The sequence below is a fragment of the Numida meleagris genome, chromosome 4 (assembly GCF_002078875.1).
Source record: "Numida meleagris isolate 19003 breed g44 Domestic line chromosome 4, NumMel1.0, whole genome shotgun sequence".
Classification (NCBI taxonomy): Eukaryota; Metazoa; Chordata; class Aves; order Galliformes; family Numididae; genus Numida; species Numida meleagris.
Genome location: NC_034412.1, coordinates 48,753,659 through 48,884,401, shown reverse-complemented (window position 1 = coordinate 48,884,401; position 130,743 = coordinate 48,753,659). Strand labels below are relative to the sequence as shown.

Sequence of the window (130,743 nt, the reverse complement as noted above, 5' to 3'; positions counted from 1 at the left end):
GCTTTTATCTCTAGGAAACTGAATAGGAGAATAATCCACAGGTCTATCAAAATGCTAGTTGAAGAGACTGTAAAACGTACACCTGAGCTAGCTTAATCTAGAATCCAGAAACCTTGTAAGTGTTATGCTAATGAATCTAAAAAAATAAAACAAAACTTTATTCTATTTGTATTGGATATGGAGTTGGAAAGTCTAAGACAGAGAAGAGAAATATCTCATTCTGTAGCTGAGTAAGAAGATATTTCCCTGCTTCTCATACATCCCCTTTGTAAATAAAATGTCTAAAAATTTCCTACTCAATTTAACGCAGTATGATTGTCAGACAGGATGTTTCACCTGCATTATTGAACTCAATAGTCACAAACAATTTTCTTAGATAACACATTTAATTACTAGTAATCAATCCTCTTACCTCTCAAAATCAAAACCAAACTTTATTTTAAGAAATAATCTTCATTGAGTTCAATGTCCTGTCCTACGCAAAGGCTGTATGGATTCCCTCTCATACTTTGGATCACTCAGTAATCATAGAAAAAAAAAAAATCATAGAATAATTAAGCTTTGAAAAGACCTCCAAGACCATCTAGTTCAACCATCCACCTACCACCACCATTTCCCCACAAAATCATGTCCCTTAGTACCACATTTACACATTTCTTTAACACCTTCAGGGACGGTGACTCAATCACCTCCCTGGGCAGCCAGTTCCAGCACCCGATCAGTAATCATTTATATTCAGTGTTCTTTATATTCTGCCACAGGCTAAGTCAGGTAAGAGAACTGTTTATGAAGAGCTTCTGCATAGAAGAGTTAACATAAGAAAGCATGTCAGAAAGAACATTGGACATTTTGCTACCTTTTGAATTACAAAATTCTATACAAAAAATACAAAATACAAAATAAAAATAATACAAAAAATATAAAAATACAAAATAAAAATAAAAATACAAAATACAAAATAAAAAAATCTATACAAAAATTAACTCAGACATTATCTTTTTCAAAGCAGTGAATATTTTCATCCTCTGAAGAAGTAAAATCTCAACATTTTGACTTACTATTATTTTTAAACCCTTGGTTGCTAACATTCATCCACTAATACATCCGTGTTTTTTTTTAAAGTTTTACCACACCTCTTATCTTTCCCCTTTATCCACCACACAATAACTGCTTTTCCACAGAAAAAGCTCTCTAAGCCTTCTTTATCTTCATTTTAGTATAATTCTTGTTTTCATTAACTATCCTGTTCACTCTTCCTTCTACTTACTAGTTTTTCAGTTATTTTCTTTTGTGCTTTTAAGTTCACATCTTCAAAGCTCCCAATAACACCAGCCTGATGGTGTTCTTAATCCAAAGTTTTTTCTACAAGATCTGGGGACTACAGAATATTGCTTCTCTCCTTACCCAGTGCACAGCTTCCCCCCTCAAACTCTGGTGCTGTTGAATAAAAATGAAAAGGATTAAATGCAACAGAACAGCATAAAACAGCAAACTCAGTCAAATCTTGCAGTATTGTAGAATACTACTATGAATGTGAACACTACTAATACAGAAAAAAAAATAAGAAGCTCACAATTGATATAAAGCAGTCAATAAAGCAAATTAGAGTTTATCTAATCCATCTACCTTATCCATCTTCAAACTTGAAATTAAAGAAACAATATCTCATTTTGTTTATCTTTTCCATCTAAACGTTTGAAGCCATGATATATCTGTGCAGTAACACAAGTTAAGAATACAGTGACCTTGAGAATGGATCTGTAACAACTGTATTATTCATAACTATGATTTCACTGACAAGACATCAGATTTCTGTACAGCAATGTTCTTATAAGTGATAGAAAATGTCACTGTCATGGTTAGATGAGATGAGAAAGGACAGCTTTAAGACTGATTGAAATTCAGTGGCCTATTTTATCATATAACTACACAAATTTGTACTTGAATGCTCTATGAAGTTCTGTCACTGAAGTGTTGAAATAAAATGTTTTGAAACTGAGCAAACTAAGCACGGAACAGGCTGCCGAGAGCAGGCCGAGTTATTGACACACTTAGTGATTCAGCTTTGAGTCCAGGCTGTCATTGACCGGGTAAACAAACACAGACATCTCTAACGCCAATTTAATTCCTCTTATATTATTACTTCAAACATTGCTTGGATATTTCAGTTTTTCATTGGCTCATTAATACTGGAATGAGAGGTATATACTGTCTGTCACGCCTCATGTGTCATCTTTGGCTTGGCTAACCAATTTCAGCCAAGTAAACTCAATGTGAGTTTGTTATCTCTAGGTATCTTTGATTGTAAATGCCTCAGGGCAGTGACTGAGACCTCAACAAGGTACTGAAATCTACTAAACAAACATCGGTAGTTAACCTGTACAGTAAGTTTCCATGACTTCACTGATTGCAAAACACTTTTCACGACAACAATTACCAGCCAGCTACGGAAGTTCTTGAACATGCTACTGAATTCAAAAGCAAATTTAAATTTAAACAGCATACTGAAACTGTTCAATAGCCAATGCAATGTAACATAAATCCTACTGTCACCAAAATAAGAAATATATTTGCAGCAGACCTTTTTGACTTCTTGTTGTGATTAGCCAAACAGATATTTTTGGTTAGCTACCTTCCATATACTGGCAAGTCGTCCATTCCACCATCAGTATAGTCACTGAGACACACAAAACACAAAACTTCTGTATCACTAATAAGCAACGTACATGTGTAAAGCACTAAAAGCCTCAACACTTCCCTGAAACCCGTACAGATTTGGCTGTGCCAAGAAGATAAGAAGAGGCCAAAAGGAGGAAGATAAACAAGTTTGTTATGCCTCCAAGATCGTAGCATAGTTTTTGTGCACTGCTAAAACACAGTAGAGTAGTAGATAGAGCTATACACAATTAAATTTTATAAGGTGATGACAGATGGCTCTTTCTCACTTAAACACCACTCTGATTTTTTCCACTTTCCCATGGCTGATGTCAAATCAAATTGTAGGAAGCCAAAGTTTTCACATTCTTGCTTTCCATTACCATTACACTCAGTAAGGAACAATAGAGCTTACAAATGAATTAATCACATTTTAAGAGCACATTTAAATGTCTATCTGTTGGCAACCCTCAGGCTGCACTGCACAGTAATCACCTGGTTCCCATCCATACCTCAAAAAAAAAAAACAACAAAAAAACCACACCTACTTCATAGATTATTAATTGATAATTCCACAAACTGAAATTTACAGAAATAATATACTACTGATTCAATATACTCTCAATGCCTTTCTTAGGCAAGGCACACTGATAATGGTTTGACTTTCACTCTTTTCCAGATGTCTTCATATTTTCAGGCACTGGGGAACATTTTTGAGTGGTGGGGCAAACATTTTAATCTAAGTCAAGAAAATGAATTAGCCAACATTTTGAAAATAACAAGATTGTTTATCTTAACTGAAAAGTCTCAAGCATTGTATGTGAAAGCTCTCCAGAGTAAATATCAATAGGCAGGTAATTCAGATGACAGTGAAATATCATCGGAGGCAGTATGTAGAAATTGTCAGATACATCATTACTGTGAGATAATAGTTTGTTTTCTCCCATCTTTCCACTTGCAGTTAGTGAAAGCTCCTTCATCATTTTTCCAAAGAACTGTGATCAGGCAGCCACATTCATTTGCAGCCTAATATTCTCATAGATGGACTGGAAGAATCATTTATCTTTTCTGCTCTAAGACACATCATGTGAATATTAGCATTAATTACACATTGCATTACAATAATTTAGTGGTTTATGATGTAGATAGTCAGCTAGAAAACTTTGTTGGAGGGCTTAAAGATCATATTACATCTGTTTGTTTTTTTTTTAATTATTGCCAATTCTTCAAAATATTCTACATATAAGTGTTTTCAAAACCCTTCATTTTCTTTTAGACCTTTGCACCAGTTTTGCATTAATGAAAACACTCAGATTTCACTAACTAGCAAGTAGATGAATCTACATTATTTTGGCCAAAAAAAGAAAAAAAAACCACCAAAAAAAAAAAAAACCCAAAAAAACGAAAACTAAATCAAACCAACCAAACAAAAAAACTGACAACTTAAAGGATAAGGGAATCAAAGGATGGTTATTACTTGCTCTAAAGATGTTGTATTTTACTGAAAAATATATCAAACCAGTAGCCTTTCCTTCATATAAAAGGCAGCATCCTACTGATCTTGATTGCCTTAACAACACAATGCACATGTAAAACATGAAGGAAATAGGTCACTCACAGACTCTCCTCCAACAAACAGAAGAAACATGGAAATTAGCAGATCTTATTTGCCCCCCAACTTCTCATCTCCCCATACACACAGGTTAAACCCCATTGTGTTTGGAACACCCTATAAGAAACTTGAAATTTAGAATAGCAGAGCATTTCTCTCAAAATGGAATATTTCAGATTTCCTCTGCTAAGAAAGAATCTGAGAAGTCAATGTAAGCTAGACTCTGTATTGATAAAGCCCAAACTACTCTTTTTTTCATATTTTATTTCTCCTTTAAATAAAGAATAGATTTGTACAATTCTCTGGTATTTGAACTTGCTTACTTGCTCAACATGGTTCCATGTTCCACAATGTCTTTTCCTAATAGCTTCAGATAGACTTTTCATTTCATGACTTGCACAGTTGCATTTGAAATCCACATTCCATTACTGACAGTTACAACTCTTCTACAATCAAAGGTACAAATAATAACTTCTCCACTATTTACATGCTTTTTGCAGTCTGAAGATTCAGAGGAAGGGTAGAATGCAGCATTACATCAGAAATGTAGGTAGATTTTTGCATTAAAACAAATAATCCTAGTTTTTCCTAAATAACAGTCTAAGCTTTCTCTGCCACATGAGTCTGAAATAGCCTTATGAGTCTGTATAGTCTTTGGGTACAACTCAACTCTGTTCAGAATACCTATCTGCACTGTGAAAGACCTTCTTGGGTACCCCTGGATTACAGAATCTCTTAGATATTCTGCCCAGCTCTTTCTGGAAAGCAGTGCTAACAATTGTCTTCAGAAAGCCTCTCGGATGCACTTTCCAAACCTTTAGAGATGCAGCACTTGCTGTTTAGCAAAACGTGATGCTCTCAAGATAAATCTACTAGACTTCTCCCAAAACACCATATATTAAAAAAAAGGAAAGTAAAAAAACCACATGCTTTTGTCAAAATACAGTTTTATTAATTTGGTATTCTCCAAGACAGATGTCAATATGCAGTACAGTCTCTCTAGAAATTCCTTACAGGATCTGTACTGCATTTCCATGAGAAAATAGTTTTAAATACCAGAAATTGGATTTGTGAGAGCACATTAATTTCAATGGGCCTAAGAAACCAATGTGCTGAATGAAATACACTGCAGCAATATTCATAGTGGTACAAACACCTGTAACAGGCAAGGTGCCTATTACTGAACAGAAGCAGTTAATTTATGTTAATGACCAAAAACATGGCACAATTATAAAACAATAATACTGTGAGTAGGGGTTTTTTTTGTTTCTTAACATCACAGTCTCTTCTCCAGAAAACCAAAAATGTTTGTTTTTTCCTTACTGAAATTTATATTCTGTATGTTTCAATGACAAGCCTTAGCCCCAGTTTTGCCTTTTGGGCTAAAAGGTGTAGAAGTTTCACATCATCTGTGGCGTTCCTTCATTCTGTATTATATAAACAGCCACCTCACTGTTCAGCATGCTTACGTCTTCCAACCATAAATTGAAGAAGGCAAGAAAGTAGTTATATATTTAAATAAATAATGCCAAAACCCAGTGTTAATGGAAGTTACTAAAATTCTGTATCTCTCAAAATTTAATTAACTGAAACAGTAAAACACCTACACTCTAATTACCTTAGTTATAAACAGCAAAGTTATCACAACACGATTTTGGTTTCTGCAGAGTAGTTTAAGTTTCTAAAATGTACCTACACTGCCATCTTGTGGGAAGTATGAATTTTGCATTGATTGGACACTGGCTGGATCAAATGGCTTAAAAGATGGCCTTTTCTTTTAGTACAGTGTTGTTTCTCAATGAAAATATGTGAGAGTTGGTGGATTTTTTTGTTTCCTTTTTTTTTTTTTTTTTGCAGGGGTGGGATGGATTTTTTTATTGTTTAGATAGAAGTTTGTTAGTTTTCAATATGACAGTGCATTTTAACTTGAAGTAACTTTCCTCTAAGACAGAAGACGAGATAGATCCACACTGAATTTGCAGCTTGTCTAAATCCAGTATCTGAGAGATGAAAAAGAGAATCATGCTGCATGCATCTTAGTGACCAACTCATTTAACATTTTCAGTTTCCAGAACCCTTTTGAATCACATCCACACCCCTATAACATAACCTCTAGATGTTAGACAGCTCCAGTAAGGCCCCAGTAATACCTGTACAACATTTATTGTCCTCAGAGGACCTGCCACTTGATGGAATTCATGGCTAAACTGGGATCAACTCTTTAGCATACATGAAAGAAGCATCTGTGTAAGAAGCTTTCCGTCACCCATTATGGCTAAAAATACAGTGCTTCACCACTGTGGACTTTGAGAACTGCAGGGCAGAATTTTTCACTAAGGGCTAATGTGTAACCACTTAGGGTTATATCAGGTACACTCAGCAAATGCATAAGAACCTGTATAATTTCCTACGTACCTGAATTTCATTCTATTGAGACTGATAATGCTGAAGAAATCACAAAAAATTACAAAAAAAAATATTACAGCACAAGATACAAACTTTTACAGTGTGAATCATAACTGCAACCAAACAAGAGCTGGGATCAAGTCTGAAGTTATGCATACGTGCCCCAATGACTTTTTTTTAATGGCCTATCACTTTGCTATATTTAACAAATGTGTCATTGAGCCTTCCACACAATCACCACAACATATTATATCTTCACTTTAACCCCCATAAGTCCTCCTTCTCCCACTAGCACAGGCCACTAAATATGAATATATCTTGGTACACACTACATACTCCTAAAAATACCTTGGCAGTCTCCAGGTGCTGAAGATTATGCATTTTCTTTAGACAGTATTTATAATTTGTAGCAGGAAGACTACTAAATTCTAAGATCCTGAATGCCAGAAAAGAGGCCATTTTTGAATTGTTTTCCCTCAGAGTACAGATAAACAAACCCTTGTCCACCATGTTTGGGACAGATTACTGGGCAAATGCAAGGAGCAGAGACACTAACCATAAGCTTCAGTTGGGAGAAATCTGCAACAGATCTGCAACTTCCACAGTTAGGATGAACTACCTAGAAGGAATGACAATCATTGATTGTTTCTACTCCAGACAATACATACTGGTTATCGCTGGAAGAACAAGGAGAACCCAAACAGTAATTTGAGAATGTGAGCATGGAGCATAAAAAATAATTTTTATGATCTATTTTACAAAATATACTTGTAGAGATATTATCAGAGCCTAAAGGACCTTCAAGTCTTAAAAAAAAGAAATTCTGCTTCAGGATGGCATACTTCAGAATTACACAAAAAGCTCTGACAAAGTTCAGCAGCAAGCTGTCAAGGTCCTTAGAGTTAAATACAAAGCTACACTCATCATTATGACATATAACACAACATACCTGGAGAGGGAGTTCAACTTCAATCACAAAAAGATTTTTCTTTTTTTCCGCAGACATACATTTAATATAAAAATTAAAATTTAAAAAAAAAAACAACACAGGTAAAAATGCAACCACAGGTAATCTTCCATCCGCTAGCTGGATAGATAGTTTCAAAGTATGCACTTCTTCCACAACTCCTAGTCTGTGCTGGGTATTGCACTAGCATATATCAAAAATATACCCCATGCCGTGTTTTTATCCTGGAAATTTATCATCTTTTACATAGCTTATAAATCTGTACAGCCTTGCATGTTTGCTAAGATGGATGTGTCAATGTGATTTAAAACAGAGTGCTTCCACAGACATATACTGTATTAAAGTTTTTAAAAACACTAAGTACAAAGATGCTTACATAGTTATGATTAGAGGAGAAAATTCTAACATCCTGCTTATCTAAGGACCAGTCCTGGTTTTCTCCCTTCCTGCCTCCTCAGGCTCTTCCTAGATTCCACCACGACTCAAACCACTCTGAGGAGATGCAGCTCCTCTTCAAGGAAGGCATGACCACCTCCATATTCTTGGTGCAATTCAGAAACTTTCACCTCTGCCTGCTGCAGTTCCAGTTGTGGGAAACTTCAACAAAATTAATAAGAAGGTTACATGTGTCAAGTTTATTTTTTATAAATAAATATAATTTAATGAATATGCCTGATACTCTTCAGCATCTAAATAGTATGAAGTTATTTTCTCAGAGACCTATTTGGGGAATGTACTGTCATCTGGGATAGATTCATACTCACAGAAGTATAGGGTTTTGTTTGTGTTTTTTTTTTTTTTTACAAGACAGAATGGAAAATAGGTATCTGGGGAGTTTCAAACAAGGATAGAATAAAGCCAGGTAAAAGCGTGCAAAACTCTGTTAACATCTGTTTAATAAATTTCAGTAAGTGATAACAAACATTGAAATAATTGTTTTCAAACATGTATACACAAGAACATATATGCACACATTAACTGTGGCAAGTCTAATATCAAATATACAATTTACACCATCATATGCCAGCTATCCCTGTATTACCTCAGAATCATTCCTGACTAACATACTAAGTGTTCTAGCAGTGTGCATAAATAAATGTTCAGTAAATCATTTCCATTTCAAACAATAAACTTGGCACAATATTGGTAAGGTTGGCAAAGAGCTAGACACTGCTGTTTCCTAGATGTGATATAACATGTTGGATACTTGTCTGTTAAATAATTCTAGTGAGCACATCATGGACAGACTGGGATACCTCAGGCATTTGCTGTGTTGAGCTAATTTTATTTATGTGGTATACATTAAAAAAAATATATATGAATCATCAGAATTTAAAGTTTGAATCTGTGAAGTTTTGTAGCCTATGACCAACATCAAGCTAACTACCCTTATTCATGTTGTCGTGTGTGATATTTCCTGATTGTGTTATCAGAGAATAAATGACATTATAATGATGAAATAATGGAACAGACTTGTGCTAAGTCAGACTGTCACTTTCAATGTTTTTTAGATATATACATATAATTGGAAGAAGAATTGAGTTAAAGTGCTCAGAAAAAATCTGCATTCTTCAGAGCGAAATCTAAGGACAAATAATCAACTAAATTTAGAAGAGAATCGATACAATACTCAGAATTAAACCAGTAACAGAGACATTTATGTTTGTCTATTTGTACCTTGTAGCTTATTCTCTGAATTTTCTCTATAAAACATTATTATTTCTGCAGAGTTACTGATATATACATATGTCTGTGCACACACACATATATTACTGTAGGGATATATTATGCTTATCTTCTACACGTAGTAATCAATATTCTTCTCAAAATATATATTATATACTAATATGAGTATCCATCTCAATCGTTAAATTATTCATCCCATTTAAGTGCAGGTGGAAAATTCTATATAGTACAATACAGTATCTTCCTCACTTACTGAGAGTAGACTTGCCTCTCACTTTTTATTCCAGATGCTTTGATTTGGAGGTCCTGGAACTACAGGAAACTCAGCATTCTGGAAAACTAGAACAGGACAAATCACCAAAACTGACTTCACTGATGATTCTTAATATTCTGTAGTGTTCAAGGTATCACAGCTAACTTAATATTTGAAAAGCAAAACTAAGTTCTTCTCCTTCAACTTAGAAAGGCTGACCCTATGTCAGTTTTACTGTAGGGATTTAGAATCAGTCAAAGAAATATTTTGAGATGATACCTGAACTCTTTTTGTAATATTACTTCTTGGTCTCTAATGTAACATGGTTACCAGAATAAATTAATAAATTGGAATGCACAAAGTCATTTGGGCTGTATGTAATAAATCTTCTGTAGTACATCTCTCAGGCCTCTGCTGTTCTCTGCAAGACTCTCTCAAGTTTATCAAATAGACTGCTTAGCTCTAAAGAACAGTGAATATTTTCTTCCCAGGGATTGCACTTCCCCGTAGTTGTCTGCAAAAATAGTTATTTATTTTTTAAAAAAGTTAAGAGTCTTCATGTTCCTATTACTTTCTAATATTTTCACCAGACCATAACCTAAGATGGTGATATTTTGTAATGAATACAAGCTGGAGACTAAATGCCCTTCAAAATCTTCTTGTTGCTTGCCTATTTTAGGAGGAACCAACCAATCAACTGAAAAAACTAAGTAAAAAAAAAAAAGCAGCACCACTCAAGATTTTGACAAAAACACTTCAAATTCAAAGAAAGCTTTTCTACCCTCATGTTATTCTTTTTCTATTCACCATTCTTTTAGTAAGAGACAACAAGAAGATTAATTTTGTCATGGGAAAAAAATCTGCTCCTAAAAAAATATAACAATACAACAGACTGGTTCTATTAAAGTTACTACTACAATGCTCTTATTCCAAAGATGAACATCCTAGCGAGGATAATATTACATTACCTGTTGTTGGAAGGCTTTCTTTTTCCTACTTTGATAATTACTTCAGAACATTTTAATGCTTTCCTCCTCTAATTCAGAACAGAACAGAACTCACTTGCTGAGCCATGAAGAGCAAAGAGTGACAGCAGATTGCAAAGCCATACTGCAAGACGAGTCCTGCCTGCCCTGCTTATGCTTGTCACTGAGGCAGGCTGCTCAGAGGTTGGATGAGCAAGAGCTTTGGGTGTGCAGTCTCACTGGTCTCAAAGCCACAGACATAGACATATGGGCAGCACATCAGCACTGAAAACAGAAGGTTTTCAAATGTGCAGCACACTTCTGACAGCAATTATGATTCCAAAGCCCCACTTTTCATACATAAAAATCTGAAGATTTATTTTTATTGCCTTAGAGCTGGACATCAGAAATCACTTAAATATTTCAGAACTATCAGCTTTGAATGGCTGTAAAGACCACAGCTCTATGTTCTGTTCAATAAAAACCTGATATTTATTCCCAATTTCTCTGCATCGTTTAAACATCCATCTTCAGAAGAATTTGTGCCCCTTTTCCCCAGAGCATACTTGCACAATTTCTCACATATTTTGAAGCACTAACAAGTTATAAATACGTGCATCAAGATGTCAGTGACCACCTTAAGGTCAGTAAAAATTGAGTCTATTCTGAAAAGCTGTAGACATCAAGAGAGCTAAATATTTCTGGGCTCCTTTAGGATCTTGGCTTTGCATTTATTCACATGTGCATCTTAGCAAAGCTCCTAATTTTTAAGAGCTGCACAAAAGTACACTTACACATTTCTGTTATCTATGTGACATCCAAGTCCAAGTAATTGTCATTTTCTCATGAATTGTTCATGCTTTCACATTAAAGAAAGTACATAATACTCAAAGCATTCATTATTGTAACAATTAAGCATATTCTATGATAACCTTCCGTAAAGTAAGGATATTAATTTACTGAGACAGTGTTTAAGTCAGATAAGGAGATGACAGTTCTTTATGCTCAAGACACATTTAAACTATCCAATCAGTTCGTAAAAACTGAAGTGATTATTCTTTTAGTGCATACATACTTGTCTATGGACAAGTAAAAGGACCCATGTCCTTTGTAGTGTAACTCAAAACACCACAAAGACCTAGGAATGGAAAGAAACATCAACCAAACAGCAGCTGAAATTGTGAACCATGATCACTACATCCAAAATAAGTATGTCTCACTCCTCCTTGCTATTGAAAGTGGGTAATAATTTCTGCAGGTGGCCAGAAAAATGGCTAGTGCAATTCAATTGCACTGAATATCTGCACATCCGTATCCCTGAAGGATATTACAAGCATGTCTGCTGCCTCATTGATGCTCTTCCTTTGAGTCAAGGACATTCCCACACAACAGCAATTCATGTATCAAAAGGTAGCAAAAAGGATTACGTTGAATGAAGAACTGAATATACAAGAGACATCTCCTCAAGTAGCATAACTTTTAATTAATATACTCTTAGATACTTACTGCACAGACCTGCCACAGATATAATTACATATTAAAGGAAAAGTTAAACTGGTGAATATTGGAACTTAAACAATCTTACATATTTGTGCAAGACTAACATGACCATAAAAACTTCATTCATCTCTAGTAAATCACTCTGTTAATTTTAACAGTACTAGCATAAATCCAGGAGATAACATTTTCTGCCAAGATTTACAGTGGGTCTGCAGGTCATCTCTTGGTTCCATAATTTTTAATGCATAGTTATTTCTGTGTAAATGTAAAGCTTTGCATTCATATAGAAAGGATGAATCTGCAAACAAAGTAGAGTAAAAGCTCAATTTTTAGTTTGCCTGTATGCTAGATACTGCTTTGTCTGTGCACAAAGAAAACACGTCTATATAGCAGAACTAGATTAAACTTCAAATATAAAGAAATGTACTCAGCACAAGAAAAGCGAGCATACTGTACAGGAAGAACAGCAGTTTACAAGTCACCACGAAATTGACTTTTGCTACTGTCCTGCACTACCTCTATACAGAGAAGTGATTGCAAACTGCTAGATTGCTAGATTTTTAGATTGTACAATTTTATAGGCAACATTTTTTTTTTCTGGGAATCACAAACTGCATAAGGCTTGTGCACTAACTGCGATCTGAGAGCACTCCTGGAAAGAAGGGAGCACACACAAAATTATGATTCATGGAGTTCCACATCAAAACCTTTTCACATTCTATTTAAAGTCACCTTGCCCAGAAGTTTCCCTATATATCTAGAAAACCTCCGCATACACAACTCTCGCTTGTAGTATGTGTCAGAGATCAGTGGGAGCAAATTGCTTACAAAGCCATTCCCAAAGGAAGATAAATGCTGCTTTTTGACTCCCACATTTACACACAGGATCATGATATGTTCAATAGGTTCTGTATATGTCAGAGTATCACACTTCAAATCTGAAACACTCCACAAGATGTTTGCCCAACGGCATTTCTCCCTTTCTTAAGAAAATACGTTTGGATTATACAGCAAAACAAGCCACTAAACTCCTACTTATGCCTTCGAAGTTCTCCTCTTGGTGCTCACGTGTACCTTTACACGTTAGATTCTCACAGTCCAGAGTGATTCCAGAGAGTCTCCAAGGGAAAAACTTTAGAAGTAGGCACTTGTTAAAGTATTGGCAATACGTAAAGTTGCCTTTTTAATGGCAACCACTCTACATTGTTTAGCACATTTATCAGGATTTAAAGGTCACTCTAATATAGTCACAAACTTTCAAAAACGCCTGTGAGGTGGAGGAAAAAAAAAATAGTGAGAGATGAAATACATAGTCACAGCCAACAGGTCGTGGGGAAGCACTGCGTGAGCAGGTGAAAAAAAAAATAATCTAGTGATTGTGAAGAACTTGATGACAGTTTTGGGTCTGCTTCCCTTATTCAACTGTTTCCACTTATATTCACTTCTGCATCTGTTACATATTTAGGCATGTTTTTATTAGTAGGTTTGGATCAATGGAAGCAGGAGAGTATGTGTTTAAAAGACAACTGAAAAAATGAAAAGTTATGAAGGCATGAAATGGTTCAGAGAAAGTAAATGAACAAGGCATGCTCTCTGCAAATAAAGGCATGCACATTTTAATTGCATGTACACCACTTGACTAGAGACAAAGTGAATAGGAGCTTCATTTCAAAGTAAACCATGTGAAAGTAACTTGATTCAGGTAATCTCCCTTGTTAACTACTGCCCAAGTTGAATAACAGAAAATTCACAAATGCTGTGCAAGCATCTTCCATGCAATCAGCTTTTCTTAAGCAAGCTTTTCCTCACTCCTTCTTCCTTCAGATGTTATTTTAAATGCTTTTTATAATCCTACTTGTTTTGTCTGTGCGTGTGTTGACAGATGTCCCAGTTCAGGAAAGCACCTGGTATGCACTTGAGATCCATGCTTGCAGAAAGAAAGCTAATTCCAAACAAAACTCTCTTCTTGAACTTTGGCCAGCAGTGTTGCATTTATGCTTTTGTTTTCAAGATATTCAGTTATTGAATATCTTGAAATATTCAGTTATTGAAGTATTCAATTATTTTTACATATAATCTTATTTTAATATCTTAACTGGTAGTCAGGGCAAAACATACTCTTATATTTGGATATATGTGTAAAAGTATTAAAATAAACTATAACAAAGATGAATTTCCACTGTGCTGCTGGGAGTACTTAACTCTGACAAGAATTTTGAAGAACTGCATAACACAATAAATTATATTTCCACTTCTAAAAACTTTAGAGGTGCTGCAGAACTTCTTAAGCACTAGATCAGCTCCTCTCTCAAAGGAATCTAAATGAATCCAAACATCTGTATTGAAGTGTAGTTACATGATATATTGTCTTGTCTCCAGACAGCAGTCAGTTTAAGATGTTCCCATGCCTTTTCTCCCTGATCCCAACCACTCCCTTCCTTTCTTTCAGCTGCACCCTGAAATGAGCCAATTACAGAAATCACTTATTAAAAAAATAAGAACAGCAACAACTAATTTAGGATGTAGTTGTTTTACCTACAGTAAAATATCACCACATAGGTTCACAAATCAAAACACTCACTAGATCAGTACTTAGATATTATTGGAAGGGATCCATTTTTCTCTTTTAAAACACTCAAAGTGATGTTGTCTATAATGTATTCTAGAGAAAATTGACTGGGGCACAAAAAACAGACAACAAACATGAAAGCTTGGTCTAGCAGTCAGGGAGCCCACAGAGAGACAGTTATGTTCTGGCTGCTTTTCCCAAGACTGCTTACCTTATTACTCTGCAGTGCAATAAGAAGTGAAAAGTTTTGTGAAACAGGAAAAAAAAATTGCTTCCAATGTGAACTATTCCACAGATTGGTAGTTAGGCCAATCCTGGAAATGGGAGACAAATATTTGAGTCCCTCATCTGAGGCAACTACAAGGGCTAAGACACAATGCCAAAGGGAAGTTCTGCCACTGATGTTTTCAGAAGATCAGTGTAGTAAGAGGGCTTTCATGATATCTCTCAGACCAGTGTCCTAAGGAAACTAGTGTAAATGAGACAAATGGTTTTGGATACTGACTGGGCACCATGCTTCTATGAACTGATTAGGACTGGACACAAGTGGATGCACAGTTCTGTTGAAGTCTTTTCCTTTTTAATGTTTCTTTGGAATTCTAATGGCCTGTGAGACAGCTTTCTACTTAGACATCAGATTTGATTTGATGCTGACTTTTTTTCAAATTTAATAGCTCCTTTGAATCTTCTTGTTTTTCCAAGCCAGTATTGTGTTCATTTCCTCCCCAAAAAAGAGAGAAGGTGCACAGAAAAGTTATTCAGAACAACAAAAAAAAAGTGGATGGCTGTTTTCTTAAAATAATGATCACATGGAAGGTATCATATCCGGATTTAACTTAATCAGTGAAAATAATGTAGTTCATGAAATATATATAATAAACATATTGCAAGAATAGTAAAACATCTGTGAACATAAACTAACAAGTTTGTGTCTTCGGAGAAGCTGCAGAAAATATTTATCTCTGAAAAGTTTTATAACAGTTTTTTTGCCATTCCACAACTGGACAGATGCTCAATATTTTGCTCAAGCTAGACACAGTGTGAAATGAAGCATAAACCACAATAAGATGATGGAGTATACATATGAAACTCACTTGCCAGTAACTGCTAGCCTTACAAGAAATGGGTTTACTTTCATTTTTGGTCAGCACATGTTGCAAATTCAGATAACTCTGGAACATTAGATCAGTGAGGGGTTAAATAGACTTATTTTGATGAAATACAAGAAAATGATCCAGAAATCCAGCCCATTAACAGAGGCTCAGTGACATAAAAATTTCAAGCGAGCAATCACAAAAAAGTCTTCTAAGATTGGCTTTTTTCTCCCCCACCAATAATATTGTTACCTTATCTTTTTCATTCTGTTTAAATTATTTGTAATGCCACACTACATGCACCATCTAAATATCTGCGCACTTTATATATATTGTGGATAAGTAAAAACATTACAGTGTAATAGAGGTGGGACAGAGAAAATAATATTTGAGCTTTCCTACAGTAAAATAGTATTATTATCCCTGGCTGACAGCAGTCTCAAATTCGCAACTACAAATCACAGATACCTTGTGAGCCCCCTAACTGGTCAGTCCAAAACTGGCACAGCCCCAGACTTTGATTCTGGAAGTCCTAGGTTTCTCCATTAATGAGACATCTATCATAAAGTCAAAAAAAATAAGTAATCACACAAATGTCATTACTGGCATTTAACTTCTCAGAAGCCCATGCTCAGGAAAGAAATTCTAGGTGTAATAAGTTCAGAATTGCATACCCATGATTTTTCTCAAAGGGTTTGTGAGCGTATTTCATTACTCCCTTCCTTACTTCATTAATCATAAAAGCCTCAACTTCTCTTTAAAGAAAGTCTTAAGCTTTAATCACAGAGGGCTGTACGGAAAATCAGAACTTGCTAAATCTTATAAATACATACTTTTTTTATATTATGAAGATAATATTTTATTTATTGGAGAAGTATGTCAGTTCAGCAATAATTTTAAATTTTACACTATCTACACATATTTTTCCCCAGGCTGCAGAAGACTGCAGAACTTCAGATCAAGATCAGAATTACCTTTCTAGTATTCTTTAAGGCCTGTGAAATTCCTGATGCATTTTGGAAAGTATCAAGCAATTTACTCTTCAGAAGTTGTCAAGTCAAGAACACATTCATAAAACCACACAGAAAACAGTCTTGTCTTAAGGCGTGGCACCTACAATATTCAAACTACTCTTTATGGGGCCCAATTAGAATATGTAAAATATGCAAAACATATATTGCTTGGGACAATAAGTTTGTGTTACCAACAGTTCCCCTCAAACATCTAGTCAGAGTGCGGCAATTCTTGTCTAGACAGACATGGCCTCACCAAATACGCCTCTCTCCCTTAGGATCATAGGATGGCTTGGGTTGGAAGGGACCTTTAAGATCATCTAGTTCCAACCCTCTCTGCTATAGGCAGGGACACCTCCCACCAGACCAGGTTGCTCAAAATCTCATCAAGCCTGGCCTTGAACACCTCCAGAGTGGGGGCATTACCCGCAAGATTTCTTTTCTGCCCTAACGAACTTTCTGAAATTTATTCATTTTTAACTTCTTCTTAGTTTGCCGCCCAGTGCACTCACAGTCACCTTGCATTTTCCAATTCTAGGCTAGCTTACTAAGCAAAAGCCAATATTAGACTTGCACTGGGCACAAAATGAATTAAATATTTATACAAAATGAGTGCAGAACTATCCATAAGCATCACAACACACTTTAAATAGTACTACTCTAACAGTTGCACATCCATAAAAAAATAACAATAAAATAGGGTTTGTGAGAAAACAAAAAACCCCTGCTCTTCCCTGAATAGTAACCAAATGAAGCTTTTCAATAGTCTTAGAATCTATACCCTGATGAGGGTTAAAATGAGCAAGGAGGAATTTTTAAAAAGAACAGTATCTGAATAATTACATACTACATAAGGCATTTCAAAATATTTTTTCAGTAAACAAAATAAAACTTAACATACATATCAGACCTTTAAGTCAAAACCAAGCTGATGTCATATGGGCTGCATAGAACAAGACGTGTATTTAGTACATACACTAGTCTAAATGGGGGAAAAGATACAAGAAAGGGAGAAAACAGTATGTATAAATCAGTGCTAAGGATTTAAGGAGTAGAAAAGAAGATACCTTTGCCTATTTAGAGATGGGTTTGTCAACTTCCTTTGGTTTCCTCCAAAACTTGGACAAATTTTGTTTTCTTCAGAACGTATTTAGGGAGGCAGACAGGAACAACACAATGCAGCGTCATTGTAAAAATTAAAGAAAATCAAATACAAATTTTTCACTAAGTTTAGTGATATTTTAACTGAAAAAAAATTTTACCTCTTTCAGCAAAAATTACAAAAACAGCTTTTTCTGACAGTCTTAATAAAACTTTGTTACCCATTCTGTGAAACAGTAATTGATTGCCTTCATTTTTGCATGTATTTCACACAGCTGTTGAAATACTTGGAAACACTTGTTGGCTTTCAAGATCCTTAAAGTGCTTTGAATATATTTCAAAACCCTATTCCATATAGAAACTACCTTGAACAGAAGAGATTATCCCAAGACATTTTTGTTTCTCATTCAGGAAGCAACTCACCATTGATAGATAAAATATCCGAATACATTAATGGACACACCTCTAAATGGTGTTCTTATGATTAAATCCTCACTACTCTGCTGCTGGGAAAGACTAGCCTTATATACTTAGCAGATGTAATGTTGGGATTGTTTCATACTCTTCAGAGAAATTGCACTGTATGATTTATCACCCTAACACAAGTGAAACGAAGCTGAATGGAGTGCTGTCAGTGAGGAATGACAATTCCAGCCGAATGAAATTTACTTAAGAACAACAAAGTTGGCATCACTGTACAATCTTAAAGCTTACAAAGCAGTCTGGAGAGCTGAAACTTGCCAGATCTTCCTATAACTAGCGGCCATCCACTATCTACTTTAAGCAAAGGAATTATATAGCGAAGATTGCAGGGCCTGAGGCCACACACAGTCTAATTTTCATCATGTCTGGAGAAGGATTTAAACATCACAGGTTTATGCAGATACAAAGTTTCCAGTTCAGATAGCTATACAAAAGCATGCAAAAAAAAAAAAAAAAAAAAAAAAAAAAAAAAAAAAAAAAAAAAAAGAAAGAAAGAAAGAAAATTTAAAAAGGGCAAACATCTTTGATTAATCCAAATCCTTGGAACTTGAAAACTAGCTTTAAAACATACTGGGCCTAATCTCTCTACTGCAAAAAAGAAAAAGAAAAAAAAGAAAAAAGAAAAAAAAAGTTAAGCAGAAGTTAACTTTGAGTAAAAAAAAGAGATTACAATTCTTTGAGAAACAAATCAGTTTTCCAAGTCTCTGAGCAGTGTACACAAACTGAAAATTTAAAGTTTTCACATTATTTCACTTTAACAGTTTTCAGGGAACTTGAGGTCTCTGTTTTGGAAAGTCAAATCAACAGAGAATAAAGATAAAAGCCTTGTTCACATCACTGAATTTTTTTCCAAAAGAAAACAAAAAACCAAAAAGTCATTCAATTCATTAAAGAGATCAAATATTAAAACCTCTTTAAAGACATTTTAACCCTAATATCTGGGGTTTTTTTAAGTTCTAGTCAACATTGCATTAACTGTTGCACTAACAAGTGCTAATGCAGTTCCTGCCTTTCCTCTGAAGAGCCATAAAAGCACAACGCTTTCAGAATTTAGGTAAAGATATAAATCTTGGCTCCAGGTGTTCCTGAATCACTTTCCATAATCTGGAGTGAAACTACTTTTGCCCAATTCTGGCTAAATTTTGAGCATAGTATACGTTTGTAATAAGTTAAACTATCTTAAGACGGGATATGTAAAATAAACTGAAACTTACTGTCGTATCTACTTTCTGGAATGCATGTTAAATGGACTTTAAAACCAGATTTGAAAATCCATCTGCAGAAAGGATATACAAAAGTGATAAATGAGGACTGAACACCATCCAGATCACAAATTTAATTGGAAGAAAGACAGTATGTAATTAAAAATCACAACCTGGACTAATAATTTAAATTAGAATTTACATTTGTTTTTCCAGTTGAAGTCAGTAGCTATTCTGTGTCTTGCTGTACATCAGAAAAGCACGCTTATTGAGTGTAAAACAGCTCAGGACAACAAACACTAGCAGTGGTCATTTCAAACACAATTCCTGGGCATAGAGTGCAAAGCTTCATGGCTGACCCTAACGTAAATCATGTTTCTATTCTCAGTTAGGTTCAGTTAGGTTCCGCTGTACCCCACCCTCCCTACATACAAGAATGTCCTCCCTCATTATCTTGACTGAATGCTTCAATTAACAAGAAACACAGACACTCACATTATGTTCTGCACTTCACTCCCAGGAATGTAAAGGTTCAGGGATACACTTCCAGTTTACTCTAATTATATAGAAAATTACCTTAAAATGTTCTGCGAACATAGTGCTGAGGTAGATTGCACGAATAATTCTCATATAATGTTAGCTCCATCCAAGACCCTCCCTGACCACAGACTTCATCCTCTATGTATCTATGGAGACATTGGGTTTCTCTTGATGCAAGGGCTGCTCCAAAAGTAATGCCTCCTATTTTATTATGTTGACCCACAACATCAGAGGTGGATGCTGGTGGTATGGCAGCAGAAGTTGGACCTTCCCACTGATATTCCATTACATTCTGTTGCCACACAATAGATGGCAGCAGAGGCGCAGTCTGACAGAATGACATCTGACATGGAAGTGCATGTGAAGAAAAGGTGTGCAACTGAATTCCTCCATGAGAAAAAAGTAGCACCCATCAATGTTTATCAATGCTCGACGAGCATTTATGAAGACCAGTTTATCTGCCAATCATTTATCACTGATTCCACCCTGTTCTTAGGCCAATACATTCCAATTCTAAATAAATTTATCACCAAATTTTGTTACTGCGCTTCAGATTTTGGTCCTGGTTTTCTGGGTCAAAAGCCTGACAGTGAGCATGTGTATCAGGCAGCAGTACCTTCTGAAGATTCTTCTTTCTTAACAGCTCTGAAAACTAGTTATTAAGATTGAGTCCTGCTGTAAATTTGACATTCGTTCTTCACGAGTCAATCAGAAGTGTGTACCACAAAGTAAAGCATCTTGCAAAACTCTGGTGCTGATTATATTTGCTCTATATGCTCTATATTTGGATTTACACATTGCTTAGCAACTACATCAAGGGGAATATTTTCTGAGAGGAAAACATTTTATATTGAAGAGTGAAATTTTCACACTCTTTAAAATATAAATTCATGAACGTGTATGGGGAAGATGAGAAAACTTACATGCTATTAAACTTAAATATTTTGCATCAGTAAAGATACAAAGCACCATCTACAGAAACAGGAAAAACCATTCCAAAAAGATGTTTGCCAGATAGTCTACAGTTATAGGTATTTTCTTTTCTGAATGTAAGGGAATTATGTTAGTAGACGCTAGCAAATGTTGAATAACAGCCAAGCACAAAAGGTCATTGTTAAAGCGAAGTTTGGAATAGGTTAAGCTACTCCTTCAGCAAGAGCCAAGTAGAATACTGCAACACTGCTCAGTGCATGGAAACACACATCATATCTCATTTAAGTTTGATGTAACTTTCAAGCATCAAAACAACGCAGAAAGCCCAATTAAAACTACACTTAACACAAAAGCCTGCATAGAATCCATACAGACAATTTAAGAAGTTGTTAAAAAAAAAACAACCCTCAGATGTGTCTTATGGTGTACCTCAGGTTTTCAGTAAAAGTCATACGCACACATGCTAAGTGTTAGGGTAACCTAAACCAACATAAGAAGATACGCAAAAATGAATATTAGGCTGGAAGCACCAGGATAAAATTTAAAAAATAACAATACTCTGTTGAAATGAACAGCATTGTAAAAATAACTTCAGATTCAGCAACAGCTTTAATTATGAGGTGTTTATTTTTTAAACTCCTTAATGGTAACACCATTTAAAAGCAGAAAAAATGAGGAAGCAAAGATCCTAGTTTTATATGTGAGATTAGGAATTTTTTCCCCAAAGCAAGAATAATCTTCTCATTACTAACAGAATAGTACTAATTATTAGATACTATAACACAGTATACAGAGCTGTTAATGACATTTCTCATGCTTTTTCTGAGCAAAGGAAGAGTGCCATCTTTAGTCAACAGCGGCAATTTCTTCAGCTGTCATCCACTACCTCACTAAGAAAAGCCCTTCACCTTTCTCCTTTTACCCCACTTGGAAATAAAATATAAAATCTTAATTTATCTTATTTCTCAACTTTTATATCACACTGAGCTTTGAAAAAATTCTGGAAGAAACAAAAAAAAAAAAAAGGAGGTTCTAATGGAAAAAAAAAAAGCAATTGGAAGAGCAGGCATTTACATTAGAGTAAAGCAGAGGAAGGAGCCACAGGGAATATTATGCATTTATGGATAAGTATTGGAACGTTTTCCATTTTAGAAAACTGAACAAGTCGCTTGCTACAGGACAGAGAAATATAATGCAGATCTGAAGGCTTCTGCTTATCTACAAAGTTATGAAAGATGTAATTGCTTTAGAAGCAAAAAATAGTAGGGTGAGTTCAACCAGTTGTTGAACTGGTTTCTCACAAGAAAACATACATCGATTCATCCGTATGCAGAGCATTTTAAGCACCTGAAAATAAATAACAAAGTAGCCTAAGGAAGAAGCGTTAGACTGCATAAATTAAGTTGAATAGATTATTTCTAGAAAGTTATTTTGCCACAAATGTGACTTATCTATACATCAAAGAAGTGCAGAAGCTTCATGTAAGCAGAAGCAGTTTGGACCAGCTGTGCTTCATTAGGAGTTTCTAGCTTAGCTGAGGGTTAGACCCTCAAGTCCCTGCTGACAGATGTTTGAATAATACCTTATTTGGTTGATTTTGTAAGAAAGGGCTGAAACAATTGCCTTTGCTGACAGGAACCTTAATGGTAACTTGAATTTGCAACATTACCTGTTTCACACAGGTCATCTGATACAATTTTAGCTATTTAAGTTAAGTAGCTTTGAATCTTCCTTGATTTCAAAGAGACTTCTGGGTAGCCTTAAGGTCTCAGGCAGACAAGTTGCCAAACCTAGGTTAGGGAAACAGGGCCTCAGAAACCCAAAGGAAAAGGAAAGGAAAAATGCTGAAGGTCTTTCATATTAAACAGACCCCTTGGTTAAGTGAACCAATGGGTCAGTTTCTTGTTTAAAGATGCTTATCTTTATAACAGGATTTTAAATGTATAATCACTTCCTCCACGTCACTTTTAAGTGCCAAACAGTAAGTTATGTTATACCACCGAAGGTGTGAAACTACGTTCCTTTTGAAGGGTGCTGCACTTGCTCTAAAGTTGCAATTTCTGCAATTAGCCATGAAACGGGCACATTCCTAAGAATCCACAAAGTTTATCTATTTTATATTTTTGCACTTTTTGTTTGTGACAAAATTCTAATTTTCTTCAGCCCATATGAACATTAGATATGCAATACTCTCAAGGAACTCAGAAACGCAGAAAAATTAAGATGCTCAAGAATGTTTAAAGGATGTTGGTGAGAATTTATGTTTGTTTCCAATATCCTATATACTGCCAATATTCTCCACTAATTGATCACAGTTCATCTACAGCTAAGATGTCCAAAAAAACCCAACCTCTGACATACAAATGAAGTAAAATGTACAAGAAGGCTGCCGAACATTAGGACAAAGATCTATTGTGTACTACCCTTCTTACTGATACATATCAGCAATCAAAGCTAGAACACAGAAACATCAACTCCAAATGTTTTCATAAACGTTCTTGAAAAGAATATCTGGTGAGATATTTTTTATGTGTTAACATCAAAGTGGTTAAGATTACAAAAATTGGAAATAAAATGAGAATTTGTTTTGAAAATCCTCCCTGAGTGAAAAGGAGTTATTGACAAAGTTCACTGCTGACAAATATAGAAGGTACATGACAATTCTAATTTCACAATTATAGGTCCTGAGCTAATTCTGCCTATTCAAAAATGAGATCTGGAACAGACAGATGGGTTTGGGAGTTAAAATTGCCCATTTTGAAATCTCAGAGATATTAAATTTTGCTATGAAGAGTTCTAGGACTCAAACATAAAATAGAAAACCCAAGATAAAAACATGATTTATACAGAATCCCAGACTAATATCTCTACAAATAATATTGAAAATACTTGTGCTAGTTTCCAGATGACATGTTTATGTTCAACAGGAGTTGTATTCATATTTGGAAGATTACTGTCTATGCATTTACTCTCTACAGTCTCTCTCCAGTCACACAATTTATTCAAAGATAGTTACCAATTTGCTAGAATGCTCAAGTACATCTTCCCTGATGTATTTCCCAGTGTTTATTTTTTCTAGTCCATCATATCTCTCATGGTTCCTGTTCTTAAAGTCTGCAGAAAGTCCAGTTGCTTCCCTCCTCTAAAAAAATATCCTAAGTGATGTAGCATCTCTACCAGTAAAATAGGATGAGGGAAGAACAGCAACACTTTTGCCACAGTAATTGACTAATCCTGTTTATTTTTTCTATTTCTTGTAGATACACATGAACACAGATGCCACTGCATTAATAGTTCTCTTTTTCTGAAATGCAAGGCATAAAAGAAAGTATTGGTAAGTAAGATGTTTATAAGATTTTTTTTAATAAACACCCTGAATAATTGCTTTCTTACTGGAGAAAAAAAAATCGTGTCAGCTTAAGTGTAATGTTTTTTAAAGATGGTGCAAGGACTTAACGTAATAGATGAGCTCATAACCATAATAGAATAATGGCTGGAAACAATCTCTGACATTTCTTAAAGCCCCTTCTTTTGGGTTACTTTCCCATTCCCTACCTGCTCCACTCAAATACACAGAAAAAATTTAGTTGAACTTAAAATATGGTCAGTGATGATCTTCTTTGTTCTTTATTTTCATTTTTCAACAAAAAAGACATAGGAAGATACAACTAAAAGGGAAAACTGACTTTAGTACTGGTAGTAGAATGAACAAGCTCTTTCTTCCCTTTCCTCTCAAATTCCAGACATTAAACCCAAGAAACAGTTTCTGAAACAGAAAACCATAGCTTCAACTCATAAAGAAGGAAAATAGTAGCCAGCCAGGCATGAGGAAAGCAGAGGAGAGAAGGAGAAAGGAAAATAAATCTCCCTTTCAGACACAAAATTAGTTCTAACTGATCTTTATGAGGACTGTGTGGTTGACCTGTTAATACTGATAAAAAGTTAGATGTAACTGGGCCCATCCACCACCACGTGCAATTGAATTCCTCATTGATATTAGGAAAATGTTTCTCACCAAGAGATAAGATACACATCTACAAATGCAAGAAATGCAGAACAACAATTTCTATAGAGTTTTTAAGAAAATTATCTCGGGCATCAAGCCTTAAAGCAAGAAAATAATTAAACCTAATTACTAGGATTTTACCTGTAACACTGGCTCAGTGTTATAAATAAGTGCTCAAAGAATAAAAAGTGAACATAAAATTCAAGTTTTATTAAAAAGAAAATCCTGTAATTCTGAAATAATCTCTATACTGCAGAGAGCTTTATAATTTTTAAGGTTTTTTTAATATTATACAATTTAAGATGTTAATTTAATATTTGCCTGGAGCTACTGAGAATTTTTATGTGGAAAAGACTGCTGATCTTGTCAGTTTACTGGGAAGTTCTATAGTCTTAAACCTTTTCCCAAACACAAAGGTCCTACTACCAACTTACATCATCTTTCCATTATTCAAAACTGTTACCTTCTGCATGACCTATAGAACTGTAGATGATCTTTTTCCTGAGAAGGCAATATTATCTACTGTTATCTTGAAAAAAGCAGCAAGTATGAGTCTTACATGGAAAAAAAGAAAAAAACTAGCTTAAAGACTAAACTGTTTATATTACAGTAGACATTTCTGACTCCAATTGTCAATAAACTAATCTGAAATAGAAAACTTGTGTCATAATTTATGTGCTCTATTTAGATGAACATGCTATATTTCCAAGGCTCTGTTTGCAGTAAGTGTCCACTTTTTCTTTTGTGCAATGACCGACACTGGAGCAGTGACAAAAGAACGACCCTTCAGCAAATTATCTGACTCAAAGTTCAGATTCAAAAGCATTATTCCTGCACTAATAGTGGCTTTCTTTTTATGGAAAAAGATATTATTCTTTAAATTACTCCAAATAATATTCTGTTAAATTTTTAACAGAAGAGTACTGAGCCTATTTTAAAATAGAAGACTCAAGTTCAAGTAAGTTCAAGGTTAGCAAAAACTCATTCACTTTAAGGTGTTACTAAGCAAGAATTATACTATAGTCGATGTTACTATTTCTGTTAGAGACTACTAATAAACTAAATTTTATTTTGAACATTATTCTTCACATGTTTGAAGTCTGTTTTCCTCTAGCTCCCAAAGGAAAATATAAAAAAATGCTCAAATTTTGAAATACAAAAGTACAGGAAGAAAAAATGATTATTTTTCTCATTGTTTCCAGAATACGCACATGCTTACAGCTGTGTCATGTGAGCTACTGGGAACATATTTAACTTTAGAACCTCTGCTCAGTTAATGATGCATATAATGCTGACCATGTTGTTAAGACTTGAGTTATCAGATTAGCCAGGTTATCAGTAAGAGCACAGTTCCAGGTCTGCTGTGTTGTGGCCAACAGGCTTCCTGGGTGTTGCAGCCCATGCTGACCTCAACACCTCAGCCCTGGTAATGAATCAGACTTGAGGTATTTCATTACTCATAGCATAGGTATGTATACATTGCATATGCATACAATTGCTACAACTACAATTTTATCTAAAGGGACACAGTGTGAAAAGACAGATTACCTGAGCTAGCTTACCCTGTTGAGTATACCTGGGCTTTAAGTTTCAACAGTAAAGTTTACGCTGGTACACTACAAAAAGACTCCAATCTTTTGTCCCCACTTTCAAAAAAGCTACGTATAGAAGCATAACAGAAATAAGTACTGTTAGCATATCTGATGTGACTTGTATGTACTGTGATAAAAATGTAAAAGACATTGCAAACAAATGAAGAAAGAGAGAAATGAGTCAAGGCAACTTAGCAGAGGTGAATTTCCTTAAAGCTAACTATTGATATGCTGTTGAGGTCAGCAATTAAAGGTCTATCACCTAAAGCCCAACAACTCTTTGACATCCAGGCAATTTTAATTAACAAGATAAATCACAGAATTGTGGAATGGCTTAGGTTGAAGGAGACCTTAAAGATCACCTACTTCCAACTCCCTACCACGAGCAGGGTTGCCACCCACTAGACCAGGTTGCCCAGGATCCCACCCAACCTGCCTTGAGCGCTTCTAGACATGAAGCATCCACAGCTTCTCTGGACGATCTTCTACACAGCCTCACCACCCTCTATGTAATAAAATTTCTTCCTAACATCTAACCTAAATCTCCCTTCCCTTAGTTTAAATCCATTCCCCCTCGTCCTATCACTATCAGACTGTAAAAAGTTGGTCTTCCTCCTGCTTGTAAGCTCCCTTCAAGTATTGAAAGGTTGCAATGAGGTCTCCCCGAAGCCTTGCCTTCTCTAGCCTAAAGAAGGCCAGCTCCCTCAATCTTTCTTCATAGGAGAGGTGCTCCAGCCTTTTGACCATCTTTGTGACCTTCCTCTGGACCCACTCCAACAGCTTCACATCCTTCCTGTACTGGGAGCCCCAGGCTTGCACATAGTACTCCAGATGGGGCCCCACAAGGGCAGAGCAGAAGCAGACAATCACTTCTCTATCCCCGCTGGTCACCCATCTTTTGAAGCAGCTCAGGATACTGTTGGCCTTCCAGGCTGCAAGAGCATGCTGCTGGCTCATGTCCAGCTTTTCATCCATCAGGACCTCTAAGTCCTTCTCTGTAGAGCTGCTCTCAATGAGTTCTTCTTCCAGCCTGTACTCATATCTGGGATTGCCTTGAGCCAAGAGCAACACCTTTCAACATCTTGTGCTTGGCCTTCTTAAACCTCATAATGTTCTCTTGTGCCCACTTTTCAAGCCTCTCCAGTTCCCTTTGGATGGTGTCTCTTCCTTTTACTGTGTCAACAACAGTAACAACTCAGCACCACTGAGCTTGGTGATATCAGCAAACTTAAATGAAGGCACCTACTCTCATTTACAGGTCTGTGACTTGTCCAAGATTTGTCAAGATAGCTACTGTTGCATTCTGTCCTCAAATTGACTAAAACTCTACAAAATCATTTGTCAAGGCAACATTAAGGTCCCGGTACTGGAACTTGTAGAACAATTTGCCTTGCAAGAAGATACAGAAATTGGCTTATTATATAGTTCCTTTGAGAACAGAAAATGCATGAGAGAGCAAGAAAAAAATTGCAGTCAACTATGAAAGGACTAGGGTCTTTATGTAATACCTATCTGTTACATCAAGTTTAATCATATGGCCACAAGCACCTACATAAGAAAGGGTTGGAACTTCTTTTGTATTTTTTTCCAGAGTCTTGAAAATAATTCATTTTGTGTACTAATCACTATTTTAGAAATGAGCTTCTTACTGTGCCAGTGTTTGGTTTACTTTAATCTGTTTATTTCTCTTCTCTCACCCCATTACAAAATCAAATAGTTTAGTAAGTATTGGAGGGTATTTAAAGGACTAATGGAAGAAACTGAGCGTTAGCAGTCCACTGATTAAAGATGAGTGTCTTACACTACTAGAAACAATGATAGCATCAATTCTGCTGCACTTCCTTATTACGCCGTTCTTATTATTACACAACCATGTAGTCATAGCTGACTTTTCAAGACAGGAAAAAAAAAGACTTATCTCAGAACACATAACTCTAGCTGGCCAGAAACACCTCACAACAATGCTTTAGTCTTCATTGTATTCAAGGTGACTCTGACATTCATGATACTAGGTTTGACCTCATCTATATCCTAAAACATAACGGCACTCAGAAAGCACATAGCAGACCTAACAGAGGTCAAGAAGAGCCTGTCTGAGGAGGTACTATAATAGGAGACAAAGTACCAAAGTCTTCACTCACCTCGTAAATCATAAAAGAGGCAAACTGACCCATGCAGGCATGCTATTAACAAAGAAGCCCTTAGCAGTGAAGGAAATTCTAGTCCCAAGAAACCAAGTGTGATATGCAATAAATACTGCGAAAAGTATTCACCCTGACTCCCTTTGGGGTACCCCAGCTGCATACTCATCCTCTCTCTCTGGTATTGGCTTAGCTTTGTGCCTAGCCAGTGCAGTTTGGCCGAATTCTACTTCTCTTGCTTCTGGTCTCCCCCCAGCAAAAATGGCACAGCTCACACTGTTTTGTGTACACTGTTTCCTAATAGATAAACTAATTCATTAATATTGACAAAGGGTCACAACATATCAAAAATGATATTCATCCAACAAACTTCTGGTTTATACTCATGCAGCAGAGAAAGTAAAATAGTTGAGATCTTTGAAACTCCATCTTCAATCAGAGGAAGAAATCTGACACTGAACAGCTGGCAGTATAGCTGTCATCGAAGAAGGAAAACATATCAATAAACATTTCTATTAAACATTGTATTGAATTTAAATTGAAATATTAGCACAAACTAATATTAGCAATGAATACTGGATTTTTATATTTTTTCTTTTTCCTCTCAGAGAAATGGAAATCCCATTCCATTACCCACAAGCCCTTGATATATCTCACTAATCATGTATGCACTGGAGACAACCTCCTTTTTGACCTTGCTGGCTACGTTCTGAAGCATGAGATTTTCATACTTTTGTTTTAACAGGAAGTTAAACACATTCTGATAAAAATATGAAAGATGCAGAGGAGATTAATTAAATCCAAAGAGAATAACAGGGTTTTTTTAGAAAAAGCTTTGAAGAGAAACACTGATTCCAAATCCAAGGCCAACCATCTCACTCCAAAGAGACAGCACTCATTTTGCTCACTAAAGCACAGAAGAGACATGTCAAACATTGTCACTTTCTACACCACTGCTTACCACCTCCACATTTTTAGAGAAGTGCTTGAGTAGAATGTTTGCTGCTCTTCTGAGGAGCATAGGAGCCTGAACCGTCTCCTCTCCTTTTGCACAACACCTTAGAAGATTAAGTTGTAGTAATTATTTTTCCCAGTACCAATTTTCCCTACTCATTTGAGCAGTTTTAATTTTGAATAATTCTCAGTACTAGCATAGTTTTAATTAAATACATCCCCTTCATACTTTGTGTTGTCTGATTGTATGACACATCATTTTATGAAGCTATCATCTTAAGCATTATTTGAAAAAAAGTTTTCTGCTGATACCTGTGGTAAGTGTATCCAGGGCATTTTTTCTGCTTCCCTTGTAATTTCATTTTTAGCTCATCCAGAAGAATCTCCTGCAATTGGACTTCACTTTAACAACAAAGGATGACCTTCAAATTCTGAATACATATTTTAAGCCCATAAACATTACTAGGATTCCAGCTTGCTCTTCACTCAAGACAGCTTCTCTCCTTAAACGAGAAGGGATTTGTGGGTCACAACAATTAGCTTACCTACATTAAACTACCTTAGGCACCAGTGAAACTGTACCCTTACAGCAAAATTCACAACCTATTCAAGAACACCTAGAGACAGATCACAGCTTCCTGGGATTACAGATCAGTGCTAGTACATACTTATGTCAATCTTTTAAGCTGGGGGAAAGACCATCAGATAGGTGACTAAATAAAGATCCAAACTGTAGCAAAATCAAGTCCCTAACAAAAATTTCATTGAAGGGCAAATCAGCTATGAAATAACTAAAGATAATCAATGTCTTTCAATCCCTTTCAAATAACTAGAATTTATTATTATTACTTTAATACTAAAAATTAAGATTACCTGCCTTCCTGCTGTTCATGTATGGGAATACGTGTACTAAGAATAAAACAGCATTCCAATAGTGATATACAAAAAAACACCTTGAGTCACAAGACTCAAACTGTTGCATCACAGCTTACAAAAAGATTTGATAAAGTATTCTGTCTAGCAATTCCCCACCATATCAGCACCTATTTTTCTGAAGCTCACACAAAAGCACAACTACTTTATCTGAAATTATCACAGCTGTCAACTACTTTTATAACTACAAGAAGCTGGAGATTAAGTTACTACTAATACATAAGCTCAAGTAAGTTCATGAACTCACCCTTTAGTTCCTTCCATAGTTTCCAATGGAATGGTTTCAATTAACAGAACTCCTAAAACCAGACTATATTTTTTTTCCATTAACTTCTTTCCTAAGTAATTCCTAAAGTGGGCATAAACGATGAACCAAACCTTGTAACAGTCAGAGGAGGAAAACAACAGGAATCACTTCATTATTTAGTTGGAGAAAGCAGAAAAAATTACTATAAATAATTATGCAACAATATGGGGATAAGGATTCTATGTAATACCAGATCATAACTGAATATGATATGAAAGACATAGTCAGTTTTGTCACTTACGAAACAATCAAGCACGTTAAAAATAACTGGTGTCTTCATGCATTTTAAAACTCACTTATATTGATAGTAATGAAATATTTCAAAATACATTAATAACATATTCAAATTCCCACTTCAGAATCAAACTCAGCTTGAGAGGAAGATGCTTCATATTTTGAATATGAATATTTAATAAAATGTGATCACCTATAAAAAAATTTTTAAATGCTTTACATGTGCATGCATGTTAACAACATAATACAAAAGGTTTCCAAACATGTCTCCTGTGAATTTGGTTTCTATTTGACAGTATGTTTTATGTCCACTTTACATAGCAAGAGGCTAAACCTACAAAACTGGCTGGGAAAAAATCAGAAGCACATGTAATATACAGAGATACTTCAGCACCTGAACACTGACCCAATTCTGAAACATAGATTCCCTTTAATGTCATTTTCCATGTTCTTTCAGACATATATCTGCCTCTTTCATTTGATAATTCAGACATAAATTAAACAAATGCACAATAAACAGGGTTCATGAACATATATGCTGAGACACTGCATAGGAACTTATTTCTAGTTCACTGTGCACTCAGAGAACAAATCCTTCAACAGTAAAGCATTAACCTTCTCTCACCCTGTTGTTGACACCACAGCATGCTGCTTTAGCTGGACATTTAGACACAAATGTTTGCACATGAAGTTGTTAAGTGGATCACAGACAGACAGTGGATGGAAAAGAAAAAAAAACAATGCTGTGCATGTCATATTTTTAGTATAGTACACTTGAGTCAATTCATTTACTAAATGCAGTTCACAGCATAGCCAGATGGGAATGAGAAACAGTGGGAGGAAATCTCTTAAACTGGTACTGCCAAAAAAGTTCAACTTTGTGAAACTGCTCTCACCACCCAAGGCTCTTTAACTGCAATTCTCCTAATCCCGTATCATATTTCAATATACACTCAATGAAGTGCAGCAACACCAAGTAAAATGAGAATAGCAAGTGTGAAAATTTAAGATCTCACAGTATACTATAGAAACATAGCTGTATCATTCTTTAAAATACCCTGAGGCATAATACTTCGATACTACTTATACTATAAATGAATCATAAAACTAACCCCTCCAAAATTATACACTGCTGATTCTAGAGTCTATCACAGAATCACAAAGGTTGGAAAAGACCTCCAAGATCACCTGGTCCAACTGTGCATCTACCACCAATATTGCCCACTAAACCATGTTCCTTAGTACTACAATTACATGTTTCTTGAACACCTCCAGGGACAGTGACTCAAACGTCACCCTGGGCAGCCCATTCCAGCACCTGACCACTCATTCAGAAAAGTTTTTTCTTATATCCAATCTGAACCTCCCTTGGTGCAACTTAAGGCCATTCCCTCCTGTCCCATCACTAATTACACAGGATCAGTTCCCAGTTGGATTTAACTCCATCCACCACCACTCTCTAGGCTCGGCCCTCCAGCCAGTACTTTACCCAGCAAAGAGTGTACTGGTCCAAGCCACAGGCTGCCAGCTTCTGCTGGAGAATACCATGGGAGACAGCATCAAAGGCTTTGCTGAAGTCTAGGCAGACCATGGGTCAAGTAAGACCTGACTTTCACGAACTCATGCTGGCTGGGCCTGATCCCCCCGTTGTCCCACACATGCCTTGTGATCTCATTCAAGATGATCTGTTCCACAACCTTCCCCACCACCAAGATCACAACTGACAGGCCTATAGTTTCCCAGATCCTCCTTATGATCCCTCTTACAGATGGGAGTCACACTGGCAAGCCCCCAATCCTCTGAGACCTCTCCAGTTGACCAGGAACACTGATAGATGGTAGAAAGCAGCTTGGCAATCACCTCCCCCAGCACCCTTGGGTGGACCTCACCTGGCCCCATGGATTTGTCATGTCTAGATGGCGTAGAAGGTCTCTGTCTCTACCTGAACCGTGGGGGGTTTATTCTGCTCCCCATCCCAGACATCCAGGTCAGGGGGCAGAGTATCCTGAGGATGACGGGTCTGACTTTTAAACACAGGTATAAAGAAAGCACTGAGAACCTCAGCCTTTCCCTTACCCTCAGTGGTCATATTCCCCACCACATCCAGTAAATCCTTTAAGGAGATTCTCCTTAGCCTTCCTCTCACCGTTAACATATTTGTAAAGATGTTTTTTTGCTCTCTTTTACTACAGTGGGCATGCTGACTTCAAGCTTGGCTTTTGCCTTTATAATTTTCTCCCTGCATATCCTAGCAACCTCTTTGTACTCTCCGAGTTGCCCGTCACTTCTTCCACAGGAAATAAAACTCTCTTTCTCCTGGAGTCTCAGCAAAAGTTTCTCTTCTTCCACTCTGGTCTTCTTCCCCTTCAGCTCATCTTACGATACAGGGAAACAGCCTGCTCCTGTGCCTTTCAGACTTTCTTCATGAGGAAGCATCCAGCCTTCCTGGACTCCTTTACCCTTCAGGACTGAATCTCAAGGGACCCTCCCTCCCAGTGTCCTGAAGAGTTCAAAGGCCACCCTCCAGAAGTTTAAGGTAGCAGTTTTGCTGACCTCCCTCCTAACTTCATCAAGAATAGAGAACTCTATCATTTTGTGGTTGCTCTGTCCAAGACAGCTCCCAACCTAAATATCTCCCACCAATCCTTTATTTGTGAAGAACAGGTCTAGCAGGGCAACCTCTGTTGTATTTAGATTTCTATTTTCATGCGTACTAAATGAGAAATGCATCCTAGGTTTAAAACATACTGAAATGTATAGCTAAAATTAAAACAAAAAACAAAATCCACCAAAATACAAGTATTCTTAACAGAAAAAATAGGAATCTCTCAGACTTGTTCTTAAACTATAATGAAGATGTGTTCTCCTTTTATAACACAACTGGAAACAAGTTTAATCTAAATTTGTTCACTAAAAAAAATATTGTTCTCTCTTTCCAGTGAATGGTTTGCTGTACAATGATATGTCTAGGTACTGTTGTTTAAGAAATTAAAAGGAATAGCTCATTTAAATAAACCATCACCTACTAGTTGGTCTTCCACAGCGAGAGAAGAAAACCACCGCACTCATCAGATATAGCTAAACTGACATTACTACACACTACCAGCAGAAAAAGCTGAAAAATAGTAATTTAAAAAGACAGTATTTTTCATACTGGAATATTTATCCAAAATTCTTAACAAACACACCACATTACCAGACTGAAAGCAGCAACAAAATTATTTTTTTATATTCTAATTCTAAGATGGGGGCTCTACTAATCGCTGTCAAGAATGAATGAAAAACAACTAACCTCTTTCCCCAGAGTCTCGTTCTGCAGATTCCGAGATTTTCACCTTAAAGGAATTGATTTCAAGAAAATACACACTCTGTACTATGCAAACATAAAGGAAAATTAACAAAAAAAATTTAAAAATGTAAACAAAAAATTCTCAGCCAAGGTTTTTTCTCAGCTATGTTTGTTTATGGACTGGAAGTTGCATTGAGACTAACATTGAATGCATGACTAAACCATGGACAGAAACGCCAAGAACAGTAATAAGAAAACTGAATACAATTATAAGGAAACGGGGCACACTTAGTAATTATGTCCTTCTGATTGAATACACTTCTGATGATGCAATATAATTTCAAGTTACACTTAAATATTGGTATTTAACTGTACCCAGTTTGTCTTATACTTAGGTATAACCAAATCTGAGTTTTAGTCTTTTGCTTAAAATGATATTATGCTTTATTATCCAACATATAACTGAATGTACATATGCAGTAAAAGGTGGAATTATTCTACTAACGTGTAAGGAGATATTGCCAAAACAATCCTTAGATCTAAAATTAATAATCTACATTTCTAAATAATTAAATTCACACAATAATAGTGCTTAAGTTAATGAGCTATAATAATAGAACATTAATCTTGAATAACAAAAGGAATTTGGAAACAAAATGGAAAATCTTGGAAAATCTTGAACAACAGAAGTCATTGGAAAGAGGTATGTATGATGGAAACACAAAATGAGTAAAGAATACTGTCTGGATGAATTTGTGTTTTGGAATGTTTCCAACACTTACCATCAGCGAGATCCAACTAGTGCATCTGACTGTACACACAATGTCAATTATTAGACAGTTGTAACAACACTCAAAGTAGCATTATACTAGTAATTTTCAATATTTTTGCTATTTTCTTTCTTGAAATGAATGTCCTATCACTGCACTACTTTGGTGAAGTTCTACGGTGATATGCGCCATTCTGGTACTGTCTCTAATGATATAAATGGATTTTTTTTGAAGATATCATTCAAACATGTAGATGATTGGAACGCACTGCAAATATTTCTTTTTCAGGATATGGTACTATCTTCAAAACAGCAAACGTCATTTAAAAAAAAGCAGCTGTGAGAGAAATACCTTTAGAAAACCAGCTCCACTGCCCTAACTGTAACATGCTTGGCTTCACTTTGATTGAAGTGAGACCTTGCTCGGTCCTAGACACAGGTGAAGCTAGAGATTGAATCACATTGTGTAGTCAAAAGCACTGGAAAAGGAAATCGTTGAACAACTCTCAATTTTCAATTTTTTTATTAGTGAATAGAGATGATATTAAATTGCAGACTAACAAACACTTCTTCCTAACGTTGCTTCACTCACAAGTATTGAAGGATTAATTCCTGCAACTTGAACCATTTTTATTGGCTAGCACTTCCCATACTGAGCATGATACCAACATAAGCAGATTCATTGCTCTACAGGTTCCTGCCATAAAGATTAAATATTAATAACTATTTTAATTAAATTGCTTTCCCTCTTCCAAGCCAAGGCAAAGTAGAAATATTAAAAAGGAGATAGTATTTCAAAATATTAGATCATTGCTAGTTTAAAGCAATGGTTTTAACTGTATAGAATACACTTCATTTTTTCCTACTTTGGTTATTACTTTGTATAAAGATTTCCACAAGATGGTGCTGCAGTCCCATTTTAGAAGGCGTCCTCTTATATCTAGAAAAAAGTATATATATTACTGTAAAACTAATGAAGTAATTTCCAAGATCTGTTTTTAAACAAAGAGAAGAACAAGTTCATATCTTCTGACTCTCCCACTTCTTTTATTTTCTGGAAGCAACTATATTAAAAATGGAAAGTTAAAAAAAAAAAACTAAAAAAAAAACACTAAAAAAACCCCACTGATTTTATGAATGAAACTTCCAAAATATTTTATGTAAAGTGGGCACTACAGTACAAAGAAATACTGATATGATAGGCCAGTAATTTACAATGAGAAATAAGTCTTACCATACTTAACACATTTTTGGTTTGATTATATGTTTTGAAAGTCTTGCATCTACTCACATTTCTAAAGAGAAATTTTAACACAGCTTCCAATCATAAAGGTGTTGCGCATCTTTGTATAGTGGATGGTGTCCATCTGTGCTGCTAGTCTTAAAATGTGTTGGGTAAGAGTACCAAAACACTCAACACATCTCTTGTAGTCTGTGGACTTAGTCGCACATTTTAGTGTTTAGGATCAAACTGACCCTCACTTTGTTTGTGTAAAAGGAAAGCCATAATATGTTTGTGCTCTCTAGCTGAGTACAAAAATTTATATTTAAAAAAGGTATGTATTTAAAATTGTGTATTTAAGTTTTAATGAAAACTTATTCAACAGTACAGATGGTAAGACAGTATGCCATAAAGCCTCTTGGGTGCAATATGCAAGTACCAGCTGGAGCATTTCCAGCAGGATGTAAACCATGGTCCTCAAGCCCACACTTCGAAAAACATACTACTTAACACACTGCTAACAAATGTCAACACAAAAATACACCCCTGTAATGACTTTGCCCTATGAAAGGAGAGGGGGAAGAACTATTTCAATAGTTTTAGAAAGTAAAAGCCAGTGAGGAAAATTAAAAAAAAATAATAATAATAAATACATAGATGCATTAAAAGATATTTACTCAAAGAAATATAAAAACAGTGACCATTACAAATTTGATATATTAAAAATTTAATGTTGGACAAACATACATATTAATTTTTATATCCATACGTCTACAGAGACCAGGCCTGAAGAACTGTTCTTTCAGGTATTTTCAGAGGTGTTACTTGAAGTTTTCAACAATTCTGAGGTTTCTTCAATTCTGAAAATAAATTTTGTTTACATAGTCACATATACTTATTAAAATACACTAAAAGGCAAATCAAATATTTACCTTCTAATGGATCCACAATACTAATACTCAGTGTTAAACTAAGCATTCTCTCATGCCCCTCTTCCTCTGCAATTGAGTTTGCACACTAAATGTCTACCAAATATCAAAAAAACTTAAGAAGACATACAGAAAGAAGTATCCACACAAAATTAGGGTAGGTTAAATCACAAAACAAGGCAATAATTTATTCAGGACAGGCATTCATAAAATATGAATTCACTGCTAAGGAAAAAGCAATGCATTTATCAATTGTAATAAAAGTATTTCTTACCAAAAAAAATTTATAATTTTCAGAAATAGCATTAAACACACCTTAGAGTTAATGCAATGCTTAGCCTGCAATTGGTTTTTCTTTTTCTTAAATAAAGAAACAGCAGAGTTGAAACATCTTAGTTACTTTTCAGGAAGAAAATTTGCTCATTCTAGGGAACTCCTATCAGAAAACAAATAATATTGCTATTCCTCGTCAACTAAATTCTAAACACCCTTTAATCTGTAGTTAATACTATTAAGAATGCTTCTATTGCTTTTTAGAAATCAAAACAATGACTCATCCCACAAATACAGAACTGTAAGTGGATTTATTATCCAGTGGAGTCATAAGGAAATGCCACACCTGATGTAAAGACCTTTGAGGTTTGGAACACATATGTACATTCTCTCTAAGTCTTAGTCCAGTACAACTCTCTCCTGGGAAATGAATTCCTGCTGCCCATTCCTATTACTTACATTTTACTTATCCTTTCCATTCTTTGTCTTGTTGTCTCCTGCGATTTAAAAGCAACAAGTTTAGTGAACTCTTCAAAGCTAACGTTCTTCAGATGGACTTTCAATCTGAAAAATTCATAGTGAATGCAACTTTAAGCACTGTTTACATATCAAAGGATTTTTAAGAGACTGACCTAGACACAGGTTTGCAGTTTCCTGGTTTTTCACTAGTAGCATGTACAACTAATATTAATGCTTCCTTGCTCTCTTGACCTCAGAAAGGAAATCAGCGAACCACTTGCCAGTTTTCTTTACCTTCGAAATGTCTGTCAGATCATGAGAATTAATGGTCACGGCTTTGGGAGATGGGTCTGTGGACACTAGTGAACTGTATCCAGACGACTGATGAAGACACTCTGTCATCTCCTCCTCCTTTTCTATACCTACGGAGAAAGGCTCATTTTGATGTCATCTTTGCCTTTTTCCTCTCTTATTGCAAGGTCAGCTATCAAACAGCTTGATTTACAGTAGGTAAAAACAGAAGAGAATGCATTGTTTAGAAAGGAAAAAAAAAACTTGCTTGTGAGGATCCAAAATAATTTTCTCATTTCTTAAAACAAGAGAAAATAAGTATATTAGGCATAACAAAAACAAGTTCCAAAAAGATCATCTAGGAATGCTGCCTTTTATCATGAGTACAGTGAAATTAACACTTAGGAAAGTCTAATTACTGAAACATACATTTCAAATTGTTTACATTATTTCTATTGTGAACTGTTTTTCAAGTATGTTTTTTAATTTGTGCTAAGAAACTTGACTTCTAAGGAGCAGAAAAAATAAAGTCAGCATGTAGTTTAAGATTTCTTTCAAGATCTTGCTATTTCCCTAGCCTTGATCCCATTGGACTAGATTTGGCATCCATACAGCAGAAACAGTGATATCTTTTATATCAGGAAGGATCCAGTACTCTTAAATTCAGAATACAAAATTAAAAGTGTTCCTTCAGTACAGCAGTGATTCTTGAAGAGTAATACAACAAAAAATACAAAAAAAAATCCAACATTCTGAGTACTGTATATCTTCAGACATACAATTAAAACTGGCTGCATAACCGTTAAGTTTACAGTAACTTGGATCACACTTTGGAAAAACAGGATTAACAAAGTCAAAAGAATTCTCGAAGAAATAAAACATGAAAATTCTTTATAAAAGACCATCATCCTGCTTCCTGACTATGAAGTCCTCAAGCGTCAGTAATATATCATTGAACATACAAAAGGAAGTAAACATGGCAAGCTTTCTAAGGTCTGCATAAAGGTCCAATTTCAGAGACTTCAAAATTAAAATAAACTTCAACATAATCAAGAAATTGCCTTCCTAACTTTCATGGAAACTGGATTACTCATATAAAAGAAGTAAGTTCTTCATTTTCTGTCTAATTCCTATGCAACATCCCAACACTGGACCAAAAGGCCTAATAAAGGAGAATATCCTCCTTACTAACAGTGGTAGGAATAATAGCTGCCATCAGGGAGACAAGTCATATCAATAAATAAAGCAATGAAACATAAGGGCTAAGGAGATACTGTTGAGGGAAAAAAAAAAAAAAAATGAGTTACTAAGGGGCTGGGGAATGTTTTTAATTTCTTTCCCACTTAAGACTGTTTCACTTAGGTCTGGTATATCATCAAAATTCATCTGGAGACTGAGGATTTTGCTGTGCTCTTCAAAATAAGAAAGTTCAGCTAAAAAGCTAGTTGGATAGCTGTCGTTTCAAAAGGTAATACTGTGGATAATGTTCAGCACAGATTATGAACTTGTTTTTGCCTTGATTTTCCTCAAGTCCGATTTATAAAAGTAAGCAACATACATGTGCCACTATTAAATATAATAAAGCGTGGCAGCAAATCCCTTGTGTGCACAAGAATAGTTTATTTGTAAAATATTATGATAACTGTTCTGAAGCACAGATAATTTCTGTTCTTCACACCTTAGCTATAGCACCCTAATTAATTTAGCATCTAGGATTTTTGGTCAAGTGTTATTTGTAAATTAATTAGTGTGCTATGTATTTGCATTAAAGCTTAAAAAAAATTTCAGTAAGCACAGCTGCTAAATAAATTACAAACATGAAATTGCTATTAGGTTCGTTTCTTATCTAAAGCGTGAATTTAAATTAAAACTGCAATTGACTGTCCTATTAAAAAGACTGTTTTAGTCAAGGTCAGCAAGAAGTAGTTAGCATATGACTTTAATTAATGAAGTCATTAACACTCACCAGGAGAGACTGGAATTATACCAGAAGTACCATCTTGACTTACGCTGCTGAACTCTGCAGATAAGTCTCTCTGAAATCCAAGTTTACCACACTTTAGCCATATATCAAAAACATCTTTTGACTGAACTAAGTTATACTTAGGTACTAAACGTATACTTTTTGTACAACAATCCAATTATGACAGCATTGCACAAGTGTTCTCACAGGACCGTGTATTTCATGAAGGCTTTATCATTATTGCTGATAGTAAACAGGTCAAAAGCAGGTCCAAATATCGTTTCTATAACTCAGGTGTGAGTAGAATGAACAGCCATACTGTTCTTGACCTGTGCTAACAATTACATCTTGATTTTGGCCACTATTAACCTTAACAAACTGTACCTTTCAGTCTCAGTTAATATTCAGAAACGCAGCATTTTAGTCCTAAAAATTAGCCTACAGATGAACTGAAATTAATTCCACTTAAATACTTAGAACTCAAGCCTAGCTTAAGTTAGTTTTCTAGACTCCTAAATGAGAACTTTTCTGGAAACAGCCCTCTCAATTTCTACTCAAACTAGTTTAGAAAAGGCTTTTCATAAACAAGGAAACAAAACTGATGTTCTACTAAGAAGTATATGCAATTTCCTTATTTCAAAGTTTTAAAAAAAGCCTCAAATAATATCTAGACTTTATTAATCAATGAACTATCATTATGTTTGAAATCTTACCCTTCAGTAAAGTACAGAACTTCATATACTGGAATATATAACTGTATCAGTTAAGAGGGGATTATATCCAAGTAAGCAGATAAAGGAGAAATAGTAGATGCTGTGAGCGAAAAAGCTGAGGAAGACTGAAATTACGAGTGTTTCTCCAAGAGAAGGGAGGGAGGGGAAAAAAAAAAGAAAAAAGAAAAAAGATATCTGCACTGAGTGCTACTGCCCAATTTCTTTCATTGAAAGGGATTTGATAGTCTTTCAGATTTTCCTGGAGCTAAATGCACAGCTGCTGTTGCTGCTACTCTGTGGCAGCACTGCAATACAGATCTTAAGAGAGTTCCTGCTACGTTGGCCAGACGCCAAAAGTTCCCTGACAAATCCAAGAGTAAGAAGAAAGGAGTAACTCTGAATTGCTTCTGTATCTATGAAGCACAACTTGGATGAAATTTCAAAAAACAAAGCAGCAGCAATTCTCTGGCCCAAAGGGTTATTTCTAGGCAGTTTTCAGAAGTCTATTGCAAAAAAAAAAAAAAAAAAAAAAAAGAGTTTTAAAGACTCTTTTTAAAACCCAGCTTCTCTTGCTTTGAAAAAAAGTACTAACAATGCCACACACAAACTAAAGTCAAACTTGTTACTGTTAGAAGTTGTCTGCAGAAACAGGTACAAAAGAAATAAACTCATTTACTGGAAATTTTTGAATGATATTAGTGTTAGGTATTTTCACAGTGAATATTCCTAGCTATTCCAGACCTCTGAACTACTTCAATAAATATGTTACCAAAGTAATAATAAAGCATTTACAGAAATTAAAAAAAAAAGCCAAGTTTGAATTATAAGCCTTTCCACACCACACATGCAGCAATCAGATCTTGAAGAAAATACATTTGAAAAAGACTCAGATCTGTCTTGCAGTGCAGCTGAAGGGCCTTTGAAACTGATCAGAGGAGAAAAAAACATAACAGTGGCTAAGTCACTTGGACACATGTCTGCTGATAATTAAATTACAATATTTATACACAAGAAATTGATTTCAAATGGCAAATCCCTTAAGCCATTACTGACCTGAGACTATTTTTAAAACAAAATGGTTTCTATCAGTCACTATTATTTGAACTACATCCTTCAGAAATAATCCCATGATCATTCTGAAAATTTGCCCATTTCAGGACTTAGCATAACTAGCAAACTTTCAAGAAAAACAATAAAAAAACATGTCTTTTATATAAGTATTAGTGATATTTTCAAATTTTCAGGGCCGGAAAGACACTCCAAGTTCCAGGTTACAAGTAAATTCAACATTCTTACAAATATAAGGAAGATGAAAAACAAAACCCACACCCCTTTCACAAGGGTTTTCAACTTCTGGAAAGAATCTGACAGTATCCCTTGGATGTATGTGCAAATACATTTTGAAATTAAGCAAATGATCACAAAATTGATGCCATAGGTCACTCAATCTTAAAATACTAGCATGCATTTATATGTGATATTAAATAACGTGTATTTTGGCAAAAATCTTTCAACAGCATGAAAAAAATAAGATAGTCTTAATGCAAGAAAATACTTGATTGGCTCTGACAAATACAGTCAAATCACAATTGTAACACTTTGCACATTTAAAAATACAATGAATATCACAGACAAGGCGGGTGAGAGCAAGCAAAAATGAGAAGAGCCATCAACTAGGCTAGATATTTAAAAGATAATCATAAAATAAGTGTATGATTAAAGCTGGTAGGAACCAACTTCTCCATTAATCCTCTATTTTCCATTGTGCATGCCACTTATATATAACTACTGTCAGAAATAATGAAGTCTTAATCTTTCAAAGGGAATAACTGCATCTGATTAAAGATCAGTCTGGACAACTAAAAAGAAACATCAGCTGTATCAATGGCAGAAGTACCACCTCAGACTACTGAAACAACATTTGCAGCCCAGGATGAGAAATCCAAAATAACACGGACAAGAAAAAGGAAGCCTTAAATGTGTCCCTAACACAATGAAATTCTCCCCTTCAGATATGGAAAGCTTTCAAAGTCAGCATAATTTTAAGTCTGTGAAAGTTATCTCAACAAGTTCACTGTCAAATAAAATCATACAGTCACTACTTACGAAAATATACTGAGCTACACCTGCTGTTCCTGAAAGGAAACAGTTTTGAAAGGGCAAGTTTGCTACAGAATATCAGAAGCAACAGAACGTAACAATTACGTGGATGAAAAGAAGTATCCTCAAACAACAGCAGCATTCAACATCACCCCATTAAGAGTAGTAAAAGACATGCATCAAAAGGTAGAAAAAACAGAAACAAGCTGACAGCACTGTGTTTGGCAACACTTCTGTCATCTAGTAATAGCTGGAAAACGCTAAGAAAATTGTTAATATTCTGATAGTCATATCTGCTTTTTTTAATAGAAATAAAATGGAAGTTAATATACCTTTTTGGACTGCAGCAACAGTTCTGTTTCAAGAAGCAAAACTCTGCTCAACAAATTATTCCAGTCCTTCTCATCTATAATCACCTTCCCTTTCAGCCTCTCTTCTAAAACATGTACCTTATCTTCCATCCAGTCTAGCTTATGAAGCTTTTCCTGGCAATCAGCAAGCTGACTTCTTAGGAACTCAATTTGGGAATTGTCTTCTATGACCTGAAAACATGGATAAAAACACACTTTCTAATTTTGGCATAGATATAATTCATCCTTTGATCAGTGAAATTCAGTGTAATTTTCCTCAATTTAAGTAAGCACATTATGCTACATTAGAAAATTATCTTTCAGAATTGCTATACAGTAAGTATTCATTGAACTAAGCTTTTACAGAAACTGTTAACAGAACTGGTACTTGAAAGGTCAGTACAATTTGACTTTTTTAACATTTAAGTTACATTTAAGGAGAATCCAGCTATTCTTTTAAAACCTCATCCCTTTAGAAAGGTCCTGTAAAAAAAAGTTAGGAATGCATGTGGACAACTTAAATATTCTTACTTGTTCACATTTAACTTCCATAACATCATCTAAGTACAATTCTTCTTCATTAGCTCCCTCTGCTGGAAGGGATGGTGCATTAAGAGGTGTTGGACTAAAAGGTGCAAGAGGAAGGTCATCACTAACTTCGTTTCCTGAGTGTCGTTCTACAAGAGGCATCTTTTGAGCATGCTTAAAAAAAAATAAAAACCCACTGATGTTTCTCAGTACAAGAGTGCTCACGTGCATCAGGCAGATAACTGACACAAAATATCCATCATTCTAGCATTTAATAGTTAAATTAAAATAAAAGTTTTACCCCAACTGGCTGCAAAACATAGAAAGCCACAACAGGCAGTTTAAATTTTTTTTAAAAAAGTAAGTTGTATAGACATGGAAGAACTGCAAAACAAATATGCACACAAATTACTACATTTACTGAATACACTGGTTCCCATCTATAAACAGTGCTGAAACCCTGTAAAAAAAGAACAAGAACTACAAAGATTGTTAGATTTCAAAGTGTGGATTGGGACTCTCTAGTTTCCTATGTATTAACGTAAACGTGGATTGATCCAACAATGAAATTACCACTCAACCTTACAGAAAAAAATAAGCTCAATGAGGAAATTTGGAAACCTCTTTTCCTTGACTGCTTCCAAAGTACCGCATGTTACCAACACATTTCCCTTCCTTTGAATATTTCCCTCAGAGAAAACAAAAGACAAATTCTGCCTTTCTTTCCAGATGGAGTAAGTCTTATCATCACTACCTTTCACAAACCAAAATATGTTATCTAATTATTAAGAATCCACAATTAGTAGTTTTGTGTAGCAATCTGCAAGTGTTAAGACACTACATGTTTTAAGTGATACTGAAATTCTTCTCTTCAAGGGAATTCTTAATACACTCACATACATTTCCATTTAATTCCACTAATCTGGCACTTAATGGTTGCTGAATAGTGATTTCAAATGCTTTCTTTGTGAAGTTTTCCTCAATACTAAGGGCAGTATTTTCATTCTAAATAGAAATCATGGAGGTTTATTGAGTTTAGATCTAAAGAAAGTTTTGCAGGATTTTACTTTGCACCCTTTAACCAGGGAAAATGGGGAAATCTGTCTCCAAAACAGGACAAGAATAACAAAATGCATCAGATCAAATATTACTCACAGAAAACTGAAGCCAAAAGGAATGATATATTAAGAAATTTTTGCTAAACAAATTCTAGCAAAAAGTAAGAAGTATATTTAATGTAGCTTTCAAAAACAGCATAACATCAGGCCAAATACAGTTCTGTCTCAAGAAAGATGTATATTATTTTTCCAACTGCATCTTCATTTTGATTACTGTTCCTCCTTTTTCTCTTGTATAATTCAACAGATAACAGTACTAGATCGTTACCACCAAGACTGAATCAATTACTCAGCAAAAAAGAAGCGATGGTTTCTGTAATAGCCATTGTTTCCATCAACTACATTTGGAAAAAAAAATATCAAGCATGATCAAATGTTAAAATCTACATGAAATCACATATTCCAGAAAGAGTCTGACTGCTACAAGTGAGACTAACTTTTAGACATGCAACATAAAAACTACTTCATACCTGTTTGGAATTCAGAGCACTGCCACCAAGATCAGCAAGAACATTACCACAATCTGACCATACTTCATGTTTTGAAGGTCTGACTTTCTTCCTTGTTAGGGATTTAGCCTTCAAAATGAAGAGGAGGGGAAAAAAAAAATCATTCTAATACAGGAACATTTTTCTGGGAGGGAAAGGAAGATACCACTTCCAACCACTGTTAGCAGGCAAGAAAATTGCATCATACACACATAAAGGCATTTAAATCTCTGAAATACAATGCTGTCTAAAAAAGAAATTAATTATATCCCAAATTAACAGATCTCAAAGTGAATACTGTATACGTACTCTTAATACCTACATAATGCTGCATGAAAGCTGATCATAAATACTGCATTTGCGAGGCTGAAATTCAAATAGGAAAAGAGTATGTAATTATGCTCCTAAAAGTGACAAATAAAGAGAAGTTCTGAAGATGTTAAAAACTCAACTGAAATATAATACAAAGACAATTTTCTTTAATTAAAATCATGTTCTTAAACATAGTGTAAATGATAAAAGTACCTTTATGTACATCAAATGGGATTAATAAAAACAATCAGACTTAAGATGTATACTAACCAAACACAAATAGCTCATATTTAAGTTAAATGTTACCAGAACTTTAATACTGCAGAGGATTTTGCTTTTTTTTTTTTTAATCTACCTGTAATGTCTCAGCTACACAAACATTCGCTGCGTCGAGAAACTTGCATAAGAGTCCACTTACCCATAAAGATACCAAATATTTAACTGATCTTCGTTTTAGTAATTTTATTCTATTTATACTACAACACTCCGGCAGCTTGTGTCTTTTATATACTTGACAGTATCCAAGAATCTCAGAATGCAACTTTATACTAATTTTCCCCCTACTTTGACAAAAATAAATTGATCTTCATCTTCTACCTAGAGGGCCAAAAAACCATCAGAAATAACATCCCTCACAACAAAGTTACCATTTGATCAGTACCTTATTCAGGCTACTTAATTCCTTATGTTTTTTCACCACACAGTTGATAACGTCGCAAACTATCTGCATTTTTCTTTCTGCAAAACCAATCTGAAGAAACTGTTCTTTTGTTAGAATTGGTTTATAGTGAAATTGATCTCGAAGAAGCTGCAAAAAAAAAAAAAAAAAAGAGAGAGTTTGCTTTGAAAATCACCATAACATTTTTTATAGAAGTTGCACGCTCAGGTTCTTATTTTTCTACAATCTTTCTTTCATTCTGCACTTATTTAGTTCAAAGCATTTGATATGATACCAATATATAAACTGTTAAAAACTGGAATTTAAATATTAATTTGGCGTGATATTTTAAAATAATTGTAATTCAATTATACTACTGATTCTGTAACTGTCCTAAAAATGTGTTTTTTAGATTTTCCTGAAAATGAGGAAGCTAAAGACTTTTCACACCCTTAGTTACTACTGATGTTAACCAAATTACAGTTCTTATTTGCAGCCAAAAATTTTCACTCTCACTACATACTTTTATGAGGTCATACACAAAACTGTGCCTCTTTTTTAAAGAATGTAAAGACAGATACCTTATAAATAGCTTCAATAAAGCGCAAGTCACTCTTTGCTGTAAGTTCCACATCACATTTCACCAGAAGTTCTGCTATGTAAGTTGAGAAAGATGTAAAGGAATAGCTAATTATGGGTAAAAATGCAGCTGGATCACCTTTCACTAACCTGTTGAGAAACAAGAGTACTTTACATAGCAAAAGAGAACAAAAGCCTTTAGTTACACAATTGCAAACATTTAACTTGAAAGGTTAATATAACCAATGTGTTATACTCAAATTTTATCTCCTCAATACAGCAAGCACATTACACCTAAGTTATATTGTTTCTCCTTCGTTTTCAAGGTTTTCTCTGATTATCTTGATTGCAAGCAACTTTCCACGCATATCTCATTCAGCAGTCTGTACTGTTATCTGTAAAATGCCTGTTTGTATGCTTTTTTAACACTAAACACATTTTTTTTCCATCTTTACAGGATGAAAATTCCTGAAGGAAGTGTAACTAGCACTTACAAAGAAAGATACAAAGAGAGATTAATCAAGGGAAAAAAAAAAGCTCAGACTACCAAACTGCATTATTTCATCTTTCATCCATGAGTACCAAATCCCAGTTTCACACAGGCACACCCTCTCTGCTTACTCCTCACTGGATGCAAAGCCAGCATCTATATGTATCTTGCTTACACATCTTGCTGTCATCATGTAGTAGCATAAACTTATTCACACTGTTTCTTACACTGTATAATCTACATCTCTTGGATAATTTAACATGCGAAGTCCTCGTTCTATTTTTCTTAAACTTCCTCTTAGGTCTCCTGTTGTCATTATTCCAAACGCTGCTCTTTCAGATTATGAGGTAATTGTAATGTTGTCTGTTCCTTTCCACAAAAAAAAAAAAAAAAAAAAAGTACACATTAAAATTATAACATGTATTGTTATCACTGAAATTTCCCTTTTCTAGAGGCTACTATTTCCAATGTGTTAAAATACAGCATAGAGCTAGGGCTCAGTACTAATTAATACCAGTTATTTCCCTCATTCCACCCATGTCAGACCTGAGAAGTAGTGCCTAATCTCTTCAACTATCAAAGATCATTAAAGATAGAGATCTGAATGCATATTGAGAATTTAGGGCTGCTAAATCTAAAGGATTGAATAAGCTTCTTTCCTATTTCAAAGGATACAACACTTCTCCATTAAACGATCCAATAAATCGACTTAAAATTGTTCAGACAGAAGTGGTGCAACAGACTAGGCAGCCTAGGTCCTTCAAGGTAGGTCTAAGTTTATTGGCACTATAGCCAAAGGTCCAGTTTTAACCTCGACATTATAACATACAAGTCAAAAACCTGCTTTTAATTTATCATTCACAGGAGACTCATTAAATGACATAGTGTAAACTACAAAATGGTGCCCCTCTCTCTGCAGAGCTATCCTGCAATAAAAAAAAAAAAAAAAAAAAATGACAACAAAAGAAAATCAATAATGCATGAGATCAGCATCCAAATCAGCTTCGTCAAAGGGATAAAGAGGTACAGGAAACTTGTATTTTAGTGATACTTTTTGACCAAACAGAACTGATTAATAAATTCTCAAGTGGAGGAGAAGACTGAATTAAAAAAAAAAAGTCATAGGAAATATAAAGAAAAAGAAACACACAAAGCTAATATTGCTTCAAAAATACATTATATTCACAAACACTCCATGAGTACTATTTACTGTATCTTGCAAGCATGTGTTTGTAAGCAAACAATATTAGCTCTTATCCAACACAGAACTTTAAAAGCACAGACTGGATGTCAGCCCAGCTCCCAAATCACAACAGAAAACAAACAGCTTACATCTTAGCCCTCTGAACAGACCTCTAGAAACTGAGAAAGTCTATTAGCAAACTGCCAAGCTCGGTGACTTTGAAATGTTTGAGAGGAAGAGTGGAAAAAAACAAAAACACCTACAAAAACGTGTTAGACATGAGAAAAATATAGAGTTATGGAAACCATGCTCAATAAATTCCTCACACCCTTAAGATCTGGTTCTGCATAACTGGCATAATTGTGAATTGTACTCTTTGCTGAGTAAAGTACTGGCTAACTGGCTGAGCCCAGTGAGTGGTGATGAATGGATTCAAATCCAGCTGACGACCCGTCAGGAGCAGTGTACCCAGGGGTCAGTGCTGGGGCCTGTCCCATTTAATATCTTTATTGATGATTGGGATGAGGAGATTGAGAGCACCCTCAGTAAGTCTGCGGATGTCACCAAGTTGGGAGGGAGAGTCAATCTGCCTGGGGGTAGCAAGGCCCTACAGAGGGAGAGGACAGGCTGAATCGCTGGGCTGAGCCCAGTGGGATGAAGTTCAATAAGACCAAGTGCCGGAACCTACCCTTCAGTCACTGTTTTTGTAGAATTCCTTTTCTTGACAGCAAACGAATACTCAAACGCCCCCCGGGCCAAGCAGTGAAGAGGTACCGCCTGACAAAGTGCACATAAAGATACATTCTCAGGATACACAATCATACGACCTTCTCCCTGAGGCGGGCACGGGCTGGATGTGCCGGCGGGCTGCGTCCCGCTACCCTCCGCCGGCCCCGAGGCCGGGCCTCCCCACAGCACCCGAGAAGCCTCACGGCCCCAGCCCTTCTCCGAGAGGGCCCGGCACTCCCCACTCACCGGCGACACTTTCCGCGGCCGGAGCCGCCCGCCTCAGGCGCCCGAATCTGCCGCCGCGCGGCACAACGGCCGCTTCCGCTTCCAGCGCGTCCCTCCGCGGTGACGCCACTTCCAGCAACAACAGCGAACGTCAAACCCGCCTGGCAGGAGGCGCGGCGGCGGCTCCCTGCGCTCCGGAGGGGCCTCACTTCCTCCCCCCGCCCCTGGGGCCGCCTAGCCCCTGTCCGCCCGGCGAGGCTCACGCACCGACCGGCAACGAGCTCGTCGCGGCGGCGGTTGGACCCGAGCTCGCGCAAGTACGGACCGCAGAAGGGCTCCCGCGGATGGGCTCCGTCGGCGGGGCAGGCGGCCGCGGTATGATGGACGGGCGGTGCGGCCAATCAGAGGCCGGGGATGGCTGGCCTGGGCCAATAGGGCTCGGGGGCGGTACCACCCGGTGGGGTTGCGAGGGGCTAGGGTCAGCGCCTCCCTCGGCGCGGTCCGGCTGGTGGCCGTCCTCCGGAGCAAGGGGCCGGTGCGGCCTGTGGAGCGGGCACGCTGGTTGCCTGGGGGCGGCTGTAGGGAAGGAAGCTTAAGGAGCGGAGATGGACTCAGACGCGGCCGCAGGGCTCGATGCAAAGCGAAGGCCTCGCACGGAGCCTCCGTGTGTGCTTGGTTGGTGACAGGGCTGCCGGGGCCACTACATCTTTGTCTTAACCGAGGTGGCGTTCGGCTTGCAGTCTTCCGTCATGGGCTCCGCTGCAAAAAGGATTTACTCTGGAACAAAGTAACACGAAGCAGATGTGGTTCTAGAATTCTCTGAAAACTTAGGTCAGGCTGGTAGATAGCTATGGGCCAGGCAGAGCCAGGGAAGGTCAGCAGCCCATAAATAAGCTTGGTGTCACTTTTGCCTGTGAGAGTAGTTACAGCCAAGCTGTCAGAAGGTTTCAGGTACTAGCTAAAGTTACATCAATCACAAGTTTGGAAACATACGTTTGAGTGGCTTCCTGAGTCTGGAGCCTGAAAATGGATGTTCACAATATTACAAAATTATAGCTTCGGACACCAGTACTCTAAGGGCCATACAATAATGATGCACTGACTCACCCTGTTTCATGAGCGAGATCTCAAAGTGTTTATCCTGGATTGCTGCAAAGCTGAAAGCGGTTGCTTGACCGAGAAGAGGGTTGGCCCTACAAACAGCATGTACGCTGCTGAGCAGCCACGCACTGTGTTCCCAGCAGTTGGTTTGAATTGAGTCTTGCTTTTTGTCATCCCTGAAACTTATTCTGTTGGTGCTTAAAATAGAAATACACATTTTTAATCATTTTTTTTTAAGTCTTTCTAAAAGATTTCTGTACTGATACTTTCTGCATAAGTATGTGAGTACGCTATAAGTCTAGTTTCTTGCATACAATAGCACTGTTTTTTTGTCTTGAAACCCTGATGTTAAGTAACTTACAAGCAATTGGGCTGTAAATGATGTGTCACAGTTGCATTCTGTGGCAAGATGAACCCTGTGAGCACCAGCAACAAACACTGGTGTTCTTGTTAGCTTGGTGTTGCTCAATGGAATACAGTTTGTAAACAGGAACTACAAGCTCGGTATTGCAATAAAATGAAGCTAGCAAATAAAATTCAGATATTTGATTTAGGACTAGGAAAAAATTATCCTATGCAACTATGACCCATTTACAAGTACAGCCTGCAGAACAGAAAGATAATTTGACTGAAGAAGTTTGAAAGCTATTATTAAGTTGCCAGATCCTTACCTAGTGGAATAAAGTTCACTTGATAATTCCCTGGGTGCAGCCTTTCTACAATCTGTTTCTGATAATGCTGCCGTTCTTTCTGCGTTATCACTCTGATGTGTTACATAATTTGTCAGCATGATCCCTAATGTTCTTCAGAGCCTTCAAAATTTCTTAATACATTGGGTTGGTTTTTTTTGCCTTAAAGTATGTCCAAGTTACTATTTATGAAAGACTTTTTAATCAGTTAAGAAATGTATATGGAAATATAGCTTTGTTATAATTATATACACTAATGTCAGAACAGATGCAAAAATATTAGCAAAATGCGTTCTTGACTAATAAAAAGTTACCTTAATTAACAGAACTTTCCTTTCTCTTTACTTGACATACACAGCTCACATAGAAGGTTACTCATTACTTATTTTGTAAAACTTCATATTTGATATTTCAGTTTTATCAGATTTTGTCTTTCTGATTTCTATTGCTTTAGTGTTTGAGGACTTAAAATGATGGTAAGGAATGACAAGCACCTGGTTCTTTCTGTCCCCAAAGCTAATGACTTGCTCTTTGGCTGTTTTATCATTTTGTTTAGTTTCTGTGCTATACATTTAAGCAATTTTGTAGTTCGTCAGTGTTTGTAGTTGGGTTAGAGCAATCCCAGACACATGTACATGCTGGAGTAAGAACTCAATGAGAGCAGCCCTGCAGAGAAGGTCTTGGGGATCCTTGTGGATGAAAATCTGGGGAGACCTCATTGCAGACTTCCAGTAGTTGAGGGGAGCTTATAAACAGGACGGAGACTGTCTTTTTACATGGTCTGATAGTGATAGGGTAAGGGGAAATGACTTTCAACTAGAAGAGGGGAGATTTAGGTTAGATATTAGCAGGAATCTCTTCTAAACTAAGCCATTCTATGATATGGTTCTATGAACATGCAAATTATACTTGACTTATATCTACATGCATGTGTATACATTTATGTACTTTCAAAAACCTGATATTTCTGACAACTGAATTGGAAGATCATTGTTAATCAGATCACCTCATAACTTCTGGGAGTAAACAGGACCTTTCAAGTTGTCATCTGCAGGTTTGAAAGCATAATGACTTGTAGACAGTGTTCAATTCACTGACAAGGGCTAAAATGGTTGGAGCCTCTCAAGACATTTGGAGATCTGTTTACTAAGTACTGTACTTAAGTAATTATCAAGCTCATACACAATGCCTTGCAAAATGGGAATGTCATCTTAATGAAATCCTCTGTTTTTATTACTATCTGCAGCAAATTTGGACAAAAAACAAACACAATGTGAAAGTTGTGATAAGTAAGATACAGAAACCATTAAGTTCTTTTTTCAGTGAGCTGATATTTAATCTTGTTTCTTACATTCAGCCTAAACATTTCTGGGTACTCTTCTAAAGATTTAGGATGAGATTGTACCACAGTTTTAAAAAGACATTAGAGAGGGACAGCAAAGAGAAAGGAACAAACATCACCTTATGTTCCAGGCAAGACTACTTCCAAGCCTTCGTTGCAGTGGACTTACACTTCAGAGAACTGTACAGTACCTTAACTGATGATCACTAGAGGTCCCTTCCAACCCCTGTAATTCTGTGAATTTACTGTCACAGTGTTTTGAGCATTCAGCCTCCATGTTCATGTTCTTTTACTTCTTTATTCTGTCATAGCAATTAAGAGGAGTTAAACAAGGTGGCTGCATTGCTTACAGTTTTCAAGAGTTAGGGAGCTATTAACATATGAAATGCCTAGCGAGCAAAAAGTTACCTACCAGCCCTCTGGTCGATTCTTACAGATCTTTTGTAATCCAAAGTGCCTGAACTGCAGAAAGTAGCCTTTGCCCATCCAGAGCAGCACTGCGTAAGAACTCGTATTAATGCCTCATCTCAGATCAGCACTGATGTTTATTTAGCAAGTGATACAGTGTTTCAGATGTGTTGCTACATTGTGTTTCTAGAAAAAATGACAGAACTGATAAATAGTTCGAGCTAGAGTCCTGTCTTCAATACCAATACACAAGCTCCTAGCCCTTATGACTTTGAAAAAATAGTTTTTTGAGGAAGTATTTTGGGTGCTCAGAAACAAGAAAGTGAAAATAAAAAAAAAATCACTAAGGTTAGAAATACTGCAGCTAGAAGCCATTCCCATGTTCTTAAGCATTGTCCTAATGTCAGTCACAGTCTGCTTTCGTGTGTTCCCCATTCCTCTGGATGATTTTGGCTGTCTTTACATTTTGTACCACTTTTCTGTTTCTAAATAAAGTAATTTAATTAAAAGTTAAAGGAAATGCAACTGCAACATTTAATTTGGCTTTTTATGTCCAGCAGGCTCACAGATGGGTCAGGGACTCTGGAGGGTTGCTAGGAGCCAGCAACTGCAACACCAAGGATTCAGTGGACAAGGCTATCTTACCAGAGAGCATGGTAGGAGAATAGCTACTAACAATGTCTCCAATACAAGCCACCGGAAACAAGCGCAGGGAGGCATTGACATCTACCACCTGTTGAAGACAAGAAAATCTAAAGAACAAGAAGGATTCATTAACTTGGAAATGCTGCCACCAGAGCTTAGTTTTACCATTTTGTCATACCTGAATGCAACTGATCTCTGTCTAGCTTCGTGCGTTTGGCAGGATCTCGCTAATGATGAGCTTCTCTGGCAAGGGTAAGCAAAAAAAAAATGCATCACCTGGGAGCAGTAAAAATAATTATGTTGTCTCAAATTTTGCTTTGCATTATTCCAGTCTTAGCAAAGTTTTTCTGAGTTAAATGAGATTTGGCATAGGGGGAAAAAAATGAGCACAGTTTAAAAATGTGTTATTATGGATTTCTAATTACTACTAAGGTAGCAGTAGAGGTTACTGTATACACAAGTGTGCTTGGTGTAAGCATACATGTGTATTACTACAAACCTGTTGTTTGGGGAAAAAACAAGAACTTGTATTCACTTTTGTTTTAAATCAAAGCACAACTGAAATGTTTGTGTTATTACTTCTCTGAACTTCAAACAAACATCCAGCTTGAGCAAGTAAATCTGTTCAGCTGAAACTCCAGCTAAAAAGGAACAACAATTCATCTACTTTAGTTATCTTAAAGCAACTTACGCCTTTGTTTTTTGGAAGACAGCAACAGAAGGAAGGGGGAAAGAAAAGGTCAGTTGTGCAAGCATGTCATGCAATTTCTACTAACAGTTGAAACAAATTATACAACATGCAGAGGTAATTCTGCCTGTTTGTATGTCCAGGAAATAGTGGCATATTCTATTAAATAAATAGTGCAAGATCAAATTTTAATAAAAACACCACCTTTCAATTTGGTGTTTCAGAGCACTAGGAAAGAATCCTATGAAAGCATACCTATCTTTAGAGTAGATGGCCAGCAGGATTTGTCTTCTTTCATAACAGAGCCTTATCCTTTAATTAAACTGACAGTGAGCAGTATTAATGTAGTAAATGGGTTGCTGTTCCATGTCCTGTTTATTTTCCTTTCATTATGCTGTAAATTATTTCCTTCTCTCAATCCATTTGTTTGCCTCTCCGCATTTGAAGGAGTTTCTCTTCAGTTCAGTTTATGAACTTCATCAATAAGATAAATGCAATTGTAACTTCTTAGTCACAATTTTCTTTTGTTCAGGACCATTATCTTGGCAAGAAGTAGCAGTTCTAGTGAAGGTTCTTTTAAGCTTATAAGCTTACGTGTATAAAATAGCTTTGCAGTTATCATATTGTTCTTAATCCTTGGTATCAAAACTATGATAAATGCAGATAAATTTCCAGTTCTAAAGCACAAGTATATTATGCTTCTTAATTAAAATATTATAGTAGTATATATTCTTAACACACAGCTAAAAAAGTATATTTCCCTCCAAGTTCGTCTTGAGAAACAGCTCAGTAATTTTTAGTGAAATCTTCCCAAATATTCAGTTCAAGCATATATTTGTTTCTGAAAATTTGTCCTGAGTTAGCACATTTTTTTTTGTAGCTGTCTCAATTCACAATGTCTGCTAACATCTTAATTTTTAATAATCCACATATATTGGTTGTGTTTGAGTTATAATTTAGCAAGTCCTACAGTTGCATTTTGGAACTTAGTTCAAATAAGACCCAAGTTGCTGAAAGGAAAACCAAATTTCTTTCATGTTCTGCTTCAGCCACCTGAAGAATTCTAACCACTGTGGCCAGTTTTTTAAAACAAGGAATACGTTAAAGCAGAACTGGAACTGAAATAAGGAACCTAGATAAGAAACAGGGCGCCTAGGAAGTGAAAGGTCAAGGGGAGTTTAGATTGTGTCATCAAGGAAACTGAGATGAGGAACAGAAATTGATGAAACATATAGAGTCAGGGCAGGATGGAAGGAAAAGAAACTGGGAACTAATGGAAAATATAGATGAAATATTTGTGGAGGCATGGGGTTCAGTTAAGTAACCCAGACTAGTCAAGACTGGGAAAAGGATGTGCAGAAAGTAGGAAGTTGTATATTCTAGTGCAGATGTGACATACCACTCACCGCACAACTAGAACACAAGAAAAGAAACACAGATTTTTAATCTGTGATACTACTGCAGGAGAACAATTTGTCACTTGTTACCCACTGTTCAGATAGTAGGTGTGTCAGAGGTACCAGCTGTGTCAATGTCATTACAATGCCACCTACTGGAATACATTTTGAGGCTGCATTCATATACACCAACGCCTACAGAAGAAAAAAAATCATCATATTGAAGACTTTAGAAAGAAATATGAAAAAAGGGTTAATTATTAAGTGTTACAGTCAATCTATTTAAATTTTCGTATTGTTTCAGTATTTGTTTTGCAGTGTTGATTACGTTTTGCTTCTGTAAATACATGAAACACAGAGAAGGTTTTTGATAATAGACTAATTCTATTTTCACAGGTTGTGCAAATCCACTTGGGGTCACTGTTCTATATACAATAAGAATCCACCTCTGGGATTTTCTTTTAGAAAACTGTATATGCAGCTAGATGAGGGCAGTCTCACCTTTAATGCCAACCCTGATGAGGTAAGTGAAACACTGCTGACAGTAATAAGCAGTTTAAAATATTTGTGATTGTTATTTTATAGTCACAGACATATTAGAAGCCAAGCTTCAGTATTTGTTCTACTATAGGAATGGTTAATGCTAAGTTACAGCCTTATCCTGATATTTTCTTGCATATGGTACCTGTGCGCATTATTTACACAGCTTGCCTCTTAAATGCTTGGTACAGCAGTCTGACCTATGGATGCCGGAAATTCCTTACCACGTATTGACTTGGGAACAAGAGGGAGATCCTAACTGAAGAAGTAGTGGGGTATTAAAAAAAAAAAGATCATAATTTGCTTAGATAAAGTCAAATGCTGCTTCAGAGTATGGGTTTGATTCCCACTTTTACTGACTTCAGTTATAGTGGGATGAGGTATAAAGTGACAGCAATTACTTCCATGACAATTGTGGTTTCCTGTAAGGCATTTTTAAAATACTTCTATTGACAAGGAACGCAATGAAAAAGATATATTGCTCAACTACCTGAAATATCAGTTCAATTTTATTTCTGTGGATTTTGGTTCCGTGAAAACCTTATCTTTCTTCATAGTATGTATTTATTTTCTAAAAATACCCAATAACAAACTAAAAGGTTTCAATTTATTAGTTTGTGTAACTAACTGGAAAAGACAGTTTGTGCCTCTCTCTCACTTTTCAAAGAGAGAAAGTGTTTGAGAGTAGACAGCTTTTGCCTGGGAAATACATAGTTAATTCTGAAGTGACCAAGACACTATTTTGTACACAAAACTAGATTCCTCACACTGCATGTTTAGTAGGAAAAGATGGTGGACAGTATTGAACAAAAAGAAATATTATCTTCCTATACATGTTTATATGTACACAAGGAAGTGGTAATTGAACAAATCCGAAGAAGGAAAATTCACGAAGAGAGATGCTTTCAGGAAACAAATAGTTCACTCTGCTGATAAGATGCAGAAAACAAGAAGTTGTGGCTGCAAGGTGAAATAAATAGAGTAGTCATATGGATCATTGCAGTAATGGGATTTTGTTTAAATTCTTGCTTTATCTCATATTCTGCTTGATAAAGAAACTCATTACTTCTATTAGTCAGAGGCATTCTGTAATTTCTCTCACAGAGCTCTGCCTTGAACTTTATACATAGTGCTGAGATGTCATCAGCGCCTTGCCGCTTGAGTGATTAGCATTCATTTTCAGCAGGATTTTAATGAGTTTAGTAATAACTACAAAGCTTTTCAAATAAAAATGTATTTCAAGAATATAGCAAGTTTCAATTGGCAACAGCCTTGCCTAATTTAAAGTAATTATGGTCAGTATAAAGCATTTGGATCTTTCACAAAAGGCACTGAATGGAAGCATCAGTATTTTTCAAGAAAACAAAGATAAGCAAACTAGAGCTACCTCATAGTATACCTAAATTAAGTATTAAATTTGTTACGCTAACATGCTTCTTGAGGCTTCATTATGATTATGTTGTACAGAGGCAGTACAAACAATCTGCATCAGGCCTAGCGAGAGATGAGAACCTCAGGGTATCTCCTATGCCTTCTGTTCCTCTCTCCCTGTGAAGCACCATAGCCTGGTAGGAATCATTCACGGCCTGAGTTTCAGGAGAATTCATAGATACCAATGCTTTTCTTCTTTACAATTGTGATGTTGGCAAATTATTATTACAAGGACACTGTGACTGGAATATATGACATTCCACTATTACAAATTGTGTCTTGGAATTTCCTGCCAAACTCTGCTTTACATTTGATAACAGACCTGATCAAATACTATAAAGATAGGAATACTTACAGCCACAGGAGCAAGATTCTCCAAAGGACAGCGCCCATGTCATGAAAATGGGTAACCAGGCTCCACAGCAACAGCTCCAGAGCTAACGGTGGCTCACGGGGTAGGGAAGAGCATCTACACGCTTTGTGGTAGGATTATCTGGTTAGCCATTGTTGTGTGCATGGTGTTGTGATATCTGCTGTAATTTAATGTATTGACTGTGTGCATGAGCTTGCATAATTCATACCAGCTGCTCACATTCTGCTGAAAAATATGTGCATAATCACATTACACATAATCTGAAAGTTTTCCAGTGCATGTTTGGTTTCTGATTTTTTGTTTGTTGTTGTTTTGATTAATCATAATGGCAGAACCACTGCAACTGAGATTTTGGAATTTGATTTTTATTTCTTTGGGAGAGGGCATGGTTTATAGTTAGTATTAAGACTTGAATATGAATATTATTTTGTTTAACCTACCGTTATCTCTACTGTAGTCTATTCAGAAGAGTGTATAGCACATGTGAAATGTTTCTCATGAAGTGCTCATTCCATATCGCGTGTGATGATGACTTAGAGTTCGTAAGCAACCAGAAGTTATTTTCCACTGTTCTGTACACAGTTTCCAGTACCCTACAAAATACCCTGTCAAGTTAATTACATGGCTCTATGCTATAGAATTACATTTGGAACAGAAAGTCAAAAAATCTAGCTTTTGTTCAATTCTAAACAATAGTATTTCTTACAGATTCCATCCAGTAGCATTTATTTGTATGGGCCTATTGTAATCTGGACTGTACAAGAACACTCAGGCTTCAGTAAGGTCAGGATTTCCTTTAAGTAGCATAACAACAGTAAAGAACAGTAAGCAAAGGCAGTGCTCACACTATGAGTGGTGTAACACAATGTAAAGCACAACAATGATAACAGAGCAGCAAGATCCCAGGTTGCAATGAGGGAGGATTCGCTCAAACACAACAGCAGTAGGTACAAAAATAAGGGAAAGCAGCTACTTACCTTCAAAAGGTCTCAGGTACACAGAGATCTCCAAAGAGATGCCCTTGTCTCCACTGCCAAATCATAAATGAGGTCTGCGAAGGGTGGATCCTGACTCCACCCCTTCCAGTCACTCAGGTTCATTGCATGCACCTGAGCTCCTCTGGGCTGGCCCAGCCTTCCCACTAGGTGATCAATCATTGGTTCAAGCTGTGACTTAACATTGCCACTACACTTGGCTTTCCAGTTCTATGGAAAATTTCTCATTTATTAACAGCTGTCCTTAGTTTTTGCTAGGGAGATGAATTTTCAGTCCTTGGTTATTAATTAATTTGTAGTGGCTTGGATAAAGCACCCTTACTTGGCTTTTAATTATAGGTAGTCTGTAGATGATGGAATATTTTTTGTACTGTGTATTACTAGCTGAATTTTTGGAACACTTATCCTCTTTCATAGTGATCTACTAAGCAAGCCAAGGCTGACACGTGCTGTGTTATTTGTCCTAAGAATATTAAAAGTATGTGGAAGTGACAGGGGCAAGAAGTTCTTTTTCTGATTTCAACTTCCATTCTAAGTGTGTGAAAAGGTGGAACGGGCCCAGCAGCTGAAACCTTTTGGAAACTGTACTTTTAAGTCAAAGGATTTCAGTCTTCCAAATTACCAATTATGGAAGCTGCATAACATGAAAAATGTTTCTGGAAATAAAAGATTGCATCACAAGTGTGTATCACTGAGACTGCGTTTAAAAGGCATACAATGAAAACAGTGATGTTCAAAATGCATGTTCTTCATTGTGTCCACGTTTGTCAACAAATAACTTGGTCACTGTGTGACTACATAACTTAGGAAAACAATCTTATAAATACCTATTAGAAAATACTAAATAGATACCGTGTATTTTGTTCTGGAAGAAGCACCATGAAACATATCGATATGGTATTTCTCTAAAAAAATGTGATGATTAATACCGTATATACCTAATTATAATTAATTATTTAATAATCATGTCAGTATTACTTAGAAGCTCCAATTAAAAATTGATGCCCTATATACAAGATAGAACAACAATCACTGACCTGAAGAAATCATCTGTATATTTAACCTAGTATTTAAGTATGAATTCCCATATTTCCTAGGCTTTAAGAATGTTTTACCTTTTAAAACTACCTAAGTTGATCAAATAGAGCAGCTGTAGAAATGTTTGTCAAATTTCAAACGTTAAGTGAAATTTGTCTCTATTGACTAATATATTTGGCACATATTTTGCTGTAGTATTTTTAAACATGCATTAGGTAAAAAGCTTCATGGTGTCCTAATTCTGATTTGACAGCCAATTCTATTTAAATACTAAAAAGATGAAACGTGTGTGGGAAAAGAAGAAATGTGATTTCAAAAAGTTCTGTCACCAACGTAGAATACAGTTAGTTTGTTTTGTGTGTGTATCTAAATAGAAGGGACAAAGGAAACTACAAATGTCTGAAGTTCAGCAGTAGCACTCTTGGCCATGGAAGGCAAGGTATCTTTAAGGCACCCTTCCTACATCTCTAATGCTAAGAGCATTATAATGCCAACTAGATTCCACAGAGAGCTATTGGAAATCTTCACCCCTGTACTCTTCACCTAATTACTCTTCAGCTAAGCCAGCTCATCCTGCTGTACTTTGTAAATGTTTAAAACACCTCTTCAGACCTCATAGGTAGTGGCACAGATCTGCCTAGCTGAATTCAGGCAAATGCTGCCTAAGAGAATCACCAGGTGACTGAAAAATAATCTAAGAATAGGATTTAATAGTGGGTAGAACTACTTATTTCAGCTAGTGTACCTGCCACAAGCAACCATTTCAGCTATCAGATGTGATTTATTTGAAACATGGGTTCTGAGAGGAATCTGAGGACGTGTTTACAGTGTTACAAAAAACAGATTAGATGACGTCTTAAATCTTGAAAATAAATGTAATTTGCTTTGAGCTAAAACTTAAGAACTATAAAGAGAAATCAGATATATATTGTTGAAAAGTATTTGTCATTGCTTAGGAAGAAATAAAAAACTTTAAAATGACATGTATTGAAATATATTTATACCCTGTTTATTTGTGAAAGTGATAAGGAAAATGAATAAAGAGACTGCATTCAGAGAGGGATATATGGTGAACTGTTGTGCGGTGGGGAGAGATTGGGAAATCGAGACAGAGAATACAAATGTTTTGCAGAGACTCAGTGGCATATCAGGTGAAGATTCTATATTGAGTTGTAATGTACAAAAGAAATAACTTATGGCATTTACTGGCACAGAGAAACCAACCTACTGTCTATCTTAAAGAAGATGTCATTTTCATGTTGCTTCAGCTATGAAATGCCAGGTATTTTCCAGATATGTTGCAGAAGTGCTTATTAAATAATTCCAGCAGAAATATGCTTTTGAAAGTGTTACTGACAGTCTCTTGACAGGCTTCAGTTTGTATTACCTTAAGCAAGTACTTATTACTGAAGCAAATACTAAAGTCTCATCGAGCCAGAATATCCTTAAAGGAGGGATAGATAAGCTGAAAATATAAAGAACTGGTGAAGCCCTGGTGTCCTGCTGGTAGTCATGTACAAACTGCCACCAAAATGCTTGAGGAATTAATAAGCAGTTGATACTTTTTTTGATTTAGTTTCCTGTTTAACTCTAATTCAAGAAAGTCCTCAACCATATGTTGCCCATCCTAACTACAGACAGACTTAAATATCCTCTAGATTGGACTTAAATGCAAGCTTATAATGCAATGCATTTCACTTCTGTCTCAAATAAGGATTCTTCTTAAAATTATATTGCTAGTTTCTTCTTTTTCCCTAACTTTGAAACATTCATATTTGTATTTATTTTAGAAAAAAAAAACTTTTAACAATAAAGTATGCTTCTTCACTGCTGTTTTCTATGAAATTCGGCATGTGTATTCTATAAAAAATGTATGCTTGGCAAACTGGAAAATTCTACAAATTATAAAATGAATATAAAATATACAAACTAGTTCTATCTTTCTTAAAGCATTTTTATATTATGAAGTGTTCTTAGTTTTGTCTATGCATATTTTATATGTCTATTTATATGTTTATATTTACCTATGCTTTGAAATCAGCGTGCTTGTGTTTATTTGCAGAATTACACATTTAAACAAATGCATTTAATGCATCTATTTGAATGTGATGCATCATATACATGTGTGAACATTAATGTTTTAGTCAAAGATATTGAAGACAAAATGCATTATGGCTAAGATTTTCTTCTCTTTTAAAGTTCAGAAATTAGAATGCATGGTTAAATACAATTATACAGTATTAAAACGTAATTGAAACACTGCTGAACTACCATGCTTGTACAAGATTCATAATTTTAAATGTCCTACTCTAAGTATATGAAAAATCTCAACCATAACAACAAATTAGGTTCCTTTGCATTTGGCTTGTAATTTTAGATTGTATTGTGCATGTTGAAATGTGATTGAGAGGAAGAGAAAATATTCTGCTAGAATAAAGTGCAAGTAATTAGTTGGATAATTTTCCTGTGTTGCTAAGTACAGTGCTTGTTCCTAACCATAATATGAAGATGAAACATATTTATGTGTACCTGTCTATTATCTCAGGGAGTCAACTACTTCATGTCCAAGGGCATATTAGATGATTCGCCAAAGGAAATAGCTAAGTTTATCTTTTGCACAAGAACACTAAATTGGAAGAAGCTGAGAATCTATCTTGATGAAAGGTAATTTGAATTTCTTGTGAGGAAAAAGCCACTATTCATTTTCAGTGTACAGCAACCCTGACAGTAGTTATTTTGCTTGTATAAATGTTATTTCATTGATGTAAAAATACTTGGAAATGCAACTAAGTAATGCTGCTGCTAAATCTGAACAGTTACTTAGTTCTAGAATTTGTGGCCATAGCTCCCTATAGGAACCTCTGAAGATACTACGTATAACCAATGACACTCACGTAGTGCACTATTTCACCATTTTTGTAATTCTTCTCATAAATTGTTTAGAAGGTAGAGTGTTCATTTAAGCTGCACAGAATGGTCTCTACTATTCGACATTCAGATTTTATATATATTTTACTGCCTTTTTTTTTTTAATCTGGTCTTCCTTTTTACGTGTACAGTATGAATGTTAATAGGGAAGAGCAGTTGTTTTACCAAGTGATGGCAGCTTTTTAACTCACAATCAATTCTCTAACCACTGTTTGATTGTCCGATGTTTCTCAAAAGGGACATTACGCTCACTCCCTAAGAGGCAACAGAGCACCCTCTGGCTGAAAGCAGCAGGGTACACTGCCCCTGCTGTAGCATGCTTTCCTATCCCCACAGTGCTTTCTTTTGCCCACAAGGATATCTTCAGGTTGGGGTGGTGCAGTATCAGGAAAGAGGAGCACAAACTACAAATTCAAACAAATTTGAAAGAGGAGGAAAGTAATAATTAGACAAATAGGAAAAGCAGATGAACAGCAGCACTTACGGTAGGAATCCTCTCATGCTTCTCATCCTCCTTAGCCTTCACTGCTAAATAAATAAAAGCAGTCCTCCTTTAGAGTCACCATCAGTGACAGATCTATGCTGTAAAACTTCAGATTATCATGTTTTTGGGCAATAGAAAAAACATGAAACCATTTACCAGATGAGACTGCAAGTTAGCCATTAATTTTAGCAACCTCTACTGATATAATTCTTCCCTTGATAAAGTGAAATCAGGCAGTAAAAGTAAAAATTAGGTTTCTAGACTTAAAAACTCCCCTCTTAGTATTGAAATATTTAATATAAAGGATCAACATAGCAGAATATTCTTTGTTTTCAAATTTACTTCAGGTGTTTTCTGCACATCTGTTTATATAGGCTAGTCTGAATCACTTCATTGTTCCTATGTTCAGTGAAAAACACTTGATAGCGCTGTACCTTGATGAACTTAACCTTTCAAGAGGTTTTGTGAGAAAATTTTATCTAACTTAAGCCTGTTTTAACAGGATACTACTATAACAGCTTCTACTTAGGCACCAAAATGTGTATGATATGCCTTTACTGCCTTTTTTAATGACTTTGCCAGATAAAGTCAATTAGCCTTTATGTGTACTATAAATAAATATACATATAAAGAGATTCTGAATTCTGATTAATGTCTATTCTTAGAGTGTTTGCCTATTATTGCAAGTGTCTGAAGAATATGTGTTTGTATTAAGGTGCTTGTATTGTTCATGTTAATTTTGTCTTTCAATTAAAACAAAACAATAGAATAAAACATTCTAAAGCTCAGAAACTATTCTAAGCCTTCTATCTTGATTTTTAAACTTACATTTTTGTGTTTAAACAGGTTTAAAAAAAAACAAAAATCACTTCTCTAATTATATGAGATTTTCTTCTACTAGGCGAGATGTTTTGGACGACCTTGTGACACTGCACAACTTCAGAAATCAGTTCTTGCCAAATGCACTGAGAGAGTTCTTCAGACATATTCATGCCCCCGAGGAACGTGGGGAGTACCTTGAGACTCTCATAACGAAGTTCTCACACAGATTCTGTGCTTGTAACCCTGATTTGATGAGGGAGCTTGGCCTTAGCCCTGGTAAGCAAAAAGACCTTTGGTTCAATGAATCACTCTCTGTATTTCTATGTACATTTGGATGATGTTACGGTTCACAGTAGATTTACAATCAGCACCTAAACAAATATTTCTCAAAGTACAAACGTGGCTTGGTAGCATCCTTCACCTTTGTTGAGTATTCAGTCATCATCTCATTTGGGTTGAAAATGGGTAAATAAATTACATAGATTCTTTTCTTGGATCCAGTTGATAAGGGTGGAGGGTACTTTCATGTCAGTTCTCCTTCACTTTTTTTTCTGTGCTAAAGCTCTCTAGTATCTCTAAGATCCCTTTTGCAAAGACCTGGTCGTTTGACATTTTGCCCCGTGGATATTCCCACAGAAAGGAGAGGGAATTTTGGGCCCCACTGAAGTTAACAAGCATTTCTAGTTGGTAGCAGGGAGCCAATTTTTAGCAATGGGACTGCTCACATATTAAAGATAAGCTTAGCAGGATATTGGTTGTAGTTTACAAAGACTTCAAGATTCCATTTAAATGAATGTGTATAGTGACATCAGTGATTTTTGGATACAGTAGAAATATTAAGAGATTTGTAAAAGTTCATTTGGCAATGTGCTGATGTTATTACTTTGAAAAATATTAAATTTTATGTCAGTGGTATATCCCTTTGAGTTCTAATATATTTTTAAATATACAATTTTACATATACAACCAAATGCTGAAAACTGTGTAAGATTTTTGGTCAGGGAACAATAGTTTTCATGACCATAATTTCCTTCATTTTATTTTATTCTCTTTTGTCTAGATGCAGTTTATGTACTGTGTTACTCTTTGATTCTACTTTCCATTGATCTAACCAGCCCTCACGTGAAGAACAAAATGTCAAAGAGAGAATTCATCCGAAACACACGACGAGCTGCTCAGAATATTAGTGAAGATTTTGTAGGGCACCTTTATGACAACATCTACCTTATTGGCCATGTGGCTGCCTAAACTAAACGCACAATTTGCTAGCACAATTTATAATTTTCAAGAACTACATGGTTTCAAGAAATAGATTATTTTGTAGAGATGGGGGTTATTTTAGTGCTGGTCATTCTAACCTCTGTATGCAATCAAAGTCCGTGTGTAAGTGTGTGTATGTGTAAACTACCTTTTCTATCTATTTACTGTGGGAATGGAAGGATTTGGAGATTTGTTTTTCATAATTTTTTTAATTTTGCACAAAATAGTGCCGTTAGTCTGACACAACTAATGACAAATGTTAAAACTGACATTACAGTCTAAGCTGACAAAGTGGTGGATTTGTGCATTAGATCTTCTTGAAACTTTAATAAGTTCATTCTTTTTAAGATACCATGTAATGTGTATATATTTAACTAAAGAGATTTATAATCATAATTATTTTATTGTAAAATATTTTAACTAAAATTTCTCCTCTCTCTTAAAAGCGTACTTCCTTCTTTTGCATTAAACTTTTTTTTACAGCACTAATTACCTCAGATACATAAGTTAGAGAAACATAGATCTCAATACTGTGATAAAGTTTTTTTTCTGAGAGATGACAGAACACTTGTAAAGTATCTAAGTTAATATTTAATACTATATGACTAACTTGAATAACCATATTGGTCACATAGGCATAGCCTAGGGAAAATGTGCATGTTGCACAGAGATAGAAAATCTGTTTTGCTGGCAGTAGTTAATGGTGATGTAGAACAACTACAATCAGCTAGCTATTCAGCCCTGTAAGCAAGGAAAACTTAAATAGGGAAAGCAGTATAGGGAAGCTAATGTTGCTGCTTTCAACCATCTCCCTCAGTCTGGAATTGTCAATGGAAATGGCTAGGCAAATTTATAGCCGATGACTCATTGTTAAAGCTGTTAAAAACTGTGACCAAGCAAGCTTAGAGTAGTGACTGTGCAAGACTGGAGCTATTTCAGACTGTTCTGGCCAACTCAGACTCTTTCTAAACCTCTTCTGTAGCTAGATTTTAAATAGTTCTAGACTTATGAAAATACTTGAAAATGGTTTCAATCAGTTTGTGTCTTATATTCTCTGAAACATGTAGAATATTAGCCGTGCATTTGCAGTGCAAGTGCAGGAAGTTATTAAGCATTTGCCTTGTTTTAGTTCACAGTGCAGCGCTTGTCTTGAACTGACATCATACATAGTTGAATAAGAGCCGTTCCTTAATCTCTTCCTGATTATATTTGTTTATATAATACTCAGCTATCTCTAGCATCTATTTTCATCATGATAACTAACAGATCTATCATTTTTACATACTACACCATGAGATGAGGTAGGAAGATGTTCTTAGTTGTGTTTTACAAATCTCGGTAAGGGTTGTTGTTGTTTGTTTTTAATGTAAAAAGCTTATGGCAGAGCCAGGAACCGAATGCAGCTCATTCTTGTAGACGTATACTTTGCCCACACTGCTGCTTTCTTTTTGGCACTGAGTGGATATTACATTTGTCTTAGATGTGAGAAGAATGATGACTGACAATATACTAATTTCATTCTACATAAGGGCTACAGAAATAATGGGGGGAAAAAAAACGGAGCTACTGCTGGTACCTCAAATATGTAGTAGAAGTAATTACGTTCATAGCTCTGGTCCACACGCAAAAATGCACCCAGAAAGAATTGTATTTTTTAATTAAATTACCTTTAATCAAATTTAAACATAATTTGTATTTGTGTGGCATACACTGCCAAAGTCAGGAGCCAGCAGCATTGCAGCAATCATCCTATGAAGTTTTACAGTACCACTTCCCTCTCTCAGGGTAACCTCTCATCACTTCATTCTGGGTCCTTTCATATATTTTAGAAGGCTCAAGGATGCATTCCTTAATCATTAGTCATCAATTGATGTCAAACACAAAATGTTAAAAGCATAGTATTAAACATTGCCTTAGGCAAAGGTCTCTAGTCCTGTTAAAAAAAAAGTTGGAAACTTTTAAAAGTATTCTGTAAAACCGAGAAGGATAAGCATGTGCTCCTTAAAGTACTTTTACATGAAGAATGCAGAATAGAGCTTCCTAAAATGCAATCTTCAGAAGTTACAGACATACAAATAGGAATTCCATGAATTTTGAAGTTTCAACAAGTTACAATCTTATCTGGAAAAGTTTTCTTCTGGGACCACAAATGCTGCTCAGAGGCTAATTCTCTTTTCCCAGGCACCTACGTTGACATCAGAGATTGTGGTTTTGATTTTACACTGATATGAGTACAATTCATTAATCTACATTTCTCTTAATTTCTAGTGACTCTCAGTTCCTATCCTCAAACAGAAAGAGAACAAAGCCTTCAGGCAAGCAGAATGTGTTCTTTCTGGAGTAGTTGAATACATCTATTAACAAGGTTTAGAAATCTTCAAGGCCCGTGTAACAACCAAGAAGATAAATTACAAACAGAAGAATATGCTTAAAGTTTCAGTAAATCCAGGAGGAAAAAAACTTACTCCTATAAATAACAGCTTCTGAACTTCACAAGAGAATTTTGAGTAGTGTTAATTGACTAGCACCCAGCTCATGTTATACAGTATATTAGCAACTCAAAGTGGAATAGAGAACATCTAACTCAACATGCCATGTGTGAATTCTTTTAGAAATATCCAATAAACAAAAAATGACAATAAACATTTCACCTGTTCTTTTTTCTTTTGAGGTTTGAGTCTTTCTGTAGAGTGGTAGATAAGCATTTTTTTTCATTTTTAAGAATCACAACTTTTCATAAAGTTAGGCAATTTTTTGCCTTGTTGTAAAAGCGGGGGAGAGGGGCATGCAAAAATTAACCGTATATTCCAAGGGCAAATATCAAGTTATCTTACTCATACTCCAGAAGTTCTCTATAATGGAAGTTTGGGGCAGTTTCTTCTTCAGTATGCTGCTACTTTCTCCATGTACATTTTAAAAGAAAATAGTGATAGATGCTCCATTGATCCAGGTGTTACTAAGTATGTTAATTGGTGTGCTGTGAAAACAGCTACTTGATCAAGCATTTTGGAAGATTTAGTTAGAGGATCCCAAACCTAATTATATGAGCGTGATCGTACTTGATCATACTCCCAAAGTTCCACCATAATCCCAAGATTCCACCACACTACCACTGTCCTTTGAATTTTGGCCATGCATCATACCAGCTTGTACCAGGTGAAGTACTCTGTAGCTGTTCCTCAGAAAGGTGTGGGAGAACTTCTTTCTGAACAAAGAGGCTGCAGCCCATCCCCCTACAAATGCTAGTTGTTCTGCTCCTAGAAGACCAAAGTTGTGTTCTGAATGGCCATTTCTGAAATTTTGCTGACCTTAGTATTCACTTCTATAGTTTGGATGTGACAAAAAGACAACTGCTCTTTGTTCATGTAGAGGAAACTAGTATACCTTAGTCCATGTCAGATGTCACATTATACTGCTCATTTTTGGCTGTATTAAATTGTGAGACTGCATTTGTTTATAGAGTATGATGTATATTATGTATTCATGCATCTTAGTTATAATCAGTTTCTGACATTCTATGTTTTCTCATGTTTCTAAAACTTGAATAGTTTCCACTCACCCCCCAAACTGATTTATACAGCTTTGGCTTCTCAAAATGAAACAAAGTTTGTTCAACAAATGAGAGCCCAAATTGTTGTAAGCTAGAGACAATTTTGTCAATTCTGAAGCGGGCAAGAAATTCTCATTCAGGAAAAATAAATTAGATTTGTTCCCTTCAACCTCTCCCTCCTATTCCCTCCAGTGAAAGGAATCTACACTGGAAAATAATACATTTAAAACAGCTTCAAAATAAAGATTTAGGAAGATAAACTGTCTACTTGGGCAAATAGATGTGACTGTTTCCTCTGCAGTATACTGAAATTTAGTAATGTGTATTGCATAAACAATTTTATCAGCAGGAATTGTTCTTTTTTGAAGCAGCAGTACTTTTGTTCACTGTGTAAGGTTGTGCAATCTGATATTTTTTCTAATTCTATTTTTTAAAAACAAGTATTAAATTATTTTTAGTACTTCAGCAAAGATTGAAGTGCAGTAACTTTGTCATGTTAAAATGACAATATTAAGTATTTAGTAAAGTCAAATTTGCTTGCCTTGTATTGGATCGCAAATGAAAATTTAAGAGAAGGGTTTTTCTTTCTTTTCACGTTTTTCATGTAAACATCAAAAGTAATAAACATTAGGGTAGATGACTCGTTCTCTGCCATTGTAAAATCTATCACGAATCTCAAAAGCGCTATTAAAATGGACAAAGGACAGACTTAGAGGATTTCCTGTGTCTCCCATAGGCGCATTATGGTTTCATTTTGGCTTAAAGAGAAATAATATACAATCTGTGATAACCTACATATATTCGTGATTTTAGTAAGATCAAATTTTATGTGATCTTCTCATATTATTAATCAGATGTTAAAATTTAAGACAACATGCAATGTGTGTAATTACATCATAACCAGATAGCTAGCATTGCTTATAGAAATGAATGTATATGTAAAAGGCTGCAGAGACCACATTGCTCCTTCATCACTTCAGTGCTTTCTCTGACAGAGGTCTTCATGAATTTTCTTATTCATCTAAGCAAACTTTGAGAAGTAGATTATAACATATTTAACAGAACACTTCTATTCCCTCTGTGCAATTTTATTCCGTGAAGAAGCAACTTTTTTTTCTGTATTTGTTATTGAAAAGCAAAAAGCTACAATTCATTGAAAAAATGAAGGCAGTCTAATTATCAGAGATGTTCATGCATAGCATCTGTTACAGAAAATATGCAAAAAGCACTTCTCTGATTTCTAGCCATCCAACAAACTCATTATTTTAAAGGTTAAAAATAATAACTATTTTGCATGTGCACATGACAGAAATTGGGAATATTTGTCTGAAAGCAATACAGTCAGGATATCAGTTCTTTTCAGAGAGGGTATTCATTTGTAAAAGTTAGCTTTCTTCTTGGCAGTGTAGGAGAGGAATGTTGGATTTAATTTAAAATGATTAATGAGATTTTGTCAGACTCCCTGCCTTTACCACCACTGCAGTTTGTCAGCACAACAACTTGGGAAACCCGGACGCCACTCTGTCGCCCAAAACAGCTTTCCAGGAAAAAATAAACCTGAGTAACTAGTGCCAGGTACATGTCAATGGGACTGTCTTTCAGCTGTTGACAGCTTAACTCTGAGTCAGGACATTTACACATTCTGAGGAAGTGAACCTCATTCATTATTTCAATGGCTGCCTTTGACAGTGGATACCAGTATAAACTTCAGTTTTCCAAGAAGGCGTAGCCTTTGTTATTAACCTTCTGGAAAATCCTATAATCCATGCAGCTGAGAAATTATTTAAAAAGAAAAAAACATCAAGACTTGTTCAGTTAAGTTTTTTTTCTGGAGAAAGGCCATCCACGCAACCTGCTCAGCTGTGAGCACCTGAAGTTTTCATTCTCCAAGCCCTGCTCATGCCAAGAGGCTGCTGAGCTGCAAGGAATGCACTGCTGGGCTCAAGGCAGATAGATCTGTGTACACGTGTGTGCTAATAGCCAAAAGCTAATCTGCTCACAATACCTGTGATATGTAACCATTGCGTCAGGAAAAGAAAAAGTCCTTTGAAATGTAAAGTAGAGATTGAAAATGATTTACAATTTGTCTTCTTCACTTTACCTGTGGAAATGTGTTCATCTGGACTACAGCTAGAGCACTATGTTCTTTTCAAACATCAAATATACAAAAACTGAAAATTTCAAAAGCAGGCCTTCCCCTTCCAAGAAAACACCTATCTGCCTGTACTGCACAAGCGTTTCTGCAGTCACTTAATTTACTGCCAACAAGGTTCTGTCCTTTTCATTCAGTCCTGTGGACCTCTGTATAGAGCTGTTCTATCCACTAACTTAGCAGGCTTCATAGAGGTTTAGGTGATGAAAGAGACTTGGTGCTACTCTGCCATACCAGGAAGAATATTTTCCTTCTGGGCACAGTACCTCAGGTGTCCTTTATGTGACTTCCATCTGAGCTATTTCATATATATTAGAAAAAGTATTTTCACAACTACTGTTTTCCCTATCTTCACATCAAGAACACTGAATAATTACTGCAGTTACGGGTAACACAACCAAATGGAAACATATTTTTATTACTAGAGAAGATTTAAAGAGGCTCATTTACTTGCCTTCTGCAGCATTAATCACCTGCATGACAAAACAAGTGAGGATATCACTGAACTGCTAAGATGTGCCAAGGAGAAGTGTGTCCCTCTTTGCATACTTCTCGGTGACAGTTGAGGTCCTGCATTTTCTTCCCTGTAAGTGTAGCTTCTATTTCTCTGTTCCAGTTTGGAATATATATCAAGAAGTGTATTTGCTAATGTTGCATGCTGTCTAAGCTGTGACAGTACAATTTCTGATTTATACTAGCAAAATGTGTTTTATATGTTCTTGGATTTTTGCTATTTTCTTTTCCTTTCCTGACATAGCAGTAAAATTTACAGTAAACACAAAAGATTTCTCTACCGCACTAAAAATATGATAAAAAACATTTGAATCTTTTTCCTATGCATAACATTTAGGTATGTAATAAAATACATAAGTCACACAGTTAGTAATCAGCTTTTGTTAAAACTTCTCAGCTTTTTAAGATATAAATTTATTAACATATTATTTCCTTTTCTTGATATTAAGAGTTGCCAATATACATTGCATTGCATGATATAAACTGAAAATCACAGCACTTAAAAGGCTAATTTGGAGATTTAAGTATTAAGTAGATAGACTTTCTATATAAAGTAGATTTCATTTAAAACAGTAAAAACTCTAAAATGTATTGAGAATTTTTAAATGAGTATTGCATAGTAATATTGAGTTCATATAAGTGAAAACGTATGGCCTGGGCCTAAAGACACATTTAGAGAAACAGAAAATCTAAAGCAAGAAATTATTTTTAAATGATAAGTCTAGATTTATTTTGCTTTTGTCCAGACTGAGAAAAATGTTTCAAGAGTAGTTTCTAGAGGAGGATACCTGGTCCCCATCCTGCTCACAGCTCATCCTCTCTCTTGCCAGAGCTAACAGCCTTCTAACAAGGCTACTCCTCTCCACAGCTGCCCAGAATTACGCTTCCTCTGTATCTCAGTCTTCCCTTCCTCAGATTAGCATGGGTAAGCTTGTTTTTTTTTTTTTACACTCTAAAGTGTTCTCAGGAGTTTCTTAACACTAGCTAAATAACAGCAGTTAAAATGTATTCTCAGTGAGTGTTGATATTTTCTAAGAATAAACAGTTGTTCCTATTATACATAGGAAAGGAAGCCCATGTTGCCAAACATACAGCCTTATGTCAATAAATTCAGTCTCATCCCTGTTCCAAATTCATCCCCACATCAATTCTGCTAATGCTGGTTTATAATCTCTAGACTGCTCAAGTATGTTCACTACATACTTGATCTACACAGAATTATATATAGAATATGGGGTACTTTAGTGACTAAACAGATCACCGAAATATAGCACTTGAGGAGGCTTGTCTACATTATCCTTACAGTGCATTTAACAAGATACATCCTAGTAAAATTCTGACCCCACCACTGCTAAAAGCAAATGAGAAATAGAGCCAGACTGTCAGTTCAGTTCAGAAGAAGCAAGAGCTCAAGTGTGTCTCTAATGCCTCACCTCTGGACAGACACATGTCTCAGCTTAGCACACTGTCTGAACTGATGAATGTCCCTGTGTTATCAATTGTTCCATAGCACCATCCTCAAATCCTTTTGGACAGCCTACTGTCCATAAAGAGAAACAAAACTGGAAGGTTTATGCTTACTAGAAGTAGGCTGTTATTTAGAACAAGAAATTTTAGTCAAAAATCATTTAACCTCAGAGAAAAGAGATATAGTAAAATTTCAAATATATATAGAAAAATGAGGTAGTACAATTTGATGCCCATGATGAATAGGAGGTCTCTAAAATAAATAGAATTGCCCCATCTGTACTGGCAATAGCAGAACACTGGTCTGAATGAAAAGGCATCTCAATGTTAAATTCTCAATGTCTAATTTTCTTAAGTAGTCATCAAGTGCCCTTTTGGTTTCTCCCCCAGTTCTCGGGGTATGGGTGCACCACATGGTCTTGCCGAGGAGGGTTTGTCTGTTTGTAGATTGATAAAAAATAATCTGTACAGGAGAACATGGCTGACAATGCCACGTATGTGGTCTGTGTAAAGTTGCTCTGGCTGGCACTTAAAGACTTTGTAGGGCAATTAGCATTGTCCTTGGAAGATCTTCCAGGGAGAGATTTGTCACTAGCCATATCACAAAGTTCAGAGGTTACGCTCAAAGGTTGGAGAAAGCCAAGTTGGTTGCTTGGTTGAGGTTTTTATACTGTTTCCTCATTTCCAGAAAAAAAAGTATGTGAAAAATTGTCCTAGCAGAAAGCACACAGAAATAAGCCAAACTTGGCCATAAACATTTGTTATCAGTTGTCCTAGCTTTCTGAAGGGAGCCGAGGGTTCTTCCTGAAGGAAGAAACTTGTACTGGGTCATGGGACAAATTCTTCATTTTGCATTGCTGGCATCTAGCAATTCTTGCTTTTCTCTCAAATTAAAAGAACACGATTGGTAGCTTAAAGAATTAACTCAAAGATCTTGCTTTGTTTGTATCTTTCTTAACAACCATTTATCACTGAAGTGAATTATGGTGAATCATTAGAATGGAAAATAGTGTGAGCTTTCACAATGTTCTCGTAACATTAAAATACCATTCCTACAGTTGCCAATAGTTTTTGTGAAAAAAAGACTGTGAACTTAACATGAACCTGAATTAATCCACTGATGAGAGCAGATGGAAGTCTCCTTACAATTACCACCCCAGAAGATTAAAGCATGGAATTGGTGTTGCGGTGACTACAGAGCTTACAAAAAATACCACTTACGTCAAAGTTACTAAATATTTCTAGACTCTTCTCCATCTATTTTAATCATTGTTATTTATTCTATGTACTATTTCAGTGGCAAATTGTCAGTTAAGGCTTCTGTCAGTGTTGTCTACCACAGATCAAGACACGTTTCTGTCAAAGGGCTCTATAATCCATTCCTACAGAAAACCATGCATCAAGCTCACAGGATAAAGTTCTGATAGATGAAGCACTCACTTACATGGTGACAAGTAGAAATGGTTATATAAAATGAAATATCTTTTAAGCAAGTGAGTAATCCAATCCATTTTAAACACAATCCTTAATAGGGAGGATGGGGGCCATCTTAAATGTAAGCAGATGAATAATCCAATCCCTTGTTGTGCTGGCTATACACATATTGAAACACACCATTTTAAGTTTCTAAGATGCCAGCGAAACCATCCTTCCATACTATTTATGTCTACTGGACCCAGCCAGCTTGCAGGGCAGCCTCAAAAGCTGCTCTGCTGACATCAGTAGTGTTTGGTTTTGGCCCCTTATACAATTTAACAACGACAATCGCAGAGTGAAAGTGAGTTTAGCATCAAATTTATTCTTGATTGGAAAACATGCACAGCAAATGTAGTAATTACAAAAAAAAAAAAAAAAGTTTGCCTGAAGTTGACTCCATAGAAGGAATATGTTCACAAGGGCTCTCTTGAGCAAGAACACTGTGGTCCCCAGTTTTATAAGCTGTTTTGGCAGGTGCCCTTTACACCCCCTGCTGAAACACAGCTCCTGCCCTCTGAGATCATTCCCATCTGTCAGACCAAAGCCCAGGGCCTACCTGCTGCCTGCTATCCAGACGGGGCGTACTTTAGGATCCTGCAACACAGGAACAACAAATTTTGCAGCACCAACCATTTCTCCATTTCAGTGAAACTCCTGATTTACCACAACTTAATATATGCCTTTCTCTTTTAAGTCCTGAAACTTGATTTTCCCCTGCTTTGATGTGTCACCCTTCTCTCCAAATTACTGGGATGCCCTGGATCTGCTGCACACCTCATTGTAGGGATTCCATCCATGTTCACACGTGCCCTTCCGCCAGCAAAAGCTTCATTGTCACAGCGAGGGGCACAGACTCTCTGCTGCACAGAGCTCTTGTTATCAAAAGATTGTTAAAAAACACAGCACATTTGCAAGGACCTATCCCTGGATGTAAATATGTTTCAAATTAAAGTAAGACTAGAAATGACTGCAACATAAAGAATGCTCTGCTGACTGGAAAATCTGGTAAACTCATGTCTTTTCCAGATACATCTATCGCATCGTATTTTTAAACGACTGGTTTTCAAGGTTTTCAGCCACATAGTCTCCAATTTGTGTTCCTGGCTGTAAGTGTAATATGATTTTTTTTTTTAAGTCTTTAACTTCAGGCATTTTTTTCTCTTTTTCTTCCTAACATTTCCCTACCTAGTATTAGAACAACTAAACTTCCTTAGCACTGTCTGCTACTTTCTAATCTTGAGTTCATAACTTCCAATATCCTGGATAAGGTTTCTCTTAGAGAGAGCCTTAGAAAAATTATGTGTAGATACTACAACGCTGACGGGGGTTTCACGTCTCTGTATTTATGCCTTGTATATACTCTCGACTCCCGATCTGCTTGCTTGCCAGCGTGATTGATTGGCTGTGTACTGAGGGATGTTTATAACAGCGGGCAGGTACTGTATCCGAACACGGACGCCAACACCCGAGGGCACCGAGCGGAGCGCTGCTGCTGCGTTCATGCTGCTCCGAGGCCGCATCGCCTGCACCCATCCCGCGCTTCGTCGGTGAAGAGGTTTTCCATTTCTCCTTCTCGACAAATAGAACCAGCCCGGGGCAGACAGCGATCGGCGGCAGGGGAATCAATAACAACAACCGAGAACTTATGGGAGTATTTTATTTATTGTAAAGCCTCCGACTGAGGCGAGCCCCGCCCCGCCGGCTCCACCTGCCCGGGCACGGGGCCGAGAGAAGCCGCGCCACCACCCCGGGGCTCCTCCACGTGGGTCCCATTAGCGTCATTTGCTCCCGGCAGACCGGGGGGGGGGGGGGATTAAAGCGATTAGAATGAAAATAATTAAATGAGCTTCTAATTGGCCCGGCTGGGCTCCTTGCAATGGGGAAAGAGGACTCGCGGTCACCGCGGGAGCGTTTGGGGTTATTACTATTATCATTTATTTTATTTTTCGAGAGGTTTATTTTTAAAAGAAAGGAAGCAAAGGGGAAAAAATAAAAATACAACTTTGCAACTGTCACTGTTTTGCAAGCGTCAGATGAACGCTTTGTCATAACGTGACCACACTGTTTCCGATGGGTTTTCCGACCCGTAAATGTTTGCAACGTCTCAGCGTTGAATCAGAAAAGCAAAATAAAAAGCAAAAACGCTCTGATGCTTTGGGTTGTTTTTAAACGTTATTTTAGAGCAGGGAAAGTGGAGGTCTGTTATTTTCTTGCGGCAGTGAGAAGCGAAATAGCTGCGTTTTACCATTTGGAATAAAGCCACAATCTCGACGAAGGGATTTAAACATTTAAAGATAACAGATGCGTTTTAGTTCGATGGAACAGTGCTCGCCTGGCCACGCTCTTTTCTTTTTCAAGGTCAGCTTTGAGCAAGCGGCAGCCCCGCTCATATGCATCGAGCAGCGCACGCGGTACTGTGCTCGCAGACACAGAGCTAAGCGAATCCTTACCTTAATTTTCAGCGTTTTCTTTTGCATCGATAAAATCGAACCGCTTAGAACGGTGTCCACGGTAACAACGCATAGGCTGAACGAGCGGCAAGAGCCTTGCCTCTCTGCTGCTTTCTTCTTGAAAGTAACGTTCGCATTAAACAGAGTGATAACGCCAAGGGGCCCGCTTCGGGAAATTCACGGGGCCAGTTCTCAGCAGGACACCGAAGGGAGAAATAGAAATAAAAAAGGAAAGAAAGAAGAACGGAGGACGGAAGGAAGGGAGATGCCGTTTGGGGCAGCCCCGGCCCCGCTCCGCCCGTTGGCACCATGACCCCAACCCACGCACCGCAGCCGAATAGCGCTCCGTAAAGCGGCAGCTTCCAGCCGTCACGCCTCCGCTACCCGAAGGCAACAGCTCCAGAGCGGGGGATTCCATTTCCTAATTAAAGTCTCGCCTGAAGAACTCCGGGATCTGCGCTTCTGTAGTCCCCGGGCGTGCGAACGCCGCCGCAAAATCAGCGCGGCTGCGCTGTGCGGCTTTGGGCGTACGCTCTGTGCCTGTTTCGACTCAAAGGATCCTTCTGAATCTGAAAACTTACCCTGGGGCGCTGTTATTTCTCAGATCTTTCAGGGGAAAATTAACGTACGGACGTTTCTTTGATACGGCGGGGAGGGAAAATCTCGCGCGTTGTCAGAAGTTAATTTTTAGCTACAAAGTTCTTGACTTTAAATATTTTTCTTTCCTCTGTAAAAGTTACTGGCTTGCTTTCAGAGCTCATCCGACGGGCCGAAGCCCCCATACCGGCATTCAGAGACGACACTACCCGCCCCTTCGTGCCAAACCTGCGCCTTTCTCATTACCCATAAAACGTTTACAGCCGCTCGGCCGAAGGTGTCTGTCGGGAGCACGCCTCTACGCGTGGTGCCGCGGCGGCATTCTGCCTAACGCCTCCCTTCCTGATCCTATTACCGGCCCTGGTTCGCTGCTTAGGGACAGTAAAATTGCCGCTCGCGAAGCGGGCAGGCAGCCGAGCAGGTGCCCGCTGCGTGCATTAATAATAATTGTTTTGAACTGTTTTTCAAGGAAAACAGCGAATCCCCCGGCTCCCTCCCGCTCTTCGAGCCCCCCCGTTCTCCCCATCCCGCAGGATGGAGGGGACGGGAAGCAGCGTCTGCTGGAAGCAGCGCTCCGCGGCCCCTCCGGCTTGGGACTCGTACACAGCTCCGCTTGCTAAAGCAAACGCCGAGGGGAAGGGGGAAAAAAAAACAAAAACACGCTATTGTCTGAATTGCCTGTACCTTTGGTGTCCGGGAGCGATGCTGCTGCTATCCCTTATTTCGGAGCTGGTGCACATCGAGGATCCCTGGCTCCTCCGGTAGCGCTCCTCCGTCACCTAGAGCGGCACGAGGTTGGGTGTAAGGCACAGCGGTCTCCACGCACGCACAAACACACACACATCTTTGGCTGCTGGTGGCGCTGGGGGAGCCCTGCCACCCACTGATGCCAGGCAGCGTCCCCCCGCCCCTGGGTGCCCCTCACCGTATCTCAGCCCCCGGAACTCCGGGAAAACCTCGCCCTCCAACAATTCCCTTCCTTCTTTTCTTTCTTTCGATCTTTCTTTTTTATTCCTGCCTTTCCTGAGGGCTGTACTGCGACCGGGCTCGTTCTGCCCCCGACGCGCTGCCAAGCAGCCGTCCAGCCCGAGGCTCCCCGGCCGTCCGCCGGCGCGGTGCCGCTGCGGGGCCGGGCAGGGAGAGACGGGGGGGGACCCTGAGAGCCGCGGCCCGACCGAGCAGGGGGGTCTCGCTCGGCCGGCCCCCCAGGACAAGGGGAGCCCCGACATTTCGCCCGGAGCCGCCCCCGCAGCACCGCGGAGAGCCGCCGGCCCGCCTTAAGAGCCAGGCGGGACGGAGTCGTACTGACACGGGCATTTGATTTAAAGACCTCTCCCGAGAAACACAAATAAATAACTTCTCGGGGAGAAAAGGAACCCGAGCCCAAAGCTGACAGGGGCTGCAAACGCTAAAGATGTGTACGGACGGGAGAAAGAGCAAAAGTAAATAAATCTTGGTTACCTAATTGAAAGACAGAAGCGAGCCCTTTGTGTACACAGCGCTTCAGGGAGAAGAAAACCAGAGCTCGGGGGACGCGAGGAGCGCGGCGCCCGCCCGGGGCTGCTCTGTGCCGTCGGGGAGGCTCCACCGGCGACGGGAGGTTGACCCCCGTCAGCTGAGGACGGCCTCACTCACCCCCGGAAAAAGGGGTTAAAAATAAGAGCTGCAGGAAGAGCCCAGGGGCTTCCCTGGCTGCGGGGCTATTCACCTGGGAGAGTACAGAGGGGCACTTTGCCCCCAAAGCACGAACGAAGGGACGTGCGGGGAAAGTGGAAAGGTGAGAAGATGCCCAAAAGCGGTTATAGCGTTATCGCCTGGAGACACCTCTGAAGCCGCCTAATTCTGAGCCAGTACAGCAAAGGACTGACAACGAATCTCTAGAGAGGACTGCTCGGTGTCTCTCGCAATCACCCCCAAATTCTTCTCCCTGTCTGTGCAATCATACCCAGTATCTCTCCAAAAGTGCAGGCTGACACATACCACCAACCCATTTTGCTGGAACTGTGAAGCAATGCCACACCAGTGCGAGGAACTCAGCCTCTTGCCCTCTGTCTTAGGAGAACGGTACTGAGGAATGCCCTGGACACATGCTCTCACTTCCTGTAACCCTCGCAGTAATTAATAACAACTGCAATTAACAGCTTCGATTTGGTATCATGCAGTATTCTCCACTCCCTCCTGTGCCAATTGCATTAAAACTTCCCACTGAGCTCCAAGTAACCCCTCTCCAGGATGTCAAGGACAGCTTCTCCCACCAGTCCTGAACCCATTCGCAACAATTGCACCTCGTCACGTCAGCTTCTCTCTGGACATTGGTTCCAACGGCACTTGCAGCAAAGCCAGCAGGCTGCTGCCTCCACAAGCAGACCATGCAGCTCTGCTCAGTCAGAATCAGTCTGTTAAGACTGAATAGATGTGCAGATCTCCATACTTCTAACAACAGAAAGAAGTGTTTATTCTGATACCTCTGCTGTTGACATCTGTGCCTTGTGGCTGCAAGCTGGAAGTGCCTTTGGAACTGGTGTGTAATATTCTTGATATACAGGTGCACAAGAGGGTGTACCAGAAATGGAGAAGTTGAAAAGAGCCTCTTCAAGGCCATTAACACCATCTGGTGTAGTGCACTCCTAAAACATAGTGCAATTCCACGAGAGCTGTCACTTTCCTCTACTGTCATGATTTCCTGACACATCCATTTTCTGACTACAGGAAATGATATTTTGAAAAAGCAGTTTTGATACAGGAATACAAAACTAACTGGAAAAAAAATTAAATCTTATTAACTTTTAATAAGATGTAACCATTTGGAAGAGGAGCTACTTCAAGTTGCATCGTTCAAAAACTTCAAAACAAACCAAAATCTTTGTACCTAAGTTCTCAGATTCCTGCTTTTTAAAAGAAAGCTGTTACAAAAAGTGGAACAAAAGTAAGCTGGTGAGTGCAGTCCTGTCACTCTAGACCACAAGAGAAGGTGTGGGGACATGAGCTGGTCTGCATTCAGCACAGCTGCTCCACTTGCCTGAGCTGAGCACCCTGGCCAGCACAGCTGTGCCCTGCCATGAGCTAGCACATCCTGTTGCTCAGGCAGCACTTCTTAGTTTGGCTTTCTTGCGAATTTGGGCAAGACTGTTTTTAGGAAGTCACTATGTAGGGGTAGAGGAGTAGAATGAAAAGCAGTAACACAGACAGAACTGCACAGTTGTATGCTGAGCTTTAATGTATTTATCGTTCTCCCTAAAGGGCAGCTCAATGCATACGAATTTAGGAACGTATCTTTGATGATGAGATGGCATTTGGACAAAGCAGGACGCAGCTGAAATGAAGCTGCTTTTAAATAACATGGTTTCTTTTTATGTGGTTTTTACAATTATTATTATTATTTTAAGAAAACAACGTGAATAGTGCCTTACTGCCAAAAACTAGCTACTTCACTGCTATGAATTCATAAACACTGTTACAATCTATGCTGTATTTTAAAGAGCATTAGATTTCAGTGCTATTTGACTTAAAAGCAATGTATGTGAGGTACTCAAACTCTTCCAAAGAATTGTCTGTGTGCCAAATCTCACCCTTGAATTAGATTTATTGTTCAGTGCTTTCTATCCCATTACAGAATCCAAAACCCAGGCATAGTTCAAAGTATTCAGCCATTTTGGCAAACCTAAATTTGGCTTTTCTTTTTCCTGCAATAGATGGCATTTTACCCTCACTACCAGAAGGCACAGTCATGGAAGTGACAACAAGAAGGAACAACTGCAGAATTTTCTCCTTCTGCAATAAAGTATGGGAGTGCGCTGTGTTGTTAGAGATGCTCCAGAATGCATACAGTGGATAGATTAGAACTTTTCTCCTCTCCCCAAAGTCAGAAAACATTGCTTTGATGCAGCACTTAGTGTCTAGATACTCAAGTGCTGAGTCCTTGGATAGCTACATAAGAATATTCAAAGCTATTAAATATTGTGTGACTTGGTTTTGGCTGCTGAAATCTGCCCATGGGGACAAATTCCAAAAGCCACAACTACGGGTAGAGCACAATAACAGCTTTAGGATTTATGAGGTAAAGTTTTGGTCTCCAATATTTAATTGAACTTCCATTTTTTTTTCTGTACTGCTTCAATTCCACAACTGTGTACTCTGGGGTGTTAAAGTTTCCATCATACCTTGAACTGGGCTCTGTCTAACCATTATTAAACCTCAAGCCCACATGGGACTGAGAAAATATAAATAATAATTATAATAATAAGTATATTATTGTTATTATTTTCTAGGATAAACCACATTTTCTGTAGATAAAAGAAATGTAAGAAATGGAGTCAAAGAGCTAGCATTCCATGGGTATTGGAATATTCCACAGAGCATTTTGGTTTGTCAGTCATAAAAAATTGGGCAGCCTTGCCCATTCCTGAGCAAGCTAAGTCAAACGGGGGATAGGTGGGGCTAAAGTCATGACTCTGATCTCTGTGTTTCTGACGTGTTTTGGTCACTTCGCTGCATCCCTGTGCTGGACCATGAGTGCAGGCAGCCATCCCTCTGCCAGCCCCAGGAGAGGTCCCAGCTGGCACAAGGCCCAGGCATCATGCTGGGGAGAAACCTGGCAGCAACCTGCAAGTTGAGTGGAGCAGTGTGATGGAGCTGGAGCACTGGGCTCCCTATGAGCAGCGTGGGGTTGTGCAAGGGCTCAGGCAGTGCTGACAGCAGCTGGGGAAAGGATTGTGGACAGACACTCGGAAAGGAAAGACCATGTGCCAGATGGCAACAAACCAGCAGGGCCCAGCACTGAACAAAAGCCCTGGGGAAAAAAATGAAGAAAAAAAGAAAAGCCCTAAGCAGGGAACTGGTCTTGTGGGAGCAATGCAGATTTCATTGTGAGGTATTAAAAAAAAAAAAATCCACATTGGCCGTTGTTTTTCCAAAGGGCAGTGTTTTATCAGAGACCTGTATGTTGCAAAAACTTTGCAAAACCTTACCTCGCTTATTGTGAGTCAGAAAGCCAAGAAGGAAATAAAAAGTATTCTTCAAGGAGAGTTTGATGTGTTTTTTAGCCTGCTCTGTCATTTTTCTTGTCTCTCTTCATAACCCCTATGCAACCCAGAAACGGCCAGTAAAAAAGAGAGAACCTCTGCTTGTTTAATTACTTCCTGAAAATTTGATAACTACTACTTCAGCCTCATTGGATAATCTAGTTTTAAATTGCCTAGTCTTTCAAAGACAGCATAATTATTTGAGTGCGCTTACTTCCCTAGCTATACATCATGCCTATCAAAATTAAATGTTTCCAACATACCATTGCGGCGTTTTAACGTTTCACTTCTGTAATACATTTAACAGTATATTGACCCTATACTTTCTTTTTAACAAATTTTCATACCTCGAGCAGTGAAGCACTGTTAGAAGATGGATCTTTAGCCTCTGACTGGGGAATAGAGTAATTTAAGGAATGATAAAGAGACTCATAAAACGCAAAATGTGGCTGTAATATGATGTTTAAGAACTCTTTCCTCTACTTCTGCTTAAAGAAACTATTTCATTAATAGAACTAATTTCTGAACAAAGTATTTAAGCACGAATCATCTCATGAGTTTGCAGTTTTGTTATGCATTTACCCAGAATGCATGTTATTTCAAAGGAATTTTGTGAAGATTTTATTTCAAAATGAGAAAATGATTTATAAAAACTGAAGAAGAAATGATATCGTGTATTCATTCAGCAGACCCACATTTTAACTGGAAAAATGGTGAGTTTTAGGAATATTATTTTTCTATGTTCCATAGGATTATTTCTACTTCTAGATCATCATCAGGAAAAAAAAGTACCCTAAAGAACAGGTACTGATAAATTTACAAAATTTGCATTAAGTGTGTATTAAGTGTGTGTTCAGGATGCAACCACTGCAACAGAAGCATGTGTTTTTCAAGGCTGAAAGACTCCTCCCTGTACTTGAATTTCCTCAATAAAGAAATGGGAAGCTAGAAGTGGCTCCAAATACAGATTTTAGAGCACTTCTGAGCATTCCTCTCTCAGGATATGCTGAATTTGAGGTTTGGTGGTATTTAGTTGGTCTTTTTTTTTTTTTTTTTAATCTTGTACTGAGTCACATCAGTAAGCCACACTTTCAAAAGAGTGAGAGGTTTTATTTGCAGAAATGCATGCAGAACGTAGTGGCAGATCCTGATGGTGTATGTACTGCACGTGTGTGTGTGTGCATGCAAGCCAGAAGACTGTCTACAGCACATGTGCAGGTCAATCCAGCATGAGCAAAACCAAAAGCAAACGAGGTAAAGAAATGGCACGTAAAACAGGGGGAAAAGAAAGAAGCCCCCCTTGGTTCTAAATCATCACAAAGACTGCAATATCCTGTTATCTATTGTAGTAACATCATATACAAAATAAAGAAACAAATGTTGCCCTTCTGTGAAGGGAGATAAAAGATTGATTCATTAAAAAGAAAAAACAGAGGAGATCAGAAATAAGTTGTTTTAAGAGTTATGCTAAAGAAAAGCCCAGACAGACTTAACTTCTAAGAAGCTTCAATTTCTGCATCCTGGCTGTTATTGACGTCTTACGGAGCGAACAGCATAGATGTGAGATGAAGGACAAGCAAAAGACATTGGATGTCTGGTTCCCACAAGCCTGTTCCTAAAACCTGTTGACCTAGTGGAGAAGAATTTTGTATGTTGATCTTCATTTATTTTTTTCCTACCACAGACCTTAAAAAGACAGAAGTAAGAGACTAACTAGCACCACTGTAATAAGTGCCTGGGGAGAAGACAGCAAATGCATTTCACTCTAAAGATTACTCACTACAGATTGGCACTGCTTTAAAATACCCATCCAGAGTGCCTCTTCAATTTTGTTACTATGGTTAGCTAATGGTAATTAGATAGCTGTTAGGAAGGTAAATGTATCAAACTGTAACTTTAAATGACGAGAAAATAACTACAGTAGTGCAGGCATGACATTTTTTTAATTTCATGCCAAAGAATTTAAAAGTTATCTACCTTTTTCTAAAATTTGGGTCCAAAATGTCATTGATTAGTAAACTGATTTTTATCCTCCTTCATATCCTAAACGTGCTTCAAAGTTTGGGAAATATTTAAAATGGCAAAACTTGCTGGAACTTACAAAGCTTTTGCAGAAGTAACAGATGAAATAAGAAATAATATTCATAAATAAATCCTCACCTCTTACCCACTATGAGATGTGCGCAAAGTGGTGTAGCAAAGTGAAAACTGATACAGGAGCATATTTAGAGAAAATCCATAGAACTCACAGGAATATTTGCCAGATCTGGAAGGACTCTCAGTAATCAATAGTGCATATGCTTAGAAAGTGCACACATTAGAGCTGCTGAACAAAAGAATTAAATGCCAGCAGCTGGACTCTCAGGATCTCATGTAGTCCCCGAAGGAAGTCTGGCCAGCAATTCCCACTAATGCTAGTGGCAAGTGTTCTGCACTTCCCAAACTTCACCCAGCTGCCCAAGTAAGGCGTTTGCTTAGGTAGAAGGTGTGTTAAAGGAAGGGAATAACCTTCCATATTCTGACATTTGCATCCATGCTTTCAGCGTATTTGGTCTGCTAGCATGCATAGCTGGTGCCATTATAGCATAATGGCAGTTTTACTCATACCGAGGATTAAACGGCACACACAGCTTCACTCCACATCTGAGCTTTTTGTTTTCTCAGTGGCTTAGACAGAGTGCACGTGTAGATTAGCCGAAGTTATTATGAAAGAAGGAACAGGTCATCGTTTATTTGTAGCTCATTCATTTTGATTAATCATCGGCAGATTTGAAAAATTTCTGTAATGAACTAAACAAAAATACTTCTGTTCAGAAGAGCATTCTCCAACAGTTCTCACCAAGTATCCCATGCTTGCTTTATATTTAAGGTCAAGATAGTCACAGTAGAATTAAATCACTGTTCTGAACTGAGCTATGCTCACACAGTGATTTATCAAAGCGGATTAGATCTTAAAAATCAATCATTCTAAATGAAAGAATTCCAGGTGATGCCCCACATGGAATTAATATCTAATTAAGGATAACAGTCTCAAAGGAGGAAAAAAACGTTTCTTCTGTAACTTGTGCACATGTATCTCTTTCCAACTTTTTCTAAATTATATAGAAACTCTTGCAGTAGCTGCCAGACAAGCACTATACTTTTGTTTCAGCCTCAGTTATCAAATTCATGTTACCCTGTATGCCCACATAAAATAATAACTAACCACTCCTAAAAATGTTATCTAATAAAAAAGACGTATACTTAAATCAGTATCTGAATAGAAGTTTTACCTAGAGTTTCTATAACAGTATTTTAAATCTCACCCAGTTGAAGGGTTCTTAAAAATACCTTAAAGAGAACTTACTTTGATAGTGGTTTACAGTATTCATAATAATAATAAAACCTACATTTACTTTCTTTCTCCTAGTTCCGTATGCTCTGGGTCTGTTGTTGAACTCTTTGAATTTTATTTCATACTCCCCACATTCCTCTAATGGGGCTTTGCAGAGCTGCTCCACGACAGCCCTCATACAAATAGTTTTCTGGGTTTGAAATTTGTCTGGGTTACGTGCATGCTCCTTGGGGCAAGGCCCAGGGGAAATCCCCACTGCGGTGAGATCTGTTTCCCAATTGATTATGATGGAGCTGGCATTTTGTAAAGCAAATACATTTGTGAGAGCCATGATGTTCCTGTACAGGTAGAGTGCTACGAAAATAGAAACAAGTCAGCTACTGTAGTCAGACAAGTACTTCCTTATTCTTAGAAAAATAAAGGAAAATAAGTTTTAAGTAAAAATAATAATCTCTTTTTAATAATGGATGATTTTGTAACAGTCTGAAGTAAAAAAAGGTCGGCTGGGCCAGAGATTCCTTTCCTTCTCGAGGGATTTCTTTTTTACTTATTTATTTTTGACTTTGAAGAAGGGTAAGAATTATTTCTTTAAACAACTGGCTGCAGATTAAAATTAACACTGTACATTTCAATTATTATCAATTCACCAATGAATCAAGAGAGCTGGTATCTTATTTTAATTAAAATAGTTCTATCAGATAACCTAAGCCTCTAAAGCCATATATTTGATTTTAATTAAAAAAAATTCTGGTTGTGATCATTGTTCAGAATTAATATACCAAATAAAATATGGGAAGAAAAGAGGTAAGGGGAGGTTATATAGTGTTACCTGATAAAAGGAGACAGTAATATTTAAAATGAGGTAAGTGTTACACCGATTTATGATGTATTTTATCTTCTGGAGAAACCCTAGTTTATCGTAGTGTCGTTTAGTTTGAAATGTCAGCTGTATATCTTTCTGCTTTCGAATGTTACTCTAGGTTGAAAGGAAAAGGTTTGCAGTGATGTGATGTATAAGCAGATCAAAAGCTCAGCATTTTTTTCTGGGATAATTCACTTTTATATTGAAATATTTTTGTTGTCATATATACATAAATATTATAAATATCTTACAAATATTTTGAAAGAATATTCATTAATAACACTTAACCATTCTCTCATGTTTACAGCCCCATACAAACATCTACTCATCAGAATGGATGAAAATGTTACTTTTGTTTCAGTTCCCACTCAAATTATCATGTAAACATCCTCAACCCTAACCAACTAGCATTAGAATTTCTATTTTTCCTTTGTTTTGAAAACAAAACAGAATATCTTCATTCATAGCCTGCTTTTCTTTGTATCTGTGACATATTTGCATCAAGAGTTTTGCCAGTATAGAAGGGATTTAATTTGTAAGGAAACAGAAGAGTTCAAGTGGTGGACCTGTAAATAAATATAAATTTAATGCCCAGCTAGTGCCATATTGGTAGTGGATTTTTTCACAGTATATACTCCTGTAAGTTGTAAATCAGACTCTACCTCCATTGTGTATGTTTAAAAGTCTTCTAAGCTGCTCTTGTTCTCAAAACCAAAATAAATACATTCCAAAAGTATAAAAAGTTCCACCGGCTCCAATACCAAAACATCAGGGCAAAATAAGTCAGACTCTAAATCGCTCACCTAATGTTATCATTCAAAAGTGATGCTCCAGACAAGGGCCGAACTAATCCCTCCATCACCGCTTGCAAAGGAAGCAGGGCGAGCTGAGGTAGTGCTTCACTTCTGCTATATGGTACCAAGGATGGTACCAAGCGTTGGGTTTTTTTCTAAAATTACAAGACATAGAAGATGCAAGAGCTCCCATGACTGAAAAGAGATGCCATTCATCTGCAGGTCAGCAGGATTTCATTTCTCTCAAGGTAGTAGCTCCTACCTCGTGCTGATTTCCAAATACAGAAGAAGCAATGACCTGTCACTTCTCAGTGATGGCCGTCTAACAGTGCTGGGCTCCTAGCCCTGAGGATTGTACCAGTGAAGCATTTACCATTAAAAATCACATCACAGCCATGGATGACTGAGCCCAAATGCTTGAAGACGTTTATCCGTCCAACCTCAGCATGCACATGTATATCCAATGAAGAATATATTTCTAATTTTCATTTCTTAGAGATAGTGATATATACACACTTTTAAGAAATCAGCTGAAGGAAAAAATGTCACGGTCTTTGTTTCTACTCACAGTGGGTTGTTTTGCTCTGTGTGAACTAATGCCAGCTGCCCCAAGCACCACTGTTTATTTCCATTTACAGCAATTTGTAGGATAATGTATAGTTGTAGTATAAGGATTATAGTTGCTTGCCACTGCTGTCAGCACACGTTATTAAAGAAGCTCAAGCCCTCAAGTCCCATGACCTTCCACTTTTTATCTTTAAAAAAGCAATTCTTGGTCAAGGTTATCAAAGATTTATTCACATTGTTTTTCATTTTCGTATCTCTTCACTTGTTCCCAGGGTAAATGGGATAACAATTATTGTAATCTATAAAGCTTTAACATATTTGCCTCATGAGAGTTCAGCGTCTGGGCTGTAGCATTAACACCTCGGATGTAAGTACCAGAAAAGAAATTACAACTAAAACAGAAGGATTATTTTTCACTATTATTACTATTGTTGGGGAGTTGTTTTTTGTGCTTGTGTGATTTTTTTTTAAAGCCTAACTTTTTCCAATTAAGGAAAAGAAGACACTTGCATAAATCTTCCAGGGACCTCAGCTCACCATTTAATCTCATTATGGCTGATAAGGAATTAATGACTGTTGTGCACTCATATGTATCCTGGGGATTGAAATGAGCACAGTTCAGACACTTATGACAGCAGGATCTCATTTGTGCATATGTAATCACTTACATTCTCTTCACATCAGCCTGGTGGATACACTGAGCCCTTCCACATCAGATGAATGACAAAGAAGAGTCTGCTATTGACTTGTGCTGCTTTAGGTTTGGCCCACTGAAGAAAGCACTGAAGTCTTGAAGACATTTTCAGACCTTGTCTTGGCCAGACTCCTAGACACATCGGGAGTTTGGAACAAATTTAGAAGTGCCACTCGAGGCTTTAATTTTTGTCTGCTAGTCTTGAATGGCTTGCAGATAATAATCTGCATCACTTATGCGCATTCACAAACGGATGTACATGTGTGGATGCACACAAAGATGTAGACCACAAAGTCTTAGGAAATGAAGTGTATGTTTTTCTGACTCCCTTCCATGATTCTGAAAAAGAAAAAAAAATAAAAATCCTTTCAAGTCTTCTCAGGATAAGACAAATTCTTGAAAGACCCAAAACAGAGCCATAACCCAGTTCGTGACTGAACTGACAATGAAACAAGAGCATGAAGGTATCTCGACTCTTTCTTCAGTGGTTTCCTATTAGAGAAGCATCTGTTTGCCTGCTATTTGCTAAGCTTCCATCAAACTGGGAAATACATAGACTTGCAACATTCAATATTCACAAAGTACTGTCAAAAAGTTACACTTTATTATAAATATTAAGAAAGCAAAACAATTATAAAATAAGTACTTGTATGGGAGACAAATTAGCATATCATTCCCTTTTTATTCCTCTCTTGGAGAAAAACCTTCTGTTTTCCTACAACTACATGATAAAGAAAGAGAACAAATTCACGGTCAGGGTCTCACATTTCCCTGTGTCAGTGCTGTACAAGCCATGACTTTACAGTTTTGTACATCAGCAGAGGTATATGGAAGGGAGGTCTGCAGACAAACCCCACTTTGCCAACAGCAGTAGAGTGCAAGACAAATATTCAGGCCGAACTGATCCTTCCTAATTTGTAAGAGTCTACAAAATAAAAGACACTGCAACATACACAGAACTGCCAAAAGACAATTTGGGTACTGGGAGCCGGAAGAATTATAGCCCCATGCTATTTGGAAAGAAGAGTTTTGTTCTCACTCTATTGCATTTTGCCATTGCTTCTTGCATTAGTTTTTAGTATTCATTTATTCACATCCCGCACAAACCAAGCAAAACATAACCCCTAGACATTTAGCCTTGTGGTAGCTGTTGGCAGCCCCAATGGTTTATCACCTGCGTTCTACAAATGGTAAATCTAGGGCATAGAAAGACACTCATTCACCACAAATAGAGACCTAAAAATAAAACTGCTTCTCAAGATTCTAATAACCAGCTGCCAAGACTGTAAAGACATATCTGTATTTTTCCAGTCACTGTGTCCTCAAAATCTTAGGTCAGAAAAAAATCTTCCTTATTCAAATCCATTTTCACTCAAAGAAAGAGGAATTTTGCCTTGTTTGCTGTACTTTGCTTGACATACTGCCTCCACGGCAATGTTCAAAATGACCTCGTGTAAGAGTTTACATTCGTAATCCATCACTGCAGAGAAAAATCAAAACAACAGAATCTTTCCCACTCCGAACTGGCATGCTGTTGTTCTTCTGTGGCAAGTCCTTGGGAAAGAATCAGGAATGTGAGCAGATTTGCACCACAAAAAAAACACAAACAACGCAGCCCTGAGTGTGGGCACTTGCAAAACAATTGCAAGAATCAAATGGCTTAACAGCGATTCAAACAAAATTTGGTCAAAGCTCAAAGGCCTTTTTTATGCCCGGTAACAGGGTCACAAAACCTACTGAAATATGTCAAGGATCATGTATAGAAGAGATTAAATACTGCGTAAATAATACACAGACGTTATGTGCATATACAAATAAAAGTTACATTTCTTCAGTGAATACTGCCTTTAATGCAGATTTCTTTTCCCTTCCAATTTCTTTCTGCAGCTATTAGTATAATATTCTATGATCTTGCAAAATAATTTTATTACTTACCAGAACAGGAGAAATCTCACCCCCTCTTAACTTGAAGCTGATAAGGAGAAACCTCCCTAATCCTATTTGTCAGTTAAAAACAAAATAGAATAAAACAAAACAAAACATTCTTGCTCACCTCACTGAGTGGCTGAATAAATAAATATGACACAGCAGGTTTAACGATAAGAAGTCAACGAATTGAGAAAGACCTTGAATTCTGAACTATTCTCATTATCACCAGATCTCAAACAGTTTTGCTAAACAGCTCCAGTTCTTTGGTGAGAGGAACAAGGATGGAAGCTTTACAATAGCGTTCAGTGCTTCTTGATAAATAGCGAAAAAGCTCAGTGGAAATGTTCAACTTCTCAACGATTAAAAAACAAACCTTTAATGTAGTTTTTGTTTACTGTGTCATAAGTGCAGCGTTGGAAGTTGTTGCCAAATAATCATTGGAACAGGCATCACTAGAGCAGTGTCAGCCAGCCAGCCCTTTGAAAATGATTCAGTTCCTCTAGTCTTATGACTAAAATAATATCCAGTGGCTCCAGCCCGAAGCCTGGTTAATACATCTGTCCAGAACACATAATTACTCAGTCATAACATTCCCCCGGCCACCAGCCAACAAACCAATCAGCATTTCTTTCTAACTCACAAGAATTTTTGCTGTGTCAAACTGTTTGATCTCTAGGTAGTAAAAATGCAAAAAATTGAGGAATATTGCACTGAAAGGTTTTAATGTAACGTAGTTTCTCATGGAAATTAAATGTGAAAAGAAGCATGTTTTTGTTGACTTTGCTGAAGTTAAACTTTTATTCTGCTTCGGGAATTATATTAATATATCTGTGCTGCAGCTTTCTTGTTATCTCTTCAGCAGCTAAGATTCTGAAATCTAAACTCAGTTTCATTAATAGCTTTCACAAGGATACTCATGTTTATGAGAAAGTGAGGTGACATCAACAAATTTGAAAGGTTTCCATATTTACAGCTACCAAGGAATATGTTATGTATGCTGTGTGTGGAAACTAGAAGAAATGCAGCCTACATTTGTACAGATGCACCACCCACGATACACCAAAGCTCTATTTGTAAAAGTACAATTTTAATTTTCCAAAGCTAAATTTTGAAAATTTGGATCCAGATCCTGAGGCACTGGAATCGATGAAAGCTTTATCTTGACTTTGCTAGGACACAGGATCAGGACACTGTGTAGTTATAGTTACACCCTGTATAATGTGCCAAAATCACAGAGAGAAAAGCACTTCACACACAGTTCAGAGCCATTCAATCTATTCTCTGTAAAGATATGACATTTCTAAACTGACAACAGAAATTGCCAGAATTTCTACAATGAAGAACTGAGGCAGCATCCTCAAATATGCAACCTCAAAGAACCCACATCATTTCAGAAAGAACAAAGTTTATTTATTGTTCAAGAGCTACTGTTTTATGTAGTGTCCTTTTTATGGTCTATATAGATCGACAAACACCTTTAGGTCACAGCCAATTATTAGAATTTAAGGGCACTATGGGAACACAGATAAAGATCAGCGCACCTCCCTTGTTCACAGCGAATACTGGCCACTCACAAACAACTACTCTAATCTCCTCACAAGCCATACCAGATGTAGATACGCTGGCTATGCCTCAACTAGAGCATGGGCAAGAACGCTCGTGTTCCCCCATCCCAAGTGGAAGATTAGAAGGAAAATGATAAAGCCCTCATGCAGACTCACATGCAAGTCCTCTCTCCATATGAAAGAGAACATGGAAGGAGGGGAGCTTGGGAAGCTCTCTTTTTCATACAGAGCTAGGATATGGCTGGAGTCAGATTTCGACAAACTCAGAAGGTCTCCTGATTTATACTTTGTTATTTGTTCCTTACCAGTATTAAATCTTACAGATTCAGCATGTATTCTGTGAAAATGTGGAATTTAAGTTGGATAAAATGTCAGAAGCGTGCTCTGAATTTTTAGCACATTATGATATGGAAATAGTTAAATATCTCAAAGGCCTATAGATTTGCTTGACAAGAGTTAAAAACAGCATCATTTATTTCAACATCAACAGAGATTTGATGCATTTAGAGAATCTGTGAGAGGACAGAAAAATAGTTCTCTATAGTCATTTATAGGGTGCTAAGGAATTATTGGGTTCTTATATACATTATTTTCATTTTGAAAGCATCCTTGGTTTCCTGGATTTAAGAATTCAAACTAACAAATTTGCTAGCAAAACTAATACTTCACAGCACTTTGAACAAAATGGCAAAACACTATTTTACTTGCATCCCCCTAGAAAATACTTAACAAAGATTAAGGCTGATGGACTACATTGGGAAACAGTAGAACAGTATTGCCTGAATCCGCACAACCTTCCTGCAGTAGATGCCTCTTTGTGCAAACGCACTTTTCCAGCTTTAATTCTATGATCCCACTTCAGATTCTTAACAGGAGTCTTGCCTTATGTGATGCAATCATAACACTGCCTTTTTTCTGTCTCCTGCTCTCCTTGTATGTTCAAGTATTACACACAAGCATATCAGCCAAGCCCTGCTTTGAATACATAATCTATGAACTTCATGTTTTTATACCCACTTCCACCTTTGTCTCACACATCTACGTTAGAGGAGTGCTTTGCAGATTTATTTTCACAGCATCTTATTAAGAGCCATGAGGTCATTGACAATTTTGTCCTATACAGAAACTAAAAATTGACATCAGGAGCAGCTGTAAGTTTGTGAGACCATCTTCGAATACATAGTACTGTGACAAATCAAACTTGTGATACATAAAGTCTAAAAAGCAGCACTGGATGATTTCAGAAGTAATTGTGAGGACCCAGTACCAGTGGATAACTGGCCACAAATATTTCAAATTCGTTAATATAAGAAATAATGAACAAAAATAAAATAGTATTTTGCTTTCCTCCTCATATGGGACACACAAACATACACGCAAAAAGAGGCATTTAGAGGCATCATTCACTATGAGCCTAATTTTTCCTGTGATCATGCTGTTTCATTTCCTTCCAGCATCTATGCTACAGCAAAGAACAAGCTTTCTGGCCTCAGATACTGCCTCCCCTCTCCCAGTTTCTTTTCCTTGAGTTCATCTATAGAAAAGGGGAAGGAACATACCCTCCCTAGCCCAGCCACCTCAAAAAAAAAAAAAAAAAAAAAAAAAAAAAAAGACATTTTATCTTTAGAGAGGCAAAGCTAAGTGCCCAGACTCTGGACTTGGTCAGACTAGCTCTGAAGATACTGCAATGAATTTGGAGAATCCTACAAGCTTTAGGACAAAGGCACCTGCAGAAGTTTCTTATTTGGAAATGGCTACAGGATTCTTCCAAGGTATTCTCATGGCTTGAGTTTTACTTCAAAAATTTGTCCTGCAGCCACATGAAATTATTTCAAAGTAGAGTGCTCTCAACAAAACAGCAAATATTGCAACTCATTTAAGCCACAGAACAGGAACTATCTCAAGGTTACACTTCTGACATTCAGCAAGAGCTGCATATAAAGACGGTACTTTGACAGGATCATGGGAACAGGCAGCTGCTGCATAAGCAACAATAAAATTTCCCAGACAGTAAATCATCTGAAACCATCAACTCGTTCCAATCTTTCAATGGACATAAAGGGCATGAAATGCATCCATTAAAAAGACCCAGTAATATCTGAAAAGATATATTTAAATGATAAGCTAGGCATATGATAATCTAGAGCAGTTGGTTTATTTGTTTTAATTTTGAAATCAAAGAGCAGTGTGGGGCTGAAGAGACTATTACAATGGTGTATATTTCAAAGTTTTCTCTTCTAAGGAGTTGCTGTGTATGCTTGGTTCAGAATGGCCAGGTGGATTTCTGTTCAGGTTTCTTTCCCATTCTTCCCTGACCTCTTTTGAATTATGCATTATATTCTGTTGAAAGTAAACACTTTCTTCATGATGTGAGAGTTGTCTTTTTTTTTTTTCTTAGCTCCTTTTTTTTTAATAAATCCCAAGTGACTTAATTTGAATTCTTAGGATCTGTATGAAGAAAATATTATATGAACAGACACTACAAATCTCATGTTAAAAGCCAATATAAAGAACATGATCCCTCTACCTTCCTTCCCTCTGTTTTTTACATTTGCAGAAACTAGAGCATTACATGTCCCTGTTTTGGTTCTTCCTACTTTCCAGGGATTCTTCGCCCTTGCCAGAATTCCTTCTTCCCTACTCTTCATGTCCCAAAAATCCAGATTTCAAATCTAAACTGTGTATTACCATGATCAATTCTCCACATATCCTCTGGCCCACAGTTTTTCATGTTCTTATTGTTCTTCACTTTGATAGCACCAAGATAACACAAACTTAGCAGTCTTTAGTTATATATGTATACTTATGTATGTGTGTGTGGTAACTGAACAAAGCATTCTGAAAAAGAGCATCATAAGCCAATTCAGTATGTCATTTAAAGAAGGGAAAAAGCTAACACGCTGCCCTAATTTATTCTAAAAGTGTGATTAGTAAAGAAATGAAAAAAAAATTGTTACAACCAATGAGCTTATATACTTAAGATTTTATTTACTACCTTATGTGTCCTCTTCTAATCCTCCTATTTGTCCTCATTTTCACCACAATCGTTTACATAGATGATGGCTCGCTAAGTAAAAAAAAAAAATGTTTTCCCTGAAATCTTCACTATTCCTCTCTCCATATTGAAAGATTCCAATGAATCACATCCTGCCCAATCTCCGCCTAACCACATGCACAGAGATGCCTATGTTAGACAGGTGGGCCCTCTCTACCATCGGCAGAGAAGGACACCTAGCACTCCAGGTGCCCTTCTGTAGATGCCTTTCTACTGATTGTAAGGCTTGAAGGCAGCATAACTAAGTTTAACGTAACGTAACTAAGGTTAAGGTAATGTCATCTCAGTTAAGCTTCCTTTAACAAAGGGGCTTCATTTCCATGGAGAGAGGTGGAGAGCATCCAAGCCAGTGTCTGAAGCACATTGCATTACAGCACAAGAACCACAGCCATCTCTGACACATGGTGCTCTCCTACTCAGCTGCCACACTTTCCAAAGGCAATATTTATCCTTCCACTCAGAAATGAAAATGAAAGCTAGTGTGTGACAGAATGTACAGTACGATGCAGGGTACTTCATGTCATGGCAAAAACAGCTTGCAGACAGCATGCCAGTGATGATATCATTCATAGACAACAGTTAATTTGGAAACTGGAAGGGAGAAGCTAATATCTCTAGCGTTATGTGATTCCATAGTGAAAGGTCCTCGCATAAATGCACACATGTATTGGACTGGTATTAAAAGTATTTAGTTTGGGGACCAGACAGTAGGGAATGTACAGCTGGGAACAACTTCACATTGGTCAGTAGATGGGATAATTGGCTTTATTCTTTAACTAGTTATTGAACATATATTAACATTTCCTGAGTTTTGCAGGCTTAAGCACCAAGCTGGATATTGACAGAAGGCTTTTTTTTTTTTTCCCTTTCTCTGAGCATCTTTTCCAAACTATTTATCAAGGTTTGTAAACATATTAAAAGAAAATCTTAAATTACCATTAAATACACCTTTGACTGAATCCAGGCTACAGTGTAATGAGGATCTTTGTATTCTGGATGAACTCTGAAGTGTTTCTTGCAGTCGTATATTCATCTCTTCACCAAGTCAATCCCTTGGACTTCATATATAATGAACACTGTGTATATAGATGCTGTATATATTTCAGTTTCCTTAAAATAACAAGCAGAGACAAGAAACAATATAAAGAATAAAGATGAAAGACGTAACTGCTTAGTTTAAACATACATTGAGGTGGAAGAAATTCTCATTATTTACTCAGGGGCTGTTGCAAAATGCTTTAAAATCGGTGGAAAGAAGATCAACTTCACTAGGATTTAAGTTGTGCAGTACAGTTGGATGCCTTAGAAAATCTGTTTTGAAGTGAGGGAAAGGGCTTTCTGGATTATCTTGTACTGCTTTTATCTATGGACAGTCTTGTTCTCAGAGTACAAAAACATACTTTATTACCCCTCTGCGAGAATGAAGCTCACTAGAATTCTGTAGCACTGGATTAAGAGTAAGGTAGGACTAGAGCAGAAAACAGAATAGTGTGGGTATAATTGCAGGGAGATGCAGCTGAAAAAGGGCACCTGAGACTGCTGTGTCTGCAGGCTCCCCTCATTCAACAGGTCAGGCTACAGCCCTGCAAGCAGTGCTGAGTAGGCTGCACACATCTCCAGCCCACACTGCCAGCACCCCACTGAGCAGCCAAGTCACATTACAAGAGAAAACCACTTCTTCCCCAGATTTCAGAATAATTTTCAGTATTGCTTGATATTTCCTCTGAAACTAAACAGTGTATCTAAACTATACTATGAGACCTTTAACATAGTAAGTTTTTCCTCCCTCAATAATGACATTTGTTTTTCCCATCTTTTTGCTCTTGAATTTGTTCTTCATTGCTTCAGAATTAAAGGACTATCACTACTAACAAGTCTATGTGTTATTCCACACGGGTACTAAGTGCTGTATTATTGCTAAACTCAGTCCAACCTAGGACTGCTTTCCAAATGTGGATGGGGCACAGGAACCCAACCCAAAGGCATTTCAACATACTGGAGAAGACGCAGCTTCCAAATGGAGAGCCAGAAAAGACAATACATGAGTTAGAAAGGTATAACACACTTGAAAATGTACTTGAGAATGTATGAAATTCCAGGATGTGTACAATATATGTATGTTTTCCTATTCTATATCTATGATAGCATAAAAATCAGTACTAAATACACATGATAAATTTTCTCTTGAAGTTTTCTTTTTTTCACTTTTATATTATTTTCTCAATGACCAGAATCCTCATGCTGAGGAATGCTTGCCTTCATGTCCAGCCACTTGCAGGTCATTTTTAAACGCACTTTTAAAATACATTTTATTTTGGAATTTGCCTTTGGACTTCTGCAAAACACAGCATCTTTCACTTTGAATGCATATAACCCTCCTGATCACAATGAGTTAGAATCAGCAAGTTTAGAAAAGGCCAAGATCATCTAGTCTAACCATCCACCTACCACCAATACTGCCCACTAAACCATATCCCTCAGTACAACATCTGAATGTTTCTTGAGCACATCCAGGAACAGTGACCACCACCACACCCCGCACAGCCCATTCCAGCACCTGACCACTCCTCTCAGGGAAGAGATTTTTCCTAATGTCCAAACTTGATCTCCCCTGGAGCAACTTGAGGCCATTCTCTCATCACTGTTACCTAGGAGAAAAGGCTGACCTCCACCTCATCACAATCTCCTTTTACGGAGTTGTAGAAAGCAATAAAGTCTCCCCTGAGCCTCCTCTTCTCCAGAAGAAACAATCCCAGTTCTCACAGCCACTCCTCCCATGACTTGTGCTCCAGAGCCTTCACAGCCTTTCTTTGCCTTTCTCTGAACACGCTACTGGGCCTTAATGTCTTTCTGGTAGTGACAGACCCAAAACTGAACTACTGAACTGAGTTGCAGAAAACAAGGGAAACAACGCTATCATAGTAATGTAAGATCCTTTCCAATAATATACAAGGGTTTTTGTTTGTTTGTTTTTACATTTTTGCCCTTCTTATTCTTTTCCAAGTAAATGCTGAACAAAAAAAAATCATCTCTGGCCCATAATACTTTATCTAGCTCGTCTTCCTCCCTGAAATGGCCACAGCTATGTTGCCTGCAATTAAATTAGAAGAACTTACACTTTCATGAGGTTTTATGTAGCTCATAGCATCAGTGTTGTATTTTCATGAATAGGAAGTATGATAGCAGTGGAGAGACCATTGATTAAGAAAGTCTGGTTTTCATGACTGACAAATATTTCACAGAGTTAATTCATTAGTAAATTTAACTTCTAGTATAAAATTATGATACGAATTTTGCCTGCCCTGTTTTGATTGTAAGACATGTGAGGAAAGAATAAAAGAAGGAATTTAGTGTTTGCTCATAAAATCATTATAAGCAGAAAACTGAGCCAGCTGAATCCTTACAATAAAAAAATCTTCACACACATTTTTTTCTGTTGCTACTGTTTAATTGTTTACTACTTTGAAAATGATGTCCCAATAGTAATATTAAAATCCAGTCCTAGAACAGCCAAGACACACAAGGTAGAGCCAGAAAAAAATCCAGATAGCTTACAGCATCATATTTTGCAGTGTCAGAGCAGCAAGTGTTTACTTTATATACAAAGACATCATAATATCTTGTTTAAATCTAACGATGAAAACAAACAGATGGAGATAATTTTTTTAGTGTTTAGACTCATCATACTGGAAACAGCTTGCAAAATAAGGATAAAACTAAACAAATACAGCATTCTTATCCCAGGAAGGCTAACTTTTACCTTCAAGTGCCTGTGTCCACACTAGCAAGCCGGTTGAGAAGTTCAGCCACTTAAATTTCAGTGCCCAGGAAAATAAGTCAACAATGTGAAGCAGGTGTGAGGAAACTTCAGCTTTCATATAAAGAAAAGTTTCTGCAGGAAATGTACACTGAGTGCCAGTTCTATTTATGGCATCTTTAGATTTTTCCTCTGCCCCATTTGTGATAAAAGTACCCAAAGAAATGTTTGGATGTCCAAATCAACTTCGTGTTTTTTAGAATTCTATAAAGGAATCTGTTAGGGGAGAGCTATGACATGTCTCGTGATCTAATAAATCTCCTTACAAAAGGAGACACTGCCTATTGCTTATGATGGAATTTTTGTCCCCAAAATGCTCATATAGCCTCTTCCACCACTTTCACCTACAGTACATCAGAGTATGGTGATTTGTACTACTTACACAGGAGGCAACATATTCTTTGAAGATCCACCCCCTACCTTACACAAAGATGAACAGTGTTTAGAAGTTCATATTGTAGCATCATGTCTGCAGTGTATTTCGCTGATTTCAGGAAGGCTGAATACCCAGTCAACCCTGTTCCATATAATTCTGTGAGCTGTGGTTTCAGTTATTCTCAAGAAGTGCTCCCTCCACCTTCTTACTCTTCTCTTCCTCCCCAGAACTAAACTCAACACAATGCTAAAAGAATGCACAGTCACTTCACAGTGTTACTGTCATTTTCCCTAAGTATTATACTGTAGTGCATGGCTGAGATTTTGGCTGGTTGATTCAAGGGAAGAGATGGTGCCAGCCGTGAGTCATTAGGAGAAGTTAATCTGACCACTGGGACTAAATGATCAAGGAAGCAAAACACCTCTCTGCCCTGCAGCAGTGATCACCACCTGTGCTGGACCCAATGCAGTATGGATTTGTGGTCAGCAAATCCTACCAAGAAGCCTCTGTACCTCTAAAGTTATAAGATAGCTGTTTCAAAACCAGTGGGTCGATCACTATACAACTTCTGAAATTTGCCAGTATATCCTTTTCTTCTCTAGTTTCTTGGCCTGTCTCCCAGCTTAACAGTCTGGGAAGGGAACATGAGCATCTTCTTTTGGTATATTCAGGTAGCAATTAATAAATTAAAGGGTAATGTTACATATATTTTAAAGCTCAATTATATTCCGTGAAAGGACTTCAATCTTTCTTCATGACTTTACTAGCAACACAGCAGTACATGAAACGCGTAACTGTAAATACCTGATTTTTTTTAGACCGTATTATTCTTAACCATATCGTTCTGAATGAACTCCAACTGCTTCCCGAATTGGGGTATAGCTAACACAACTTAGCTGCTAAAGCCATAGAAGAAACCGCTACACCACAAAACACATTAGCACAGCCATTCTTCGTCCTGGAAGATCAAGTCTGTTATGAACTTTCCAATTAAATTTCACAGCACTGGGCCATAAAGAATACAGTAGCAGAGATTCAGTCTCTGTCTTCCAGCCAAAATGCCCTCCAAACTCTTCAGAAAAAGAGTATTACGTTTTTTCCTAGTATTGCATTTTTTCCCCCCAAACGCAGCATTCAAAGCAAGGACTATTCAGAATATACATCAAGTCCCAGAAGACTGTTGTGGCGTTAAGAGAAATTTAGCATTTCAAATCACTTCAAAATCAATACTTATTAATGTGTACTTAGCATTCTAAGAAGCTGATATCTGAGACCGCCTGAAGAAATGACTTATGATATAATACAGAAATAAATTTCTGAAAAGATTCTTTACGGAAGCTCTTGACTTTACAGAAACAGCCATTTGAGATTTGAGAATAGAGAAGGAGGATAAAAGAATCTCAGCACATGGTTTATCAAATGTAAGATATGACAGTATCTGCTGAATGTTTTGTATTGTCACTTTAAGAGAAAACGCTTTTATTATTTCTCTTCAGCTTGGCAGGGAAACTGTCTTTGCAGAGATGTGCCCTCTTTTAATTCAGGCTTCAAACCCACAGGCAAAAGATCAGTTTGTGGCATAAATACATAGATATCTGCTATATAATGGGGAGTCTCACACCTATGTGTGATTATACATTTATTTACTAGAAAAACATAGGAGAAACATGTGTTCCAAAGAAAACTGCTCAAACACTCAGGAAAATGAGTGCAGAGGAAGGAAATTGAAGCAGAGTCAGCACTGTTGCTCCACAGGTTTTGGTAAGGCTGCCACAGAAAGCTGCCAATGTTGATTAATGAGCATCTCCCATGGCTGCCTTTGGCAATCTGCAATGCCTTTTGCAGCTCTTTGCACAAGGATGCTTAAGTTGTGCTCCAGAGCAGCCAGGAGCCACCCACTGCTGGAGCTGCATCCTGACATCCCTCTTTCCTTCCTACCTCACCCATGCAGTGGTGGGGAGCTGATTTTGCCTGTAATTACTGGGGCATGTTGTTCCCTCTCAGCCCACCAGCAAATAATTCAGAGGCAAAAAATATGCAGTTTCAGCTCATCTCATACGATCTCATTCTCTAGTTGACGCAAATTAGAAGAAAGCCACACAAATCAGATTTCACACTACTGTAGTATAAGAGGTTTGCTATATCAGAATAGAAACCTGTTAAGAGCAAACTTCAAAATTAGCAACTTTGTTTTGATTGAAGGGGAGAGCCACCCTACATCCCAAGCTAGCATAGTAGGTGAGCGTTTACCTTTAAGCATGTAGTATTAGAAGTGAGGTGGTGTGCCCAAAGGTTAGCACACACTCCCATATTTATTCAGGCATGAGCTGAACAGATGAGCTTTGAGTCTGCATTTCATGTAATAATTTCCACAACGGGCACACTAAAAATCGCACTGATTTGTTTATTTAACAAAGCCCCCTTTATTTGGAAGATGCTATAACATGCATCAAAAATGCTGTACAGGGGCTAAATAAGAGCTCTGCAGACTGATATATGAAAAGATGCATTCCAACAGTTACTTCTGCAAGGTTTTGTTCATCCCAGTTTTATCCCCAAAGCAACCAATGTCATGAGTTTAAGATGCGCTTTAGCTTTTAGAAAATTATGGACCCAGTGCAAATACTCAGAAGCTTCTGTGACTGCACCTCCTTTATAGAAGGAGTATTTAACAACCTCACATCCCTTAGGATGCACTGTGTCTTTGAGAAATGCTAAAGGTGCATTTATTGACATCTTAATATTTTTGTTTCCTTCATTGCTGTTTAGAAATGAATCCTATTTTGATAGGAATTTAAGCATTGCCTGTAGGAGAAGAGTGGAGTATAGCAGAATCCATAGAAAGTGCCAAGCTGTAGGAAAACACTTTGAAATTGTCTGTCTACCTTAACTCAGAAAATTAGAAACATACCTCATGTCTGGATTTCTTTAACGCTATTAAGCAAAGATAAAAAATTGCAATCAAAAACATGGGATATTAGAGACAGACTTTCAAATATGCTTCCAGCAATGTATTTGCTAATCTTGTACACACGTCTTGCCCAAAAGGTCTCGTGTTCACACACATTGAGACAGTATGAACCCTGCACATAACAGAAGCTAATTTCTCATTTTAGTCAGCAAACATCCAAACTAGAGCTCTGAACTGGCTAGCTGGTGTCTTTTTGTTACAATAGAAAGCACATTGTCAGTCCAGGAATGTATGATTAACGATTAAGTAATGTAGTCAATTTTTTGAATTTTGATTAATAAAGTTAATAACCACACTCCGTACCTTGTCTGGGTAGGTTCCACAGAAGGAGGAAAAAGGGAAGAACAGAGGGGAATCCTAGCCAGGGAAGTCATTTAGACATTTGTAGTCTCATTTCAGTCAGTCACAACTCTCCCATGGCCCCTGTGCAGAAGAGGCAGCATACCGGTGTAAAGATACTCATAAAACTACAGAGAATCAGACATCTGGCAAGAAGAAATGAAACCCTGAACATGCTTATTATATAAAGAGCTCATTACATTTTTAAGTTTCCTTCATAAATTCAGACTCGTTGCAGAATTTCCGCATGTAAATTAGAATTACCATTAATCTGCGAAGAAAGTCACCTTGAGATTGTACGGGGAAACAGACAAAGAATTTGCTTCTTCCACTTTCTTGTGTGGGGCTTCAGGTATATTTATTTTGGTAAATCTATTGTTTGACTAACTCATCAAATGATTCACATCTTCCTGTAGATAGAAGTTTATCTCCAGTTACAGGACTCCTCTTCACATTTTTTTGAGGGGTGAAAACTTAAATCCTTTCTAGTCTCTAAGATTAGGACTGGTTTCAATCCAAGCTCATGAAGATGCTTTCATGTTACTGCTTCTATTTGTATGGAGTAATTAGAAAAAGACTTCCTTAACCCTTACCCATTGATCCCTAAGAAGCATTAAGAGCAGCTTTTCTATGAGAGAGTCCAGCCCACTGTACTTGCAGAACACTTTCTAATGCTTTTTAACCTTGTGTCATTTGGACTTGCCTTTCCAAACAGATATATTTCAGTAAGTGACTCATTAGCATTACACAAGAGAAGAATCCTTATTTTTTTTTCCTTTTAAAACCACCATATCCTTTGCTATCTATCTCTGGTGTTTGTTCCGATACTACAGCCACTTCAGTAAATTGAAGCTCTTCCACAGATCACTACTCCAAATCAGCGCCAGCCTCAATTCTTTGGCTGAGGCAAATGCCAGACATTGTTTATACAGTAGTAATCAACATGGTAAATTTAGAATATACCAGAATAAATTATGATAAATTTGCTGCCTCAGGATAAAGATAACATACGGGTAGAGTCAGTGGTTATCACTTAAAAAAAGGGGGGAAATTGATGAACAGACTTTTTTCCCTTTCAGGCTATCAAAATAAATGTCCCCCCCCCCCCCCAGGATTTGGAGAAAAAGATGGGACACATGGATCTCATGAACTCAGATGCTAAATACAGCTACAACTTTTGGAAAACTGTCTTCCTATATTTCAAGTTGAACTCCACATTCGTTCCTTAGAATTAAGGGTTGTTTTTCCCTTTTTTTTTTTTAAAACCTCCTTCCACTCCCCCCCCCCCCCCCCCCCCCCCCCCCCCCCCGAGGGAGGAAAGAAGATTATGTTCCTCCCCCCCCCCCCCCCCCCCCCCCACAAAAACAACCCCCCCCCCCCCCCCAAGTCTCTGCAGAGGTCAGGAAATGAACTGTGTGCCATCAGAGAGGAAAGAAGTACAGTTCCCTAGGGGCCTGAGAGCGCTGATACATTTTTACCTCCACCTCAGCAACGTTACTTTTCCCAGGAGTGAAGGAGTTTCAGAATCATCAGCGAGTGGAAAATAATTTGATATATTGGGTTTTTTTAGTTAAGAATATTTCTTACAAAATATTTTCATTGAGACTGGGATTGACTTCCCTGTCTTTCTCCAACTCCGAGCTTGAGAGTTTTTTTCAAAGTTAATTTACATGGAAAACAAGTTTCCTGAGACATTTATTCCAAATGCAAGCTACCTTCAGAGAGGGCTAACATCTCTCTCTCTCTGCAAATGCTTTTACTGGGCCAAAATGTAGTAGAAGGAAAAACACACAATTGTATGTGACCTAGGCAAATCTTTTGGGAAGGAAGACAACTATGATCTCACTGAATCATAGACAACCAATGAAGCGTGGGCAGTCCTCCCTAATAAATGTTGCAAAGTCATCTTTATATGAACATACAGGTCAATAAGATTCTCTTGCTGCAATCCACACACACCAAGCATAAAGTTGCCCTTCGTTAAACTAGCAGGTACAATTGCATTGCTTTGATTTCATTTTTCATGTCTTCCTTTCAGCTACACCAAACTTTAAGTATGTGCTTAAGTACAACAGGCCTTAATAGGATTTAAAAACATGCTGTGCCTCACTGAAGGGAAAAGGGATTACTACTTATTTAAATCACACCCCTTGGTACAGAGACTTGATGTGCTTCTGCAATGGTACTGCAGGAACACATGAATGTGGAAGACTTATTACATTTTGCCTGGTCTCCCAGTTGTGGAGAAGGATGATGGGCAGGCAACACATCCTCCTCTTGCTCTTGACACACCATTTGGGTAGGAGATACCCCATACAGAGCAGACACATTCAGGCCAGGGATATTCCCATGGGCACTCATCAATGTGTAAAACCTAGATGAACAGCAATAAGTGCATTGCCCATGGCTATCTAGGAGATAAAAAGCACACTGTCAACTGGTAACATCAGCATTTAAAAAGCTGCTGTTCTATCAAATTAATTCCTCCAGAAAATAGTGGAGAAGGAAAGTTTCAACATCACATCAAGCTTTCATGATTAAAAACATCATTCCCATTGTCCAAAGCATCCTAAGCTGTTAAGGAAAATCTTTGCTGGGCACAGTTAAGGTACTGGTGAGGACCTGAACAGGACTCAGCCATCTCACTATACCGGGACACAGAGCTCCTGCCCTCACCTCAGTGGGCTACTGTAGGGGCCATCTGTATTCTGAGCAACCCAGAGGCTCAGGAAAGACCATTGTTAATCATCAACCCTGCTGGGGAGCAGCTAGAAGCAATTCTCTGTGCCTTGACTGTTTCAGCTTTTTCCCCCATGTGCCTCGTTCTCTTTTTTCACTCACTCATGGCAGCCACACAAATGCCAAAACATTTCAGAAAAATATTTACAATCTCAGGCATCCAAGTGACCAGTATTTCCCCATGACCTTCTCACCCTCTCAATTAGTTGCCAAGGTTTACTATGTTATGTTCTAACAGAAATCTTTCTTAGGCTTCTCTAGCTTAAACATTGCTGCTCTGATGCTCACACTGGGCGAGTTTATATCTGTCTGAGTCAAAAAACACAGCAAGCAGGCCGGAGTAGGTATAGATAAACCGCATTCAGCGTGCTTCAAATATAGTTATTGTACTAGCAAAGGCAGGGTCTGCAACCGAGAAATGCCTGTTGAAAAATTAAAGTAGTCAAAAACCTGATTTAAATCAGATCTACCAAACTCTATAGGAAGGATGAATGTTGAAACACTTCATTAAATAGAAAAGGACACTAAAAATTAGCCCAATGAACCCAGAATTCAATCTTTTTTTATAGTCAGATTTTTGTATCTACATACATATGCACATACACACAACTAAATAGATGAATAGCTGTCATTTGAATAAGAAAACAGGAATTGCAAGCCCCAGCTGATGCTTGCTGGCTCTCTTTCAGTCAGTAATCACAGCACACACTACTATTCCCAGGGCAATTAGCATAGCTCTTGTCCTGGAACTGTCAAGCAAGCATCAGTGCAGGATTGGCAGATAGCCTCCATACACTTCCTTTAGCATACTGTCTCCTCTATTAGCTGTGCTCATTTTTTTCCAGGGTACAATCATTGTAATTTCTCATTCTGCAATCAGAAGTCTCAGTGCAAATAAGCCATACTCTTTGAGGAATGGCCATCCACACCAGTTTGCTATTTTATTTTACTACCTGATATGTGGCAGCAATTCAAGGTCTAAGACCAGCACAGGGCCTCCTCATCATGAGGTAGATCCTCTTGTGAAAGGCCAGACTAAGCCTCCAAGATCTTGCAGTCTTTTGGTGGGATTTGCTGAGACAAAAGCCAGGTAAGTTCTTTGTTCTTTAAGTGTTATCATAAATAAGGACAAGATAGAGAAAAGAAGTGATTTTGTGGGGCATGTTATTTTAGAGTTGGAAAACAGAGTATGTAAAAAGTAGGTCCTTTCTAAAGTATTTCCATAAGTTAGAAAATCTGAACCCAAGTGAACTGGTCAAAGTCACTCAGGAAGAGGAAGGCTTTGACCAAATGGGAAAAATGATGCATGCTCTTGAGTCCCACAGCAACCTCCTAGCAGTCCTCCTTCTCCCATTCAATTTATTGGGCATTAAAATCGCTCAGAAAAGCCTCCAGCTGCAGATGTCCACTTCAGATGGGCAGTTCTCGTGGCTCTGAAAAGGCACACCACTAAGAGAGAGTTATAACTTAACTGCATGTGTACAGAGATAACATATCAAACTTTACTATTTTTCCCTTTCTGCAGTTTGCTCCATACTTTAAAAATGCATTTAAACAGTGTGACCATGTATGCTGAGGAAAATTTAAAAGCAGACAAGTCTCCTAGCACTGAATGCATGCCCAGACAAACCTGTGTGGTTTACTTTAAAAGGAGGAGTTTTTACTCAGAATACACCAGTTCTGATTAATCTGTGGAGGCAAAATTAACACTTACAGTTTATTTATCATTAAAATAGAACTTTAAAGAAATGGAAGATACATATTTAACCTATGCTGAAAATGTTAGCAGTTTAGGTGAAGGAAAGTTTTGAATCAGAAAGGAAGGATATTTTGAACAACTTCTTTGTGGGCAAATAAAACTCTGGTATGAGGAGCTCTTAAGAGCAGGTATTACACAGTATAATCCATATTACAGTACCATATTATCCATGTGAGAGCAGGTACAAGGAAAGCCATCTGCATTTTATTCAAGTTTGTGGGCTTGATTCTAGTTCTATTTACAGCAGGTCTCATCTCCACAGATATGACCTCCTTCATTGGCTTCAGTGCATGCTCAATCTTTATATTGGCACAGATAAGAGGTGACTGAGACTCTCACTTTGGATTACTATTTTCATTTCTATTTCAACTCTCAATTATAAGTGTGCAAGTGTAAAAGATCAGAAGATTGTTTTACATCCACTGTTACTGAGTAAGATTGACTAGAACTGAAGACTTCATATTTCATGCGATTTTTCCCAACATACATTAAGAGCAATGCAAACTTCTCACTCTTCTGAAGAGTAGAAGCAGTTTTTGCTGGGGTAAAAATCAGTTCCTGGGAAACCAGCACATGCTACAGAAAATTAAAACTCAACCAAAGAAGAACTACATCAAACTCATATCACCTGCTTCAAACTAACAAATGCACATTAGTATAGCCTCTTTTTCAAGTAGCATTCACTACTGTTGTTATATGTGTCTTAATTTAAGAGAGATGGAGAGCATCTTCGTTGCTCTAAGAATTCCTTTTCAGTCCATATAGTCAGGACACCTAAACTTCACCTTTGTTCTTTATGTAAGTCTGAAGAAGAAACTCTTGCATCATTCCCTCACTTGCCAGTAAACTCATTTTCCCCACGGAGGGAAAAATCCTGCCGCAGAGCACAAGGAAAGGTAGCCACTAGGTGGCAATAGAAACCCCTCAAATAACCTACTATGACACAGTGTTTATGCGATTTCAGTAGCTATAAATCTAAACTAAGAAAGCGCTGAATCAAAAGGAAACAAAATTTCTTATTGATCATTAAGAACAGAAAATATACGTAAAAAGATCTTTAAATTAATAGAGAACTGATCTAGCATAGTATTAGATCAATTTCTCTTGTTTTCTTATTTTCTCCCATCGTTATTTAATGTACCTCACAGTAGAAAACTTTAAATTAGTATTTCAGCACAGTTGGAAAGTATTGATATAATTTCTGTTGTGATTAATACATTTAAAGTCTGCCCTTCCTACTTAAGTCAGAAGGCTGAAGTTACAACATTTCTTTGAGAAGCATTAAAAGATTTAAGCTGCTACTGACTTGACTTCTGAGTCCACTACACACTTTTTCCACCATTTTTAAAATATCAGGGAGTCTTTTTAGAAAGCTGAAGAAAAAAGTCACTCCTCAAATTAGGTCTTAAGATACATATCTCCCAAAATATCCCAAATTAAGGGACTATTATTCCTAATTTAGAAGGATTTCTTGTATATTTGAAAGTTCTCCAACTGTATATGTGCAAGTCACCACTTTGCTACAAATTTTGCACTACTTATTTCCTCCATTTATGATAGCAAAAGTGAAAATTATAACCTAATACACATGAGCACTGTAACAGGTAGAATTAAAACTGCATAAATAAAAAATATTTTAAAATATAAATTTACATTGTATATGTATAAATTTGGTGCTACCACTTTCAAATCCTAGATTTTTCAACTTCAGCATCTCCTTAACTTTGTTCTTGTACATGGTTTCCAAGGTTTGTTTTTGTTTGGACACCAGCAATGCCTGTAATGAGTTCCTCCTTGCCATTACCATTGGAGTTTGAGTCCTGAATATTGAGATATTCCCCCAGTAGCACCAGGGTGAGATGGGCTGGCTGCAGTGCAGGGCTATGCTAGCACAACCAAACTGCTTTCAGTTTGGGAATGCCCCATCTGAACAAGTCTATTTCACTCCTCCCTGCTCCAAGACACTGGGGATTGTTTTTGAATGTGTAGTGTCCCAAGACAGCCCAGCAGACGAAGAAGTGGAGGAGGTGGTCTGCCCCAAAAAAGCCCAGGTCTCACTTGCTTCCTCTGCTCCATCTACCTCAGAACCGCATTGAGGCAATCTTGGGTTTGCATTACTCCCCTTACATCCCAGAATACCAAACCAAGAAAGGAAAGAGTAATAAAACTAAAACTGAACTTGAGTTGAATTCTAAGTGAAACGAATGGGGAATTACCTGTTCTTTAGGCACTCTGATGGTGGGTGGTTTTCTTAACTAAATCATAACAAAGACAGAAGAGCATCACCAAAAAAAGCAAATAAGCGTATAGCAGAAAAACTCTTAAAGGCTGCCAGGTAAAATTCTTGTAATTTGTTACAGAACTTGCCCATCAGAACATGGATCCAAACATCTCAGCTCGGTGAAACAGTGCGACAGATGAAGATGTCAACCATGCCAAATTTCAGTCTTTAAGTTCTTTTCTAAAAGGGAGCAGAGGAGCGTGAATTATGAACTTCTGAATGGAGTCCAAATCTAGATTCTGAAACCTAGACCTGTTTTCTGTTTACAATACCATGTACTTGCCATGGAAATGTATCTTTTTCATTAACATTTTTGCCTATGGCTTTGAAATACTGAGAAGCAATATTAAACTCTTAATAAAATAGAAATATAGTCACAGGCACGCACATGAACACTGACTGACATCTACAGTCTCTCCTTTTAAAAAGTTACTAAAAATACTACGGGAGAAAATATGGTTTAAAATTTCAAGCCATTATTTTCATGTCTGCATGCAGTACAGGGTCACACTTTTCATACTTCACTAGTAGCAATTAATTCTAGGAAGGATTCAGAGGTGATGTAATTGCATATGTTACAAATCTACTGATTGAAACCAAAACACTTATCTTGACATAAATAACAAAACTGTAAAAGGATACAGAAAAAAGCCACACCATCCCCTTTTGAACTCCAAAGATTTAAATAAAATCTGAAGCGTTCAGGGTGTAACTCCACAGTGAGCATTAATAAGCACAAAGAGAAGACATTTAAGATATTCCTCCTTCTGCTGTTCTTTTGTTCAGTCCTCTGGTTGCTCAGACCTTATGGCTATGGAAACAGCCAACATCTACAGCTATTGCTACTAACCAGGGACAGAAATGAGTCAGCAAGGCTACAACACCAGTTACAAATATAATAAGAAATAAACTCAGTTTAAGAGATATTATTTACTGCAAGCTTGTCTGAAGAAGGAGTACTGAAGAGCAGAAAATGGGAAAATAAGAAAAAAACCCAGCCTTTTCCCCATCTTTGCATTAGCCAGTTTAAGAATATACACAGTTGACAAGCAGATGACAAGCCACACAGGAAGATCTTCAAGACAAGAGCTCATATAAGTCTTCAAGCAGGCTTGTAAAATGACTTAAAGAATCAAGCACAAACAGGTTTTGTTTAGCCCATGCGCCTTTCCTCTACCTTAAAGCCTGCTGTAACTGGTCCTTAGGAAAGGAAGCATTGCTTCCGTGTTCTGTTTTTAAACTGAGGTAAAAAATAAAAATGTACCCTTAAAAATCTGTTCTAATTGTGCCAGATTCACACAGACTAGAATATCCTAGTACAACTCAGAGGGAGAAAAGGAACCAGACTACTATCCCTCTTCAAAATACTACTTAGGAGACCCTGTTACCCTATTACTTCATTCACTATTCTTTATCAGAACTCTAGAAGAATTAGTAGCAAAGGGGAACAAACTCAAGAAATTTTTTTTGTTTTGTGCTCAGGATGATCTTATTCTTCCTCAGACCTGGTAGCAAAAAGTAGCAGTAAATAACGCAAGAAATAGAGAAGCAGAAGGAACAGCTGTAGGTATGACACAAAAGTGCTCCACTAACGCAACAATAGAACTGATGTAAAATGAGGCACTACCTTCCCTCTATGGGTAGGGACAGAGATCAAGTAGGTGGACATACTCACTTGTCACTGGAATAGTCTGAAGTGTTTGCAGCTCTAATAAGTCTTTAATAGATGCTTTACTTCTCTGTTGGTTTATGGCATTTGCTATTAGTCTCAGGGGAGAGGAACTTCAGGGAGATTTCTGCGTGGGTCTCCTCAGTGGAGTTTAGACTAACAAAATGTTTAGCTAAAGGACTAACAAAATGTTTAGCTAAAGGACTAACAAAATGTTTAGCTAAAGGACTAACAAAATGTTTAGCTAAAGGAAGCTAGTCCATGATAGATAGGGTAGAATAGGAAATATGATCACTGGAAATAAAAGGTGAAGGACTCCATTCCCTACTGAAAGAACAGAGCACAGCCTCTTGGTTTTTATCCCATGAGGTAGGGCAGCTCCAGAGAAAGCTTACCTTCAGAAGGCCTGAAGCACATGGAGAACTCCAGAGACATCCCTTACCTCCACTGCCAACCCTTAAATGAGGGCTGGGAAGGGGTGGATCCTGGCTCCACCCCTTCCAGTCACTCAGGTTCATTGCATGCACCTGAGCTCCCCTGGGCTGGCCCTGCCTTCCCACCAGGTGTTCAATCACTGGTTCAAGCTGTGACTTAGCATTTCCACTATACCCATGAAAGCTCAAATTCTGAGACCTCTCTGGTATTGGGTGAAGGTTTGAAAGGTTTTATTTCTTTCCATTAATATTTGTTATGAAGTGGAGTTGTACGTGTGAAGGAGGTGAAGACTGGTGGTTTATACCCAGCAGATTGTTTAAGCTATGTTGAAGGACATCTAACTGTGGCCCTCCTACAATGCAGCATTTTCCATCTCTTGAAGTTATTTTGGGAATGTTGTCCTGACTGCTGTTGAAAGGGCTTGTTATTCTCTTCTTTATGTTCAGAATAAAACAAAATGCACTTGACATTTTATTCTGTTTATTTAACAGTTTATTAATTTATTAAATTTAAAGTGTTTTCTCGCTCAGAAAGCACTTTGAACATTTCTCCACATGACTGTCCAATCATTTTTTTCTTCTCTTCAGGACTGGCTTGACTAAAAGATATGTTTTTCCTGAGAGAAATGAACTTTAGTTCCTGCTCTTCTTTTCAAGGACTTCATTTTTCTGCTTTGACCTATGTGAAAAGTAACGGAACGACAGCTTCCCAAAAAAACATAAAATGCTGGCTTTAAATAAAGCCTATTTTCAGCTAAAGAGATCGGGTGCATTCTTTACGTTAAGTCATTCCTACGAGGATCCTTTGAAGAGAAGAAATTTAAGGACGCAGTGGCACAAAAAGAACAACTGAAACGTGTGGCTAGTTTTGTGTTTATGGTACAGCTAGCGGGATTTGGGAATTTTCTAGACTTCAAGTACGACAAAAAGATTGTTTACACAAGGAAGAAAAGAGACATTTTGAAATGATTCATGATCGGTTTTATGTAACTTTGGTAGCCCTTCTCTGTGGAAGAAGCAAAGAACAACAGGCACTATTCTTATTGTTTACTTTTAACAATGCATCTATTGGGAATGGTTCCACAGAGAAATAGACAGTCTTTCTTGAAACAAAGTTTTAGAGAAAATGTTGCAGTTTTATAGAAAAACTTAAGATGCACCCTCCTTTAATATAGGTACTTTACTTTGATCAGTTCATGACAATTCTTCTGACAGTTTTCAGTCTGATTTCCTTTCCAATACCAGCTTCATATTTTGTACTGTCACATCTTTGCTACAGTTTTCCTTGATTTACAACACCTGAGAGCAAAGGTAGCTCTCTAGTTAAAATCCAGGCTGCATGAAAGCCAGTGGCAGAGCTTCCACTGACTCTAACTGTGCTAAGATTTCATTCTCTCCTGTTTAAACAAAGTGCTGTTCCCCACACTAGCTCTGTCTCATACTTTGTAAAAGCTCTAGAGCCAAATCAGCATTTTCACAACTGTTTCATAACCTAAAATAGGCTGAAATATTTAAAGAGTGTGGGGAAGGAAGATAAATTATTTGAAGATACACCAAGTAAGTATGGACTGAACTTTAGAAAGGTAACATTTATAGGCTGCCTGTATGGAAAAACATCCTGACTGTACATTAATCAATCCTGAATAGGAATATTAAACAAGGCCAGCAGTTCAGGATGCCTAAAATTAGGTATCTAAATACACACTTGAGGATTCAGTTTTAAGACTACCTGATTTGAAAAATTTGTTTCAAATCCAAAATACCTTTCTGTGTTTTCTTGCTGACATCATGAGCTAAGGATAGCTACTGTTCTGACTGAACCAGCATGGGATAACAAGAGGATCTCATCCAGCTTCAAAATTAATGCTGCAAGACAACTTCTGCGTTTTAACAACAAGATTTCTCAGATTATTTCTCAAGGAATTTTCCAGACATCAGCACACATACACTAGAACTCAAAAACCTAGAGAACTGCTATGTTTCTATGCATAGAAAATACTACAAGGAAGATGAAAAGAGAAAAAAGAAGAAGAAGAAGAAGAACTATAACCTCCTTAAAATTTTATTTTTAAGCTTTGCTATATAAAGAAACATCAAACTTGAAAGCATGATGTGGCTTCTCTGGAATTACATGTCCTCATTCTTGAGCATAAATACTATTTTAGATCTCCTTTTTAAAGTACATACTAAACATATTACTATACTACAATATATTAAAGAGATTTCCCATTTCAATAATAAAAATAACTCATATTAGTTTTAAAGTTGCAAGATGTTAACATCAGATGGGAAACAGTTTAAAAGACAAGTGCTAAAAATAACCTTTAAAATACATTGCACGTTGATGTTTCAAAGATGAGTGAAAGTTACACTTGGCAAGGGCGTAGGATCCTTTCATACACTGGATATGTTTAGCTTTGGTATTTTCTTAACAAATGGTTAGTATTGGGCCCTATGTCCCTGGAGGAAAGACATCATCCTGCAGTGACATGTTTCTATACAAACATACTCAAACCAAGGTCATCACTCACCTTCCTAAACCCTCAGCAACAGAGGCCAACAACTTAATTTACAGAGCGAAGTTGTGTGAAGTGTGGGACTAGCAGATCCCAGGGTCCAGTCAAGGTCTGCCACTGAATTAAGGGAACAGATGGAGTGACTCAAGCTAGAATAGTATTTTTTTTCCTACTTCACCCATATATTTTCACATGCATCCCTATTTCATGCTTAACCCTTTCTCATCTGAGGAGGTATGTAAGCTGAAAGAAATGAACACCAACTCATTTTGCTATGCTCCTTCCACACAGGATCTGATATTCCCTCAAAGACAGTATTCAGACATACCAATGAAATCAAGAAACACCACTCTGATTTGAAGTTCTGACCTTGCCATTACAATTTTCATTATAGCATTTTGTGCTATTGAGTAATGAAATCCTTGTTTTACTCTTTGAAGTGTTAAGAAAATGAGAATCTTCTTTTTCATTATTGACATCTTTGGAGGTTTTTTTTTGTTTGCTTTTCTTTGTTGCTGTTGTGTTTGTTTTGTGGGGTTTTTGTTGTTGTTGTTTTCTGTTTGTTTGTTTGATCAGTCTAAGCTCTTAATCATTAGTTTGATTCACAAAGCAAATACAACCAGAACAATTTTATATTCTGTACACCAGAGGATACAAATAAAAGGAAGTAAATGAAGAGCTGGGAGATGTAGTTCTACTTCTGGTCCCATGTTCATTGCCCAACTAAATACTAAACCATTCCCTAACTTCATATCAGGGTAACTATGTCATTTTCAATGGAAACATGGTGGCATAAGATTAGATTAATGTAAAGGTGGGTCTAGATTTCTAAAGTTACTGGATTATGAATCTTGCTTTGAACTTGCCATTGGCTACTTTTGATTTGAACACATACACTCAGTTTTTCAAGACAGAGTGAAGAAATAACTTTCGTTTCCTTGCCTTATTTCAACATTCGCAGATGGGAAGTCACACAACTTGTTCATCAAGCTGAAAGAAAAAAGCCCAGATATTTCTTTTTCTTTTCTTAATGTCCACCTAAAGCAAATCTGATGCATTTTGCTTTGTTGTACGCATACTGTATACAAACGCAAAGATCACTGGATTCACTCCAGTGTAGCTTAACGATGAAGGAAAAAATAGCCTTAAAATGAGCGTTTAATCATAACATTTTTAACAATTACAGGAGGGAGCTCTTTTAGAAACAGGTTTGTTTTTTTTTTCTGCTTTTACTTCTTTTGATAATTGACAAAAATTTTGGACTCAGATTCTATTCAGTGGGTTGGTAAGGCAGGTGCAGCTTAGGCATGATTTCAGTTCTTCCCTTTTCCTTTGTATCTGACAGCTATATAACCGAGTTGCAAAGATTTGTGATGCTGCATGTTGGCAGCCATTGGCTACTACTTAAAAGTGGAATTACACTATATTTTTTTTTATGGTGACTTTGTAAGTTTACTTATTTTTACTGATTGAATGAGTCCATAAATAAATAAATTACTAAAAACATATTTCTTATGTCCCAGTAAAACTGTAAAAAGTGTCTCCTCTTGCAAAGAAGAAATAGTACCATTCAGTGAATCAAAATACATATTTTAAGTATTGTATTTTTCTTAAATTGTGCTTTACTTATACCTTTAATACTAGATAAAACTAAAAATCAAAGTAATAATTTGTCAGTTCAATAAGGGTCAGTTATCTGATTTAGTCTGTGAGTTTTATATACTGACACTGAAAGATGACAGACACCCAGCAATTTCAGTCATTTCGGTGGATATGAGGAATGAACTCAGATTTACATTTCAGGTATTTTGCTTGATCTTGGCATGTAATGTGCCATAGCTCCCCTGAAGAGGGTGATACCCTTTGCTCAGTGAATATTAGCAATATGTAGCCACTTCTCATCTTTTAGCAAGAGAATGTGATCTTTCACAACATGAAACAGGACTCTGGAAAATGGAGACTTCTGTTAATAAGCAGTTAAAGATACAGTCAGTTGTTACCTCATTGTGTATCTGGCCCTCCTCAGGAAAGTCTGTCTGTATAAACTTACAGTGTTTGACTGCTCAAAAAAAGCAGGACTTACCATCTCTTTCTTATATTCCTGTAACATCTGCTACTGGTCACCATTACAGACTGAGGCTTTGATCTAAGCCAGTATGGCTATTCCTATGCCCTATAACTGCCTTCATTAATTAAAGCCATAGCTTTTCCCCTTGCCATTACTGTTGGTCACGCTGTTCAGCATTTTTATATAACACTGTAAGTAGTTACCTCTAAGAAATATAACATGTTGATGTATATTATAAGAAATTAATTTTTCCCTCTCTAGTCAGCTTTATGTACTTTATAAATGGACAACATTATTCCATTCTATTGAATTGTTAATTGTCTTAAAGTATGTTGTAGAATTACTCAGTAGTGAAAATATGATGAGAAGACAGAACTCAGTCTATCCAATGCACATTATGAGAGGTCAGCAATTTGCATTGGCAATGGTCAGAGAACTCCATTTTCTCAATACTGCACAGTAAATTGTACATTAACAAGGACTTACCTCTCAGTATCTGTACATCTTTGAAATGTGTTATCCATATGTGGTCCATTCTTGGACTGTACGTGCTCCTTGTGCCTGAAGCTAGCCATGAGCACGTGCACAATAAAAATGGACTCCATGTGGACAATTACCCAATGAAGAGAAGAAATTTATTTAGACTGCAAAGTCAAACAGAGAAAAAAATAAGAAATGGCAAATTTACTGTTGTCTGTGCAATGGTGACCTCAGTGGAGAAATGCATTCTTTACTGTCACTGCACAATATGTTGAATTCCCTGTCTCAAATAAAAGAACTTCTATCTTCTAAATGTCTTCTTGCCAAGTTATGAAAATACATGCAGCTCAGACAGTGCCAGAAGTAGAATTCTGAAATTACTATTGCAAAAGTCAAAGGAAATAGCTTGTATCCTGTGGGGGGAGAGAGATAAAGCCCCTAGAGTAACCTTCTCTCCCTCTCTTTTTTGAATTTATGTTGCCTTGATTTGCATTCTTCTGTTTTTCAGACACGTACAATTCATTTTATATGCCTTTTCCTTCCTTGCATCCTGCTTCTTAGCTAGATCATCTTGATGGCATTCTCAGCCACCAAGAAATAGGTTTTCTGAGAGGATAAGGAACTGGTCACCCTTTACTCAAAATATTACTTATGCATTTCTCAAATGGAACCTTTTCCTAGCTTAGATAAGATTTTTCCACATGTGGTGTAGTTTCTTCTTTATGGTGGTACCAGAATTATTCTCAGCTCCATCTTTAACCCTTTTTTTTTTTTGTCAGTAATATACCTGGTTTTTACACCATTTATATTCTGACCTCCCTTTGCTTATCTATTTCTCTACACTGTTTGCTAGCTAAAATGTAATCTATCCATCCTTTCTTCTCCTTCTATTACCATGCCTAACAGTAAACTCTCAGAAGTCTAATATTTTTTATGATAACACCTACACAAAGAAGTTAAGCTGCATTTCTCATTTCCTACCTAGCCACCATAAACCTAAACAGGACATGAATAAAGTCAGTGCTAGCATCTGCCTTGCTACACTGGGCTCCACCTTTCTGGCAAGGTAGTCTATCTTGTATTATCATTATCATAAATTAGTGTGCTCATACATATAATAGAGGTAAATATTAAACAGTTAGAACTCTTTTACAATGGAATAGTTTAGATTTGTCATAAAAGCATCAAGTAACAAACATTCTTCATTTTGAAAAGAATATTTAAATAGAGATGGTTAAGGCAAAACTGAGTTTTATCATAAAAGTGTAAAACATGGAATTTTCATTCTTAGTAATTTAGTTTCATGGGTTTATAAAAAGGTCTTAACAATATTGGTTGTATTGCTTTTGCTTATGGTTTTTGTTGTTTTTGTTTTTGTTTGTTTGTTTTTTAGAAATGAACGATACCCTCTTACTAGGTGGGTAAGATGTTCAGCCTATGTAGACATTCAGTTCCCAATCCCTTTTTTGTATAACATAGGTGTCACTGTTCACACTCAAAATCACATCAGTGCACTTGCACATCTGTCACATGCCCACAAATAAGACAGCCTCATGAAAATATTAGGTGTGCAATGATACTTGTATTTCAATCAAGAATGTGAGAAGAAAGCTTGAGCTCAAGATGAGATATTGGATCACAGAGACCACTCTTATTTAGGAAGGTGCAGCATTTCAACCAGTTCCTTCTGAATGGACTACCATTTAGATTAAGGCAGCTTGAGTCCACCAAAAGGATAGCTGATTTTGGCTAACTGATGGCAAGGGAAGGAGCAAGCACAGAAGAGACCACTTCATTTGATAGATGTTTTATGGCTGTCTCTCTTGCTTTTAGATCTTGGAACTCATTTGTTATTTGAATTTGTCTCACGTTAGCTTCCAGTTTCTGAAACTGGAATTGTATTTCTGTAATATGTGAAAGATTACGAACATCATTTTCTCTCCAGGAAGGAAATAGCGTTACATAATCAGGTTGCCTGTCAATCTTCTTTTTTAAATTTTTTGGGGGGATAGAGAGCAATACAGATTGAACATTTTAAGTTTCTCTTTGTGAAATGTTTTATTTGTAATACTATCATATGTTCACTTTCATTTTTCAATAGCTCTATAAAAAGTGAACATCAGCAGGACTGCTTACAGTATTCCAGTATCAATATTCTCTCTCCCTGCACAAAAGCTGAGTAGAACAATTCACTACAGATTTTTACAGGACTAATGTTGATTTGCATACTCATTTAGATTCCCAAACCTCTTTCTAGAGCCACTAATTTACAAAATATTCTGGAAACACACCTCATTTCTTGGCTAATCCTTTAAATCCTGCATGTCAGTACATTGCTTACATTTACATTGCATTGCCTTTAGAGAGATGCTTAACAACTGTGTAAAATATCTCTTGTGTGAATCTAGATGAGGGGTGTTGCTTTGTTTCTAAGAGCTTTTACTTAATTGTTTAGCAGCTATCTATCAGTATTTAACTGGGTAATAAAGGGCCTTTGTTGTCACCTTAGCATTTGTGAGACTGTCAGTGGACAAAATAGGGCAATAAATAAATAGATAAACAAAGAAATAAAGAGAGGAAGATCTAGAAGATGCTATATGACTTACTATTGCCATTACTATTGCTGTCCATGGGCAACTCACCAGAATGCATAGCTAAGACCAATAGATACATGATATATTTCTAAATTACCATATTTCCTGAGTGTACTTGGGCATTGCTGAACATCTAAGTAAGGATCCGCTCCCAGTAAGATGCTGTATGTTCTCAGCTAGTATCAGTATCTAGCTAAGCAAAGGAGTACTGTTTTTCCTTGTTATATCTTTAAAGTACATTTATCATGCAGCTTATACTCTGGCAGAAAAACCATTCCTAATCTGTTTTAAAACAAATAGATTGTGTACAGCTGTCTCTATATCCAAGGCAAAATGATGATTTAATGTTGATTAAGAGAGAAGGTCTTTGAAGTGAGCGAGGCAGGAGCCCGTAGTATGTCTTTAGTGATCATTATCAGCCTTCCCCTGAAGGGTGACTTGGTGCCAAAAGCACTTTCCCCAAACTGGATGAGGTGGATTCAGGAGCGAATGCTTTGTAAATGTAAAAAGACCTTCTTATTCACAGGCCTCTGATGTCTTATTCCTTTAGCTGCATTAATGTCTGAGAATAAGCAGATGCAGCCTTTTTCGCTGGTTAACTACAAAAAGGGGCAAGATCCACTGCTACACTGCACTATGGGCATTATTTATTCGTCACAAGAAGAGCAACTGAGCATGCATCCTGCAGTAAAATCAAAGAAAAGTTGTTGGGTTTGTTTGTTTTTCTTTTCGTATGAACAGATGCAATAGCAAAACAGAAACCTTTAGAGTCAGATTTTTATAACTAAACACATTTGTGAATCAGTACATAAAATGTGGAAAAAGCAATCAAGTCTTCTCTCTCACATAACTCTCTCCCAAAGTTATGTGCCAAACACCAGTTACAATGTGTGTGTGTGAACCTACGCATCAACATTATGTATACACACACATGCACATGCTTACACTGCAGTCTACAAGAACGTGAGCAGTAAGTTATTCGTATTTACATCCATCTCTCTACAATTTTGTTAAAAAAAACCATGGTGCCAGTGACAGATAAGAGGAATCCTTTGTTGTTTCATTCTAGCTGTTGTAAAGAGTGTAATTCTCATGGCTGAAGGGTTGATGGCAACAGAGAGGGGACACTAGGGAAATTATGTTTCCTTGGCTGGCAATTACTGTTTACGCTCATTTAGGAAAAGGCAAATTTTAGGTTGCACATACACACTCCAAAACAAACAAACAAAAAGCTCATCGGTAATTTTCCTGTTAAACCTCTTTTTTTTTTTCCCTGTCTCACTTCTCAGTTCTACAAACCCAAAAATCCAGCATTAGCTGTTTATTTCTTAGCTTCTTTCTTTCTTACTAGTCACTATATTTACTCTTCCCAAGCAATGCTTACTGTGAAAGACTTCATAGCTACTGTCCATAGCATCTTCATTACTGACATGCTTGCTCACATACCATAGTATTGGGTAAAAGCAAAAATATAATGACTTTAATCATACAGTGCTATTCTATGAGTATGACTACCAAACACTTTGTTTCCACTGCTGAGAAAGGACTCTTTGCTGTTGACTTCAGGGGCAGGGTGGGGAAGAAAATTGGTCCTTTGATGGAAAAGGGTTTTATGTAATTGTCTGTAATTTAAAAATTATGTAAATGTTTTACTGTGAGAGATGCCAGATTGACAATTCTGGGAATTTAAATAGAGAGAAATAACGTGGGTTTCTCAACATTGCTCCATTATTGTGTTGCAAATCATGCCAGGAGGGAGATATGTCTTAAATATACATAACCAAGTGCAGAAGAGCCCTTCTAGACCCATATTGTAAAATTTTAATTCTTTCTCAACCTCCTCCCTCCCAAATAACCAAAACCAGACAAGTTTTTGGCTGAAAATGTTTTGTTTAGGGGCATTTTCATGATAAGTTGAAATCATAAACTGTTTTTCCATAGAAGAAGAGTTTTTATATGAAATTTTCAGCTATCCATATTAACTTCAAGCCTTTTCTCCCTGTAAACATAAAAATTAATCTTACTGCATCTTTTTTCTTTTTTAATTTGGCTCATTTTTCAGCCTGAGTTCCCATTCTGTAAAAAAAAAAAAAAATCAAAACATTAAAACACATTAAGTTGGTTGCTAATACGATTCTCACATTGCTTTTCAAAGCAGCTATTCTGTTAAGCTCTTATTAGAGAGTTAGGTAACATGTGGCATGGATAATTCAATGGATAATATAGCATCAAAACAGACTCCTGTCAAATCTGTGGCTATGAATTTGACAGCTAAAGATTTTGGTGGGATCAGGATCACAAGGGAAGGTTGAGTCATTCTCCAAGCCAACCTAATCCTTGACCAGTGTTAAAACAGATGAAGGTAGCAATTAATCCAAATCACAGACTTTAGCTTAGTTTGATAAACACTAAAAATTATGCGATGAAGTTCGCCTTGTAAATTATGCCTAAATTTAGCTGCTGAATGTCTTGGCAATCTTCAGAGTAGGGAGTCAATACTAGCTTGGCTAAAGAGAATTTTCTTATCTGTTTTATATATGAAACCTTCTGGTTGTGGACGGACAGGCTGTGAACATGTAATTCCAAAGATTTATTTTTTTTTCCCCGAATCTTTTCTCACAAATATATCAGGACTTGTTTTAACAAAGCAGCAAAAAGTTGGTTTTGACATTTTCCACCTCTCGCATGTTTCTGTTTTGTTCCAGAGGGCAATAAAAATGAATAACCTGCAGGTTTGGGGTTTGTTTCTTTTCAAAAATTGTGACACTTTGCAAAATATCCACAATTTTGGGAAGAACATTTCAAAAGATGTAAGAACCCCAGAACAACTTAGTTTTTCTACTTCATAGCTTGCTAGTAATAAAAGTAATTTTGAAAATAATGAAGTGGCAGTTGCAGCATCAAGGACAGAAGAGTATCATATATAGGTCTAAAATGTAATTGGTGAAACAGAACAAGAAACAAATCAAACAAAAACATTTAGTGGCATAAAACTGGGAGTTTTGCAATCCCTATGCAGTTCTGTCAAAAGACTTGATCCTGTAAATCTTCATTTACTGTTTACTTGTTTTGGGCCTACTATCATAGGTGTTGGACAGTAGGTGTTTAGTGGATATGGTCCAGAAACTTTTTTATACCTATATTCACACTCCCTGCATAAGTGCATGCATCATTAATTGATGTTAGACTATTATTTTGTCATCATGCCTTTGGGACTTCTCATTCTCAAATTTCACATTTCTTTTCTTGCTTAAAAAAACCTTTTTGCCCAATGTCACAATTGTTCAGTATTACAATTCTCTAAGTTTTGGGCTGAAATAAGTAGAAAATTTTCTCAAATTTTCTAAAGGAAAGGAAAGGAAAAACTGGTAGGAGGAAAAACTGGTAACTTTTGTTTCTAAAGAAAAAATTCTTAACAGACCATTGCAAATGACGCAGGCAACATCTCTTTTTTTAAAACTTTATGTCACTGTATATTGTCCACTCAGAACGTTAACATGAGTTGCTCCTTAATTTTGAAACCCAATGATTGTGTTAGCATTTTTCCATTTTTGATGAAAAGGAACAGCATGATCTTCAGAAATAATGAGATTTCAAGATCCCAGATACACTAGCCCAATCCCAGCATTTGAAAGAAGGATAATTAGATTTAAAAATTCATGATCCATTCCTTAATAAGCCATTGGTCAATGTAATTTGGCTTACAACAGGACCCCTCATAACCGGAGAATTAACTCCAACTAAAAACTAATTAAGACTTAGCAGGGTGTGGAAGACTGTGTCTTCCATGAGAGACTCCCGTTCTTGCTGAGGAGAATCACACTGCAAACAGCAGACACACATGTAAGCAGCAAAAATAGACATTGTTACAAATCCCCAAGTATTGGAATGACCGTGGGAGCACTAAAGACTATCAATGAAAAAAAACAACCAACCAACCATGCAAAAAAAAAAATTGCTAAAGGATTATATGTGCAGGGGAGTTTAAAATTTGACGATATATATATACAGACAGTGGGACAAGAAGGATAAGCCATATTTATCTCCATATTCTCTCTTTTTTCACTCACTTTCACCATTGATATTGTCCTGGAGATACACCTCATTCACTGAATTTTAGTGTTGATATTGTTGCTAAATAGAAAACTGCCTAAAACATTTTGTGTTATTAAATCTATTAACATCTTTTGCTTTATTTGTGGAATTCATAATAATAATAAAAGTAGAAGTATAATGGCTGAAGTATAATGGTTACGAATCAGTTAAAGAAAATGAGCCAAAAATAACATCTGCACCAGCAAATCTGCACTGCTTAGCATACGGTTTTAATTTAAAAATATTTACTCCTAAATTTTGAGAGCTGTGAGAGGTTTTAGATGTGTGCTTCTCATTAAAATGATGCTGGCAGATAGTGTAGGCCAAATATTGGTTCTGGAGAAAGAAGGGTTTAGAAAAGAACTAATATTAGGCTTTACTGAGCGACTGATATATATATTTTTTTTTTCAGGCAGAAGTCTCCGCTGAATTCTAACTGAATTCATGGCAACAATTTTGTGTTAATAATTGAAACTCCCACTTGAGTGTTCGTCAGATAAATGTTTAACTATGGTATGAGCTGATACCTGAGTATCATGTAACAATTAACTTGAGATAGACCAGTTTCATTCTTTTGATAAAGTTTTCACAAAACGCAGTTACTATGTGTTAAAAATATGAATTTTATATGTAGTATTAATGACTTGTGATTTTACCTACAAACACTAGTTACTAAGAATGACTTGATTTGCTTGACTGTGCTCACCCTTTCTGGAGGGGGACAAATTTCTAGCAGTCCCAAATGTTAGTAGCAATACACTCACTGAACAGAATGGGAATGGAGCAATAAGATGGAGTTGTCCACACCAGAGGTATGAGAGGGACATAATGTGCAAATGTCTGACTGCACAGCAATTTGCATGTGTCTGTCCAAACCCACAAGCAGGAGTCCTTCTTCTAGGTTGCAAGAATCAGCTTTGAAAGGGTCTTCAGTACTGTCTTTGTCTTGACAAGAACCCATCCATCTACCACCTGCTGCACCAGAATTTGGTTCCTTGAAATTCATATTCCCCTTTCTCACAGTGGCCTCTGTCACTTCATGACCATAGTGAAGGTCACTCAGGACCCTGTTAGGTCTTCCAGGAGATGCAGCAGAGCCTAAAATATCTCCTATCAGATTTTCCCTTAATCTAAATGGCTAGGTTAAAGCCATGTTTAAAGATTCCTTTAAAATACCTACTATTTGCATGCTGGCCTGTAGCCTGCTGGAATCCCTACCCTTTTACTTTAAAATGACTTTTTAATTAAAAGAAAAATACAAGAAAAGTAAAACCAAATTGACAATGCTATAAAACCGTTTTTATGTGATTAGGTAATTTAAAATATTTCTACAAGTAAACATTTCCAAGATTTTGGTAATTTTCTTTCCTTTTTGTGGTATTTATTTTTTCTATAAGCTGTTTGAAAAAAAATTACTTCTAATTGTCCAGTGATAAAAGCTGTCCTGCAACAGAAACGTCCGCATCTGCTTCAACAGCAGACATATAAAACCTGTGTGACAAACACCATCATTAAACAATCTGATTTTCTTGTTGGGAGGGTTTAATGCAGTTGGGTGTAGTATTAAAACGTAGAATTTGATAGTGCGTCTTAAAATTTTAATGATGTGTTCATGAATATAAAACATGCTTCCACCAGTGACTTTATGACTTCTCCTCTGCATAATTAGTGGTATCTGTTTTATGAGCTTACTGTTGTTGCCTTGATCCCATGAAAATGTGAAACCACTGTAATAATTTACACCATTCCAGAGCTTTAAAGATACAAGCTGGGATTCCTTCCTCTTCTTCCCTTCTATATTCCCTGGCTTTTCATACCAAAGCAGAACTTTAAGTGGCCTTCATGAAAGCTGGGAAAGAAATTCAAGGACAATATTTAAGTAGTTGTAATAACTTTGTACTTGTTGCCTCAGGTTAAATCTGTCTTGTTTAATTCTCTTAGAGGATGATACAAGTTTCCCACTCCAAAGTTGGTGAATGTACATCAATTCATTTATAAAAGTTCTTTGAAAAAGTATGTTAATTAGCAATTTTAGTGTTCAAGATAGAAGGCAAATTACTTCAAGTGAAAAAATAATTATCTAGATAATAATGATTCCGTGATCACAATTGGCTAAGTTCTGAACTATCATTTATCACAGTCTGTCCCCGTTTTTCCTCCTCTAGAATTCAGAAAAGCACTGGACCCACACAAATAAAATGTCACTTGATTTGTAAGATAAAAAGCAGAATTTATTTACAAACCTGGACAAAATATTGGCAAGAAGGACAGCAGAACATGTTCTGTTGCTTCCCTGTATCTTTGGTTTCACATTCATAAATCAATGATGCCACTGCTTAAAAAAAGAGTGCGTTCTTGTGGCATTTTACAGGCATGACTAATTACCCCTCCTTAATTCAGAGAAGATAATGAGGGAGTGAGCAATATTTTCAGACACGTATTCTACATGAATACACATGATCCTGTAGGTTACTCAAATGCCAAAAAGTTGCCCTTGCCTCTGCTTTGTTCAAGGGCCAGTCACAGCCTGATTCTGAGTTGCCTCCCTTCAGAATTTAAACAGCAAAACAAAGTGGAAAAAATGTAAGATCTTTGACCACTATGAAGCAAAGACAGAGTATATACTTTCAGCCAAAAAGGGGGAGTTTTTAGGAAGTGATATGAAAACCATTCACAAAAAAAAAAGTAAAAATAAATGCTAAAAATAGACATCAAGTGTTGGTTTGGTAACACTCTTTGCTGCAGTGAATAATCTTTTTTCTTACCAGTTAAAATCACTTGTCTACAGATATAGCCAACAGACACACAGGTATGAGGCTGTGCTCAGTGGAAATTGCCCCTTCTGTGAAATATATGAAGTAATAAATAAATAAATAAATATCTGTATTTTTTTCATTTTGCAACAACTGAATTTTCTTGTACAGAACACTATTTTTGTTTCTTATGTCAGTGGGAAGTTATTATCTATATCTGAGAGGTATAAACAGAGAAACATCACATTCATAGGTGATATTAGAAGAAGCAGCACTTCCTATTATTCTCTGGAATCACTCCTTTAGTTGAGGTGTGATTCATCCAGCTCCTGAAAAGAAATGATATGGAGTCAGAAAAAAACTGACAACAAAAGAATTTGGGCACAGGGGATTTGGGTTACCACGCTAATGAGGCAATGCAGACTTATAAACAGACATAGACAAAGCGATCCATAATTTTGAAATCATGAAAAATCCCACAAAATGTGATATTTCAAAGTTCCTTGGGACAAATATCAGTATATCAAAACACCTCTAGGGACCAAAATCTCACCATCACTCAGATCTGATGAAAACAGGAATATAAGGTCTGTTTATCTCAGCTCTTCCCACTTGATAAACATCAAGCAGCCCTGGCTGAAAGATCCTTGCTTCTAACTGCTTTTCAAAGAGTGTGCTTCAGAAGGTCTTATCTCACCCTGCTATTACTCTCTGCAGCATGGTTGGATAGAGGGAACTCTGATTTAAATCAGTCCCTTCGCTACAGGGCTAACCAGTTAAAACGTTAAATTAATCTCAGTTTTTGGCTCTCAAATACAGTTCCAGTTTTGCACTGCCTACTTGAATTTTACTAGATTTTCTTCTAAAGAACATTTCTTTGTTGCTTACTTCAGTGGGAGGTTATCTCTTCCCTTTGAAGGTTATATTGTGATTGGCAGAGGGTCAGGAAACTTTAGTCACATTGGCCTGTTACGGAAATACTTTGAAAAATAAATGTGAAAGACAAATGCTAAGTAAAGAGACTCCTTAATCAGCAACAGTTCCATAAGGCTTCAGACTAAGTGAGGTATTCGCAAATGTTTTGTTTACACAGCCTATGATTATAGACAATGGGAGATTTTCTGTTGACCTTGATAGTCATGCTTAAGATGCATAAGAGATTCTCGCTCTGTTGGCAGGATGTTCACAAAAAAAAACAGCCTCAAAAACAAGTACGTCATATGGCCACCGTCAAGATAGAATGTAGATCGGCAGACTTTTGTTATTAGACAGTGCTGATGGATTCTCTTGTTTTGCTTCTCACCCATTCAACTTGTGCTAAATAAAAAAGAAATAAATATATTAATACATGTCAGAATCAACAAGATAGAGCAGTAGCATTTGATATATGTTCTCACATTACAGAAGACCTGGGACTTCTAATATTCTAGTACATTCTAAAATATGATAATTTCTAGCTTTCTAATTCTATGGTTCATCTTTATCTAAGCGTACTGAAAAGAAGTCCAAGACAGAAACTAAAGGATGAAAATCAATTATGTTGTATAATCCAAAGCAGATATACTCTTGTTTCAAAGTACCTAAGGAATAAGCATTACGCTTTCTGATGTGCAGCTCCAAATGTGGACAGTATTAGAAGTGTTGTTCATGATAACAAAACTAAGATCCTATTCTTTCTGGATAATACCATTTCACTCTCATTAGTAGCAAAGGGAGCTGTGTGTAATCAGCAGAAGGGCGTGTATCCTCTGGATTTAAAGATCGAGCTGTCCTCATTTGATTCAACTGACCTTAATAGCCATGTTTGCAGGGAGCCCAATTAGCAGCTGGTTGTAACATACCGCACCATATGTGCTGGATCTCAACAGCACAAGTGGGAGCTTAAGGATGAAGGGTCAGGCTTAACTGTTTGTCATTTTCATAAAAATAAATTTCCTTTAGGCATTTTAAAAGAAAAATGATAGCAAACTCCAGAATAGTGCAATTTAAGTACTCAGTGGCTCATGTATTTCACTTCCACTAGATTTTAAATGATGTTTCGTATATTTCAGTGATATTGCCCTGTATCCCCGCTCCCTTCTGCTGCTAGCAGGCATGGTTAGTATAACCATTGCTACCAGAAAATCTTCAGTTCCCTTTTCAGGTATTCTGCCTGCATGGTGTTTTGGGATGTGCCTAAACCTGAGTCATGAATGTAATCCTCCACGAAGCACAGGTCTGTTACAAAATTATGAATTGTTTGACAGCAAAATGAGAAAAAAAAACACTTATTTTTTTTGTTTCACCCACTTACTCTCTCATTCGGAGCTCCAACTTACTTCCTGCCCTGCTGTGCCAATGCAACTGTTTATGTGGCTGTGCCCTAGGTCAGACCGGCACAGTGGTATAAAATGTTACAAAAGACCTACAAAAAAAGAAACAGCAGTAATTTTCCCTTTCACTGACAGTCACATTTTTCGTGTACTTGTTAACTGAACAATAGCTTTGGAAAATTATTCCTTTGGAAATGTTTCCATTTTTTGTAGCTACATTTCCATTTCATACTTGTAGTTAACAGCATAACTTATTTTTCTCATTGCATTCCACACTTTGAGGATTGTAATTAAAGGAATAAAGCAAGGGCAAAATTCCAGCAGGATCCAAAGGAGAAGCCCAAGAGTTTTATTTGATGTGGCCATATCTGCAAGTAGAGAAGACAAGCAGTGGTAGTGACCTGCAACAGTGACAGCTGAGGTGTCTCACACTGGCTCGAGAGGGACTGCTGCCTTCCACCAGCTGCAAAGGTCCAGCTGCTGGCATCACTGGGTACTCAGCAGCAGGCTTAGACTTGATCCTACACTTATTAGAGAAACATGCCATTCCATGGGATAGACTTTCAGCTCTTCTGTTAGCGATATAAGAAATTTCTGTATTCCAAGCAAGATTTAAAGCTTCCAAAAACACCTAAAATTTTAGCTCCAGGGTAGAGATCACCTACTTGTGATCAAAACCACAGTGTGCTAATTCTTTTGTGTTCCACTTATTCTGTCCTCCCGCTTTCTCAGGAGGTCATTAAGGTTCATAGATGCACAACAGCCAAAAGCAGGGAATTGCTGGAGTGCACATAGCATCATAGCTGCACAGCTCTTCAATTGAATGAGATTTGCCTGGAAGAAGGATGAGGACAAACATTAAGCTTCACATCCAAAACGAGTGTACTAAGTTGGCTGTAGAGCTGTTCTGGCAAACTGGACATTTCATCACATATTCAAGGCTTTCTGAAGGCAAGGAAAGTCTGAGCAACTACATCAAAGATTCTGGCAGTGTGTGGACATGAACGGAAAACAAGACTGTGGTCCCATGCAGGAGTTATGACACAGCACTGAGGCCCAAAGCCCAAAAAGCAGTGCATTTTTTTTCCTCATTACTGGTAAGTACCATGAAGCAAGAAATATGTGGACAAATATTAGACGATAATTTAGGTCAAGAATAATTGAGAGAGGTTTGGAGTCACTGACGACATTTTTACACGAAACAGCTGAATACAGGGAACCCTACCTTCTTCAGATTGTCTGTTATTAAGAAATTTGACTACTGTCAAGTCATTTGAATTCTGTGAAGCTCAGTCACAGAGAATTGAGAACTGTATATGCACTACAGAGAGAAACTGAGGCACAGAGGAAGACTGACTCTCTTTATAATGCTTGTATTCCTGCTTTTTTAGTAATTGCTAATAGAGAGAGCATTAATATCAACATTTATGATCCTTTTATTGGAATCTGAAAGTCCTTTGTAAACTTTAAAACCTCAGTATTTTTGAAACAAAAATACTTCAGAATACTGTCTGAGACATCTGGGCAGGATTGTGACAATCAACACTTCTAGATTTTGA

General features: G+C 37.1%; 2 protein-coding genes and 1 long non-coding RNA gene across 17 annotated transcripts; 1 reads left to right on the top strand and 2 right to left on the bottom strand.

Moving 5' to 3' along the window:
• Positions 35,709-79,003, bottom strand: CEP44 (centrosomal protein 44). 9 transcript variants are annotated; one of them, XR_002437954.1, is made up of 13 exons: positions 49,836-49,974; positions 49,549-49,637; positions 47,905-48,046; positions 47,190-47,337; positions 46,612-46,758; positions 45,621-45,728; positions 44,036-44,206; positions 43,487-43,696; positions 40,345-40,414; positions 38,382-38,509; positions 38,088-38,125; positions 37,174-37,286; positions 35,709-36,144 (listed from the first exon to the last, which is right to left on the bottom strand). XR_002437954.1 is itself a non-coding variant. In XM_021394472.1 (12 exons), exons 3-12 carry the CDS (start codon positions 47,991-47,993, stop codon positions 37,229-37,231), a joined length of 1,167 nt encoding a protein of 388 aa, XP_021250147.1. In that variant the 5' UTR covers positions 47,994-48,046; positions 49,549-49,637; positions 49,836-49,974; the 3' UTR covers positions 35,711-37,228. The 9 variants fall into 9 exon arrangements, 8 of the variants coding, with proteins under 8 accessions (XP_021250147.1, XP_021250152.1, XP_021250149.1 ...); XM_021394472.1 differs by having other exon boundaries at positions 35,711-37,286; XM_021394477.1 differs by having other exon boundaries at positions 35,711-37,286; positions 43,604-43,696.
• On the top strand, positions 49,993-68,600 carry FBXO8 (F-box protein 8). 7 transcript variants are annotated; one of them, XM_021394485.1, is made up of 7 exons: positions 50,259-50,489; positions 53,912-54,251; positions 56,481-56,607; positions 63,007-63,125; positions 64,775-64,971; positions 65,756-65,892; positions 68,224-68,600. In XM_021394485.1, exons 1-7 carry the CDS (start codon positions 50,420-50,422, stop codon positions 68,224-68,226), a joined length of 993 nt encoding a protein of 330 aa, XP_021250160.1. In that variant the 5' UTR covers positions 50,259-50,419; the 3' UTR covers positions 68,227-68,600. The 7 variants fall into 7 exon arrangements, with proteins under 7 accessions (XP_021250162.1, XP_021250163.1, XP_021250158.1 ...); XM_021394487.1 differs by lacking the exons at positions 50,259-50,489; positions 68,224-68,600 and adding an exon at positions 49,993-50,131 and having other exon boundaries at positions 65,756-66,400; XM_021394488.1 differs by lacking the exons at positions 50,259-50,489; positions 68,224-68,600 and adding an exon at positions 49,994-50,131 and having other exon boundaries at positions 53,915-54,251; positions 65,756-66,400.
• Positions 107,015-110,238, bottom strand: LOC110398997. The gene is made up of 2 exons (XR_002438801.1): positions 110,199-110,238; positions 107,015-107,672 (listed from the first exon to the last, which is right to left on the bottom strand). It is a non-coding gene; the product is annotated as an uncharacterized LOC110398997 (long non-coding RNA).

Excerpts from the sequence above, each read along its gene's own strand:
- CEP44 (XM_021394474.1), bottom strand. The coding sequence starts at position 47,993 with ATGACAACAGGAGACCTAAGAGGAAGTTTAAGAAAAATAGAACGAGGA. Across the intron at positions 44,207-45,620 it reads GTGCTCTGAATTCCAAACAG|CATGCTCAAAAGATGCCTCT; the intron begins GTATGAAGTAGT and ends TTTTTTTTTAAG. Across the intron at positions 43,697-44,035 it reads TGGAAGTTAAATGTGAACAA|GTCATAGAAGACAATTCCCA; the intron begins GTAAGAATATTT and ends CCATGTTTTCAG.
- FBXO8 (XM_021394481.1), top strand. The coding sequence starts at position 50,420 with ATGGACTCAGACGCGGCCGCAGGGCTCGATGCAAAGCGAAGGCCTCGC. Across the intron at positions 50,490-53,911 it reads GGAGCCTCCGTGTGTGCTTG|CAGGCTCACAGATGGGTCAG; the intron begins GTTGGTGACAGG and ends TTTTATGTCCAG. Across the intron at positions 54,252-56,480 it reads GATGAGCTTCTCTGGCAAGG|GTTGTGCAAATCCACTTGGG; the intron begins GTAAGCAAAAAA and ends CTATTTTCACAG.